Source organism: Lepisosteus oculatus, chromosome 6, assembly GCF_040954835.1.
Source record: "Lepisosteus oculatus isolate fLepOcu1 chromosome 6, fLepOcu1.hap2, whole genome shotgun sequence".
Lineage (NCBI taxonomy): Eukaryota > Metazoa > Chordata > Actinopteri > Semionotiformes > Lepisosteidae > Lepisosteus > Lepisosteus oculatus.
The window spans coordinates 57,300,843-57,422,738 of record NC_090701.1 but is presented as its reverse complement, the minus strand read 5'-3'; the positions used below and the strand labels follow the sequence as shown (position 1 = coordinate 57,422,738).

Below are 121,896 nucleotides of genomic sequence, written 5' to 3'. Positions count from 1 at the left end.
GCAAGTGTCCTTTGGATTGGGCTCGCCAATGGAGAGACGGGGGTCTGCTCTCCCCCTTGGGTCCTGCTGGTTGTCTCCTTGCTCGCCTGTGGACACCTGACTTCTCTCTCTCTCTCGTGCTGTATTAGCATGACCGATGGGTACAATCAGTGTTGCAAAAGCACATAAGATTAACATGAAACAAAAAATAACATACAATCTACATTTACAACAAAGACATATAATAAAATATTTAAATATACTGTAAACATATTGAGCATTACTGGGAGACAGACTCACTGTTCCTCGGGCTGTGACAGGAGATCACATACTGGGCTGCCAGTTCAACTGAGTTCCCTCCTCCCTCTTCCAGTAGGATTGGGACCCGTTGTGATTCTGGCAGGTGTGGGAACTCTGGGATTAGATTCCTGAATTTAGGGAAGAATGTTTCTCTAATCCCAGAGTATCTGTCACAGTGCAGTAGGAAGTGCACCTCTGTCTCTATTTCTCCCCGCTGGCAGTAGGAGCACAGCCTGTCCTCTCTGGGCAGCCAGGTCTGCCTGTGTCGCCCAGTTTCTATGGCCAGGCTGTGGTAACTGAGCCGGTACTTTGTCAGGGTCTGTTTCTATTTGCTGTTTCTCATCTTGGTCAAATATTCGGCTAATGTGTATTGTCTGTTTAGGGTTCTGCAGCATTCGAGTTTATGTTGTGTTTGTGTGTGTGTCCCAGTGTGTGAGATATTGCTGTTTGATCTGTGCTGTGATGTGCTTGGGTTGTGGTGCTCTAGCAGTGCTGTCCTGAGGCTGGCTGGTGTCGGTGTGGCTCAGGCCAGTGAGCCTCAGGACCAGCTGGGTCAGGGGGCTCTGTTTCGGCTCAGCAGGGCTTTGTGGTGGTAGGAATTTTGGTCACTGTTTTTTAGGTGTAGCCAATACTTTAATACTCTCTTCTATATTTTTATTAATAATGGGTATTGGCCTTATTTGGCCCTGGACCCGTTGTTAGGTGTTTTTCTCTGCACACAGAGGATGCTTCTACAGATCTCCATGTGCAGAGTTTCTGTGGGGTGTTTGTCCCATTGAGTGTACTCCTGGTCTGTGAGGGGACCCCACACTTCACTGCCGTATAGGGCAATGGGTTGGATTACACTTTCAAATATTTGGAGCCAGATTCTTGTTGGTGGGGTGATGTTGAAGAGCCTTCTTCTTATTGCTTAGTAAGCCGAGTCCCTTTTCTCTCTCTCTCTCTCCCTCTCTCTCTCCTGTCCCTCTAGCGGAAAACCCCGCTCACTGCACGGCGCTGATGGTGGAGCACTACATTGTCCAGAATCCTCCTGGGCAGACACTTCTGCACAATCCATTCTCTACTTTCGCTCTCTTTTCTCCCTCTAGACCCTTAATCTGTATCAATCAGCTATTTGAGAGTTGACGTAAATGACCATGACGCCTGCCGGCTTCAGCTGTTTTTTTTTGGTCGGGCGTCCGATGACAACGCGCACACCCCCGGCGCTGTCTCTGCCCTGGGATGTTCTTACTGCAGGAGTCGCTCGGCTCAGTCAGAGTCAGCGGCTGAGGGAGACAGAGGGCGCGCTGCTGGTGCTGAGGCTGAGGCTGCAGGTTGGCTCAGCCGTCCCGTTCTGTCCCGTCCAGCTCCCCTGCACTGCGTGTGGGTGTCCGGCAGCCTGGTGGCGAGGCGATGACCGCCCCGGAGTTCAGTCTCAACGTGCTGACCAGGGACATCTCCCTGTATCTGGAGAACCAGGTCAAAGTGGGGCTCTTCGGCTCGGGAGTGGGGCTGTCGCTGGTCCTGGGCTTCAGCGCCGCGTACGCCTACTACTACCTGAGCTCGGTGGCCAAGGTACGAGAAACTTGGTTAGACTAGTTCTGTCGCTTCGTTTCATTTGGACCCAGTCCGCACCGGTCAGAGAAGAATCGGGTTTTCTCTATTTTCACATTTTCTGTATTAGCGTAGCGCGTATCGATGGGTATGTCCTGTTACAGTGACAGGAAATAATTCGGTCGTTCAGGCTGTCCTACTGCGGTGGTAGCTAGTATTGTGACTTCCATTGTGTGAAAGGGGAAAATCCACGAGTGATATTGCACCTGGATGTTTTAAAATTATGTACAAAAACGCTTTTACGATTAAGACACTACGGGCGTCGTGCATGTACTTCATAGTTAATTATACCTAAAGTCTTAGAACGGATTAAAAAAAACTTAATAGCCTATGGCCTGTTTCAGTAAATTAGCATCGCTGTTTCTCCTAGCGTTCACCCTTCAAAGGTCGGTGTTGGATTAATTTGACCGTTATTGTGGCACTAATATAAATTACGCGGGATTGCTTGCGTATAATGCTATTTACTGTTGTGTCTGAGCAGTTTTGTGCGAGCTATCTGATGGGCAAAACCCATTTTTGCTTCGCTCCACGCCACTGTTTATACAGTACATCACAAGCTTGGCGCTGCCCGGGTAACCCTTAGAAGAAAACCCGAGACGGTCTGTTGTATCCCCCGGCGAGATTTAATTTCCTCTCTCCTGTAATTGCTAATAGCCCTTCGCGCTGGCCCGTTACGCGAGTCGCAGGTCACCCGAGGAGGCGGTGCTGCTGGATTTCGGCACACCTGACCACAAAGCCCCTCCTGTACAGCTTGTGTCCCCTGTGCAGAGAGAATACGGCGGAACTGCAGTCTTGGAGTTGCCTTTATCCCCAAATAATACCAATAATGAGCTCGTTTAGTTCGATCGTTCTTCCTACCCGTGTTTTCTTGCTTCAGTGTGTAGATATTCGTTTACTGTAACTTGTGACATAAAACAGGTAGCATGCCTGCAGTAGCACTCCAGGAGCAAAAACAGTAAAAAAAAAAGGCATTTAATCGATTTTTTTGCTCTTCCTGTGCATATACAACCCCTTTGTTCAGACATTTTATGCAGTAGCGAATAAACCCGAGTACGGATCTTTAATAGGCATGAGGCTCTATTCCAAGTAGTGGAGTTAAATAATTACTTGTGACTGCAGACTGCTAGGAGATGGCTCTTTCTGTCTCTTTATTCTTACTTATACACTTAAATGGCATAGTATCTGAACGTCAAAGTATCTGAAGATTCAATCTGAGCTGATTTTTGCGTTGCCGGACTGACGGATATTTACACCTGACTGAAGAGTTTTCAGGCTACAGAACGTTTGCGACCTGACTGTGACCTAGCGGCGCCGATACCTTTCTGCGACGTGTTGAAGTGCTATAAAACCCAGGACTGAAACCATGAAAGGGTTTGTTTTTTATCGGGGTGCTCTGAAGGTCGGGACTTCGTCTCGCCCATACTTCTGAGTCAAAATAACGTTCATTTTTGGACGAAAGAAACTCCATCCGTGTCTTGCAACGTTACAGAACACGGCCCCGCGGAAGGAAAAGGCCTTCCTTAAATACTTGACTGTAATTTTTTCTCCCCATTTACGGTATGAAGCTCTTGTAAAAAAAAATGAGAGGACTGCCCTCTTCTAACGAGGTACAGTAGCTGAGGCATACCGTGCTGCCGTGTGACAAGTCCGACGCCTTCGAAGTCAGTGAGCCAGTAGGAGTCCACTTATTTTTCTGTGCGGCCTTCGGCTGAAAGAAAATGAAGGGATGAAGCTCAGAAACTTTGAAGTATGGACGTGATATTATTCTGTTCAGTGCACCACAAAGAAGACCAAGATGTGTAAACCGAGCAAGTATAACACCCTCTTATCGCTGCAGATGCTTTTTAAGGTGTGAAGGAAAACCGACTGCATACAAAAAATGGGACGTGTAGTTGGGGGTGGGGAAGAGGACCAACAAGCGCGATTAATAGAAATTGGAGTTTGGGTGTGCTGTGTGCCACAGAGCTTGATTACAGGTTGACAGACCTCCAACGTGCTGTTGTGCGACCTTGAAAGGAGACAAACGTGTGCTGTTCCGATTTTATTTTGATCTTCCAGAAGCCTCAGCTTGTCTCCGGGGGGGAGACCTTCTGCCAGTTCCTCCAGGAGCACTGCCCGGTGGTTTCGGAGACGTACTACCCCACCTTCTGGTGCTGGGAAGGCAGGATCCAGACGCTGCTCCGGCCGTTCATCACGGCGAAGCCCTGGGTGGAATATAGGAAGTAAGGAATGGAGGTTCACGGCCTCTTCCCCAGCACAGCCGTCCTCCGGAGTGGCTTTGCCCACTGCTCCGTGAGAACAGCGTCATCTCGGCCATAATCGAGCGATGCTGTCGTGCAGTCACGAGTCACCTGGTGTTCACAGGTGTGGAGTGGGAGTAACCCCTTACTGGTTACTGGTTTATTGCTTAAACATAATGTCGCGTCATAGAGGCACGTGCATGACTCAGTTACACTGTAACACAGCCAGAAGCTGTAAGGTCACCCCAGCTCAACTGGAACAATATTCAGCAGCCTGCGCTGCAGAGCTCTGTGACAGTGTCTGGACATGAAGTGCAGCTGAAGTAATCTTATGGTGGGGGGTTACCCTGTATGGGCCTCTAGTCTGTGCAGCTGTTCTGTGCTGCTCATATAGTTTTAGAGGGGAACTGTGACTGTTCTCCTATTTCGGGGTTAGGAAGAACCAGCATTGGGGAGTGTATACTTGGTAACATTTGCACAATAACTTGTAAAACCTCCAGTTTACATCACAAAATAGACAATTTCCAGGTATGCACAGCGCCATGTTCTGCAATTCAGAACAAGGCAACAAAACTTCCAGTGAGGTGAAGTGGCTCTATTATACTGTAAACACTCAGGCTTGTGAATACAATACTCGTTAATCCAACACAAATATTGCTCTCAATTTTGTGACAGTTTCACTGACAAATACAAACTTGTTTGTGCATGCAGATTACATTGGAACATTTCTGCAATTAAATATCAGCTGCTCAACTGTGCTTATTCTCTCCTATATCTCATTACATCAGTCAGTATGGAGACTAGTGAGCAGGAAGGGCCACATCACATGACAACTCCTGGGAACTCAAACGTGCGTTTGTAACAACCTGGTGACTTAGTCCTTCCACAAAGTTCACAAAGATTTTGTGCTTCATTTGAAATTTGTAAATTATATTATTTGTTTTTATTATATAATGTCATTGAATGTCAATTTATTTTGTTGTTGAGAATTTAATTACCGGCCTGAGAAATTGGACTGCAGCTCCCCTTTAATTCTTTACAACCAAGTTCACTTTTAATGTTGGAAGCAGATCTTTGATCCACATTCTCTTAAAGCTTTAAGACAATTAAAAGGTTCATTTTATCATGTTTATACAGGCATATAGAACTACACAGGAATATTGTTGGAAGGGTTATAAAACAGTGGTACATCTACAGTAGCTATTTCATGTTAGTGTGGAATATTTCAACAGGTAGTTTGGAAGCATGAATGGAAGGTTCCTCAGACTGTCAGCTTTGAAAAGGTCATAATCTTTTTGGTGTTGGCCTTCTTGAGAGTTACACTGGAGAGGGAAAAGCCCTTGCATTTGTGAGGTTATTTTTTCACTTGCTTTAAAATGAGATTTAGAGTAGAAATTCCCCCACAAGGATGCAGTAAACAGTTTTTCTAGATTGGTGGAAAGCTGGTTATACAACATTTCCCTGAGATTTGAATTAATTGAAGGTTGAACTTCTATATTCTGATTTTGTGTTTGTGTTAATCCAGAGAAATGGAAGAGATGTCAAATGGATTACTCCACATTGTTGTGCATGTGAAAACAAGGGTTTAAAACTGTTTAGTGAGAAGGTGCAGACATTTAAGTTAATGTAACAAGAGGGGTTTTAAAAAGTTTAGAAAATAACGTTTTCACAACATGGACCAGAATTAGTCAAATGCTTCAATGGGGCTATTTCCAATAGATGTGAATTAAACTTGAATTTAATTTTTGGCAGGTCAGGCTCACTAAAAGGAAAATGGTTATGAAAGATGAAGTAAAGAAGAGGTCACCCACCCTACTCCTGAAGGGTTGCAATCCAGCCATTCTTCATCAGTCATCAGATGAGATTCTTGGATCAATTAGATATCAGCAACCAAACATGTTGCTGATATCTCTATGCACTTAAAGAGCATAGAGTTACAAACAAGGAGGCCAGTCACACCACAACATGTTTGGTTGCTGATATCTAATTGATCCAAGAATCTCATCCAGCTAGTATATCAGCTTCAACAGCAGGGCTGGGTAACTTCCTCCAAACTCCCACAAACCTTTAATTAAATAATATGTTCTTTCTGTCTTGTGCTTCACTCCATTTTTCAAGTATTTGATTCAGTGCCCCTAATCATTAAGTTTTTAGCTTGCCAGTATAGGACATTTCTGTAAGCTCAGGCATAGATCTGGCTGCTCTTTTTGTGAGCTGATCCAGCACAGAAGTCTTTGTAATGTGGTGGCCAAAGATTCTTAATCTTGCACACTGTTATTAATGAGGACTTACTAGTTCTTGTACATCTTTTACATAACACTCCTCTTATTTCTATGATTTTTTTTGTCATTTTTTACCTCTCCCTCATTGTGTAGAATATGAACATCTCAACATACTATCTCTTAGATTTTTGTGTCAAACGGTCTCTGAATGACTTCAGTCACCTTATTTGAGCACAAATTGAGAGCTTTAGAAATCAGTCTTTATGTCTATGACCTGCTGGACTGGGGCTCTCCAGGAACAGGGGTGGAGACTTTTGCTGTTAAGAAAATAGGTTTGATAAATGCAATTGAAACTACAGTAGTAGCTGTAGTTTGGGGATTCCAGTTACAGTATATTACATTTCAGGCAGTGATGTTTAATTCGTTTTATGGCTGGAATCTGGCAGCTGTCCTCAGTCAATATTTCAAGCAGACAGCGTGGCAGATGTCACTGGGGTCATGTGCTCTACCTCCATTGCCAGCTTTGTTTATGAGCAGTGGAAGTTATTAGACTTTGTATTATGGCATGATGTTGCGCTGCCTGACCTTTCCTGAGTGTAATGTGTGCAACGGGTGTTTTAGCGTCAGGTTTGCCTCCACGTCTTCGTGGACTTGGCTGGCAGTATAACTGGGTGAGAGTTCAGGCAGATTGGGCGTCATTAGTGTACAGAGTATCGCAGGAAACATCTAAAGATGTCACTTGTGCAAGCAGTTCTTAGAGTTATCATGTACCATAGATGACAATCTTTTATAGCAGGTGCACTGACAGTTTTATAGATTTGATGGAAGTAAATCTGTTATGCTGGTTCGCAGTTGTCATCAACCGGTTGATCTGTAGGGGTTCTACTTCAAGTAATGCAGGATAGTATTATCTGACACATCTGTGCAACTTGTATTGCACCAGGTTCTGTCGACAGGTGTTCTCTGGGGGGGGGTTGTCCCCTTGCTCTCTCTCACACACTGCACACACATTTGCTCGCTGCTGTCCGAGCCCTAGGTGCCCCACCTTGTCCCGGTCCCACTCACAGCTGTTCGGTGGGGCTCACGTCTGAACAGCCGGGCGTCTACTGCATAACTCATCCTGCAGGAGAGACAGTCACCCAGGCAGGAAGAGGGCGGCAGGTGTGGTCAAAGGACCCGATGCACATAGTGCGGTCAAGCTACTAGTGGTCACTGCAAGTGGAGCTCTGTAGCCAGTATGCACTACGACCCAGACCATCTTTCCAAGACTGAGGACGGGAAGGTTGGTTTTACCCTAAAAGTGTACCGTTCTGAAAATGTACACTTTACACAAAACACCCACTGTAGTCTGTCACAAAACCTTAAATCCCCTTTAGTAATGGCTCTACTGCTAGGAGGTCCACCTGAGCTGATTTAGTCCAGACCCCAACATAGCGATGCCATGAGAGTGTTGTTCTCCTTGTAAGCATGGCATCTTGCTTCCTTTCTGCCTTTTTTCCTTTGGCCAACAGGATAAACCACCCCCTCACCTGTGCCCGATCAGCTCTCCCTCTTTAGTGCTGATGCTGCACTTAAGCTCCCTCAAGTCACAGATCGATCACAAGAACTCCACAAAAATTTAATCAGGATCCAATATCTGTTTAATTGGTTTGTGAAAGATAAAGTGTATATAAATGGTTATAAGTCTCATTCAATGCTGAGATGTTAAGGTTCTCCTGCACCAGAGGAATTGGACTGACAGTGTGAAACACCTACAGGCATCTAAGTATGTCAATGTGAATTATCAGAGAATCTGCAAACTGTGTATTAAGCAAGAAAGAGGCAAAATTATTTTTTTTCAAAACAGAGTTCTTATCTAGGATGTGACATTTGTCCTTGTAGAACACTTAAACATAATTCTGACAGTTTATATTGCAGCAGAGGGAAGCTAATGCTCATGGATTCCTTGTGAAAGGCTAGTGTAGGCAGGTGGTCCCAATCGCTGATTCTATAAAGGCTTCAGCTGTCTGAAATTGTGTAGAGCAGAGTTTGTGATGTTTATCCCCACCTCAGTGCTTTCTTTAAGAAATCGAAAGGTGTGTCACATGTGGCTTGATTGTCTGAGTAAGTGGTTATCAATTAGGACACCAACTCTGCTGTCCTTAAGAACAAACAGTTCTTAAGCATGTATTGATGTCTGAAGCAGAGTATATGATGATGGCAACTCGGAGATGTCTTATAATTGTGTCTGTTCTCTGAGATAAATGCTAGGATATCTTAGAATTCAATGTTTCCTTTCCTGAAGTACTGTGCCTTGCTAATTCTGGTCCTGTCATTGCGTGCTGTAGTCTGGTATCCTAGCAGATCTGCTACTCCCAGCATCCAGTCATTCCATTTGATTAATAGCACTACGCTGCTAATCAAGGAATACCAGTCAGATGGTATTGCAGTTTATTGATCTCTTGCTGGGACTGGGGAGCCCCTGCAGAGAGGCTCTTTGCACAAGCCCTGTTGTGGATGTTCTCTGTTTCAGAAGTACAGTAAGGTCTTTAGTCTTTACACAATTGTGAATCAACTGCATACAAAACCAATGTATTTGGGGTCTTTTTGGATGTGCAGATTTGTGCAAGTACCTTCAGATGAGTTTGAGACCTTGCATAATCTGTCACTCATTTGAGCATTCCGCTTACAGTGTTACTGTAGCTTGAGATAAAGATGCACGTTTAATAGCATTCCCTACATCAGAAGTGTGCCCGGTATGATTCAAGATTCAAGATTTCTTTATTTGCCATATACAACAAGTGTATTGGAATGCTTACTTGTTCAGCTGTACCCAGGAACATAAGAGGAAAAAAATAGGCACAAGTGATAAACAGACATGGACAATACAGCCAGGACAGGACATAGTGCAAACAGTACAGTACCTTAAAGTGCAGGTGCTAATTTGAGCTGTTTAAGATGTGGACTGCTTGGGGGAAGAAACTGTTTTTGAATCTATGGGTCAGTGTTCCGATACTGCGATACCTCCTGCCAGAACCCAGGGGTGAAAACAGATCAAGGCCAGGGTGAATTGGGTCCTGAAGAATAGCCTGAGCCCGGTTGAGGCAGCGGTCGAGATATATCCGGTCGATGGAGGGTAGCTCGGTCCCAGTGATTTTCTGAGCGGACCTCACAATCCTGTATTTCTGTGCTGTACTGTGGCTCCGCCATACCACACCACACTCTTGGTTAGGATGTATCTGGACAGTTGTGTAAGACTTCAGAGCATTTGTTAGTATTTTTCCACATGTGGCAACAGAACCAGTTTTCTCATTTAACTTAAATGGCTGTAATTGAACACGGTCAGTTTTATTCTGAAGTGGAACAAAAAGCATTATTCAAAACGTACACAAATAAAGTAAATACAGATGCAGTGTGAAAACGCATGACGCAAGTCTGTATTTTAAGAGCTGGTTAATTTAAGTCAAGTCGTGTGAAGTATCAAGCTTTTAAAATGGATCTGGTGAAATGCTGTTATGTTCTATATAAAAAATGGATATGGAGGAGAAAAATGCAGAGTGTATGAGCAAGGGCTGATTATAGCATAACAGCGAGGACAAAAGTCTCTTCTAAACGTAGAGGCATCTAAACCTTTTTGTCAGTCTTGCAAAGTTTGTGCTTTTTCTTCCTGCCCTGGATGTTCCAGTGAGCTCCTCAAGATGGCAGACGGCGGGCAGATTTCCCTGGACTGGTTTGACAACGACGACAGCGAGCGCCACCCTGACGCAGCCACGAGGCCCACGGTGCTCCTGCTGCCGGGCCTCACGGGAACCAGCCGGGAGTCCTACATCCTCCACATGGTCCAGCAGAGCCGGGAGCTGGGCTACAGGTACGTGCTGCCGGGCCGCATGGACCGGAGGACCGAGCCTGCTCCGGGGGAAGACGAGCCCTCCTTCGAGAGGCAGCGGCCCACACAGCCAGGGATTTTATTTTATTGTCCCGCCTTGATACTGGACAGCGTTTCTCCTGTTGTCTGCTGAGGCTGTCAGCTTACAAAAAAAAATTGAATATGACAAATAGACCTTTGACAAAGTACAGGTGTTAATGTGGAGGAACTAATGAATACAATACATCACATGACTTGTGAACTTTACTGGATATTTGTTAAAGAAGTAGTTCACTGGAACCTGCCTCTAGATGTGCTTGCTGTTAATCACTTGGAGACTTCAAATAAAATAACGCAGAATAAACCTGAGTACGTTTCAGAAAGAAGCGATTTTGTCCCTCACTTGAAAAAAGGAATGTAAGCAGTTAATTTACGTGTTCAAGCCAAAATACCCCCAGGAAGTTGTACAATTAGGTGGGCTGGAGCAACTGGGGTGAAGTACCTCACTCAAGGTCCAACAGCACTGTGCGGCAGGGACTCGAACCCACAACCCACCAGGCATGAGTCCAGAGCTTTAGCAGCGGCTTGAGAAATGCTTGGCATAAGAGGCTCAGTGTTTTCTGGGACTGCTTCAGGATTAAAGCACCCTGAATGGGGGCTCGTGCTGCTTTGTCTCTGCTCTCTGAGTCTGGAAGATCATGTGCGCATTGTTGGAACACGAGGAGCTGCTGACTCTGCAGAACTGTATTAAAGACTTTCCAGGAGTGCAATTTATTAGAACAGTTGAACTCATTCTTTCAAACTGATTGCGTAAGACGTTAAGGGCAACTCAGCACCTTATTACATTTGCTTGAGTCTTTGTAGATTAGTGAATTATAGCTTACACCTAGCAGTTTTAAGGCTTAGTCTACATGCTTAGCTGCCTCACAGCTGATGCCCACATGCTAGTGTAAGACTTTTTGGAGAAAAGTAGAGCACTGATGCTAACTGAATGTGCAGGGAAAGGGGTACTTTGAGGTCATTCAGTTCCACAGGGGGACAGAGGAGGAGGGAGTTGCTTGCGATGCCTCTTGTGGATAGAAGACGCTGTCAGCAATGTGAAGCAGAGGATTTTTCACTGTCTCCCTTTGTGCTTCTGCAGCAGGTTTAAGAGAAAGGGAGGGAGTGCGATGAAGGCACACACCTGGCTTGCATGTTTCTGCAGGACTCGGGTTTCATTACAAGAATGAAAACGATGTGTCTGTTTTTACTTTCAGGTGTGTCGTATTCAATAACAGAGGGGTGTCCAATGAGAGACTTTTGGTAAGAAACTCTGTACCTGTTAAGTTTAAAATAATTATTTGATTGCTGGTAATATAGGTGTTTTTTGCTGATGAAAGCCACATTTTGAATAAATGCTTCTGTTCAAAAACACTTGAAGCAACAGGAAAATTCCTTTTGCCTGCCCTAATGGAATATTTGAATGTTCCCTATTGTGCTGTACGTGGTGGTGAACTTTTGAAAGAGTGAAGATTTTGAATGTGGGTGAATTGTTCTTTCGTGGGTTGAATTGAAGATGAAAAGAAGAATTTAACTACTCAAAAAGGCTGGATGGACAGTGACCTCTCCTAAGTAGACGACAGCTTTGCATATGGGTTCTAAATTTGATTCCAGAAACAAATGCAGCTGCTCTGTAAAGTCCCCTCCTCCTGCTGCTAGCCACTACAGGAAATCCCCTCCTGTGCAGATCCTCTGATGCACTTTTGCTTCAGCACTATGGCAAGATGAGGTTATTGCAAAAAGAAAAAGAAAAGCTCTGTCCTCTGTGCTACCTTGAAAGGTGAAAGGCTAGTGTAGGCAGGTGGTCCCAATCGCTGATTCTCTAAAGGCTGTCTGAAATTGTGTAGAGCAGAGTTTGTGATTTATGTCCCGACATCAGTCACATGTGGCTTGATTGTGGCACAATCTTCATGTCATGAATGGTACATCCTCAGATCCTCCAGTAAACCTTCCATGGATTTGTGAATTCCAAAGGACCGATTTTGCTCATTAAAAAATTCCTTTAAAGGTGTTTTATTGTGGTGCAATAGGGAGGTAATAAGAACGCCACTGTGGCTTCATGGAGTAAATGACTGTGCAGTTCACAGAATGGTACCATACCTCTTATCCGTTGCCAAAGTAAAGTATAAAACTTCTTACTCTCACTATCAAATCACTAAAATACCAAGAAATGTACAAATATATGCAGAAGACCTGCTTTTTGGTCCTGTATTGAGTTGTGCTTAAAAACATTGCAAATTGGTTCTTGAGTTTTGTCTTGCATCGGTGTTGTGGTGAAATTGTCACCATTGACAAGCTACGGCAGTCCCAGTGAAGGAGGGCCGATGTGTCTCCTTCACCCGCCCAAAGGTTCAGTGTGAGCCTGAGCCACGGGTGTAGATTTTGTCTCTCCATTGTCTGCACCATCATGGGTTTGGGTCTGCCGAGCAGTGTAATGCCAAACAGAAGTCTTACTGATTCAGTAAGTGAAAAGATCTTTTGTCAGGTTCCGTTTTGTCTTTTTTTTTGTCCTGTGGATAGCTTCCCTGTAAGTGCATTTTATTGCTGCGGAAAAATGCTGATTTGTTTGCTCCCTGCTGTTTGAGAAGATGCATTGTAGCTGTGAAAGTGTTCCTTTCTTTGGATTTAAACATTGATTCACCTTGTATATTTCAGAAGTCCTGAGAAAAATAAAAATTAACATTGGATAAAATCCTCTTCCTTTCTGAGCGGTCCGTCAACCTCCTGTGAAAGTTGAGTTTTGATTACTCATCTACTGCACGTCACAAAAAATCGTATATTGTTGTTATACACTTGTGTTCCAGCGTTGCTTCACGAAGAAAAGTCACAAATCCAGAACTCGTAGGTCATGGGTTTTTCTTTGACTCCTTATTCAGGATTCGCCTGAGCACCTGTGGGAGGAGGCGTGTTTTCCCTCTCCCCCTGTCGTATACAGGCAATGCCATCTATGTCCCACTCTTAAGAGGCCCTGAGTGGCCTTGGGCCTTGGCAGACTCTATTAATAGACATTGAAACACCATGAGGAACTGTGGATGGTGCCTGCATGCTCTACTTAAAATCATTAACACTGCAGTTAAAAATTCATTTCAAACATTTTCACTCTCACAGGATGCACACTGATTCTAATGATACATAACCCAGACTAATTACACTTCCTCGTTTGACACTGTGGTCCTTTATAGTGTCAGCTCAAGTTCGCTGTCGAAGGAAGTGTTATGTTTGTGTCTTGGGATGGACAGCCTGTGAGCAATGTACAAGTCCACTAGAAGCTCCTTATTTTTTCATTTGTATTTAACCAAATTAACAACATGTATCCTTAAATACAAAACCCTTCTGTACTTGGTAAGCATAAATCAATAGTTCATTAGCCAGTTATTAGGGGACCTCATTGCTTGCTGTGGGGCCTTTAGTCCTTATTAACAATGAAATTCTTTGTCTTTTTGTTTTAAAACGCTGGTCTGCTGCCATTCCTCTTCCTCCTGCTTTTTCTCCAACCACCCACCTTCATCAGGACAGGGAATACTTAGGTGGTGATTGGAAAATGTCAAACAATGGCAGCAAAACGTTTTCAATAAATGTAGGACTTGTTTTTTTTTCGTACTTCAAGACATTAATGAAAGTATGAATTCAATTTCAGTCATCCAGTGCTTCCCTTTGAAATGTTATTTTTTCTTATATTGGGTTAACTTTGAGTGTGTGGATGCCCTTACATTTTTATACTCCTCCACCAGCTCTGTTACTGAAGTACAGCATTGTCCTTTTATTTGTGTGGCATGACAGTCACTCATTACTGCTGATGTTGTTGTTCTTGACTGGAGAAAGCCTTACAACACCCGGTCTGTCTGCCTGCACCCTCAGATCCAGCTGGGGTTGGAACTGTGATAGGCCAATTAATTCAGAGTCGCTTGTAACTCTTGGAAAGTAAAAGGCCCATTTAACACAGATCAGAAATGCAGACCTTCCCATCTGAGTTCTGTTAGTTCAGTGGTGGCATCGCAAAGCTCTGATAAGAGGGCCTCCCTCTGACCAGAATTGGAATAGGGGATTAGCCCTTATATGCATACTCTACATGTGCAAACAGGACAGTAAGGTAGTACGGTCAGGCGTTGCTTTCGTTTCCCGCCTGGCCCGTTGGCGTCTCGGTTCAGCAGGAAGGGCTTCTGTGCTCCATGCTCCTCCTGCTGGCGGCTGTGTGCTGGGCTCCAGTGACGGGTGGGAGGTTGGTGGCCTTGTGACTGAAACGTCTGCATTTTTCAGACCCCTCGGACCTACTGTGCTGCCAACACCGAAGACCTGGAGGCCGCTATTGCGCACATCCAGAGTATAACCTCAGCTGCTCCGCTGGTGGCGGCCGGGGTCTCCATGGGGGGGTGTGTATGCAAGCGTTTCTATCTCTAAGTTGCACCCGATTGTTTTTCCTGGTCTCGTTTCTACTGACTCCACTGATTGATATCAGCCCTTGCAGAGCTGCTTTTGTACATATCCGCTTCACGTACGACAAGCAGAAGGAGCTTTTTAATGTAGCGCGCCTGCCAATCGTTCTGCAGCGTGATTGGACTGGTACCCTGTGACCGTGCCTGGTGTAGGCTGTGCCAGAGCTGCTACCAGAGTCATTGCCTTCCTGTGTCCCTTCACACACAGACTCGTTTCTGCAGCCCTGGAGTGCATGCCCTCCTGCCAATGTCAAGGGCACTTTGCTCCGGCCGGACCATGGTGTTCCATGTGTCTTGGCAGCACGGTGCCCTGGGAATGCACTTCTGTGGTCAACCGCAAGAGGATTTGTTTTTTGTTTGTCCCAGCTGCCTTAGGAATAGCACGTTCTCTGATAGCGAGTGGAGTCACCTGCTGGATGCCCCATTCATATTTCCTCTTCACAGGTGTCATGCTCCGTCAGAAGCATGAAAAAAAGTCTGGTGTGATTTGGATTCTGAATTAGTCTGAACGAATAGGTGATTTAGTGCTTTATGGCTTTATTGAACAGCCCAGCTGTTTCACAGTTAGTTATGAATGATTCATAAAAATATTACGAAAACCCTATCAAAATATCTGCATTCTTTATTTGTTTTTGTTGTTTAAAAAGTAGTGTGCTCACTATATTTTGGTACTCAGTATAGGCAGTATTATTGGTCACCTATTCTTTGTTCCACTTTGGTTGACTTGCTGTGGCCCAGAAGCTTTCAGTTGGAGCTGTCTGCCAGAGTTTTCTAGCTGTTTAGCTGCCTATATTCAGGCAATGATGGGTTCAGTGGGATCGATCGAATCTGAACCAGAATAACAGAGCTCTTGAACCTGAGCTGGGCATGCTTGGTTTTGCACAGACTTAATATGTAGAGGTCATAAGGAAGTTCTAAACACCTCCCATTACTAGTGTAGATGGGATAATTTCTTCACATTTCCCTTAAAGACTTCTAATCACTGTAAATAGACACACCAGGTGAATACTTATTAGTTGGATATTTGGTGATGGACTTAGACACATTCTCTTAGGGGTATGATGAGGTGTTTGCTATATAAATTATTTTAGTTAGAGGTTGAGCTTTAGAATAACAGATTTTGTATGTGTCTGGGGAGATTATTCCACAGTAAAGCCTCCTGAACTGACCAGTAGAATCTTTGTAAGTTTTGTGGGGCCAGTCATAGAAATAGAAATGCTTCAGTTTAAAAAACCTGTCGCCAACAGCCAGTGAAATTCTACACGCCCACAAACCGGCGGTTTGTCTTCCTCCGCAGGATGATGCTCGCCAACTACCTGGGCCAGAAAGGCAGGGAGACGTGCCTGAGAGCCGCGGCTGTGTTCTCGGCCGGGTGGGATGTGTTTGAGTGCACCGCGTCTCTGGAGAAGCCACTGAACCGCCTGCTGTTCAATTCCTATCTGACCAGCTGCTTGCAGGCCTCTGTCCAGAGGTCAGTATTAACGAGCTCTTCCTGCCCAAGTGACTATAATCCCCTCCACCACCACCACCACCAGTGTGCAGCCCCACCTGGATGATGCACCAGTCCTCTCCCCACACACCAGCTCTCAGTGGGGAGGAGAGCAGAGTGATGAAGCCAGTTCAGAGATGGGGATTATTAGGAGGCCATGATTGGTAAGGGCCAATGGGAAATTTGGCCAGGACACCGGGGTAACATCCCTACTCTTTTCAAGAAACGCCCTGGGGTTTTAAATGACCACAGAGAGTCAGGACCTCGGTTTTACATCTCATCCGAAAGACGGCGCCTGTTTATAGTATAGTGTCCCCGTCACTATACTGGGGCATTAGGACCCACATGGACCTCACGGTGAGCGCCCCCTACTGGCCCCGCTACCACCTCTTCCAGCAGCAGCCTTAGTTTTTCCCAGGAGGTCTCCCATCCAGATACTGACCAGGCTCACACGTGCTGGGCTTCAGTGGGCTTCCAGTTGTGAGCTGCAGGGTGACATGGCTGCTGGCTTGTCCTGCACAGTCCCAAAACGATCACTCCCAAAAAGCTTCTGAAACAGCTGCTATGGGCCCTACCTTATATGTCAGCCCACTTAAAAAAAAAAAAAAAAAAATGGCCTGTGTGAGGTTAACAGTTTGAATGAGTCTTGACCTGAAGAAAGTAGGTGAATGTAATTTAAACCAGGGTGTCTAATTCTCAACGGATGATCATGTTTGTCTTTAACATAAGGCAGTACCTTGCAATTAATTTTTAACCTTTTAAAAGTTGTTGTTTGCTTTAAAAAAGGACCTGTTGAGTTCCTATACAGCTGGGTTCAGTCTGAGCAAGTCCATCGGCAAGAGGCACATGGGGTTGTGGCAGACAAACATGGGATCCATGCAGCTACACCCCCCTGCAGATGAGGCTGGGTCGCTTCTTATTGTGATTCTCATCCCTCCAGAGCTGCTGCAGGGGTTGCAGATCAAAAGCCAAGTTCCTTAATAGTTGGTGCTTCTGGATTGAAGAGTATAAAATAAAAAACAAGTAAATGGCAAATATTGTTTGCCTTTTTATCCTCCGGGATGAAAGTTACTCATGAAGATAATGGCCATTATCAGGCCCAGCTAGTTATACTGAGACACTGTCAAAGGCATCAGGATTGGATTCCGCACTTGATCACTTTGCTTCACACCTCACGCTAATCTGCATAATCTAGTAGGTCAAACATACTAGACTCTGTTTCCATGTGCCTTTGTGAGGCAGGCCGGGAGAACAGAGCCTGGCGTCTCTCAAGCTCACAAGCGCCTGAGCCAGCAGTTCTTCACTGCAGCACGCTGGTGTTCTGTCATGGTTTACAGGTGCGAGAGCAGGGCGACGAGACAGTGTACTGTACTGTGAGGAGCGTCTTTCATACCGTACGCAGGAAATTAAAGAAATGTGCAGATGAAACACATGCAGCCTTTTTTTTTGCTTTGGGAGAGTTTTTTCTCAAACTCTCCAGGTCATGCTTCTCTTGTTTTTATAGTGTTAGCCCACCCTACCACCCATTTAAAACGCAACCGTCAAACCCACACTCCCAGTTCATTTCCTAATTAAACTGATAATCGTATACTATTATATTCCATATTTATATTATTTTAATATAGTGAGTGCCAATACCGTGATCATGCAAACTGATAATATCCTGCAATGTTTTATATAAATTTGATCTACCTTTACACAGGTAAACAATAAATACAACAAGATTAGTTGGATAATAACCGTAAGGCATGAATTCTGTTTTTTAGTTCAGCTTAAGAGCCCATATCTGTAGGGGGACTGGGACAACAGACACCTGTAAATGGTAAATGGTAAATGGTGTGTGGGGTGTACATTGTGGTTGAGACAAGAACCTTTTAATCTTAAGATAACTGGTTGTTTTTTTTCCTACAGACACAGGCAAATTTTGGAGAAGCTTTTCGATATTGACTCTATAATGAAGGTGGGTGCAGTTTTGTGTGCGAGGTGTGCACGTTTTAGAAAACTGATGTCTGCTGGTTTTGAAACATGAAATAGATTTAGCTATGATTGCTGGTTCCAGACTACCCGATGACAAAGGCACATTTTTTTATGGTTTAAGAACCACTGCGGTAAGGGATTTGTGAAATCAAGGACCGAGTACAGAAAAAAGCCAAACCTGCAAATGGTTAGGATAATACCCGTACCATGCCTGTAGATACAGCTGAGACAGCAGCCGGGAGAAGTGAAAATGACAAATGGAAGAGAGAGCCTGTGCTGGAGACTGTTCGGGTGACTTGCCGAGGTTGTGGATGTTGCAGGCGAACACCATCCGGGAGTTTGACGAGCGCTTCACTTCGATCATGTTCGGATACCCGTCCAACGATGACTACTATCGGGACGCCAGCCCCTGCCACAAGCTCAAGTCCGTGCAGGTCCCCACGCTGTGTCTGAACGCTGCCGACGACGTCTTCTCCCCGGGCGGCGGTAAATACAGGGGCCTTTCGCACTCCCGCTGACTTCACACCTGCAAAGCAGAAGTCTGTTTCTGCCTTTCTCCCCCGTGCAGTAGAAAGAGCTCCTTCGTGTTGACTCCCAGGAGCTGCTTGCTGTTAAAAAGCACTGTAAGGGTATATGACATATAGTCATGTACCGTTCGTGGTATTTCTGTAATTGTTCAGCTTTGGATACAGAATCACATCATTCAAGGAATCCTGGATGTGTGGACTACCAATTGGTCTACTCCTGTTAGATGATTTATTGACATTTGTGCACCCAGTATAACATTACCCCTGGTTAACATTGACCAGAAAAGTATTACAAAACATGTCAACAGCTTTGCGAGTTTTTCTGTGAATGTGTTTTCCCCTCACAGCAACATTATAAATTATTAATCAAACAGTTCTGTTTTTATGCAGAGTACTGGTTTAATCTATATTTTGTTTATTTCTGGCCCTGTTACAAGATCAATGTGTGAGGAACACAGGTTTTCACTATCAATAATGGCATTGAAGCTCCTAAATATATATATATATTATTGGTCTTGTTGCACAAATGTAGCCTCTTATGAAAGAAAATGGAATTCGTGTTGTGTGAGTGGAATTGAACCCACCAAATACTCCCAAGACTGCATGCAGTTCACAGTACGCTGTGCTGTAAACCCTTTGAAAGGCTTATGGCCCAACACACCTATTCACAGTGCTGACTGCACTCTTGTTTTTTGTAGCTATTCCAGTGGAAGCTGTGAGGCAGAACCCCAACCTGGCCATGCTCGTCACTGCTCATGGGGGCCACATTGGGTTCCTGGAGGGCCTGTGGCCCCGACACAGCACCTACATGGACCGTGTCTTCAGGCAGTTCATTAAGGCCATCTTTGAGCAAGGAAGCACACTTCAGAACCTCTGACACCTCGAGTCCAGCACTTTGTCCAGTTTCACCACCCAAAAACATGGAACAGTAATCTCTTAAGGGCACATCACTTTCAGCACACAAAATCGAAGTTCATTCAGTTAAAACAAAGATGGCAGATAAGTTATCAACATGTTTAGCACCATCTCAGTTTTGTCTACACAATTACTGCAGTGTGAAACTTGCTTTTGGAAGTGCAACTCATAAGTTTAATACCATCCTTACATTGTATGTTACTTTACTAATTACCTCTTATTTTAAACAAATGATTTACTTAACGGTAGGTATTAGTCCTCAGGGATTTTGTTTAATTGCGCACACAATTTCTTTAAATATTTTATTTTTTTTACAGATAATATTTTTAATGTCACAGAAAAAGATCACAACAGGTGTTTGGTTTCCTATTGAACTGTAGTGTTACGCATGTATTTTTCCACACATTATAGCACTGCACATACCAAATAGTTCAGATATATTCAAGCTGTATGACAGAAGTGTATCTTGATTTAAAAATGACAAGGAATGTGAAATTGCACTTCTTCAGTTTAGATAATTTCTCAAATAAATGCACTTGGAGACATGTCTGTTTTGGTTTAATTTGCATAATTTGCTTTGTGAAGTTTGTGTAACTGTCCTGAACATGACAAATAGCAAGTATTGTATTGCAAGAAGTAGCACAATGTTTGGCTTCTTTTATACTGCTGAATCTACTTATATTTATCAATTTACTGTATCTCATAGTATGTAGTTCTCATGCAGCAATATGATTTTAATTTAAAAATATGAATATATACTCAGATACATTGTAACTGCATACACTTAAATAAAATAAGCTCAGCAATAAGCTCTCATTCATTGATTCATTTTGCCAAGTTTTACACTTGTCTTATGTAGATTTCTTGTCCCATGATGGCCTGGAATCTTGTTTTAGGGCAGAAAAGTGTCGACAAGTGTCTCTGAATCTTTGCTGAATATTCAGATGTTATTAGATTGTCAAATGGTGTTTGACGGCGACGTAAAATGTTTGCGTGTCACGTACCAATTTGTGTGACAAACGTGACATTTTTCGCATTTTCAGGTATCTCCTGCTTTCTTGGTATTATGAAACCAAGCACAGCTTAATCCACAAAATCTTTTGAAGCGTAATGGCTAACAAATTCCCCCTTTCTTTCAACTGTTGATAAAAGCACAAACTGTCTGGTGCCACTGTTTCTCCTGGAGCAGCTGTCATTTTAGGTCAGGACACTGAACACGGAGTGCGAAAAAGGGGGCACACTCTCCGCAGCTTTGCATGCTAGCTTGGGTCTACATATTGGACTACATATTGGTCCAAATGAGTCGTTTTATCATCTTTACCCAGCTTTCAGATTTCAAAACAACTATGAAACCTGAAAATTCGAAGCCTTCCAGGATTGAAGTTGGACACCCCTAGTTTGTGGTCAGTTTGGCCAGCACACGATTTGGGGCTTCATCTTAGCACTGAATTTAGACCATTAGGTTGCTTTTATTGTTCTCTGAATGGGATTTTCAAGACCAAATTAGGATTCTAATATCACAAAGAATGGCTTTATATAGCAAAAGGATACCAGTTCAAAAATATCACCTACATTGCTAGGCATCAAGAATGAAATAGAATTACCGTTTTCATCTGCTGCATTTACATTTCACAGGAACTTAATGATGGGAGTGTACACATTTTGTCCGTGAGCTTAATCTAGTCACATTCTGTACTGTGACTAAATTTGATCCCTGAATTTTAAGTAATGGTTTCAGTTACCTGATTATATATGGAGTAGAGACATCTTGTGGCGGAATAATAAATTAATATCCTGTGAATTCTGATTTTTAATGAACTTCAAGTACAGTACATGCGTGAAAAGAAGTTGTATATCGTGTTTGTTCAAAAGCATTGATTTTCAAATATGATTAAAATGTTGTATGAATACTGTCTTTGAGTCACAGCAGATAGTAATAATTGCAGTTGACGCAAGACTGCTACTCTCCACAGAGACTCTTTCAGCTGAGTTTCCAGTTGACAAGGTAGGATTCTATAACTGCCAAAGCGCAGTTCAGTTTATCTTTCATATGCACAAGTGCAATGAATTGCTTTTTCGCATGTATGACCTGGCACAGTCAACTCAGCACAGTGTAACGAAATGATGCAATAAAACAACAATACAATACAGTCAGTACAGTATACAGAATTGCTCACAGTACAGAAGATACAAAAACAAACAATGAACAGTACTCAAGAAGATGTACTGCACAGTATAAATATAATCACCCAATGGACATTTAATCACCCTGACAGGGTGGTTAATATTCCTGGGGCATTAATTAAAGACACTGAATACTTAATTAGTCATGCAGTGAATACCAATTAATAATATGTGAAGAATGGCCCAAAACACAAGCAAAACAAAAAGAAGACACTGTCTTCCGCGTAGTCACCTCTGAACTCAGTTAGTTTGATCCCTGTATAAATTATTTAAAGAATGAACATGGGACAAGACTGGACCTATATCAGATCGCCAGTAATACATCTGTGCTGTACACTGAAAAAAGGTGTAACACAGAAACATCGGAATCCCGTCACAACTTTATCTTCAGTGAAAGACAGGGTTTCGTACTTTTCGCACATCCAAAACGAACTCGCAAAAATACACGAAGAAACGTATTGTAACGCAGTTAATTCTGAACACGTCGACAAACGCACGATGTCAGTGCAAACTACCGGTTTTGCGCTCAGAAAAATATTAAAATAAATCGAGGGCGCTTTGACGCGAAGAGACCCGGACCCGCCACCGCGACGCACCGTCTCGGCCTCCAGCTTCCGCCTCTCGACTTCCGGCCTGGTGGCTCCGGAAGTGAAGCCAAACTTTCGGTGTGCAGATGAAACAGCTGCGATTGAGAAACACAGACTGGAAAGAGTTTTTTTTTCTGGGGGCCAATAACGACGAGTCTGCTGTTTTAACAGCAAAGGTTAAAAATTACACATCTCTGAAAATTTAAGCAATTCTAATTTTTTTTTAATGCTCAGCCACAGTTTTATTTTTTTTGTCTATTTTTTTTCTCTTCCCTCCCGGTTAGCTACCGAGAGCTTTTGCGTCCTTCGGCAGAGATGTATCACCTGAACCGAAATAATGAGTTGATTACATAGTAAAACTTTGCTACTGTGTGCACCGGGGCTGACATATCGGTGTTTTCTTTAATCGACATCGTGGATGTTTCTGAAGACACGGAAGCAAGGTCTGTACTCTTGCACGACACAAGGGCGCTATTTCGATATTAAATATTTCGACTTTTTTTCTTTTGTGCATGTTTGTTCGTGTGCTTGAGATTTAGTTTGAGATATCCCGTGTAGCTAAACGTGCGGTATTGAAAGCTGTCTCTGTACAGTTGTTACACGGATGCAGGTTTCCAGATACAGTGAATTCCCTTAGCTAATGGGAATAATGTCTTGTTCAGGACGTCGGCTCTGATCAGTTGATGGGAAGACAGCAAAAGTGCTGTTCCTTTAATTATACAGTATGTCTGCTAAATCTGTTTTGTTGTACGTGTAAACAGAGGCCACAGGTGACATTCAGAACACGCTATCGAGACATGTCTCACAGTTGAGTCACCAAGTGGCTGGGCCTGGCTGTTTTATCAGTCTCTCCATAGCAGGGGCTATGGTGTAGACCCCCCAGCATGAATTATCTGTTTTAAAACGTCCGGACTAGCACATTGTCGTGCATTTTCATCTTCTTAGAGACATAACTTGGACTGAGTGTCTTGCAAAGTTGTGTCATGTGCTGTAGCGCAAAACATCTTGACCGCTGTTTCGGGGGGGGAGGGGTCATGAAGCTTTTTGTGACAGCGGGAGTGACGGGTTCGAGAGAGATGAAGATGTCATTACGGTCGCTGCGGAACGGCAGGGCAGCATGCATTGCTGTGTGTGAACTCGGACGTGCGCCTGCATGCAGAGCCCGGCATTAACATTCAACCATCGGCGCCGGGAGAGGTGATCACACTTAAATCACATACTGACTACAGTGGTGGGAGTGAAACCTGTTATTAAAGCCGTTCGCCCTTTTGAAAAAAGTTCCTGTATGTTAATGGCACATTAGCTGGCGGGCTACCACTGCGCTGAAGCCGAGGTTGCTCCTCAGAGACACAGATCTGAGAGCTCGGAACAGATGCAGAACATATCGAGTAGATAGCGTGGAGAAGTGAAAATCGACATTGAACTGAAAGTGGTCTTTACGATGAACAGAATGAGTGCGGTGCAATTTAAAAACCCATGAACAGTTCGACAAATGCGAAGTGTGAACCTAAATCAACAGAACTGAAAACATTGGTTAGAATTTTGTTTTATAACTAAACAGTGGTTGGGGTTATAGATAAATGCACCACACAGTGAGCAGGAGTTCATTTTAGTTGACATAATTAAACAAAATGAAGTCTAGTTCCACGTGAGTTCTAATGACGTTTCTTTATTAGAAAACTAATGTGTTGCCAGCTCCTGCCCTCAGGATCTGTAATCTGGTGGTTCTCCATGTTTATTTAAATTGTTTGCTTAAACTGGCAACATGTTAAATTTGAAGGAAGGGGTTGATTGGTCTTTGTGGTCTTAATGTCCTAATTGGATCAATTAACACTTCTTCCAGATAAAGAATACCCAAAGTGACATACTGTAGAAACCCTGCTGACTCCACGGCCCCAGGACTGTGTTAAGGACCCCCTGGTGTTTACATTCCCGATTTTTCATTGTCGGCTATTGGTGTGACACACCTCTTCTCTGATTGTCCCTCTCCAGGATGCCAACGCAGAAACGAAAGTCCGTCTCCCTGGAACCTCAAGCCAAGAAAAGCAAAGTGGAGCAGAGGGCCAAGAGAAACGCACAGGGCTCGGTGCCGTCAGCCAGGCCCCTGAGGGGGGCTTCAGGCCATCCTCGAGCCAAGAGCAGGCCACTGGCAGCGGGGGGTCGCAGGGAGCCCCTCTGCCGGCCCTCCAGGGGTACGGGCTCCCAGAAGGCAGCTGCCGGGGGCAAGCAGAAGCCCGTCCGAGTGACGGGCGCGGAGAGGCCAAGCTCGAGGGCTCGCCTGAACGCTGCGCCCCGGGTCCCCAGCTCCCCAGAGAGAAAGGAGGCTGCGGCTCCAAGGGCAGCGTCAGCCGGGCGTGTGCGGAGGGCTGGCCGGCCCCAGCCGGTCCACAGCGCACACAGCTCGGTGAAACGAGCACGGGACATCCTTCTTCAGAAGTCGAGAGGCCAGGCGGCAGCTTCGAGACCAGGAGGCAGGAGCGCGATGAAGGAAAGGGACGTGTCCTCGTCACGCGCCAGGGCTGGGAAGGCACAGGCTGCACCGCGGGGAAGGAGCACAAGAGCCAGTCCCTCGCTGAGGAAGGATGGGAACCTAAGGGGATCCTTGAGGTCAAGGGTCAGAGAGCAGCCAAAGATGACCCTGCGCAACAAAGAGCAAAAAGGGGGTCCCTCACACGGGAGGCCAGCGGGGGAGAGAAGCGGGCTGGACGCGGACCCTGTGGCTGACCTAAAGAAAAAGAAAGACTGTGCCGCGCCTAAAGGAAAGTCCAGAGGAGCTGATTGTCGTGGAGCCGGGAGCAGGGGCTGCGATCTGCCGGCGCCCCACCGCTCGGAAGCGCGGGGGGAGAAGAAGGGGGGCGTGGCCAGGGAGCAGGGCGCCGCGGAGGCCGGCAAGACCGATGGCGGGACCAGATGTCCTGAGGAGCACTCGGCACTCCCTCAGAACTCCCCGGGACAGACCTGCAGAACCCCGCCGGGCGTGCCTGGAGAAGTGTCCCCCGGCAAGAAGGAGAAGTCGAACCAGGCGTGCGTGGGAAAAGCCTCTCCTCCTCTGGTCGCACTTTTGAAAGTCATCAAGGAGTCAAATCTTTACAAGACCCCCCCAGTGGCTAAAAGTGACTCGTGCATTGTGGCCGACACACAGGGAATAAACAAATGCTGTAGTTCCGTAAAAAACGACTCTGAACCTCTGGAGAAGTGCAGGAGGGACACGGACGGATCTGCAGAGCTTGAGTGCCAGCAAGGTGAAGCAGGCCAGAAACCAGCGGGAGGCGAGGCAAGAACAAAGATGGCTCCCGACACTGCGGAAACCCAGACTGTCAAGGAAGAGAGTCTTCTCGTTCCTGAGCTGCCCGAAGACAGCAGTGACGTTAGAAGTGAGGACAAAGACGGCAGCGCTCCAGATCGGCCGGAAGGCGAGGGGAAATCGGATGCGGATCCTAAGCCTTTGCAGTCTCGGGAAGTCCGTGCCTGCAGTGGAGCTGGTTTGCACAATGCAGGGAAGAAAGGCCACGGAAAGCTGAGAAGCAGCCCTGCTCCTCCACGAAAGCAAGAGATGAACCCTCAGGCCAGGACCAAGGCACGGCTGGCCGCCCAGGCTGAAGAGCAGGCCGCAGCCTCGAAGAAGGCCGCCAGGCAGCTGAACCTGCTGGCCCTGTGTGAGGAGATCGCTGAAGACATTGCCTCGGACACGGTGGAGGTCCGGAGGGAGGAAGAGGCCCCGGTGGCGGTGCCGGGGGGCGCGGAGGCCTGCCCCGCTGGCGAGGGTGCTGCCCCCGGGGTGGCCTGCCCGTCCTCCCCTGGCGCGCCGCAGCCGGAGCCCAAGAGGCGCTTCTTCTTGAGCCAGGTCCCGGTGCCGCTGAAGAACGCCGAGAGGAGGAAGCCGTCCCGCTTCCAGAAGCTGAGGCAGGCCGAGCTCAAGCGCGAGCAGCTCAGCTGGACCCGCGTCAAGAAGCTGAAAACGGAGCAGGCGGCTCAGAGGAGCCATCCGGACGGCGGTCCGGCCCAGGACCCGTCCCCCGCCGCTGCTGCCTCGGCCCCCTCCCAGCCCGCCACAGCCACACCGGAGCAGTCGCACGCTGCGGACCGGAAGCCGAAGGCTGCCTTCACGGCGCCGCTGTGCAACGGTGCTGCCAGCAGCCGCCTGAAGCCTGTGGGACCCGCGTTGTGCCAGCCTCGCGCCCGGTACTCCGCTGACGACTTTGAGCTGGACGGGGTGGAGGAGGAGGAGTCTCGCAGAGCAGCTGGCACTGTCGCCCTGCAGAAAGAAGACCCTTCGCTCGGCCTTCAAGACATCAGAGCTGAGGTAAGGCCAGCACTGGTGTCCCGGATGAACCTGAGAATAACGTAACGCAACACACTTCACCAAAGATCTAAATCTCTTTACGCACGTCTCTTGAGGATCTTTCCTTTTCAAAACGTAGCACTTTAAATTTCTGCTATTATTTTTCGCTTACTTTTTTTCCCCACTGGGTTTCAAGTTACTGAATTATACATTCATTGAAAAATGATTCAGCGTAATTTTTCGCAAAAGAAATAAACCACTGGGAGAATTTAAATGTGTGTTCAAAGCAAGGGTAAGAAATTGGTAAATAGCAGTTAAGCAGCATAAGTTCTAGTTTAATTTCCTTTATTGACATTTGCATGAACAGTGCATTGGAAATCTTACACGGTTTCTCTCGGTCAGAAAACAAAAATAAAAGGGTAAGCAGGAAACTACATACACACACTGTAAAAAGTCTATACACAACCTGTATGCACTATTACGCAAAAATAAATTGGCTCCTAAGTTACACGTGATAAAAGACATTGTGCCTATGCAGCTGATAAGCGCAGATATCAAGATCATACAGACAAAAGAGCACATTAATTTCATAGTAGCCTTTTAGAACAGGTTCTTGTGCTCCGACTGGTGTACAGACCATCAGTTTGAATGCCTTCTTTACCAAGAGGAATATTTTAATGATGATATGAATGGTTAGAAAAATTGTGTTCTGATAATAGTTCTGTATTCAGCATGATCATTGTGCTAAAGTCCAGTTTGTCCCTTTAGAATCTTTTTGTATGCTTATTGCCTTTGTTAATTTAAGTATAAGTGAGTACTTCCTGACCTATGTGGCTTACGCTGGCGGCCGAAGAGAGTCTCTGCAAAGACAAGTGACTCTGAAACTGTCTCTCTCTCTCTCAGGCATCAGCGCCCGCCGTGGACTCCAGACCAGCCGGCTCTCCGGGCACCGGGGAGCTGCCTCCGGTGATACTAGAGAAGCTGCAAAACAGCCAGGAAACAGCTGGTGAGTTCGAGACTTTTGCTCACGGTCGTTTGTGGGAGAGTCCTTTGGCACCACGTGTGGCAGTGGTTCGCTTTGCCTCTACCTCTGGGACCCTTCTCCTGCCGTTTCACCTCTTCAACTTGTCCGGACCCATCGTGGCAAATCTCCCCTCTGGTCCTCGACGTGAAGTCTATAAGGGTGTAGTCATGAAGGCCATCTTCCTTCTGACACAGGAGATTTGTCACTATGTGTAAAACATTCAGATGAGCATTCACTGAACATTGAATATTAAAAAAACAGGGGACGCCTCACAAAACACACTTGTGATTGCATTCCCAGTTCTGTTTCTGAATTAATGACCTAGTGTTCTCTAAAATTAAGTGTCATGTGCTATCATAGAGGGCTTCCATTGAGATGTTCCCCAAAATGCCCGTGAAGGTTGTTTCAGCAGCCCTGATATTGGAATTAAACTGCATGAAACTGGTTTTTAATCACAGATCAGCACAGAGTTTTGCAGGTGATGTTTACCAAGGCATACCATTTCCCTAGTGGCCATTCTTCATCAACATCCTTTAAGACTGACAAGAGTAATAAACAGGGTGACTCCCAGAAGCACCGACAAGGCTGTCATATAGTCGTTAGGATGAGTAATTTATCATGGGCAGCAGTACTTAGAAACTGGGGATATTAAGAAAGCCAACGGAACAGAGTGAGACGAAGAAACTCTTGAAGGTGTTGCCCTATCTGAGGCACAGGTAGTGTGTTCTATTTGTAATTCCAGGAGCAGCTCATTATTTTGAATTATATCCAGCTTTTCAACATGCTGTATTTCACATAGAGTTCATGTATAAGACACAGAGATAATTCTTAGAATTTGTCATGGAAGTTCATCCCTATACTGCAGATGAAACCCTGTTTTTACAGAACATAAAAGTTGTTCAAAGCCTCACAATGCCACTAACTGAGGGTAGGTCCAGTACACTTCCCCTAAAGCCAGGCAGCCAGTAATTTGAGTTTAGGGTATATCTTATTAAAGGGTCACTAGGGGTTGAGCAGCTCTGATTGCTGGTGGTGCAGTCTATAAAGGTTCTGATGCCAATCTGTGAGCTGGGGCTTGAAGCCTGAAGACTTAACAGCCAAAACATTGCCCCTTGTGAGTTGCTGTACATAAAGCTTGTGTGTTTTTGTTCTGATTGTAATGACTTAGATTGTTTTCCCCCAATAGGATTAAAGGGTAACAAACTAGGTTGAAGATCTTCAAGATCTAGTCTAGAGTGCTGGAGTATATTTAGTTCACATACAGCAAAATTCCAGGATATAGCAGGAGGGCAATAGACATCTACACTGTGCTTAAAAATAGTTCAGCATGTGCAATGTAATGAGTATATTTAATAAAAGTGATGCACCCGGACACCCATACTCACACTAGGGCCAGTTTTACCAGAAGCCATTTCACCTGCCAGCATGTTTCTGGATCGTAGGAGGAATCCCACACAGACGTGTGGAGAACATCCAAACTCCACACAGACAGCACCCCGGGTCCCGGTCTGGAATTGAACCCAGGGCCCCAGCGCACCACCGTGTCGCCCTGCTGTTTCAATCATGTTTTAATGTACCGCCAAGTATTCATCGTATTGCAAAATCTGCTCATGCGAGCTACAGAGTACGTTGGAGAGGAACCTAATACTATCAAAGTATAAAGTAATACATGTGCATATGGCTCAAGAGTGAAATATGACCTATAAAAAAATCAGTTTAAGGAATGGTTCCAGGAATCTAATTATGTAAATTAAGATCTGACTGAATGGAGCAAGAATCCTAATCGGAGATGCATGAATAGTGTTATAGATCTAGAGTAGTGTTCTAATAATAATTATAATAATTGCTTACACTTATATAGCGCTTTTCTGGACACTCCACTCAAAGCGCTTTACAGGTAATGGGGACTCCCCTCAACCACCACCAGTGTGCAGACCCACCTGGATGATGCACCAGTACGCTCAACACACACCAGCTCTTAGTGGGGAGGAGAGCAGAGTAATGAAGCCAATTTTCATAGATGGGGATTATTAGGAGGCCATGACTGGTAAGGGCCATTGGGAAATTTGGCCAGGATGCCGAGGTTACACCCTTACTCTTTTCGAGAAATGCCCTGGGATTTTTAATGTCCCCATCACTATACTGGGGCATTAAGATCCACACAGACCGCAGGGTGAGCAACCCCTGCTGGTCCCTCTAACACCTCTTCCAAGAGCAGCCTTAGCTTTCCCAGGAGTCTCCCATGCAGGTACTGACCAGGCTCACACCTGTTCAGTGGGCTGCCAGTGGTGAGCTGCAGGGTGATATGGCTGCTGGCCATTCTAGACTGTGTCACTTTGTTTTGATGTCTTCAGTGAAAAAAATATTAATCTGCTGATGTTATCTTGTGCAGTAATTTGCATCTCTTTATTTTTTAAAAATAGTAGCCGCACATCTGGTAACTAACCTCTCTATCTCACCTGCAGGGACAGAGCTTAAACTTCCGGGGCTAAACAGCCTCTTCAACAAGAGTTCTTCAGGAGAAAACTCAAACAAGTGAGTTTACAAACTCATGTTTCCATTTTTTCAATCTTTATCAATAAGTGTGTAACTTGAGTGAATATATCAGTGCCTCACGCCCTTGTCATCTCTGTCCTGTCGTTTTTTGGAAAATATTTCTGTGAAAGGATATTAAAAGGGGCCCTGGTGAAGTGTTTGCTGTCGGAGCTGTCACTGAGAAATAGTGAAATGTGTGTGACCCAACACAAATGGCGTCCATTTTCAAGTAATGCTAGGAAAATGGGTTAAAATGAAGCTCATATTGCAGAAGAACTGCCTGCATCCCAAAATGTGTTCTGCATGTGGACTTCAGGCCTCACAAGTAATGAGGGCTGTCGAACCAGCTGCCCACCCATGTGGCTGAAGCCGATACTCTGGCTTCTTTCAAGAAACAGCTGAGCGAGAATCTTGGATCAGTTGGCTACTAGCGTGCAAGCAAGTTGTGTGGGCTGAATGGCCTTTATGACCGTTAATATGTTTGTGTGAGCAGATGTGGAGAGCACAGCCTACTCGCAGCCCCTTGACTCACTTCTGTGGTCTTCCACTAACTGAAATGAAAATTGGACACCACAGGCTGTAGACTTGTGTATTGCAGTTTCATGTGTTTGGTACAGCATGCAGTCCGGAACTCTGTACGTTGTCACGGATGCTCGTTTTCAAGAGTTCTCCTGATAGGTGACTGTAGGTGATGTCATTATAATAAAAAGCAGAACAGTGAGGCTCAGTCCCTATGCTCGAGAGAAACACTAAGGAATCGCAGGTAATGACTGATGTGACAAAACTGTTTTGTCCACCTGCCCGGGGCCCCTCGCTGTTTCTGAGGAAGGTAAGGAAGAACACGGTGAGCATTGTGATGTGAATTTGTCTTCTGGACGTTTTAAAATGCCTGACGGAGAGATGCAGCTGCTGTTCTCTCTGTGTTCCTGCGTCAGGGCCCTGCTGAGCAGCCAGTCCTCTGCTCCGGGGGGCGAGAGCCCCTTGTCAGACGCCAGGCTGCACAAGGAGATCCAGAGGTTAAAGGAAGCGGAGAAAGACGGTCCTCAGCAAACCATCATCGTAAGTAAACGTCACAGTCGTTGTTCTCCGAGGTAGCGGTTTCGGCCGGCGGCGCCTTGTTTCGCCCAGCTGGCCTCCGTCAGCGTGGCTGCCGCTGGCCGGGCCGCAGCCTGAGCCCCTCTGGGTGTTGTGTGTGGACAGGACGCGGGCCAGAAGCGCTTCGGGGCCGTCACCTGCAGCGTGTGCGGGATGCTGTACTCCGCCGCCAACCCTGAGGACGAGACCCAGCACCTGCTCTTCCACAACCAGTTCATCAGCGCCGTCCGATATGTGGTGAGCGGCCGCCCGCCGGCCCCGCCGGCTTGGCTCCTCTTAGTGCTGAACGCTGCTGCTGCCTGAGTGGGACTTTCAGATGCTGAATGTCAGCCTTTTCCAACTCCTAGGGGTGGAAAAAGGAGAGGATTCTCAATGAATATCCAGATGGCAAAATTATCCTGGTTCTGCCGGATGACCCTAAATACGCCCTGAAAAAGGTAGGTTTCTCTCCTTGCGTAAAGTCTCTGCATTCCCCCGTGTGTTACCCTCCTAAGAGGAAGTGCAAACTAATGCTGCAGCAGCATCCATTTGTTATGGGCGCCATTGTCTCCTGGGTTTGCTGGCGAGTTGATGCCCACACGCTGCAGTAGGGAGTTCCTCGCAGATCGTCCTCAGAGAGTCGCCCGCATGTTAGTCGGCTCGTCTGAGAGCACGTTCAGGTGCACTCCTGTGTTGTGTGCTGTCACCTCTGATGTTCTCGGTATACACCAATGAGCGGTACCATCAGTCTGTTCAAGTATGCAGATGATATTACTCCAGTGGGACTCTGTTTAAAGGACCAGCTTTCAGGTGAGCAGACCTACCTTGAGCACATCAGTGCCTTTGAAAACTGGTGCCTGTCCAGCGCATTATAAATAAATGTGACCAAAACGCGAGCTTCTTGTCAGCTCTCAGAATGGTGAGGAGCATCACAGACAATCCCACTCATGCCCTCTTTCCTCAGTGTAATCCTCCCATCAGAGAGATGGTGTAGGTCGCCAAAATCAAGTAAAAACATTTATACCAAGTCCTTGTGCAATTAAGCTGCTTCCAATTTTTTTCCTTATCTGCCATGTAATGTTGTTATGATTTTAAGCACTTGGATGTGATTTTATGGGACATAAGTGATTTTATGTTTTGCTTTGTGCGTGTTTGTTTTTCTGGGAGGGGCTAAAGACAGATTCCCACAGTTGTGGATAGTTAAGTGTTTTTTAGAATTGCTGGGTACTTTGTGTTCTGGTGTGACCAGAGCTCAGCTGTTAGGAGTACATGAGGACACCACTCTTTCAGCCTCCTTGTACGGGCCCGCTCACCGCTAAGGGCTTTGGTGAGGATATCGGTGAACTTTTAACCCCATACAGCTGCACGTCATTTGCTGTTTCTGGACTCTGGCCTTTCTTCATGCTTTGGGTGTCAGTGCTTTTTGCTCCGTTACACCAGTGCTTTGAAGTGATCTCCCACCCTGTATTACATCTTTGAATCCCGCTAGCTTTTACATGCACGCTGTTACTTGTGTACGTATGCGTTTCTGATGTAATTGACTGTGGCTTTATTGTATTGTACAGTGCCTTGATTGACTTCACGGAGGGCACTCTGCACGCAAACCATTATTTCTTCTTATACTCATTTGATTTGAAACGGCCAGCTGGGTCTTTACGTCCTGGTTTCAGGTTGTGGTGGTTACGGTTTGTCTAAGGTGTGGCGTGAGGTTCTGTGCTCACTTCAGGTATATCCACTGAACCGGTAGCAGTTACGTTTTCTGCAGTGTGTTGAAAGGCCCGGTGACAGTACCGGTCATGGGCAGCTCTGGAAAGGTATTTGCGCTTTCCTTCAGCTGGTTGTTTTTGTTCCAAGATCCTTTACTGTTGTGAAGGGTGCCCTGTGTCCTTTTTCAGTCACTAATGTCCCAGAGCCCTTCTCCTTCCTGCCTCAGGTCGAAGAGATTCGAGAAATGGTGGATAATGACCTGGGTTTCCAGCAAGTGGAGACCAAGTGCCCCTCCCAGACCAAGACCTTCCTCTTCATCTCTAATGACAAGAAAGTAGCTGGCTGTCTCATCGCCGAGCACATCCAGGAGGTCAGTATGTCAAGTCCGTTTTCTGCGGGCGGCTTTGGCTTAAAAGGGTTAAGAATTCCTCAGTTGACTTCTCTCAACTAGCAAGGCTTTTCGGCCTTTTGCTGTGGGAGGAGTTGCCGGTGGGGGGGGCAGGGGTGACGGGGGCACAATGGGATCACTGCGTTACCAAAAGCGGCCTGTAGGTGTCATGCTGGTTCCATTCCAGTGACCAGAATTCGCCATTCAGCCCTTCCACCTGCCTGTGGTGAACGCAGCGTCTTCGGACTGCGAGAGTGCCCATGAGACGAAAACCTGGACTTCTGGCTGGACCGGGACTGATGACGACCCTGAAGCTGAGACAATTGATTGAGGGCTATTTATGAAGGACCTCAGATGTTTGGGTCCTTCAAACCATGTTGATCTGACTTTGTTCTGGTCGGTACCCACCCTAGACCATGTGCCCTTGTGAGTGACGCGTAACAAAACGCGGTGTCGATTCAAAAACTCGCCCTCTGATTTTCCTCCTCCTCCCGACGATGTGTGGTACTGCCGGAGGTGCCGCAGGGCGTGGCCAGGAGCAGACCTGCAGTGGGGTCCTGGCCATCACCAGCGCCGCAGCAGGCAGCAGGGTCACGAGGCGGCAGATCCCACGGCACCTCTCCCGGGCGGGGCCGGGCTCTGCTGCCCTCCGCCTGCGGGGGGGCGCTGTGTGCTGGGGGCCTGACCTGTGGGTGTGTGTGCAGGGCTTCCGGGTGATCGAGGAGCAGGCGCCCGAGGGCTCGGAGGGCGAGAAGGTGATGTTCGAGCGGCAGAGGGCCTGGTGCTGCTCCACCACCCCCGAGCCCGCCGTCTGTGGCATCAGCCGCATCTGGGTCTTCAGCATGATGAGGAGGAAGGGCATCGCCTCCAGGATGATCGACTGCCTGAGGTACGCCCTTTGCCTGATCTGAGCCGGGCTCCTCTTAAGCCGCAGTACAGGTCCACCGAGCAGTGCAAACAACAGCCGCGTCCACCACTCCGCCCACTCCGCGGCACTGTGGCTCAGGATCTGCGCCTGTGGCTGGAAGGTTGCTGGTTCAAATCCTGCAGCCGGCAGAGGAATCCTACTCTGTTGGGCTCCTGAGCATGGCTCTAAACCCCAACTGCTCCAGGCCGACCCTGAGCTCTGACCCCGAGCTTCTCTCTCCCTGTCTGTGTGCCTGTGTCTCATGGAGAGCAAGCTGGGGTATGTGAAAAGATATGTTCCTAATGTAAGAAATTGTATATGGCCAATAAAGTGATCTCTTAAAATGCACCTGGCACCGCTCCGAATGGGCCTTTTCCACACCGCGGGCCGCTCGTCACAGCCACTTTTCGCTGTCTCCCGCAGGAGCACCTTTATCTACGGGTCTTACCTGAGCAAAGAAGAAATCGCCTTCTCGGACCCCACTCCTGACGGGAAGCTCTTTGCCACGCGTTACTTCGGGACTTCGCAGTTCCTGGTGTACAACTTCGTCAGCGGGAGCCGGTCTCCGCTGCCTAGGGCCACAGCTGACGTCTGAGGTGCAGCCGTGTCTGGAGCCTTCCAGAGACGGCGCGGAGGCATCGCCGGGGATGTTTTCTTCTGGCATCACGGCTTATGTGCTGTGACAAGTAGCCACCAGGACGCAACTCGGAGGGCATTCTTGCAGAAGATGAACTTTCTAGTTCATTCATTGGTTTGCAAAGTCAATAAAATTGAGCTTTGCCTCATAGGTGTTGAAACAACACTTCTTCTGATAAAGCATGAGAGAGGAATTTAAGGTTTCTCCGTTTCAAATACTCAGGTCTAGAAACAGCCAGGTGGTTGTTTAAAATAATGGCGTCAAAAATACGTTTTTATTTTTTTTCTTTTCTCCCCATAGCTGTTCAGTATTTTGGGACAAAAAAATATTTTATTAATGCATTTTTTTAAAGAGAAGATAATGTATTTTATTGAAAGTGTTTCAACAATGTTTACATGCACGAAATCTTTTGAGATGAAACGTTAAATTCCAAAAGCTTTAACCGGTAGGTAATAATGAGAGAAGTTCCCTTCACTGTCCCTCTATGCACTTCTGGCCCAAGAGAGAAGGCAGACGTGTAAGAGTCTCGCACTTAAGGCATCTTTGTTGTAGAAGAGAAATGTTGAAATGTTGCTGGCTGTGGTTGTCAAGAGATGTGTACTGTAATGCCAGGATTCTTGCTGCTTAATAGGCCAGCTCAAACACATTTTGGTTTATTCTGTAACTCATTCTGTTGACCGTTTCTAAGGCACTTTTCATATGCTGTAATTTTACTAAGGCCATTTTCGGGCTGGCAGTAGTTCCTAAAATGTTTGCGATTCAGGAAAAACACCTTGGCATTTTGTTTGGGTTTAATGTAAAAGGGAATTGGTTGAGATGCCTAATGCCCCACTTATGACGTATGGTAGGTCTTTAACAGTGCGATGCTGAGTTGGTCTTGAAATATTTATTCTGGAAGGGGCATGAGTATAAAGTAATATTAGCACGGATGGGAGTTCCCCACCTTTTTATGTCTTGTGCCTTGTTACTTAGGATTAACGTCACAAAGTAGACCTTACATTATGCACAACGGCTTGTGACCCTCACTCAAGAGAAGTGCTTATTTGGATCTGTATTACACCCACCACTCTCTGTAAAGCAGATATAGATGTATCACCTTCCATGGCGTTTACTTCCCTTTTTTAACTGTTAACTATCTTAAAAGCTAATCACACCTCTGAAATTGTTAATCTTATTAGGAAGACGCAAGTTTGGTGGATGAATTTGAAGCAAATACCTAGTCCAAGCTGAGTGTGAATACCCTGTTTCTGTGAAAAAGTGGAGAAGAAAATAGGATAGGCACTGATGTTGTAAAAAGTGAAGTTGGGCAAGGATCCTGTTTTAGAAGTTGGATGACAGATTCAGAAGGGTAACTTTCAGCCTCCCCAGTGGCTCGTGCTTTCAAGGGTCTTGCTCTGTGGCTCAGGCATTGCCAGCTCTGACCTGACCAGGATACCGCCAAGCGGTAGAGCAAAACTGAGAGTCCTGTATGTGTGTGATTTGAAACAAGGACCCAGTGATACTTAATTTATTGCCCAGCCGACCCGATGCAGGACCTTGCACACAGTTGGAAGATCACCAGCAGGCGTAGAGCGAAGCGTAGAAGAGGGACGCAATGTCCATACAGCTCGCGCTGATCCCCCCTGGATCCCCCTGCGGCACGCCGTTGATCCCCCCTGGATCCCCCTGCGGTGCAGAAGCTGGGCCTGAGGAGCTGGTCTGTCACCCTCGTTCTCCCAGGGAAATCGAGGGCTCCAGGACAGCAACAGTTGCAGTTTCCTGATTGGTTGGCCCAAATATGACTCATATAAAAACGTTTAGAACTTGTATTTTCTGGTACACAACCACTGGATGATCAGGGCTATGTGTGTCACTGCTTTAAAAGAGGCTGTAAGAGTAGTGAAAAGGATTTTTGTTGTTTCAGTTTTTGCCTGTGTTGGGTAAATTCAGTATGTGAGAATCCCTGCATTGTGCCGAAGACTTTGCCTTCTTTAGATAAACAGCAAGAGCTCTTAAACTTCAACACTTTTAATACATAGCCCTGTCACATACAGAGAATGTGTTATAATTATGGCTTAAATGCTAAAATTATATATTTCAAGTATATTAAATGTTGAAACAAAAGATATTTTTTTTATTAAAAATGTTTAATTTTGAACAGTGTACATTCTGTGGTGGCGTTGATTTGAAGCGATACGGAATCTCGGCAAGGCACCAAGTTGTTTGTAGTTCTTCAATTCTGTGCTTTTAGTCAAGGAACAGGCTAGTATGAGGATGTGCTGCTCTGTGACTGGTCTTAGTGGGTATAAAGTACAAACCAAGCCTGTTTCACCCTTTATCAGCCAAGAGCCCGAACACTCCTTTCCAGCTCCCCGACATTTCAGCTTAACATCAGTCCCTTTTGAGGATTAGCGCTTGATCTGGAAGGAGAAAAACATGGGAAGGAAATTGTTTTGAGTTCTATGCAATTTTCTTTTTTTGTGGTTGGTTGAACATACTGCAGGGAGAAATCTATCTAGTTTCAGTGTGTGTATGAAGAGCAATATTTTCATTTCGTTTTGAACCAGTGGGACTTTTCTGCACCTGTTTCTATGTCGTGACATGTGATGTGCTGTTTTGTTCTTGGTAAAAAAAAAAACACATTGCCTCTACAATGTGGGCCGGGTCCTGGCACAGTGGCTCTCGGCTCACGTTTGCTCGCTCTGTGTGCGCCACTTTGTCCAATAATGGTGCACGACACCTTCTGGAGACCCAGGCAGCGGGTAAATTGGACTCGGATTGTGAAAGAGAGGAGGGGAATTAAACAACATGTACTTCAGGGCATGTCCACATAACCAGGCTTGAGAATGGCAGTTGAAGATGCTTGTATTGAACTCTGCTCCTACTGTCCGCACAGAAGCGCCAAGGCGTATTTAGTTTGGCTTTAAATAGTTTAGTTATAGTTCATGTTCGTTCTTATACTCCATCATTTGTCCCATGTGTTAATGAAACAGCTGCAGACATCTGTGCCCAATTCAAATGGAAGACGACGTGTTTGAGTTTCAGTTTGATCCTCTCCAGCATCTAAGAGCTGAACTACAGAAACATCGGAGAACTAAGCACTCTTTGAAGCATTAGGGTATTTTTGCAAAGGAACAAGTAATAGGTTTATTCCCTGCTTAAAAAAAGAGAAGAAAACACAATGTTTCGGCCGTGAAGCCTTCTTCAGGTATGAGAAAGACAGGGCAGTAAAGAAAGGCTCCACGGCCTAAACTTTCTGTTTTCTTTCTCCCTTTTTTTCAGCAGGGAATAAACCTGTTACTTGTTCCTTTGCAGCCTATGCATGCTGACGCAGCTCCCCACCTGAACTATTAGGGTATTTTTTACTTATGTAATCAAGACAAGCCTTGTTTTTTCATGAAATCTCCCAATATTTGCATTTTATCCTTGTTTTTGTGGTTCTGCCTCACTGTGCTGGTTTATCACTTGGTAGCCATGAAAGTAAGCCATTTATTTGTTCCTTTCAATATAACTGTGCAAATGATCCAAATGATCTGCTTGCCTGTCATTAAGTTAATTTAAATGAGTGTTTAAAGGCTTGTGTCCCTTGGAGAGGAGGAATAAATAGGATTAGGGAATCGGGAATGTATCAATTCCAGATGCTGTCCACCGAAAAATATTTTAATCTTAGAATGTGTTGCGTTTTTGTGCTCTATCATCTGACACTGCTTGTAATAAAGTTAGGAATCCTTAAGCTGAGCAACAATGGATGTGACAGGAACATCTGGCTGCCCCTAGTGTCTTAAAATCCCATGAAAAAGGATTCAGAAGAAGGTAAAACTAAGTGCATGTGAATGATAACTGGGGTTTAGTGCCGTATTTTGAAATTAGGAACTGTACCTGGTGGTGAAGTACCTTAGGCAGATGTGTATAAATGTTTCAAGCGTTCCTTCATGTTTCATTTTCATCCTTGCTAAGTGCCTTGACTTCTGTTTCTGTCACTCCTTTATTGCACATGCTTTCCATGTTGGCGTTCCAGTGAGAGCCTCTTGCTGTGAGTGCTGGGAACTTTCAGGATAAACAAAGCCGTGTCAATCAGTATTGCTGTTTCTGCATTTCTGAGAACCTCACTAACTGGTGCACTCAACTCCAGAAGCACACTTCAGACTGTTGCTTGATATAGCCTTGAGTGTGGTATTAAATATGGATGGTAACAATACTGAGGCATTTTAGTTTGCTTTCAACACAGCTAATATGCTTAAAGAGCCTAGTTTGAAGGTCCTTAGTTGAAATGATCCTCTAGGTATCGGTCTTCCCGTAGAGGGTGGCCTGGACAGAGCCTGTGACAGTAGCCGTTGCTCTGTGGGTGTTAAAAGTAAAACGTAGTTGTCAGCTGCACTCTCGTGTACAATTAGTGCCATTTTGTTTCATTTCAACTACACCAGTATTCGCAGCTACAGTTCTAGTAAAATACTAAATTCGCATACTTGTGTTTTCACCAAAGAAATAAGCAATAATGAGCTGTGTCCCGAGAAGTGACTGCCAAGTTTTTAAAAGGCATGAAGTACATGTGCAGATTTCACTGATGCATGTGAGCTGCATTAGTCTGTGTGTGAGGTTCCAAACCTTCTAAAGGTGCAGGAGCTGTAAGTACAGTTGTGTGCAAATGTTTAGGCACCGCTTGTCGAATAGTATACTTCGGTGAATCTCTGAAGAGAAGCTGACAACCTCTGTGTGGTACAAACTTAAACATGTCATTTTCTGCTCATTTAAATGCACAATTAGTATTTATTGACAGTTTTGTAGCTGTTCAAAATAATAAAACAGTGAATGTGGCATGTGCAAATGTTTGGGCACCCTGTCAATCCAGGACTCCTCCAATGGCAGGAAGTACTTCCAAACATTTTTAGTCCTTCTGTTCTTGCTTTAGGAGTTTTTCCTCACTCTTCCAGCTCAGAAGTATTCTTATACTGTAGGTCTTCTTGCTTGCCCTGCATGTCTGAGATCTCCCCACAGATTTTCTATAATATTCAAGTCTGGGGGCTGTGAGGGCCTTTCCAAACCCTTAATCTTTCCTTCCTGTAAGTACTTCATGGTTGATCTTAAAGTATGTTTCAGATCTTTCTCTTGCAGTGTCTTTTCAGAAGAGTTTCAATTGAACCTGAGGGGTTAGCAGACTCAGAATTTGTTCACCTGACGAAGTAATCAAGTTTTGCGGCCTTTGGGGGAAAAAATAAATTAAAATGTTCTGATGAATCAATTGGAAGGCAGCCCAAACTTCTGCGCATGCCATATTCACCTTTTTATTTTTTCAATCTGTTAATGTCAGGAAATAAACTGTAATTTTATAATTTACAGATAGATGTTGGGTTTAACTTTGTACCATGTGGAGGTTGTCACCTTCTGTTGTAGAGAATCACTGAAACATGCAATTTAACTAGCCTGAACTTTTTGTATGCTACTGGATCATCAGGGGCTAGACAGGCAATGTGATTTCACTGTTTCAAGGCTCACAGACTGCAGCTTCTGGAGTTATTTCACCATTCTCTGTTTCTGTTTTACACAAAGACTGGCTGGAGACTGGAGCAAGCTTCCCAGCTGTGTTGTTGAAGCCGATACCCGGGCTTTTTTCGAGAAGCCGCTGGCTGAGATGCCCATATGAGTTAAGTTGCTAACTGCAGAACCAGCTGGCTGAGATGAATGGCCTCTTGTTTTTATTCTCCCTGATGTTTTTTTTGTAAGAGATATGCGGGGGTGGGGAAAGTGTTGATTTGATGATGGTGATAGGGCTTCAAAATGGCCAAAGTTCATAGCATGTTTTTTTGGGTAGCCAAGGTGCCAGGAGAAACACGCCTGTTCTTTTATGTTTGTCACATGACCTCCTCCTGTCCTGGTAGGCCCTAGTTTGAAATTTGCCTGGCAAGTGGCCCATGAGGACCACTTATGCCCTCATGTCCAAGAACCTGCCTCTTTGATATGACAAGTAAAGGCCAGTATAGATGCTGACAAAGGTAGTATTTGTTATTTTATTTTAGTAATAGTAGTACTGTTTATCCTCTTTATTTTGTGAGGCTTCTCATTTCAAACAAGTATTCCGACACGAGCAAAGTTGGCTTTAATGAACCCAATACAATTAGATGTGCCACGACTCAACTACAGTTCAGTAAAATTTACATTGTCATTGCGATTTACTGCAAATTCTACAATTAAAGTTGAAAGCCTGGAAGCATCTTTTAAGAAGTTCATTTCTTTTTCATTTTCTGAGCTCGTCAAGACTGAAAAGTTGTTTAGACTTGTTTGGGGGGGGCAACCTACTTTAATCTAAATTCAGCAGCTAGGTTTTTTTTTTTCCTTTTCTTGAAAAAGCTCAGACAGAAACTTATGATGCGTATTTATAAGTTTCGGCTATAGAGACAGTTTGTCTGAAGTTTTGGCTTGAGTTTGTGATCCCATGATTTTTCCAAACCTCCTTCGAAATTGCTGGTTCTGTAGCTCATCTGTGCCGCCCCTCACCTGCACACAGGACCTGAGGCTGCATCCGAGTGGGCAGTTGCTTTTCAGTGGGAATACACTCGCGGCTGATGAGGGGGTCATCCTGGCTGGATCCCCCCACCATCGGCACAGTCAAGCAGCCCGAATCCCATCTGAGGGCTGACGTAGAGCTATAGGCACCAGTGTGAGAGGCTTTCTGAAATGCAGAGTTGCTCTTAATGACGTTATGGAAGGAGGGGTACTTCACAAGTTCATTTTGCGTGTTGCAGAAAAGAAGCGCTTGCCCTCATATTGCGGTACATGTAATTCTCTGGACAGAAAGGCTGGCTGGAGTACCGCTCTGAAGACTGGTGAAACAAGGTGGTACTGTGAGCCGCTGGTGGGTACACATGGTTTGGCACAGCAGTGTGTATCAACTGGGAGGTTTATTAGGCAGAACACTAGGCCTGGGAGCACCTCCCAAAAATGCATGAAGCGAAGTCACCTTGAGAGCGTGGAGGTTAATCTCAGTGTGACACCAAGACAGGGCCGCATTTTCAACTCAGCGCCCTGCCGTGTGGATTTGTTGTTTTTTTTTATGTGTGCAAAAAAAAAAAACACCTTAGAAATATATAAGAAGTTTTAAACTAATTTGTAATTTTACCTGTAATGTATATAGTGTTATTTAATTAAAAAAAGGTTAAAAAGATGTTTGGACTTTCAAAGCTCAGTTTATGCCTACACTACTCTATTATTCCAATTGCTTGCTGTTGATCGTGTTGGATGCAATGTGTTCCTGTTTGAGAACAACCCCGCCTTTGCAGGTAGATGAATTGGTTATGCAGAGGTATAAGAGCATGCCCAATCAGGAGAAATGATAAAAAGGATAACATAAAACACAGACCACTGTAAAGAGTAATTTCTTGGTTTATATATATTCCAATGAAGCAAAGGATGGAGGTATTGGATGTTCAATACCTTATTCACACATTCTTTTAGCTCATTTTTAAATCATCTTAACTGGAGCAGAAACCTCTCTTACAGTTGAGCTGTAGGGTAACTCTCATGTGTTCATATTGCAAGGTAATACATAAAGCCCTACCCTGGAACTAATGAGAAGTCTTAAAGGGTTCAGATACAACTTTCTATAGAATATTAAATATCTTTACTGGTCAGGACCCTCAAATGATTAAAAAAGGATTTAATATTTTAAAAACCGGCTTTGTAGGGGGCGATTATAAATGATTTTGATAAATGTGACAGATGTGATTTTGGGATCATCAAAATACAAAATGCTAGGCTGTGTTTAAACGTCAGTTTATTACATTCATCAAGTTAACCAAAAAGCACATTTCCAACAATGTATTCACAGGTCCAAAAAAATGGTAAATATGAGGTAGATCACACAGGCGACAAGGACGCCACTAGGCTTATCTTTCTTTACACATATATAGAAAAAGAAAAGTATTGAATTTTAAAGCAGCAATTCAAACAATGCATCTCTGGAAATTTCCATAAGCAAATTGCATAAGTTATGTGCACAACTAATTTTCTACAACCAAGAACAAAATACTTCACATCCACTGTTGAATTTCAGTAGTTTTTCTTTATTACCTAATGGATTTAGTATAAGATTAAGACTACTCAGAACTGGCTACCAGTTTCAGCTTGTAGTGCAAGTTTCTGCTTTCTCTAGGCATAGACGTTTCTCAGCCCACACTAACATACAGAACAGTACAAAGTAGATTTCAGTGATGCTGTGCAAAGTGGTCTTGTGTGAAGTTTTAATGCGCCTTCTCACGATATAAAAACATAGCCGAAACCTTCTGCACGTGGTCACCTACAAACTAAAATGATTATCCGCTCAAAACCCTCTTTCAATAAATAATGATCCTTCTCAAAAAAGGATTTTCCTTTTTGTTTTAAATATATTTTTCAAAGTAGAAATGCTAGACATACACAAGTGGTAAAGAAATTTAGGTAGATTCTTTGTGCCTAGGCGACCACATTTACAGAAATATATTAAAGCACTGACAAAGTGACTGCTGATTACAAAATATGAAACCCTAATTGCTGGTAGGGTTGATTTAATATATTATACTAGATTTTGTAAACACTGCTTGTCTCATTTTAAGACAGACCTAACACTAAAACACATCCTTCCCTCTGTACAGATGCAGGAGTAGCAGGTGCCTTCATCCAAATTGGTCTGTGCTCCACGTTTAGAGTAGAGAGTCCTGACCCCAGCGATCCCAGCATGGTGGACTGGACCGCTGGTGCCGAATGTACATCAGGGTGACCAACCACCTCATTTTATAGTCAGTAAGAAAGGCTCAAATGTTAACTGTGTACACAAGGACAACGGCCCTGAGTAAACACAAAGCTGTGAGTTCGGATCAAATCAAAATGTGTACTCATTTTCAATAAAAGTGCCCCTTTCCCATCAACTCATGCCAACGCGAGTCATATAAATTAATGCTAATCCATGCTATCTTTCCTGATATTTTTGCCTTCCCTAAAAGAATGGCTTTAACAGGCCCCTGCTGTAGAAACGTAATTCTAGAGTTCCCCTCTATAGCCTGTAGGATCGCAGCTCGGATCCAAATCTATTTGCAGCCAATTGTCCAGCCCAGTGTCCAAGCCAAGCAAGGCAAAATGATACGAAGCATGTTAGGAAAATAAAAGTAAAAATGCACAATTTCTTTATCCTATTGTCAGTTGTTCTCACTTCAACGTCTAAAACATTTCAGCCCAAAATAACTTTTAAAAGCTCAGCTGTCCACCCAACAGGATCAAAGCAAAAAGACCTTCTGGATAAATAAGCCTTGGGAACTGTAGTCAATCACCATAGCTCCGTAAGACCAGAAGGCCAGAGGGCCCGGGGAAACAGGGGTGCACGTTTTCATTTTTATGGGGTCAGTTAATGAAAATGTGGAGTAAAAAACAGGTCTCTGCAATTCAGGTCTCTCCATCAGTAAGTATCAAGACAATAGCATGATTGGCAACCCTGATTTATAAAAATCAAAGTTTTATATGTAAGGCATATTCTTTGTACTACTCTGTGCAGTTAATATTAAATGTTAGAAAAAAATCTGACCACTTACTGTATTTATTGAAATAGAACTGTTTACTTTGGTCTATGAAAGCTGAAAACTGTGTTGCGTTTACATTCTTACTATATAGTCTCACAAACACACAAACGCTGCGTGTTGTAAAAAACTGAAGGTCAGGTATTCTCGACCGTGTAAAACAACGCGTCAGTGTTGCAGGCATCGCGCAGTGACCTCGACCTAGAGCACCGACACGCCAGCGACGCACGGGGCTTCCACTACGTCATGAGGCACGGCGCAAAGGCATTCGTGTTAGGAGAAATAGCAAACGTGGGTGAAAAAACAGACTCTTTTCAGTCTTGCTCAGCCTTTCCGGGCCTTTAAGAACCAGGGTACCAGGCACGAGGCACACCCCCACAGCCCCCGCCGAGCGAGCGGCAGACAGGAGTCTGCAGCCCCTGGTGATGGGGAGGGGAAGAGCAGGGAGCACACTACAGCACTCACCTGCCAGTCCCCTAGCCCCCTCGGGCTCTGGTGGTTAGTGCCTTTAGTACATTCCATAAGTCAAGAGGACATCCCGTCTAAGTGAAGATAACGGCACGATTCACCTTCATCTGTGCAACGTGTCAGATAAAGCTCATCTTTCAGTCGCAGCAACTGGTGTACGTATAGGCCACATGCGCTGTGCCGCTCTCTCACAGCTGCAGGCTGCTCGAGCATTGCTGTTCTAGGACAGCGCCGACACAACCTTGTCACACAGACACTGAAGCCTGCCTTTCCCCTGCATTGCAACACTGCACAAGATTGTGTTTATACCTGTGTAAAAAACCTGAATGGCGGGGCTGCCTCACTCAACTCTACGAAATGTCACATTCAGGTTGTGGATAACAGTTCACCACTAACAAGGCACATCACATGGCTGGCAACAAGTCACAGTCCAATAGCAGCCATGTCAACGCCGTTTTTTGGCTTGCCCTGCCTCAGCTGCAGGCGATAGGCGGGCTAGAACAAGTTTCATGAAAATAGACTGGTGTTTTCTATCCCTGTTCAACAGCAAAATTGCGCTTTCAGCTTCCCCAGTTGGGAACTTTCCCTGGGCTGCTCTCACATTCTGGAGTCGATCTGCACTGTTTATAAGAAAGGAGGAATGTAGGGAGGGACAGGAGGAGGGAGACACAGACCAACAAAGTCTGCGTGTCAGCACCTGCTCATCCTCAGCTCTGCGCTGCTTAAACACATGATACAATATGAAACAGGAACACTTCACATTCAGAGAACAAGACTAATTATTTCTTCTTTAAAGTATTAAGCTTTTTTTAAACCCCTGAGATGTACTGTACATCTAGTACAGTAAGCATGCGAACCACAGGCTTGTCCCTTGGTCGGCAATCTTTGACGTTTCACACGCCAGGGGGCGCGAGCCCCTCAGAAGAACACCCGAGCCAGCTCCCACGAGCTGCGCACGCAACATCGGATCAGCAGGCGTCCCGCTTTGGGCATCGCCGGACAAGCCCCTCCCACGTGAGCATCCTCAGTCACCTGGGCCGTGAGGCATCTGCACGTGCCCACGTGCCTGACTGAAGCGGAGATTTAGAGAGGCCTCTGGTGCGAAAGTAGTGCAGTTTAAGGTGTGTGGGGCAGGCAGGCAGCCATCTTGTACTGAAAGCAAGAGCGCGAGTAGGTGCCAGATGTGGTCAGAGGCCTACAGCTCTGGGCGGCACGGCTCGGGTTTTGTCCAGAACTGATTGTGGCCAGCGAGCGCTGGGTTACATTCTCCGCATATTGATTATCATCTCGGGCGGCGAGGCGAGGGCGGGCGGGCGCGCTCAGATGTGGCGCCCCGTGAGGAAGTAGAGGGGCCGCTCGTTGCTGCCGTTGGCTGTCCGGAACTCGTCCCGCAGGCGGAACTGCCACTCGTCCTCCAGCTCCAGGCGCACGATGGTCTGGCGCAGGGAGCTGCGGTCCTGGCAGATCACACACAGCGTGGCGCCTGCGGGGGACAGACAGGAGAGGCCGCCAGCGTTACCGCGCGCCGGCAGGGCGGGGGGGCTGCGGGGCTACGCGCACTCCGGGGGCGCGGCGGCGCTCCTCACCTTTGAGGAACTTGAATTTCTTCAGCAGGTCGGCCACCACGAAGGAGTCACAGAGGTAGAGGAACAGCCCGCTGAACACCAGCCCTTCGTGGTCCAGGTTAACAGAGTGTGGCCGGGAGCTCACGTAAAACACCGACACCTGAGGGACGCCACAGAGACCAGTTCACACAGCAGCAGCAGCCACAGGGCCATGTTTCAAGACATCAACACTGCACATTCTTTCCCATTTAAAAAAGCCAAGGTGCTTTATTAACACAGAGAAATTAGAAGTTCTTGTGATAGTCAATAATACCGTCTTGGAAGGGAACAAGTAATAGGTTTATTCCATGCTGAAAAAAAGAAGAAAGAAAACAACGTTTCTTTTTTTCCAGCATGAATAAACCTATTACTTGTTCCTTTGCAGCCTAGGCAGCTACCCACCTGAACTAATATGGTTTTATTAGTTTTACGTATTAGTCTCACGTAAAACAGGAACTCCTTATTCAAAAACCCATTCTGACAATTCTGTCGGCTGAGCCACAGAATGTTTCCAGCAGCCCGTGGAATAAAAGATTTAGAAATGGCAGACTGCTGGTTTCCCAGTTCTCCCAGGGCTTCCAAGATGCTCTAGCATGACCTGCAGAAGAAGCGTCTCGTGTCCTCACCTCTGCACCTATGTTGAGGTAGCTGTCGATGGACAGGACGGGGTTCTTGCTGTTGTAGATAGCCTTGGGGAAGAGCTTGTAGCTGCTGTGCTGCAGGAACTTCTCGAGCAGGAACTGCGCCGGGGCACTCAGGGCCATGTGCTCGCTGTCTGGAGCGCAGACATACTGAGAGGGGCTGATGGAGGCCAGCTTCTCGGACACCTGCAACAATGCACACACACACGCGCGCGTCACAAGGACCGCTGGCACAGGAGGAAACGGACAAAAGGTCCGCACAACCCCCTGCCGATTCCTCACCAGCAGCTTGGGCTTAATGACCAGATCCTTGTGTCCGCCGAAGGGGATGTGCTTCTTCATGAGGCTGAAGTTGTTGAAGCGGCAGATCAGGAGGTCGCTGCTGTTCACCCGCAGGTTGAAGTCCACCTCCTCACAGACGTACCTGAGCATGGGAACAGCCACGAGACGACAAGCTCAAACAAGTTGGTAACACAAGAAAGAGAGTTCGGGCAGGAACGACTTGCTGCCAAGATCAATCAATTTGGGCGGAGCGGTGGCTCTGTGGCTGAGGATCTGCGACTGTGGCTGGGAGGTTGCCGGTTCAAATCCTGCAGCCGGCAGAGGAATCCTACTCCGTAGGGCCCCTGAGCAAGGCCCTTCACCCCAACTGCTCCAGGGGTGCTGTACAATGGCTGACCCTGCGCTCTGACCCCCAGCTTCTCTCCCTGTCTGTGTGTCTCATGGAGAGCAAGCTGGAGTATGTGAAAAGACAATTTCCTAATGCAAGAAACTGTAAAGGGTTAATCAAGTGATCTTACTGTTATTATAATTAATCAGCATCAGCTGTCGCTAATTTGTAATCTCACTTGATGTTACTTCCTCTCATACCCTATGCAATCACCTTCCCTCCCTCATTTACATCTCCGGCATCCCACCTGCACCCCATCTCCCCCTTTACAGCTGCCCCTCAGCCCACATGGATTTAGCCAAAGTTATTGCGACTGAAATGCTCTACAATATAATACACTGGATTCTTGGGTGTTATTCCTAGCGAATTCCTAATTATTCATTGTTGTTTTCTAATCCGTACACCATTGCGTCTCAAAACACGGGACACCGTTACGTACAAACCCTTTCGGACACTTGAGAAAAGGTCGCTTTCGATGAATCAAGAGTGTCGAGGTGAGAATCTGTAGTTCCCCCAATTATACTGGGGAGTCACAAACGTCTTCTGGGTCCCGTGCATGTTCACATACAAGAAAGCGCTCCGAGCCGAAGGAAGCTCCGCCCCGGCCCCGGCCCCAGCCCCCCTGCCCACCTGTTGAGGTCGTACTGCACGTTCTGGGTGAGGTCCACGTTGAGGAGCACGAAGTCGTGGACGTGGCAGCGAGAGAAGCCGGTGCCGGGCCCCCGTCTGCGCAGGCGGCTGCTCCACTTGCGCACGCCGCACATGGCGTACAGAGTGACCTTGGGCGTGGCCTCCGCGTGCTGGATCACCGACTTCAGGGACACGTTCCTGAAACCGGGGCCTGCGTCGGCTGCCTCGCTGCGGGGGAGAGGCAGGTCAGATCACAGTCGCCCACGACCTCACGCTCTCCGCAGGCGGACAGTGGAACGCGGCACTTTTCTTCTCAAGTCGGAAACAATCAACCAGAGGGAAAGGCCCTGACCGGGGAGCGGATTATCCCCGAGGACGCGGTGTTTCTACTGAGGGCGTGTCAGACATCAAGAACGGAATCACCCAAGTGCCCTCCTGTGGCAGAAGCTCTTTCACAATGCCTTCTTTGTTGGCGTGGGAGGAACACGCGATCAGGTCCCCACGTCAGACCGTGCTGATTTGGAAAATTAAATTGTATCCCAAACGAGTGCTCTCTGTTTGCCCTGCCGTGTCCATCGTGGGGGTGGCTGCTCTTTACCTGCCAGTGTCCTGGGGACTGTGCGAATTCCAAAGGACGCAGGAGTCATCCATCATGATGACGAATGGCCAGACATCTTGCCTCTTCACCCCCTGCTCCTCCAGGCGGTTCCTCTCCAGCTCCAGGTTGTGGTAGGACAGCTCCTTGATCATAAACCTGGTGGCTCCTGCAAAGTGTGGCCACAGTTAATGCGAGAAAAACTTCAGGGCCTACCAGTTGTTACATGATAGTGTCATCATAATTCAACATCAAAGAAGGCAGCACTTGAGACAAATCGAAAACACAAATACTACTTATGAAGAAGCCTTGGGCATTTATTTTGTCACATCTTCACATTTTCTAGACAATGCAGGGAGGCAATTTAAAGGAGAAACAAAATGGTAGGACATATAGAAAGGTCTCATTTCAGGCACTGTGTACAAATCACAAGTCGTTGTGTAAAGGAAAAAATACTGCTGCCTTTGAATCCTTCCAGCAAAGAGCAACCAGATATGAGCTTACAAGTATTCAAAATCCTCAAAAACTGAGCACAGTGGACTACTTCATGAACCATGGGGCACAAGTGGACACTTCATGGGCGTACATTTAAAACTAACATCAGGAGGCACTTCTTTGTGGGTTGTGAGTATGGAAGCAGCTGCCTACCACACAGCTGAAGGCCAGGTGCGTGCATGAGCACAGAGAAGCAGCAGCACCTTCAGCAGCACCGAGGGAAGGGCCTGGCCCAGGAGCACTCACCCACTCCGGCGCTGTTGAACATGGCGGGCAGGACGAGCAGGATGTGGTTGGGCCAGTACTTGCGGTACAGGGGCATCTCGTACTCCTTCACCACCAGGATGTGGAGGTGGGCAGCGCCCTCTAGTGCGTGGAAGATGTTGAGGAGCCCGTGCTCGTGGCGCCCAGTGGTGGGAGTGAAGATGGGGCTCTTCAGCAAGCTCGGATCCTGGGGAACACACCACCTCTCACTCCCTTGCACAAGAGCACTTGAAAATCCCATTCAAATCGCCCGTTTGACCTCTTAACCATCTGCCACAGGATCAGTTCAAAAAGGGATGCATGCCAGAAAATATGATTACAAATCAATAGGCTTTGTGTACTTTCAAATAGCTGATCTCATTTATCATTATCAGACCCTTCATCTACCCCTCTTCATGCACAGGCCTGTCTTGGCTCTTGAATGTCATGGGTGCCACCAGGGGTGTCCCTGTGACCGGAGTGCTCTCCTGGCTGTGAAGCGCTCACCTTGTCGGACACCAAGGGTAGCACCATGCTCTCCAGGTGGCTGCCCTGCTGGCTGAAGATGAAGAACCGCTCCTTGGACTTGGGGATGACGAAATGCAGCTGGACCTCCTCACCCAGCATGGAGGAGGAGAAGGTGAAGGTGTGGAAGGTGCAGTCGGACAGCTGGGCACACAGAGTACAGATTAGTGCCCCAGCCACTCGCCCTGCTCATTGATACAGGCGTCCATGACACCAGCCACACATCTGGCACAATATTTTTCCATTGCAATACAACTTTCCAAAGGAAATGTTTGTTTTGAAGACATGCTATCTTTGTGTGTGTACTAGCCCATTGCTGCTGCCTCTGCACATTTATGGAACAAGTTAACTATTCATCTCGTTTCCTCAACAGAGCAGGCTGACCTCCAACCACGAGACACATTAGAGTTGAAACGTGGGCAAACGAAACAACAGACATGCTTCTCTTGGAAGGGAACAGTAACATATTCACTGCACAGTATTTTCAAGCCCTCTTTCCTGGTGAGGGTGACACTCCAGGGGCAGATTGGCAGAATAACGTCACTGGGAAGCAGACTGACCTGAGTGGCTGGGGTGGCTTCTGTATAATGTTGGCACTGTTCACAGCGATGAAAGGTATTGTAGGCAGCATACTTGGTTAACATTATTGACACAGTCTCTCGCTTGGCAGGCACTTCTTGCTTGACCTCCTTGTGATAGCCTGGGAAAAGCGAAATGTATCAATAAATACGACTGTAGGCTGTGGATTCATGTCACTGTGCTCTAATCTAAAACCCACAGGTACACAGTGTGAGGAACAGTGTAATTGGATCTGTGAGACCGCAGCTCTTTGACGGCATCTCATTAACCGCAGCAGAATGTGATTACAGCAAAGGACAGACAAGAAATCAGCCTCTGGGCCAGAATTTCCAGGTCCGCTTCAGACCTCCTCAGGGATACCAGGTACAAGACCCTGTCGCCCTTCAGATGAAACATTAAACAAGCATCCTGACAACGAGGCCATTACATATTCACACGGAAGAGTATGAATCTTACACCCGGTGTCATGGCTAAAGCTCGTTCTGGGTTTGCACAATATGGCCTCCCCACATCTCCCCCTTAATTCTGCAGGTGAATTTCTCACTTGTTCCTGCTCCTGCTCGTTCGTGTCAAAAAGGAATTATATTAATTACCTTGCAAGGACTTGTTCGGCTTGTCTGTGTAGACAGGACTGCTGTGGCGAAACTTGGGATCCCGGGGAAGGAGGTCAAAGGGCATCTTTCGGATAGCTTCAACATCTGGCCACTGGTCAGTCGTGGGCTGGGTGGACTCGGAGACGTCCGGCACTTCTGCAAGCATTCAAGCTTGATATCAGAGGCAGACTTGAACAGTAATTAGCATGACTTAGCAAGGCGTCGCATTTAGCACTGAAGAAGCTCAGAGCAGCGATGAGGCAGACTGTGCTGGTAGATAGTGTTTATTGGTAGAAAGTGGTTTTAAAAAGGAATACTGTAAACTAAAAGCATTGTTTTCTCCGTATAATTGACATTATTGCACATGCAAACAAATGAGGGCACTGCTGTGAGTTCTCCCTGTATTAAAGTTTGTTTTTTTATTCTCAGTCGAGCATTTTCTTTACTTTTCTACATCCCGTTTTCATTACTATTATAAATGCAGCACTAATATCCTGTCATAAAGTTTTTAACAGCACAGTAATAAAATAAATAAATTCAGTTTGCTCACTCTGTTGCCCGTTTCCACGAGACACGTGAGACCTGAGACTGCGACAGCCCAGGGGACCAAGAGGGTGTGTGTTATTCAGCACAGAACTCTGGTAACAGGTCTCCACACAACGCACCACACACCTAAGGCTTTCCTGAAGGAAACTGAAGAACTGAAGGCACAGAAACACGCCAAGCTGTGCCCATACTGTACAGGCCGGGTGAAGCAGACCTGCGAGATGACGATGTGCAGGTGAGGGCCTCTATTTACTCTCCTGCTAGGCAGCAGGCAAAGATAACAATAAATAATAGTTTTGCGTAAGCTGGCAAAATCACACACTTATAGAACTGACAAATACCGGGGTTTTACTGTATACCTTAGTGAAGATGCAAATATTCAAAGTGGAGAATTTATGGGTAAGTGTTTTTTATACCTCGTCGAATGAACAGCCACTGCAGTTATAACTGTTTGCAGTCAAGTTCCCACTGTTCTCAATGTCCCAAGCTGTTTCTTGCCACACAACCGTCCATTAGGAGGAAGGCTGCAACACTTCATTGTAAATCTCACAAATCAAAGTGGGTTTTCACCAGAAACAGCTTGAGTTCTGGAAATGTGCAACTGAGCTTTTCTCCTGCATGGATCTTTGGGGTGGAGTGGTGGCTCTGTGGCTCAGGGTCTGTGCCTGTGGCCGGAAGGCTGCTGGTTCAAATCCCGCAGCCGGCAGAGGAATCCTACTCCGTTGGGCCCCTGAGCAAGGCCCTTCACCCCAACTGCTCCAGGGGCGCTGTACAATGGCTGACCCTGCACTCTGACCCCCAGCTTCTCTCCCTGTCTGTGTGTCTCATGGAGAGCAAGCTGGGGTATGCAAAAGACAATTCCTAATGCAAGAAATTGTAAAGGGTTAATAAAGTGATATTATTATTATTAAAACGGAGAGCAGGAGGCCGAGAATGTGTTCTGCGCATTGTGGAGCTCGAGCCGAACGAGATACCGTTTCTCGAGCTGCGGGGAATCTGACAAAACCAATAGCTGATCAATTCCCAACCAGACCAGCGAGAAAAGCCTGAATGTGTTCCTGTAGTGCAGCTCAGCACCAGTCATACCACAAGGAGCTCCACTCACCCTCCTCCAGCTCCTCCTCGTCGTACACGTCCACCTCCAGCAGGCGGATCAGCATGCGGAACAGGATCCTCAGGAACTGCAGGTAGGCTCCCGTCTTCCCCACCTGGGCAGGCAGACAGACAGGTTGCGCTTCAAAGACAGGCCAGCCGCTCCGCCGGCCAACAGGAAGGAGAACTTTTCCCACAGGTAACATGAGGTTAACAACAGGCTATTTCAAACAGGACTAGAAAAAACAACAACACATTTTTAGAAAAGCCCAGTGTCGGCAGATGTTTCCGTTTCTCGATTCTGATCTCAGCTCCCCCTCTCATCGAAAAAACAGACCAGGAAACTGGACCCAGCAGAAAAGTAAAAAGAAGAGAAGGGTTTTGGCCTGCTTCAGGTGTGTGAAGGCAGCCCGCAGCTCTGAAAAGTTCTCCTGTACTTTGACTTTTCTGCGTGGCGTTTTCCTGGGCTCCCTGCTCGTGTCCGGGCGCGGGCGCAGGCGGCGGGCCTTGCCTGGGGAGGGCCGGTGAGCAGCAGGCGCCGGGGGTGCAAGCTCGCCCCCTCCTGGCCGGGCTGGGCGCTGTAGTCGGCGTGGTGCTGGCGGGCCGTGGTCCACTGGCGGTAGTAGAGGGACTGCTGCGCGCTGCCGAGCTCCCCATGGAAGAGGGGCCGCAGGGGGCTGCTCCAGCTCACGTCCGCGTGGGGCAGGAGGGAGAAGGAGTGCATCTGGCCGGCCCTCTCCCCCACAAACAGCTTGTAGGCGGCCCGCGAGAGGATGACCACGCGCGGCTGGGCGGCCGGGCTGCTGCGGCCCCCTCCGGTGGACTGGCTAGGCCTCTGCGAGGAGGAGGAGGAGGAGGAGGAAGCCGTGCTGGACGAGGACGGCTGGGGGGCGGCGGCAGTGCCGTTGCTGGCCAGCTGGCTCTCCTGCGAGTCGCACTCCTGCTTCAGCCCCTCGTCCTCCAGGCTGCTGCCCACCTTCTGGAAGCCGGAGCCGGAGCCGGCCGGCCTCTGGGAGGAGTCCGCCACGCTGGAGGAGCTCACCCCGTTCTCCGCGATGGAGCCTGCGGGACAGCCAGGGCAAGAGAGGCTCCAGAAGGCGGCAGCGCTGCACCCCCCAGGGCCGCTCGCTCCCCCGGACAATGACTCGTTTTCGGAAGGGAGAACAATCACAGGCCGACGTGCACCAACACACACAGACACAGGTGTAATACAATGTTTATTCTAAACGACAGTCTAAAAGAGGAAATGTGATTTTTGAACAGGAAATTTGCACGGCAGATGTGCTTACTCGGAGATTCTTGTGCACGGATTTTTAGATATTCTGGACCTTTTTGAGCCTTTCAAATGTTGGAGTGACATTCACAATGACACCAAGTCAAGCTGTTTCTCCTTCTTCATATGTCTGATCTTTGAAAAGCAATTCTATAAATTATCAAAATAATTAAAAGTAAAGCAAAGAAACAATTCATTAAGTAAAACAAATGTTTTCACTGAGTTGTCACAGTTGTGCCCCGAGCCCGCCGTTACCCCACCTGAGCCCTGTGCCCTGAGCCCGCAGTTACCCCACCTGAGCCCTGTGCCCTGAGCCCGCAGTTACCCCACCTGAGGTGCCTGTGACAGCACTGCCGTTACTCTGGGGCCTCTCCAGGTCAATGTGCAGCTCATCGGGGTCGTGCTCGCTGCAGGCCGCCTTGTCCAGCTCCTGCTCGGACAGCCCCATGGTCCCCAGCGGCTCCTGCACCGCCCCACGCGACACATGGGTACAGGCCAGCCCTACTTCCTGCTCCAGGGCGGTGCGCGTCAGGTAGCTGGAGTCGATCAGCCTCAGGTCACAGTACTTGAGAGACCTGAGAAGCCAGGAAAGGCAATCGCGTGAGCAGGCCACATGGGACCCCAGGCTCACGGCACCCGAGGGCCTGGCTAGTCATTGGGAAGGGCGGAGAACGAGATGCAGCCCAGTGGTGCTGGTCAGACGGACCAGTAGGTGGCACTCTTCCCTCCACACACTGGAGTCCCATGTTGACAGGCTAAGCAGCATGAGAAACCCAAACTGTGTCCATGTACATCTGTGGTAAAGATCTCGTCACACTCTTTCAGACAGGGCGGGTGCGCTCACCTTTGTGTGGGAAAGACGGGGCTAAGAAAACAAAAAATTTCTGGGGAATTACCCGTCTCTTTCCATTTTTAATTTTCTCTGGAGATGAGGCAGCTTTGTGATGAGTGCTCATGCAAAATTTCTGCTTGTTTTCTGCTCATACACCACTGGCTGGTTCAATCGGAGAACAGTTGTGACGCACTGTGATCCCGACATGTTACAAACACTAACATTCAAGCAGCACTCCTTGGGATGAGCTGGTTTCAAGCTTTTTCTCTCTACCAGATGGCTCTACAAATACTCCAAATTAATCCTTAGATGTGAGTGTTAAATTGTATGGTAAAAAAACCCTCTATGTCCTTACTTCCTCCATGAACAGGATGACTGCGTATACGTTACTTCCTCAACAAGCTCTTGTTCAGATCTTTTCCGCAATAATTAACCTGAAGGCACCCCGAAACGCCGGTTTTCCCCGCCGCAGCTCGGACACACTGAGCAGTGAAGCCCTGCCGCACGCTGGGAGGCCTACCTTGGGAACGTTTCCCCCAGGGGGTCTTTCCCGGTCAGGATCACGATGCACGGCAGCCCCTCCAGCTCTTCGTAGGTGTGGGGCACCCAGTCTTCGTTTTCACAGCCCCTCCAGGTCTGAGACAGACAGCGCGTTTTCATTAGAGAGGGGGAGCGATCAGATCATTCCCTGGGGCTTCTCCGACGTTACGGCTGCATTTCCGCCGCCCCCAGCCGCTGCCGAGCGAATACCTGGCCTGGAGAACAGCCTACAGCCGGACCCCCTCTACAAGAGCAGAACGGACGCCTACACTTCCCCATTCTCCCCGTCACGGCCAAGCTGAATTCACCGAGCCCGGCGCGAGAGGAGCCGCGCGGTCACACGCGCGCGCGGGGCTGGGGGCCCTCACCTTGAGCCGGGCGACGAAGTGCTTGGCCAGGCTGAGCTCGGCGGAGGGGCTGCCCAGCATGACCTCGAAGCGGAACTGCAGGCCCAGCTTGTCCCGCACCTCCTCCAGCCGCTCGCGCGCCAGCATGGCCAGCTGCAGCGAGGGCACGCGGATCAGCAGCATGTGGCCGCGCCCGCTCTTGTCCCGGCCCGGGGCGCTGATGAGGTCGTCCACGATGCCCAGGGTCTCGGGGGTGGCGTGGTCCCGCAGGGAGGAGACGGCGACCAGCGCCATCATGGCCTCGGTGTACTGCTGGATCAGAAGGTAACTCCGGATTACCATGCTGTGCAAGCGAGGGTACCTGTCACGTGAGGACACAACATGCTTTAGACCAGCAGCCGGGGACAGATCTCCGTTAGAAAAGACTGCGGCGCCTGCAGCCGCGCTGGCTCGGACAGGCTCGCCCCGTGCAGCAGCCACCCCGAGGCGCTTCGCCTCGCTAGCAGAGCCATTCTGCTCCCGGGCAGCAGCCGAGCACGCGCTGCAAAATGTCTCCCCGCAGGCGGGTCACCCCGGGGGAAGAGCATTTCCCCCCCGCAACAAAAACACAATTCATTTCCCTTCCGCCTGCTTCTCCTGTGCTCTGCCCTGAGCAGACAACAGCAACACGGCTGCTCCACTCAACTCCAGTCAACATGAGGGACTGGGGGCGACATCCCACATCATTTATATATAATACAATATAATATAATAATAAAAAATTAAATAAATTTAAAGTGCACTGCAAGAACAATAATGAACCTGTCAGTCTTCATTTAATGGACACTTCAATGCATCACCTTTTAGTGAAATGAGCTCCTTTTAATTACTTTTTCCATGAGAGCAACACAGACTGTGGCTTTTAAAAGCGCTGTAACATTGTTTAAAATAATGCTCTCTATTCAAACCACAAAACAAAAAAAATCAAGTACAAGGGCTTGGACAACAGAGAATCGCAGGAGATAAAATGGTGGATCTCTTACACCGGGGCACTTGTACCCAGAGATTTTCATTTCCATCCCAGGTTTCATCAAGCTGTTTCTACATTCTGCGTGTAATTATCTGCTCTCTGAAGAAGAGCTAGGCAGCGCACGCTTAAGAGAACGATATTCCTGCTCTGTGACTTAGGTGAAATTGTTCACCCACGCAGAGTACTGAATAAGAAAGTGACCAGAAAACACTTTAACCTATCAAAACATGAGTATCTGTAAAAAAATAAATGGATATTAAATCAGCAAAACCCAAATTAAATACCTTACAAATGATAACAAAAAAGTCAAGAACACAGTTAACTCCCTAATGTCAAAATAAAGAGGTTAATATCAATAAGGCTGACAAGGTACCTCTCCAGCAGGGTGTTGACCATTTTTTCAAAGGCATCGTCACACCTCAGGATGGGGCTGGCCATCCCCCACTGCAGGGAGCGGCTGTAGTCCCCGAGGCCGAAGTAGACCTGCTCCTCGGGGCCGCACTCCTCCTGGGGAGGAACAACGACAGCAGGGGGTGAGCGGCCCAGCCCCGCCGTCTCCCACCAGCGTGACAAGGCGGAGTGGGGCCCAGGCTCTCACCGGCGCTTCACCGTGCTGGGGCCAGCTCGCTTGTGCTGACGTGCCCCAAGGCTGAAACTGCCGGGGGGGGGGTTGGGAAACTTCCTCTGAGGTGACGAGTCGAGAGGCTCGTGTCCCGTTTTCTCGCTCGCAGCACGAGAGCAACGCGCGGTCAAGACCGAGAGCCGGGCGGGAGCAGGGGCACTCACCAGGCTCTCCGGCGCTGGCCAGTGCACCTCGTTGTAGATGCCGATCCTGGACTGCTGCGTCTGCAGTGTGAAGGGGAAGGAGCTGACCTGCAGCACCAGCAGGTTGGTGGTGCTCAGGACCTCCCTGCAGTTGATCACCCTGTCCGCCAGCCCCTGCAGCTCCCCGTGAGACACCGAGCCCGCCATCAGGCTGCAGGAAAAACACACGAGATAAGATCACTTTATTGGTCATATACAATTTCTTGTATAAGGAATTCCTTTTTTTTGCATACCCCAGCTTGCTCTCCATGAGACACACAGACAAGGAGAGAAGCTTGGGGTCAGAGTGCAGGGTCAGCCATTTCTACGGCGCCCCTGGAACAGTTGGGGTGAAGGGCTTTGCTCAGGAGCCCAGTGGAGTAGGATTCCTCTGCGACCGCGGGATACGAACCGGCAACCTTCCAGCCACAGGAACAGATCCTGAGCCACAGAGCCACTGCACCGCACAGCGCTCGCCCAGGATTCGCTCTTAAACATCTTAGCAAACAGATCTGGGTTTACTGCAACATCAACTGCACTTTTAAACTAAACACTCTGACCAATCTAATTCAACTGCAACAGGAAATAAGAGTGTTATATCATGAAGGTCAGGGAACATGGCCCATTCTGATGTCACCACTCTCTCGTGATGTGCATTCTGACTAGTCCTGCCTCTCTCCTATTCATGTCTCCTTGCTGCTCCATTCTGTCCCTTTGTTAGTGAAGAAAAATCCTCACCAATCCTCCCCCTCCACTTCCTGGTGGGCCGTGAAACAGCTCCAAGAGTCATCAGATTAACGGCTGAATTTAGCTCCGCAGTTTTCACATGACAGAGGAGGTGTGTCAGTGCAATTCAGTGATCAGGGACAGACTTCTGCTAAACGTTTTAACAAGTCATTTGCTTCGCCTGTTGACGTCTACCTGGTCAGATCCACGTGTGAGTTGTCATGAATGAGGACAAACAGGGTGTAGGGGTTCTGCTTGACCTTCCTCATGAAGGCCTCGAATTTGCTGTGGACGTCACTGTCCAGGCGGACGACGTATTTGTCGGACTTCTGAGTGGCGGAAGACGCATCCTCCAGACCCAAGTCCAGGAGAACCCCTGCGCGGGGAAAGCAAGGTAAAACGGAAGCAGGAAGAAGCGGGTTACCATTTCGAAAGGCGGTGGAATCTGTCTTTTACTGAACTTGAAAGTAAAGAACACCGTCGTGTCGTCGCATTGAAACACGAAGATCGCCTCTTCACACCCCCTCGCCCCAGGTTTCGCACACACCTGACTGTTGGATGCGCTGCGCAGTCTGATGCACCAGGACCTCGGAGGGCGGCACCAGGACCAGGAAGTCCACCTTCGAGAAGCGGCCCAGGTCCAGGCTCTGGCTACCTGAGTCGGCGATGGAGCACACCTGGGACAGCAGCCTGCGGGCCGCCACCAGCTGGGGGGGGTAGATCTGGAACACGTCGCCCACGGGGCCTGAGGAAGGAGAAGGTTAATCTTCCCTACGGATTCGCCGCGGGAGCGGGACAGCGGGGGGGGGAGCTGGGCCTCACCCGTGTCGGCGTCCGGCAGCATCGCGGCGGCTTCCTGCGACTCCACGCAGTCCCCCACGTCCCCCTGGAAAGGCGGAGTGACCCGGTCGCCTCTCCTCTTCTGGAACCTCGCCAGCTGCCTGTCCAGATTGTCTCCTGGAGAGAGCACAAGCACCGCCACGCTCAGCTCACCCTTCTCACACGGGAGGAACCAAAGCGCCGTTTCCTGTATCGTGCCGCCGGTCCGCGGTCGAAGAAGCCCTGCGACATGTTGTATTCAAAATTACCCCCCCACCCCCACCCAAGCCGGTTTTCAAGGCATTATAACTTCTTCTTCGAGAAAATGCTGTTGCACATGACTCAGAACATGAATCGTTATGTCCCAGCACGAGGCACGTATCTCAAGCCGAGTACACTATTCCTTACAGGTACTAACACCCCTTTACAGGTCATGTTGCTAGAAGTAATATTATTTATGGGTGTAAGCTGGATTAATAATGGGACTCAGGGCACTGTACTTGGTAGCTCTAAGTGAAACACACACTCTCTCTAACTTACGGCCCCTGATTGACTCTACTCCATTAATTCTTGTGGGCAAACCTCTCGCTTCAATGTGCATGGGCAACATTTCTAAGCTTTTACAGCCCCGAACCTACATACTTAATGGGAAAAATTCTCCTATATACACAGTATATAGTATACATATATACATGCTACATGTTGCAACTTTCAGGTCCCTAACCCCAACATGTATGTCGGGGAGCGCCAGCTCAGTATGTAGACTGAAACCTCAGCCCCTCTGACACCTTCAAGAGGTCGATCCACACGGCCCAGAGAGACCCCCAACCCAGCAGGCCACAGCACCCATCTGATCGGCCCTCTTGCCCCATGACACTCTGCTACAATGGCATCGCTGCCCAGGACTCAGTTTCCTGCCCCGTCCAGCCTCGGCAACACGTAGTCACATCACGACGCTCAGAGAGCTCCTACCGAGAGAGGTGGCTCGGAAGTGAGAGGCGAGGATGCTGACTTTGCCCGTGATGAGCTCATAGCTGATCTCCTTCAGGAACTCGTTGGTGGTCAGCATGCTCTCAGCAAGAGCTCTGGACTGATATTTTCCTGCACGAGTAGAAAACACACATACAGTTCAGCGACGCTTTCATATTAGAATCCTCGAAACATTAAAACTCCACTTCTTCTACCACATCTATATTTCTTTTTATGTGCCAAATCAATATAATATACTTTATTTAATAATTTTACTATCTATGAATAATTTAATTTTAAAAAAGGATTCAAATGTACTTATTTCACTTTTTATCCACATCTTAAAAGGCCAATCCTAGTTTATTTTTTTATTTTTTGTTCCTGCCGCTGTTAAAGAGACAGCAGACGGTGCAGTTTAAAAGATTGCACAAAAGAAAACCTCTCGAGCCTCTGTACCACAGTTCTGCATTGTGCGTCAACCACGCTCCCCCTTTGGGAAAACACAGCATCAAGCATCAAGAAGAGCCCCCCTTTCTAAATGGGGACCCATCTTACCCCCCCGGAACGCCACTAAGCCACCTCCCCCAGAAACAAACCAAAGCTGGTGCCAATATGACCATATTCTATTTAGACAATCTCAATTCAGACTTGCTTCTCTTACCCCTTTTCAAAAGTCACAGATTGCTATGATCTTTCAAAAAGCCAGTGGAAACTTGAGTGTTTCCTGCCAGTGACACTTGGGCTTCAGGACAAAACCCTGCTCGTCGAGAACTTGCAGTAACAAGAGACGGAGCCCCAGGGAAGACTGGGGGCGATTCCGTTTTCCACTGAGCCACCTCTTCCGTTCAGTAGAATATACAACACATTCAGGTTTCATGTCTGCGCTCCAGCTTCCATGTCAGTTTAATCTGTCTGTCCTTCACCCTCATCCTGTTCATGCTGCACACACAGACCAGTACGACTCCTTTAAAAATCAGTGTCTGGAAAAAGTTTAACCTTAACCCCACTCCTCAGTGGACAGATAACACCTATCTCCAGACTGCGGCTCTGGTCAAATTCTTACATCCAGCTTCCTTTAGTACAGGTCTGATCTCCTTGAACACATGATTCTGTGTGTGTGTGTGCGTGCGCACACGTGCGTTTCTGTGTGTGTGTGTGCGTGCGCACACGTGCGTTTCTGTGTGTGTGTGCGTGCGCACACGTGCGTTTCTGTGTGTGTGTGTGCGTGCGCACACGTGCGTTTCTGTGTGCGTGCGCGTGCGCACACGTGCGTTTCTGTGTGCGTGCGCGTGCGCACACGTGCGTTTCTGTGTGCGTGCGCGTGCGCACACGTGCGTTTCTGTGTGCGTGCGCGTGCGCACACGTGCGTTTCTGTGTGCGTGCGCGTGCGCACACGTGCGTTTCTGTGTGCGTGCGCGTGCGCACACGTGCGTTTCTGTGTGCGTGCGCACACGTGCGTTTCTGTGTGCGTGCGCACACGTGCGTTTCTGTGTGCGTGCGCACACGTGCGTTTCTGTGTGCGTGCGCACACGTGCGTTTCTGTGTGCGTGCGCACACGTGCGTTTCTGTGTGCGTGCGCACGAGTGAGTGTGCGTGCGTGAGCATTCCAGCCAGGAGAGAGGTACTCACCTAAGACCAGCACACAGAACTCACTGCCGCGCATCTTGGAGGCACAGATGACCACAACGTAGTCAGGCAGGCGCTGCTGGGGCGGCACCTCGCTGAGGGAGCGCAGAGACTCCGAGATGCCCTCCCCCAGGGAGCTGTGGGTGACAAGCACCTGCACCGAGTCCTGAGAGACACTGGCGGCGAGACGGGCGAGCCAGGGCAGCTGTGCGGGGGCGATCGAGGCTGCGCCGGGGCCGGGCTGCGGGACCCCCTGCTCCTGCAGAGGCCGCTCGCCCTGCATAGCCTTCAGGGCGATCTGCTCGAACTCCTCCCGCAGGGGAATCTGGTCCGGGCCTGAAGACAGACACACAGCGAGCTGCATCAAGGCCCCTGGCGATGCCCAGAGGGGGCACGGCCACTGCCGATTACAAGCACAGTGACCACTCAGCCCAGGCAGACCCACCCGCTCTTTGAGGTAATGGTTGCTAGAGATCCACACTGTGAGGGAATAAACGCCGACGTGCTGGCAAGTGCAGCTCCCACAAGAGACGATGACCAAAGTGCATCTTCGCAAGGCAATAAGGGGACAACACATCAACCCGATTATTCATCTTCTGCTGGTATGATTGGTTTTAGTTTCTAGAGGACCAAAGAAAGACTCTTCTTTTCTAAACACAAGAGTGAAATCTGAACATTCAGCACTGCGTCAGCCTTTTTAATCAGCAGCACAAAAGCTCATATGGAGGTAAAATTCCTGCAAGATTAATCGTATCGTTTTTTTCCCCCAAAATGGCAAATGTTTTTTTTTTTACACTTTTAGCAGAATTATGTTCTGCAAAAACCAGCCCACCAGCCGAGCAAATTTACATTTTAACTTCTAAGTGCAAAAACGTGACATTTTGAAGGACCAAAGTGAATGAAGTATATATGTGTTACACTACACATCCTGAGGAATGGAATTAGAACTGTGAGAAGGAAAGACGTGCTGTTGGAGCACAAAGAGAAGCCGTAACAGAAATGTAAAGAACCTAAAGGCAGAACAAGACCTTTTAATCCTGTATAAGACTTTTTAGGCCCAAAACCCCCAAAAACGAAAGTGACAGCTCTTTCATACAGTTGCCCAGACGTCTTAATCCCAAGTCTGGGCAACGAGAAAGTGGCACAGGAGCTTGAACGGCAGGAGCGACACTGGAAACGCAGTGTGAAAGAAGGTGTATCTGCGGAGCGATGCAGCTTGTCTGTCTTACCTAATCGAACCAGATACTGCACAGTGAGCAAAATCATGTCCTCCACACTCAGGAGCTGGCTGACCGACACCCCCACGCTCTCCAGAGTCTTGTAGCTCACTGGGGGGTTCTTGTAGCAGCTCACAAGCAGGGGACTGACCACGACATCCCCCACGTTGCCATAGAAATAAGGTAAAGTGCCATAACCTGAAATTAAACAGAACACAGCTGCAATAGACAGCACACCCCACATACTCCTCTTCGGCCTTTTTCTCCTTCGTCAGTCCTTGCCCACTTCACAGGACACGTGGTCAGTCAATGGAGAAGGTGCCTTTTAAAAATCTCTAAAGAGTGCATGGAAGAAGCTGGGTAATACATAAAAAGATGCTGGAAACAGACTTTTAAGACAGACTGAGAAAAAAAATAAACATCTGTAATATACAGAACAGAATGGAGTAATGTGAAAGTCTCAATGCAGTATCATCCACAAAAAGAAAAAAAAATTGAAACATTTTATATGATTGACTTGAGAACTGAGATGCCAGAACAAAGGCAGACGCTTCAAAGGGATGGCAAACCTTGTGGTAGAGGTGTGTCACAAACCGCCGTGACAACGCAGGAGCTTACCGATGAGGATGACGGGCCTGACTGAGGAGGCGTTGAGCAGGTTGTCGGGGACAATGACAGTGTCTCCTGCAGGCAGGGCCTGGGGCTGCAGCACTCCAGACACCAGGGGCAGCAGGGCCTCTGAGAGCAGAGCACACACACCGGTTAGCGCGACACATCCGCCGGGCTAGAGAAAGACCTTCAGAGGCCAAGGACAGCTGCGGCACAGAGCAATCACAGAGCTTTCCTGTCCTTGAACGAGACTGCAGCTCCCCAAGGGCTCACACGCTATCACTCCTCCCTGGCCACGTGAGGAATTCAGGGTTAAAACAGCGCAGTTTCACTCCTCGAGGAAACCTTACTAGGACTGGAAGAAAAAAAAACCAAGAAGCAGGAGAAAGGGAATGTTTACCCCGGTTCTGAAAGAACTAGGGTTGTGTGCGTTTTAAACACATATCACCCTCCACCTCCCCTCAGGCAAAAGGTAAAAAATGGACTGCCAACATATCGTTCCACAAGGCTTTTGCCGAGGGAAAAAAAAAAAATCACATGAAGGTGTTAACACCATCTGAGATCTTCTTCAGTAACTGACAATGCAAGGAAGGCTTTAAATTAACACAAAAAAATGTTCATCATGCCCACAGGAGAGAGCCTCCCTTCCCTTCTCTTATTTTTATTAATTGCTGCAACTGAAGTGGGTTCTTCCATCGGACTGAAATCTCCTTGGGAAACATGGCTTAAGTGTCACTGCACAGCGGCACCTGGTCGCTATAGAGATCACGTGGCCAAGCAGGCCTTGAGTGGGAGGAAAGAAAGGGAGGATAAGAAACAAACCATGACCTCTTGGCCGTGCCGCAGCTGAGAAGAGCAGGCTCGCTCGCCCAGGTGTTGGCGTGGGTAACCTCTGGATTGAGAGACACACGCGCACAGATGTGTGTGTATGTGTATGTTGGGAGCCCTTGTCTGAAAAGCAGGGCACAGGGACCCTGAATATTTGTGAGCCTCACGAAACAGCAGCTCGTGAGAAGTGGAGCACACAGCTGCGGAGCTCTCGCTCCTCCTCGGGGGAGAGCGGTATTTTAGAGCCATGCCTTACCGGAGGGGTGGACGGCGGGTCGGACCGCTGGCACCGGGACTGCAGTGGGGGGCGCAGGCACGGGGGACCCAGGGTACCAGCTGCGGTGCCGCTTCTTCGGGGGGCCGGAGCTCATGGAGGCTGAGGAGGAGATCGGAGGAGTTAGGGCTTCTGCCCGAGAGCAGGCCTGCCGGCGGGGCTGAGAGGACAGCGCTGCTTTCAAACTCCTGAGCGCTGGCGGCAAGGCCAGGGCAAAACCCTCACCCCACACTACAGCGGGCAGGGCCAGCAGACAGATCGCCACTCCAGGCATGACGAGAGAGGGTCTAGCGAAGGTCTCAGGACGACAACCTTCGAGGGACAGGGGGCGCAAGATGGGCAGTTTACATTCTGTTCTCATGTTATACAAAAATGAACAGGAGTTGTTTTCTGAAATACAGAACTTGACTTCGTTCATTTAGTCCTCACATTCCAAGTTTCCCTTTACTGAGTGAAAACGTGGTTCCTTTCGCGTTTGTCTCTATTCAGTCAAAAACACTTGATTCATCCCCGGGGGGCAACCGAAGAAGAATCGGGGACAGGGGGGCACCTGGGTGTTCCCCAGTCAGCGTCTTCCTCCCCAATCAACTTCGAAACAAGACGTTTAGTTCACAAAGCAGGCAGAAGAACAGGGGCTTTCGTCCGTTAAAACAAATGAGCAGAACAGCCACAGCCCGGCACAGCGAATCTCGCACAAAGCTGCGGAAGGACTGCAGAAACCGACAGGGGGAGGCAGGGTAAAGGATGCGACGGAGCAGCAGCGGATCCCTGCGCCGCGCGGGAGGAGGGGTCACCTGCGTCGGGGGCGCGGTGTCCGAGGCTGGGGCACAGCAGCTGTGCTCCCGATGTCGGGGGCTGCGAGGGGCTCGGGGGCGGCCGGCCTCCGCTGCTCGTCCCGTGAGCGGAGCCGCCCGCTCGGGGAGCCGCGGGAGCTGGAACAGGACACACGCGTCAGACATCCTACGCCTAGAGCTCCAAACCCGGAACGGGCCCGTCTCGATTCCGGGACGGAAGAGTGGAGGAGCGATTTATTCCTCCCGGCGGAGCACCGTGTGCGTGTGCAGGCTGGCTCTGGCCTGCCGATGTGAGGGGGTGGGTATGTTAAACGCACGGTTAAGAGCCTCCATCGCAGCAGGGCAGGGCTCCCTGCACACCCCTGCATCTCCCCGGTACACACGCAGCCAATCTGTCCACCAAACAGGACGTCTTCCTATAATCGGGGGTGGGAGACTGTTACATCTTGTCCCGTTGACATTACACTGGCAAGAAAAATACTGCAGATTAAAAAAAAAAATCCACTTTGCCCTGTCCGTAGGATTACATTTTAATAATAAGTAAATATCTGTCTAGTACTTATAAATGTAAAAAACCCCAAACAGCTGGAGATCGATCATGAAAAATGTCAAACACATCTGGACGTTTCTGTTGGTGGATGGAGAGATGAAGAAAAAAATGACTGCAAAACAACCTTTGTGAAAAGTGAGCAATTGATTTTTTTTCATGAAACACTATCAAATATTGATTGCCCTAGTGCTTTTACATGGCATATTGATCAAGGCCTGTAACGTGACTATCTGTATTGATGACATTACTTGTCAATAGAGGCACCTTGCAAATGAGCTATCCCAGTTAGGAAAAATTAAACCGAGCAAGCTCATTATACTCCATTTCCTTTCTATCGATACCTCATCTGGTTGCCAGGCAAAGGAAACAGAAATTCCTAATGATCTCCAAATCATCCCCCGAAAACAGCTGCTGCCTCTGTTTCACGGAGAATCTAGTCACTGCTGAATTCATTAAAACAGCGGAAAAACCTGAAAAACGGACCCCAGCAGGACTATTGACCCAGGTATGCTAAACAGGACAACCGAATAGCGATCTTGAAGATCATTTGAAAAGGCTGCAAGTGAGAGGAAGCATCTTGTTTGTACAGTTGACTAGTAGTTGAAATCAATTTGAAATCACAGAGTCAGCTTCAGCAATGTAGCGGTGGGCTTTGGTCCCAGACTCTCACAACACTCTGTGGCTCTGTTGTTGGGGAAAAAAAGCCTTTTTTTTTTTGTTTGCCGTATAATACGGTTGACCTGAAGAAACTGTTGCACCAGACTACAATCTACATTACCAAGACATAAAAACAGTTTTTCAGTCTACAGCTGCTTATGCTGGCAGCAGTGTAGAATAAGACACAGATGGAAGAGCCCAGCTGGCGCACAGCAAGGCCAGAGACGAGACAAGTGAAGACATGAACCTGTAGGTGGGTTCCTGCTCCCCTGAGGCAAGGTCAAGGCCAGGGGCTTCGCATAGCCGAGATCCCTCGACAGGTCCTGACCTCCGAACACGCTCATGGCTGAAGAAGCCTGCGTCTGACTGGGTGGAGAATCTGCCGCAGAACAAACATTATTACAGACTTCGCACTGATTAGCATGTTCATTCTTAAAAATCCAAAGCACACACACATAAATATGTTAATGTTAATAAGAAATAGGTTGGGGAGGTGCTAGGTTGAATTGAAAACTGTCCATTGTGAGGATATATGAATACAAACCGGCCATGGCCATTTCAAAACGCTAGGAAGCAGGACCTAATATACACAAAGCAGAATCAGAAGTCTTAGATAAAGCAACTTCTAGTGTTGTAAAAACTGTCATGGCTAATAAATATTAATATATTTCATGTACACTACATAATGCATTGAAATGCATATTCAAAATAGCATGAAATATTTCTAGATTATTAAAACAGATTCATAACAGCAGACATTGTCACTTTTCGCCTGCTGTATGTCTTTATTTGTGTACTTCCAAGGACAAGGGCTATGTACTGCATAACCACACAGACAGGATGTCCTTCTCACACTGTCACAGTAGTACAGTCTGTCAATATTGCACCGGCATTATGAATAAAAAAGGTTTAAATAATTTATTCATCCATCTGCATTTGAATAGGCCAATGTCCTGATCTGTCCATTACCACAATGAGGTTGGAGTGTGACCTAGAACAGGAATAAGCAGTGGTAAACGTTAGGCTGAAAAGTAGAAAGAAAAAGTTTTTCACGAACATAAAAAAACAGCCTTTCACCTGCGGGACCTTCTTCCATTTTCTTCTTTCTTTTGACTTTTCAATGTGCTACTAACTTCTGCTTGCACCGTTACCACAATGGACATAGAAAGAAAAAAAGCACCACGCCTTTGGGATTAGACTAGAGGTGTGATTTGCATCTTTGCGCATTAATAGAGCCAAGTCCGCCGTTAGTGACATGATGACGGTCTTGCGGGGCTGGTTTCCGACGCGCACGGCGAGCCAGTCGAACCTCTGGGGGGGGGCGGGAGGTCTGCACACACCTGAGTGAAGACAAGGCGGGGAGCTGGGGCCGTTGCTCGCGCCGCTGTCTGGCTTGGCAGTCTGGGACGTAGAAGAACTCGGCTTGGCAGAAGACACACTGCTGGACGGCTGTCTTGTCTTACATTCTAGAAAGGGAAGGGGGACTCCAATGACCTCTGTGAACAGCCTTGTAAGACGCAAGCTGCAAGATGTGATGCCAACACATATCTGAACTTCACCCATCTTCTCCATCCATCTTCTAACTGCTTCATGTGATTCGGGCTCGCAGGGGAGCTGGAGTCTATCCCAGCAAGCAACGGGCACAAGGGAGGGTACACCCCGGATAGGACACCAGTCCATCACAGGGCACACACAGACCCACACACACCAGGGCCATTTTTCCCAGAGGCCAATTAACGTACCAGCATGTTTCGGGACTGAGGAAACCTACATAAATGTGGAGAGAACATGCAAACTCCACACAGACAGCACCCCAGGTCCAGCACTGTGTCCAGGGCCCCAGGAACACTGACCACTGCACCAGTGTAATGCCCACATATCTGAATTGCTACACAAAATACTTTCACAATTGTCCATTGTTTAATGCACACAACAGTTTTCCTCCAGGTATCGAAGATTCTTCCCCATCAGAAAGTCAAATCCACTCCCTTCAGGAGAGCCCCCCATACGAGCCCTCGTTTCCACACCATGCAGTTTTCTCACCCTTCGTCTGTGAATTGTTTTGAGAGCTGCACTTAAATAATCTTTCTGAACATCTTAAAAACCCTCGAGAAGATGGCACTGATGATATCAGTAAAGGTATAAGGGGAATATCTCATTTATTCAAAGTGAACACAGATTATTTTAATGGTTCCTACCTTCTTATTTCAAAAGCTACGCCACAATCGTTACTTTGTTGCCTCCACCAGTGGAGCAGTGGCTATCACAGTCACTGGATTACCATGAACCAAACTGACCCTGCCTTTATACCGAGCAAATCCGGGCTCCCTTTTCCCCAGTAACCAACAGAGTTATAACATAACTTTATTAACCCTTTACAATTTCTGGGATTAGGAATTATCTAAATAATTCCTACAGCAATAATTCCTAAGTAACAAACAGCAACATAAAATACACTGATTCTCAGCAAGCTTTTTTTAATGCAGACAGGACGAGAAGTCTCAGTCCTGGAGAGAGGCAAGGACAGTAGCAGGTGCACGTAGGCATGTCAAGACGTCAGGTCACCTTTCCAGCAGATGGGGGGGCCCTTACACAGAGCCCCCTGGGGGCTCTTCACCAGGTAGTACTTTAAGTGCTTCTGCTTCTTGGGCTGCGTAGCCAGCTTCAGGTTGATGTGGTTCGAGAACTCCGTGAAGTAGCGAAACCCCTTCTCCCCACAGCCTACACAGTTTCCCGAAAACCCTACGAGACAAAAGCACAGTCTGACTTCTTTGTCGCAGCGTATAAAAAGCGAGGGGGAGTGACTGATCAAAAGGTATTGCATGTTCCCATCTACGAGCATAAAACAATTCTGCGTTCTAAATTTAATTCACGTTTCTGTGGCACATTTTTGTAACATTCATATAAGGAAATATCTGCCTTTCAACATATGGAATGATATTAATATACAACAAAATATATTATTAAACATGGATGGAATTAAGATGTTGCAGACCTCAAACAGTTAAATAAAACCCACAGCACTGCTGCCTCATCAGGAATAAAGGGAGGGTGTTGAGCTTGTTGAATTAAAGCTTTCACATTGTGCCAGCTGAGATGCTTGTCATTACTTTATTTTTCATGATTACTGTAAACAAACCTACATTTGAAGAACAACACAGTCATGTTTGGTCTTTTAATAAGGGGTTTGCTTGAAGAAAATGAACAAGCAGAGACAAAACACTTGTTTAAATTTCCCATTTACAAGAAACGTTACCAACTGCAGTTTGTTCTATTCTATGTGAATATAGCCATTTTCCTTCATTAAAAAGCTCTGCTGATAAGTCCTTGACCTACATACTTAAGATTTAATCAACTACAAGAAAAGATTCAATAAATCTAACACAGCTCTTGAAAATAATTTCATAGCTCGGAAAATAAAGGACAAAATGTTCCAGCTATCCTGAGTGTATTACAAATTAAGTATAAACGTAATTTATACATACAAAAATAGAGTTAACTAATGGCTTCTGTTCAGCCTCATTATTCCGAATAGGGAATATTTAACCGAAAACCCACATCCTCGGAAAAGCTTTTTCTAAGTACAGGCACGATCTTACTCCTTTAGTACTCTGCAGACCCACCTAATAGTGCGTTTTTCCCACTGTCGTCGGGTAGGAACCTTTTGTCCACGGCACAGACCAGGATGTGCTCAGGGATGCTGGGCGATTTGGCCCCGACCAGCTCGAACCCGGGCGGGACCTCGATCTGCTCCATCGCCACAGAGACCAGGCGCAGATCCTTGCCTGCCTGGCAGAAGCCTGAGGAGACGGAAATGCCACCTGGTTACCCGTCAGAAGGGGACTCCTAAGTAACTCCTCACCTTGATCAATTACACCCTCTCTCTCCTCTCAGTCGTACACCACGGGGAAGAGGTCCGCACAAGGGCCAGACAGGCAAAACACCACCCGGCGTCGTTAAACACACCTGAGCACAAGAGACGCGAGCTTTGCTTGAGCTACATGTGAAGTTCAAAGGGGTCGCCCCTTCAGGATGTTAACTACAGGACAGCGGCCTGGCTCAAAGCCATGGATACATCTTATCCAAATCACTAAGAATGAAAAAATGGCCTGGCCTGTTATTTACATGTGGCCAAGAAAGGCCACGAAGCATCGCTCCGCAGGGAACCGTGGATGAAACAAAGCGCTGAACTGGTATCAGGGACCCTTTCCACACACACTATAATGCTGGAACGGCGGTGTTTGCACTGGAGTCACCCAGCAGGCATGCAGAGCTGGAGCATCGGAACAATGAAGTCCCAGGACGCGCGGGACTGGGAAACGGGGCCTGGCTAGAGCGACGCTCCTAGATTACCGTCCAGCGTGCAGGAGCCCTCCGGGGCAGGCCTTTGCAAGTAGGGAATGGGAGGGCTGCTCGTGTCAGACATGTCCTCGTCCTCCATGTCCTCTTCATTCTCCGTGCTGTTGGAGGCCTGTCCATTCGCCAGCTCCTGGCTCGCCCTCTCGGGGGGGTGCAGGGCGATTTCCTTCTCTAGGCCCTCCACCTTCGGCTTCACATCTGTTCGGAGAAAGCGACTCTCAGCCGGTTGGAAAGGATGATGCTGAGACGGTTAACCGGGCGGTAGTGGGGTTTTTGTCCCCCCAACTCGCAAAAAATAAACATTTTAAAATCCCTTTCATGAACACTTCCAGACTCTGGACTAAAGCCCCTGGGGAACGTTTCAGAACACTTTTCATTTTGTTTTAAAAAGAAGACCCATTTTGTTCTGCAAAATCAAGGAAACCCATGAAAGCGAACGATTGGGAGGTCTTCCAGTTGAGTGTTCAGGGGCCCTGGGAAGCTCAGGAGGGGGGACATACCTTCCAGACTGCTGGCGTAGGGCTCGGGCTCCAGGTACAGCTGCGAGAAGACCGGCCGCGGAGCCGGGTTGTTGGAGCGCAAAGACGCCTCGATGGAGTTGTGAAGAGCCTCCTCAAAGCGTGCGGACTTCAGCTGCCCAGCATACGAATTCCCCATTGTCTGCATGAGGGACACCACAGGAGCAGCTCACTGACCAGCCACACACTCAGAGCCAGAGAAACACCCTTGGGCAATTGATTGGGGTGAGTGAGTGTGTGTGTGCGCGTCTGAGGGGTGAGTGAGTGTGCGTGGGTGCGTGCAGGGGGAGGGTGAGTGTGCGTGGGTGCGTGCAGGGGGAGGGTGAGTGTGTGTGTGTGTGCGCGCAGGAGGGGGGGAGGTGAGTGTGTGTGCGCGCAGGAGGGGGAGGGGGAGTGTGTGTGTGTGTGTAGGTGAGTGTGTGCGGGTTGTCTGGACTCCTGCAGCGAGGACAGGCAGGGGGAGCTCCTGTACAAACACAGGAGGGGTGAACAAGCTGCTGCTGCCGGACCTGCAGGCCGTGACGTTTCCACTGCTGCTCAGTATCAGACAGCAAGCAGCAGACAGAGACGAGCTGCACAATAACCTCTACCACCAGCTGCACTCAAAATTCATTCCTCTCGATTTTCTCCATCGGTAATAAGCACTCCTTCATGAGGAATCAGTTTCGTATTTCCCAATATATTTTGCTTGATGCTTTTATCCAAAGTGACTTACATTTGAACCCATACAGCTGCATATTTTAGCAGAGCAATTGTGGGGAAGCACTTTGCTCCAGTGCACAACAGCAGTGGCTGGATGTCAGTGTGTCAGGTGCACTTTCATTGAGAAGAGGCCATCAACCTGGTTTGGCTGTTTGAATGACCCAAGGAACACCTCCATCACCCTCCCTCCCAGCTCCAGTTTCTTAATAGAAGACAGGGTATCAACTTTGACAGCTTGTTCCAGAGTCCCACAACCCTCTGTGTAAAAAAGGTGCCCCCTTCCTCTCAGTTTTAATCACACTTTCAGTTAACAGTGTACAGTTTTCACACAAAATCCATTGCTAATACCAACTGTCTGCTAACAGAATGTGACACTAGCGAGTCACCTCGAGTACAGTTTAATCACATTTACAATCAGTACATGCTGTACCAATCGAACAAAGCCACATTCTTTGCAAGTTTGAAAAATGACCACATAGAGCTAAGACCTAAACTTGTCTGCCTTTAAGCACCTCAGTCCAGACCCAAAAAAAAAGTTACATACTGGTTGATATTTAATTTCCTAGTAACAAAGACATGCAAATAACATGTCTGAGAAGTTAAAAAAACACTAACTAATTTCAGGATGTGAACCTTTACCGTTAAAGCGGAGTTTCTCTGATCCATCTAGAACATCTTGCCCTGTTTCCGATAAAATGTAACTTGGTGTGTTCATCTACTCGGTTTCAGCAGAAAGGATTTCACATCAGAACTCCCCTTAGGCCTGTTCCTGCCGTCTCCCGTAAGGGGTTTCCTATTGGTGTCCTTGGCACCTACAGGAACACTGGCAAGTGCAGACTGATGCTATAGTAACAGAAACAAAAAAGGCTCCTCTTCCTCTCAAACGCCCACAGCCCAAACCATGAGCTCCTCCAGCTTCCCCGCAGGGCGAAAAATACACCAGGAATTTTACGTTTCTTTCAAGGTTAAAAGGGCTGTGCTTCCGTGCAGCACCATACTCCAGGAAGACAGCGGGAACAGCAACAGGACTGAGCAGAGCAGCCAAGGTGGGGGTTTTTCTGGGGGGCTCGGCTGTCTCAATCACGTCCGGCTCGGCGGCAGCCGGCGGGCATGGCGCTCCCCGGCGCAGCTCAGGCGGGAACAGGGAGGAGGGGGGCCGGAGCGTGTGCTCTGGAGCGGGACGCTGCTCTCCGGCACGCGCCGCCTCCCTGGGCGCCTGACCTTTGGCAGCTCTCCCTGGGAAGGGCAGGGCCCCAGGCAGAGCCCCATTCTCATTCCGAACGGCAATTAACCGCAGGCGTGTGCTGGAGAGGGGCAGGCAGGCGGGAAGGGGAGCTTCCCTTCAGAGCGAGTCAACTGTAGGCCTGAAGGACTACCTGCTCCTATTAAGACAGACGCAACTGGCAATACAATTGTACTCATCCTCATCTGCCATCTACAGCTGACATTCACAGAATGAGGCATGCATAACCATTGGGGTTTTTAAAATAAAATACACGGTTGTCCCCTTGAGAATCCTGTACCTACTACGTTGTTTAAAGTTTCTACACAGGAATTTTACGCTGCAACAGTGTTTTATGCTATTTTAGACTTAAGCCACGGAGCAGTCAACAGTAAACGGATGCAGTGCTTCGTTATTTTTAAATTCTAATCTAAAAGAGCAGTGCATCTGAAATAACTCCTGAAGGTCGTTTCTAATCCTAATATGTTTACCATCAGCGGCAGGAGATATATGGAAGAAACTGAGGTTTTATTTGGAAGCCTGCAAAATCTGTGAAAGACTTGCGGAAAAAAAAGGCATATATTCCTCCAGAGAAAAGAACAGATTAGCTGTCACTACTGGTGCTTTGACCAAGATAAGCTGCTTTACACAAAGAGACTGCAGTCCTTTTTCAATGTGGAAAGAAAGAAAAGAAACTCCCGGGAGCTCTGAGGGCCTGCTTCTCTTTTGTGACGGCCTCAAAGCACAAAAGCGCCGTGAGCCTCTGTGCTGAGCCACTTGAAGTAACATTCACCCTCCTCCAATTGTTGTGCACTGACTTCGGAGAGCTGTTACTAGAACCCGACACGAAGAAAAACTGCGGTTTCTCCCTCGCACCACCTGGCCTCAAACTACAGAGAGGTCTCCAGAACCCTCAAGGTCTCCTTCTCCCTCGCCGGCTCCATGCTCCAGGTGATTTCAACAAAAGGGTCCCTGAAAAGCTGTGGGCGGCATGACTCAGTAGCGGTAAACTGGACCGGGGCTGCGGCCAGAACTCTGCTTTAACAGGAAACTCCTGCTCTGCCCTCTTTCATAAAAGAAAAAAGTCCGATTCACCACGGTATCGGCAGCACGTCTCCTACTTCCAGATGACCGGTGGAGAAGGTCTTCATAAAGATCTCTGAGACCTTTCTGAACTGCTTTGCTTCCAGTGCTTTGAACTCAAAAAATACTTCCAACTCTTACGAATTACACTCATTATATAAAAGTCATTATATAAAAAGTCATTATTTTGCAAGTCATAATAATAAACAATAAGTCGTTAAACAGGGCTGTTGGGTATTTTGCTCTTCTTTGACTCTAATTCAATAAAAAAGTAGAAAGATTAGTTATTCCCTGATGTCTTCTGAAAGAAGGCAAGTTCTCTCTTCTAACCCCAATAACTATATTCACATAATTACGTAGGGTATTTAATTTCTAAGTATTCTTTTCCACATATTTCTGGAGTACTCTGTAATGCTTCTCATGATTCTAATGTACACTCGTATATAAAGAGTCTATTGTTTAAAAGGTTTAAAATGTAAAAAATGAAGAGATCCCATAGCACCGCAAATTAAAACACCATTTTAGGAATTTCCCCTCAAAGTTCTTCTGAATTAATTCCTGCCACCCCAGAAAACCTCCTGAAACTCAGACACACTTATCTGGGAACAAGAGGTTCCACGATGAAAAGTAGAAGAATGGGGAAAATAGAAGCGCGTCTTCTATCTGCTTTACAGTGTGTCATTAATTTCTATTCGTTCCCGTGCAGCCAACGCCACCGACACAGCAAGCCCTATCGCTACACTGGTTTCTCCAGTCTGTCTGTTCCTTCACAAAGACTTGCATCCCCTCAGAGTCTTACCTTACGTGTTGATCTTAGCCTTCTTGGAACATATTCACCTCCTGCCCATAGTGCGCGGTAGTGCTGTCCTCTTTGTTAACAGAACTTTAGCGCCTGCAGAGAGAGAGAACAGAGCTCATGAGCAAAGCCAGTCTGCTGGTGGGGCTGAACCCATCCACCTCAGGTCCAGCTCCAGCCCAGAGAAAAGGCCCTACCCACTGCCATCTCCAGATTCTTTCGCACTGTCTTTTAAAAATAAATCAATGTATAGAAGAGGTCACTGCTTAATACATATACACATCTGGCACAACGAAAATGAAAAAATGATCAAATGAAAAGATCGTAATAAAGAACAGTGTAATAACTGTTGTATAAGATTCGGCAAAAGAATACTGCTTTAAACGTCACTTAATGCTCACATAGAACAGTTTAATATCTGTCCGCTTTTCTTTGAAGTTACTTTAATCTTAGATGTAAAAAAAACTGTCAACACAGTGCATGTTATATTTTTGGTTAAATATGTTTTCCATGTGGACATAATAGATCTTTTCTGCAAATGAATACTTTTGGAGGACAAAAAAAAGCAGATTACACCTGCAGGTACACAGGAACAATTACAGATGAGAGGAGGTGACTTGGCCCATCCAGTTCATCTGGCAGGTAGTAGCTAATTGATCTAATGGTCTCATCCAGCCATTTCCTGAAAGAAGCCAGGATAGCTGCTTCCACAACATGGCTGGGCAGCTTGTCCCACACCCCCACAACACTGTGGGCAAAGAAATGCTTCATCTGCTCCATTTTAAATGCACTTTCACAGAAACTGGAAAGGTAATATACTGTACATATTCCCATTTTACAATTAAAAATGTTGAGGTGTCTGCCTGCCTATGCATTAATAAGATGATCATTAACTGATCAGTCATCACCACATCATGGGGAAGCCACAGCTCACCTCGGAAAAAACATGCAACCTACACTTTAGTTCACAGCACACCTGCAGAACAGTTTTACAAAGACTCGGCACAACCCACAACAAAAACTCATGCATTTTCACTGCTGTTATCCCGTACTACTTCACAAAGTCAATAAAACAATATGATGTCACCAGTAATATGAACCTCACGGTGTGATCAGCTTCCCAATCACATTTCGGGTAAGTCTTTTAAAATGTCACAATTCACAAAATGCCAAGAAAATCTAACTGTACAATTGCACAACTGTACAATCCAAGTGCACTAACACTATCAACACTCTTCACAAAAATGCAAAGCCATCCCAATAGGATTCAGCTCCACACATTCACAGAACACCAGCAGCAGCTTACAGAGACTTGGAAAGAAAAGGGGGTTCCGAATATTCTCCTGCTGAGCGCCATCACTTCAGGCCAGAAAGAGCCTGTCAACCTCTCGACAAGATCCCTGGGCTGCTTTTAGCGCTTATTCTGACAATCTGAAATGTCAAGTTCTCTCTACGCATTTTAAGGGCCGATTGAAGATTTCATCTCATTGGCTAGGCATCAAACAAGCAATGCGATCCAGATAACTTACAGTAAACAAGATTGCAGTTACAAGCATTAATCTTGGCTGTTTAAATACTGCTGAGTGAATTTAATTAACCTACACTATTAGCCTGCATAATACAATGCATAGTTTACACACTGACAGCATACTGCCAAATGTACTTACAGATGAGTAATCAGAGAAGATACCTTAAATGCCAGTAAAATGCATGAAGATGTTTTAATATTCTACATTATTAAATTGTAGTAAGATGCTTTTTCAAAAACTACTGAGAAGGAAAAACAAGGGCCTGAAAAGACAGACTAAGGTGGGAACTATCATTGTAAAACAAACATGCTTTTATAAATGTTTACATTTTAACTTGATATCTGACAGGCTAGCCTGTTTCCAGTGGAGGAACTATCACTATAACCAGGAGCCCACACCTGATACCGTAACTATTTTCCACAACTTGCAAACATACAATCAAATCATGCTCCAAAGGGAAGAGCATCTTTTTTGCCAAACTACTGTAGTTTTGTTTTATTAAAATGCATTCCAAAGTTTCAGTTGGAGATTGGAGGCTTAATCACAAATCCTCCAAAATGAGTAGCCCCCAAGATTTGAAAGAGTAGAAACTGATGGGAAAAGCTCATTACAGCCACTGTGAGGTGTCTGCTCCCTATTATCTCCCCAGAGGTACCATTCAACATCTTAATCTTCTGAGGGACAGCATCTGTTAAGCACAAAACAGGAAAGAGGAGGGGGGGGATAATCAGGCATTTGTTCCATTAAATGCATATCAATCTTAAAAGGAATGAAAAAATTCACATGAGCAGATTTAATCGAGAATCAAAAGCGCATTTTTGACAATCTAATTCTGCTCAGTTTAAATTCCTCCACCAGCTTTAGAACACGTTTGAGTGGTTGTACCAAGTTCACAGAGTCAGAGGAAAGGAAAGAAACCTCTTCAAGCCCCCCCCGAAAAAGAGCCTTCCTAGGCCAGCAGCTCGGAAGGTTCTCGCCCTCCTCTTGCTCAGAGCCTGCCGGCAGGAGCTCAGAAACACAGCAGGGCCCGGCTGATGCAGATGGCCAGGGAGGTCAAGCCTCAGTGCCCCTCTAAAGACCACAGAGGCCTTGATAAAGACGCGGTAACCCAATCTCAATGGCTCCTCTGCCCCAGCCTCAAGTATCTGCTTGCCTCACACTCGCGCGCTGCCTACTAATAATGACATTTTGGGTGTCTTTTAGTGTCATTACTCTGCAGGCAAACGACTACGGCTCCAGGCAGAAGAAACCACACATTCTCCCTCCTTCTATCCTGGCTTCTCCTTCTTTTGTTTACCCCTCCATTTGCATAATTGCTTGGGTCCAGAAAAGACAAAAATGAAGTTTCATACCTTTCCAGGGAGAATTTCTCTCCGGATTCATTTTACTTTACTTTAAATATCATGCTCTGACACTATTACACATCACATACGACACACACGGAGCACACAGGAGAAAAAATCTTGAAAAGCCACCCTGCAAAGTAAAGGATGACTGAGCCATTCTATCACCTGCAACAAATCACTACTGTGAAACCTCGGATTGCAGGACTTGAAAGATACGAATCCAGGTAAAATCCTCACACTGTTACTTTGTTTTACATCAGTGGTGACAAGCTCGGGGAGGGCAAAAACCAGCATGCCCTCCAAAACCTGAAATCTCTGGTGTTGCATGCCAAAAACAGGTCTCACTCAGGTCTCAAAGCCATTAGCACCTCCTTATAAAAACAGGAGCTTGAAAGCCTCAGCTCTCAGCACCTCTACTGTACCTTCCATGCCATGCAACAGTCCAGACTCTTCCTGCCAGCTCTCGCCAGCCAGAGAAACAAGCCCTCCAACAAGAGAAAGAGAAAATCCCAAGTGCCACTCTCAAGCGCTCACATCCATTGTGGCAAGCACCAAATAAAAAACAAACTGCGGTTCTTGTTACAAGAGCTCTTCTGGCCTGCTCTCACCCAGCCCGGCTCGGGATCCTCCTCAGTTTGTGACGGAGAGTTCTCGTCCGTGATGCAAGCAGGAGGAAACCTCCACTCATCAATCCACCACACCGCCTGCTCTCTGTCCCTCTCTCACGACACACACAACCCCCCTCCCTCTTGTCCTTCCTCATTTCCACCATTTGCTCCAAAGAGGAGTTCACTTGGGACTCATCCATCTTGCCAGGCTCCGCCCCCCGCAGTGACAGATGCTCTTAGAGGACCATCCTGCTGAGTGAACAAAGGAGCACATCTCCTTCAGCCACCCCAGCGAGCAACAGGCACAAACACAGAAGGCGACCCCACAACATCAGCAGAAAGAACACGGCTCCTGACAGATTGCGGGACCATAAATCTTCATCCCCAACCTCCCCCTCATCCTCATTTCTTTTTACGGGGCCAATTTAAGCCGGCATCCCAGGCGATATTACGAGTGCTATCAGAGGAATGCAGAGTCAAAACTTGCACCTTGTCTCATGGACTTGCACCATTCCACAAACAAATGCTGCCTGCGCTCTGAGAAGTTTCTCAATGGCCCATCTGGTCCAGGAACTTGTGAGGGTCGCACTGTTGGGACGTATCAGAGAAGCCCCTGCAGAAAGACAGACAGCGAGACAAGCTATCTGGCCTGAACCTTTTCTTCAAGGGCGTCCGAGGTTTTCCGTGGAGAAAAAAGGCAAGAGGGACAATGCCAATGGCTTCTCCACTGACAACCCGAACACTATTTCAGTGCTAATAATGTGGTTTTCAGAAGGTAATAACTCCCAGAGGGGTGAAAGGAAAAGAGCAAGAAAGACAGTTTCAGCTGCTGAGCCTTCTTCGGGTGTCTCCAAGTCCAGACTGACGAGGGTCCAGACTGCAACATCCCCTCCCGGCGTTTCAAAAAAGAAATGAGTGAACGGGGCAGGCATTCCACTTCGAGCTCCACTTTCTCCCCAAGGAGCTTGAACTGAAAATGCCGAAGCTGGAAATCACTCGGGGACGCCTGACTACACCACGCAAAAACACCTTGCCAGGCAGCAGACAGTCGTGAACAGGAGGTGTTTCTTTACACAAAGGGTGGCAAGAGTGTGGAACAAGCGGCCCAGCCATGATGTTGAAGCTGATAATCTGATAACCTGGCTCTTTTCAAGAAGCAGCGGGAGGGGTCCTCTGGTCAACTAGCCATGAACTGCCCAACACGCTAACTGGCCTCTTCTCTTTCCCATGCACTTCAAGTGCAAGGACTCTTCAGCAGAATGCTTGACAGGGGCTGATTTGCACGTTCTGTTTGAGATTATTCAAATGAAATCCAGTGGTGCTACCACACACCTGGTGGGATAATTCCTCCAAGAATCTCCCTTGCAAACAGCGGAAAATCAGAGACAACATAAGCCAGAGCAGCATTCACACTCGGCACATAATGTCACTCACCCATCTCAGATACTAGGACATACACTCTCACAAGCCTGTTAACTGCTCTTGGGGTCTGTTGAGAAGGGACTGCCATGGCAAATGGCAAATTCTTCTCTCAATATCTCAAGAGAGACTAAAATGAATAAATGATTCTTGAAGAGTAAAAAAGTTTTAAAAATATAAGTGTTATATAAGACTTATATAAGGTTTACTTAGAAATGGCAGCTACAGGCTATTTATTATACTTCAATAAAAATCTGTTTCGTTACAAAATGAATAGTGTGCTTTTTTGGGTTGGGTCTTTAAATAAATTACCACTTTAATCAGTAAAGAATAAAGTGTTTGGTTAACATTAGCTAAAATAAAAGAATATCACAAGAAATGTATAGTAGATATAACAACTGAAACTCTGAAATCTTTATGACTAAAAATATCAATTCCTTTCTCAGATTTGTCTTAAGAAGCGTTTCCACTTAATACTATGAATTAATCAGCCACACAGTTAAGATTAAATATTCTGACTAGTTCACTGCAACTGTTTTCAAGTAACAATAGACTAGAGTCATCTTTTAAATCTTTGGCTACGTTATCAAAAGAGAAACAAAGGCCTAATCAAAGAAAATGGAAACATGTAAACAACAAGCATTTCAAGAAGATAAAACATTTGCAATATTACCACACTCAGACAGCTTTATTTATTTTTGAAGGGCACAAAACCCATGACATTGACACTGCAACATAAAACTCTTTCCTCGGAAAGAATTGGGAAATACCACCAGCTCCCTGCAACACAATAGAACTGGCTTGAATGTAAGACTCCACCTCCTAGTCATTCACCACAATAACAAGCCAGGCCTTTTGCATTCAGAAACAAAAGGATTTATCTTTTATACTGTGACCAGTTTTAAAGCTCTAGATAGATGTAACAGGCACGGACATCTCTAGCCAAAACTGCCTCATGCATGCTTTTTTTCTTTGCGATCAGTGTCCTGTGATTCAGAAGAAAACACACAGCAAAGTGTCATGATATTGTTAATTTGTTCTCCTGGAAAGATCATGGACTGAGTTGCCACTGAGTTGTCTTTAAGAACTCAATAAAGCACATTCAGTTCTCTCTGAACAATGGGAGGTCATTTAAAATGCTCAGTCAAAGCCTTATTAGGTTTTTTAAATGAATGGTGCTCTTATCATCCACGTGCACATCGAAGCCTGGTGTTGTGAACCGAGTCCAAGGCTTTGAGTGAAGAACTTAGTTTTGAACCCATTTTCTCTTTCCTCTTTTAGGGACACAAAGCAGATAAAAGTTACAATTACCAACACTGGTGCTTTCAGTGCAATCAACAAAGCAAGAGATTAACATTTGACGGAAATGTTTAACTTATACAATGTTGGCAGTACACATTGCTGACTTTGCATACATTGTCCACAGCCTGTTTTATCAACTGTACAAGACTGCGGAGTGACTCTTTGGCCTCCCAGCTGAGAATGTTCTAGAGGAAGATCAAAGCAGTTCCACGCTAACAGATAAAGAAACTGGAACCCCACATGACTGCTCCAGATAGGAGCAGGAACCAAACACTGTGCCTGCTCAGACCTTATCTCCAATAGGCAGGCGACAAGCAAGGGGAGAACTTGTTCATCAGTTAAATCTGAAATTGGTATAAAATCCTGATCGGAGGATAAAAATCTTACCCAGGCAGTCTGAGTCTCTTTAAAAAAAAATCAGATGGATGTCCTGAGATCTCAAAGTGCTCTCTCTACGTGTAACAACTGGACAGTCAATAAATCAGAGAAAAATGCTAAGAATTTATTGAGGGGCACAGACCAGGCAGGTAGGCGATATACGTCAAGCAGGCACTTTTGCATTTGATTACAGACATGAAAAGGGAAATCTGAGGACAAGCTGGGGGAATCAAATGAAAGACAGGTCATGGGCAGCAGCTGGAGGAGAGAATGGACTGCGCATGTAATAAGGAGTACAACAACCAGAAGTTAAGGAAAGCTAGAGAGGGAGAAAGGTACCATAGGGTGGATAGGGCTTTTCCTGAGCTCAGCTCTGCCATGGGAGCTACCCTTGAGTTCCCTGGAATCCCAGAGTCCGGGAGGACTGCAAATACGAAGGGTGACCCTAAATCCCGAGGACAACTCAAGCCCCAGAGAGAACCGGATAACAGACCGGAGAAGTCGAGGGGCACGCAGCTAGACTCTGAAACGGAGCTTCTTTTTAAAGAGCTTGAAAACAACTCTAAAGGTCAACTTCTTTTTCAATGCTGAAAATCAGAGGGACAGAATGTAAAAGCAATTAAAACCCTCCCTCTCTCGCACAGATAAGAAAGCACAAATAAACGCTGCAAGCCCAGCAGCCACGCACTGCCTGAGCCTCTGAGGCAGGGAGGAATTTCCTCCAAATAACTTGCAGGAATGTCAGCAAAGCCTTTCCTTCTCAGCCTCATTAAATGATGCTGGAACACATTTTCAGCACTGTCGTACAGACACAGACATATTTACAAGGGGTAATAAGTTGCTTTGTTAAAGTCTAAATGTTCTTAATAGATAAACACATTTTAAAATGAAGAAATTCTAGCAATCATTCAGGATTCATGATTTGATCTAACAATGAACTATTCTTACATGTAGTCCAGTCCTCGGAACCTAGGTAATGAATACAATTGAAATTTAAGACTTTTCTCTTGTTTTTACTAAGCTTAATCGAACACCGGCACAGCTGTGGAGGAGGTTTGCGACAGCAGAGTGCAAAAATGCACAGCTTAGTATAATGTACTGTAAAGTGCTCTCCTGCCACCATCACGCACTCAACCAAAAAAACTATAATTCAAGTGTCGAGAACAACTAACATTCCCTAAGGGTCTCAGTCACTGGCGGATGAAAAGAGCCACGGTCATTTGCTAGCAGGGTGGCAGTCCATGGTCTAATTTCCTTATAAAAGCCCGAGACTACCTGCTGAGCACTGAAGTGGAGATCACACTAGTGAGGATACCAGATGACCGCTGAAGCTACAGAGGCTTCTGCCGAGCTAGCAAAACAAAAGGCAGCATTCCAGCTGAAAGCCATTGCTGGAGTCAGCGCCAGAGACGCCAGGGTGGTGAATAGGCGTAGAGAGAATAGCTGTGGGACTCTAAAGGGGTAACAGAGGGTTTAAGGAGGCAGAGGGGGAGTAAGGGGGGGTTGTGGAAGACAAAAGGGGGATTTGGACAGATGAAGAAGTCATCATCATTAAGCCACTGGAAGTTTACTGTCCAGTTATAAAACTCATTTCAAAATCAAATTTTGCAGGGCAATGGTTGCTGATAGTGGGCTGTATATCACACTTGTATTGCAGCCAATTCATTAAGTCTCCATAAGCCTTTGTCCCCCAGCATAGCAGGTTTAAACAGTGACCTCGCAGTACACTCTGGAGTAATCAGGATGGGTTTAAGGGCAAGGCATTTAACCTTAAACTAAAGCCCGATTTCAAACAAAGGTCAGAACAACCTATTAACAAAGCTTCTTAAATAGCCCCCATTACATGCGTTTCCAATGTGAATATATGCTGTAAAATCTTTTCTGCCCTCTGTCATAATAAGTCCGATTTGCCACTGCCTTTTAAAACCATCACGTTGCACAGCAGCACATGAACTGCACGTCGTGTGGGGAGAAACACAGCCGGGTTCGTTACTTCGATAAACAACATCGCAAATGACAGAACTGCTGCTCGGGACACGAGCTTTCTCCCCGAGTAAAAGGTACATTTTACGGAGGAATTCACCAAGTTATTTTTTCTTATTGAATTGAAAGTCCTGGGCACACGGGCCTTGAAGGTGCTCACGAGACCGCAGAGGTCTGCTCGGTAGGACGCCGGGTCTCGTTAACTCCAGGACGAGCTCCCAACACTGCTTCCTCATGCCTGAACACAGCACTGGAAGACACGGAGCCCCTCCTACAGGGAAAGGTGCTCCAGGATCCTCTGGGATGAAGAGCACTCTGGAAATATGCATACAATTCTTATTATAATTTAATCTATCCTATGCTTACAGAGCCAGAGAACCTGGAGACATGGATTTAGGAAAAACAGAAATTGCTGAACTTAAGAGTTCTTTGGATAAGCAAGAGTTGTAAAGGACACAAGCGAACTAACACACGGGACAGCAGATTTAGGTTTTCTGAAGAGAAATTCTCAAATTACAAGTATTAAGCACTCAGGGTAAATGCTTGTCTTGCCTCCGGCTTAAGAACTGGTTAATGGACAGAAAGCACAGGAAATATAACGGGTCAATACTCAGATCAGGGCGATGCAGTTAGTGGAGTACCACAAGGATCCGGGGCATTAAATATTTCTTATTAATTTGGTGGATGAAGTGACATTACACATTACCTTTGTACTCATTTATACAAATGAGCATTCTTCATAACATAAAACAGGAAACATGGCACCTGAAAACATTACTTGGAGAAGAATTATGCTGACAAACCATTTACACCCGGTCAATAAAATCGTCAGGGTATGTGACTAATGTAGATTTTAAATCAAGGAATGTTATGCTAATGTACTATTTACAGTGCACTTAGTTTATTCTACTTCTTTATAATGTGCTACTGAGACTCTCATTTAGAATATTGAAACAATTTTGGTTACCATTATTACAAAAGATACAGCTGCTCTGGAATCAATACAGAGAACAGCAACCAGATAAGCTTGCCAGTTAAAAAGAAGATCCTACATTTAAGAAGAACTTAATCTTGTTAGCCTTAAGCAGACAAGACTGTGAGGGCACCTGACTCAATTACACCAATCCTCGGGCACAGATACAGTGAACCCAGTGGACTCCAGACTCAACACTGGAACAGAAACCAGAGGACGCAAGAGGGAATTATGGGGAAGTACGTTTAAAACTGTGTCCAGGCGGCTCTTTTTTATGGGAATCTGGAACAAGCTACCCTGCCATATTGTTGAGGCAGACAACTTGGCTTCTTTCAAGAAATGACTGGGATGAGGGTCTTGGATCAATTAGCAACTTGCAATCAAGCGAGTTACACGGGCCAAGAGGCCTCCCTCCTCTCGCAGCCTTTCTTGTGTTCTTATAGAAACAGCCCCTCTGAGCTACGGGGAAGGCAACCACTTCTGCTCTTTTTCCATCACTACCGGGACTGATTACTATCATACGTGCCTCCTCCCAGTGTTAGCTTAACCTTTCGGACAGGCTGATCAACAGGAACACGCCACCAGGAACAGAGAGGTCAGCGCGACCTTGCCTTCACCAGCATTCCAGCAGTATGTACTCAGAGCCCTGTTACAAGCCCATCCCGGGAGCCCTAGGAGAAGGGTGTAAATTGCCAGGGCCAAAGCCAGCTCTTCTGCAGCCGAATCAAGAATAGTCCCGGTGCCTCAGCAGTCTCCCATCGGACACTTTCTCTGCGGTGGCTGACTTTGCTCTGTGGCGCTTCTATACTCCAACGGCCGGAGAAGTGTTGAGAACTCCCAACCCCAGACCAGAGAATCACGGCTTCGGATCCCAGCCAGTGCCGTATGAAATGGTCTCCTCTGTGTCACTCTCTCAGTGAGTTTGTTCTCAACTGATTCACACATTTAAAAGGACTCAACAATGTTCATGGCAAACCCAAAAGTCATTCTATGATTGATGTTTCCACAGAAAAGACCAAAGAGTCAAAGAGTTCACATATCACTTATTGTTCAGATATTTAATAGCATTTAAAATAAACAGAAATCACAGTTAATCATGAATATCTCAAAGACAGTTTACAAAAACGTCTACTGAGAACAACAACAAAAAACCAATGGGCTTCTGTTATTCAGATAGGCCTAACGTCTAAGAATATACTTCGACACAAAGTGTCAATCTGGAGAATATTCATCGAAAAAAACAAAGGCAACCAATTTGGGTTAACAATCTTCTACACTTAACCCCTGTTCCTGATTTCTTACACCCAAGTGTGAGAGGACGACACACTCAGACTGAGCAGAGCACATGCAAATTATCACCATAAAAATCAGCAGAATGCACAGTGAGATGGGCCTCTCGAGAGAGGACTCACAGTCCCGGTCACAGCGCCGAGGAGCTGTCAGCCCTGACGAGCTCCTCGCACTGACTTCATCAAACAGAGGGGATGTCTGTCAGTGAAACCTTGACAGAGGCAAACCCACCACTGACTTGCTAAACCCTGAGAAGAAAACAGTAACGGAGCTCAGTCATAATACGTGCATCTGCCTGCAATTTATTTACAGCAATGTCTTTCTTTTTCGGACAAATGGATTCAATAATAAATGCTGACGCTTTGGGTTTGTTGCAGAAAACCGTTAAGCGTCCTTCTCACCCCGCATCTGCTGAATCAGAAGTCCATCTGTGTCAACTGCGGTCGTGTTCTGAACGCTCAGCTGCTGTCTGCAATCAGTTAAACCTGCAGCACGCTTTAACAGCGTCCTGCGAGGAGAAGATAAAATAACGACACTGAGCTGCGAGAGCCCTTCTGCATGTACAGTGGTACTGAATAAATATTTCCAAAATGAATACTGTGGGAATATCAGTGGCTGAGATATGGAAGATTCTGCAGTTACAGAGGGGGAGAATCATCTCTCCTACATAGAACACGAACAAATGCCCAGCAAAGTCATTCAAACCCAAGGCAGGTCTCTGGATTAGAGATTAACAACTGGTAGAACTAAAATGAAACCAATGAACACATTGCTCAGCAGTTCTACCTTCTCAGAATCTCTCTGGACACAAAAGCAGGAAGACCATGAGGACATGAGTTAAGAGCCCCCCAAACTCTCTATTAGATGACACTGCCTTTTGTTTGCCAGTTAAACCTTCTATTTACTCTTCCCCAGAGCGGGGGGAGAGAGAGGGAGAGCTCACTGCAGCACAGTTCAGGCAGGCGTATTTGTCATGGTTTGTAAAAGGGGAGTTCAAAAGCAATGTTTCATCCGACGCGCATCTCATCACAACATTATGCTTATCAGATGGCCGGTGCAATTCAGGGTCAAGATCAGCTGTATGGTTTACAGGAGGCTTTTGTTAGCGGTCATCATCAGATCTTAAAATTGAGGATTGAAGGAAGGGAAAGGTTAAATGTTAAGTGCCCAGTCCTGAGAGTCACATTAGGACCTTAACAGACGCTACAGGGAGGTTTTTCAAAGAATAACATCTATTGTTGATCGACCTACATCGAGAGAATGACTGACACGTAAAACATTTGCTTCACTGTCCTTCACATTACCGTTAATGGATCCGCAGTTAATTTGAAAGAAACCACCACAAATTTTTCAAGTTTGCAGATCACTGGGGCCATGCTAATTATTCATCAGGATACACTGCCATAATACAAGAGTTAAACACTGAAGGAAATGGAACTGAATGACGTACATTCGTTTTAAGGAGAAATGAAATAAAAGCAAGCACTGAAAATGAAGACCTCACTCTCATCTTCCTCAGAAAACAGCCATCTATTCTTCAGTAAAGACCAGCAAAACAGAGGCTAATAACTACATAGAATCATTCATAGAATCAATTTCTGTGATAAATATTTTCTAAACTGGACGCAGGTCTCCACTGTAGGTATCTTACTGAGGCATGCGCGCTTGCTCTTTTTTATTGGCAAGTCCTCCCATCTCTATTATAACTCCCACTGAGACAATACCCTCAATGTGAACTATGCATGCAGTGCCTAAGAGGATCCCCTCTGCTCTCTCCCCAAAGGGAACAAAGCCAACTTGAATGGAGTTTAACAGATGAAGTGACACCTTGACAAAGACGTTCCTTCATGACCAGAGGAAAAGAATCCCTTTCTCACTTCCTGCGAAGACAGGAGGCTGTCTTTATCCATCATCCCCTCTTCCTGACCCTTCCTCCCCCAGCCGCCACATCAGCACAAGCCAGTGACAAGACGCTGGCAGCGGGGGCTTTCCTCGCTGATGGATAAGAGCCCCCCCGCGCCTGGCTCTCAAACCATTCAGACCTCCGCAATTGACCATCTCTGCCCCGGGGAAGGTTCGGCACAAAAGGCAGTACACAAAGACAGTAGGCCTTCTTTCAAGAGAAGGCGGTTAATCATAAATCAGCTCAACTCATTTTCAAGGCCCAGATTTCGATGGGAACAATAAACTGAATCTGTTCGTGCAGGCATCTGCAGTGCACATGCAGGGAATTCCACACCTCATCGTAAAAAAAAAGGGTGAAAAAGTCATCTTGTAAGACCAGGATACAAATGCAACTCTGCAGATGCCCAGACACAAGCCAGCCAATTCTGAAAGCACCAACAAACATGAAAAATGCTTTGCCTGCCACCATATTAACAATTCAAAGCACTAAACACAAACTTAAAAAATACACCAAAAATCCAACCCTATTATTTCAGAGCCCCACAAGAACACATGGAAGGTTACCAACAAGAGCAGGACTTTCAGCCCATCTAGACCAGTGGCTGACTGGTCCAAGGATCTCATCCAACAGTTTCTCAAACAGAGCCAGGAGATCAGCGGGGTAGTTGGGTCCATATTCTCTCAACCTTCTTGGTAAAAAAGCAGCTCTTGCTCTCAGCTTTTAAATGTGCATCCATTTAGCCTGCACCTGTGCCCTCTGCTTCGTGTTTCTCTGTTCACTGCCAAGTTCAACACAGAAGCAGATCGAGCGCTCGGAGCCGGTGAACCTCTAAGCACAAACAGTGCGAGGCGCACAACACAAAAACACAATCATTGCCCGCATTTCAAAGCGCTCACCTTTCACAACAGTGGGGACAGAAAGTCAGACACATGGGAGGGACACATTTGGTTTCCCACGGGTTGCTCTGCTTTTTCCCCAGCAGTTAAAAAGATATTTTTTAAGACTCCGGGTGCCCCAGTTTGCTCCCTCAGTCCGAAGACACGCTGACGGGTCAGACTGGCTCCGGTGTGAGTGAGTGGCGTCCCGTCCAGAGTGTACCCCCTTGTGCCCATTGTCTTTTTTCATTTAAAAAAGCTTATTTTTTTAATGGCCTTGGAATGGTACTGCACACTGGGGTTCTCAGGATTAACTCCAACACGGAAATCCAAACATTTTTTCCCCCACTTAAATATGGGATCTGTGATGGAGTGTTTAATGTGTCGCGGGTCTCATCCAGCATCCTCACATGTGGAAACACGCTTTTATTCGACGGGCTCTTCACAGACCCCTTTCATTTCAAGTCAAAGGCACTGCTAACTTTTTCCTCACTGGGTCAGTGTGGCTTTGCAGAATTTGAAAAAGCAAGGTTCACATTATAAAAAAGTGAAAATCCTACTTATTTTTAAATAAGCTTTTCTACAGTTTATTGTGCATGTGCATGTGCAAAAGGGGGACTGACTAAGACACAAGAGACAAAATACCAGCAGCAGGAAGAGCAGCCTGCTAGAGCTCAGGCTTCATAAAGCCGCCACACAAAGCCCTTCTATCTGAGGCAGCAGGCTGATACCGAAAGCTTAGCCTATTGGTCAGTATGCAGACCTTGAGCACTGTAGCCCTCCCTCCCTGCATTTCACAGGTAAATATTTGCTTTATTTCTTATCAAAAGAGGCTGCTCTGAGTCTGGGTTCTCTCCTGCAGTGTGGAGAGCACAGACTAAACACACAGACCCTGCAAATCTTCTACAGCAGGGCGCTACCCACATCAAAGGCAGGCTGTCGATCGTCCACACTGGCCACGACTTTCCCAACGACTCTGGAGTCTTCCTGCCCACGGCGGAGTTTCCAGGACTAACTCCAGCACAGAATCCCAAGACTGTTCGCTTGCTTAAAAGTGTAACTGATGAAAAAGGCCTTCCTAAAACTCTGCAGCTGAGAATCCCATTACATCCACGGTCGTTGCCGACGCTCCATGAAAAGAATATGAATGTCAAATGTTCACAGGGGGAGGAATATCTGCGGACCAGTGTTTTGGCAGGAAAAGTCTGAGCATTTGTGACTCAGTTAAAACAAAAAGCCGCATTAAGGAAACTGCGCAGTGCTTTTAACCTTAAAAATTCACATACATCTAAAAATGTAGAATTACTGGCAAATAAGGTTACCCAGCTGTCAACTTAACCTCTCTTCCCTGTTATAAATATTATAACAATACCATTATAAACACAATGACTGTCATTTTTTAAACCTAGAATAATGGAAAAGGGCAAAAAGTACCTACTAGCATAGCACCCCCTTTGTCTTTCTATACGAACTATTTGGGTGAAGTACGGTAAGGGTGGACGCCAAGATGAAGCTTTTATCTTTGACAGCCCTGAGGAGACTCAGTTGTGAGACCTGCTCTGAACCCATTTTGAGGCATGTTCCTCCAGCTCCTCACACAGCCAGGGCAGGCAGCTTGCTGGCAGGCCTGCGTGAACCCGGTGTGCCGGCGCGGAGGCCGGTAGTGGTCACCTCGCCCTCGCACAGCCTGTACCGGCCTGGGGCGCGCGCCGCAGACACAGCCTGTCCCAGGCCCCGGCGGAGATGGCACGCTGACCTTGGCCTGGTTCAGCTGTGTGCTGCGAGAGAGAGGGGGAGTCCGCTTTGTAAGAGTTGACCTCTAGCGCTCAGCTGTTTCTAGTACATGTTACCTCCTTACAGGAATCGTTCTTAAAAATGCAGTGAGGACTTGCCATCATGTTTTACAGTATCCTTTTTACCCTTTTTACTGTCGGCTCCTCACTTGGGCCTTCAAACGAATTTTCTTTTGCTTTAGAAATAATGTTTCACTAATAAAATCATCTTGCTTTTTTTTCCCCATTATATTTTTGGACTGCTGGCCCAAAACCTGCACATTTATGTCTGTATGTTCTTGACTTGGACTTTTTATGTCTTTCTAGAAACCTTGTCCACCTGTGTCTATAGGAATTTCATGTGTTCTTCTCAGTAACTGCTATAGTTCTGTTACCTCGGCACAACATTTACCTTGATTTGTAAATTTTCAAATTTTCAGTTTTTGAACTCTGTAGGACTTACCCTAGTCTCATTAAACGTTAAAGTAATCATCTTGTTTACAAAACTAAACTAGGACCAAATTTGTAAAGTCACAATTTATTGCCCCTAAATTTATAATGCAACACTAGCAAGGCCAAAGCCTGCTTATGAACTCCTCCCTCACTGCGCGGGAGTGTAGCTGGCGATGAAACTTCTCTCACCCAGTCAGGAAACAGCAATGCAGAGTGAAGAGGGCTAGGCTTAGGATTCTATGGAAGCAACTCGGTGGTATAAAGATGTTTACAATTCTTGTTCTGTCTTTAGTGGGGCATGAGTGGAAAATCTTCTGTATAGTTCACAGCATGAAATTTGTCTTTGTACTTTGATAAGCACAAGTACAGTAAATAACAGAACAGTCTGTTCAACGCATTGTTTTAAACACTGAATTATTTTTCTGAAGCTCAGAAGATATACAGTTGTTCATGGTTCGTAAACCTGACAGTTACACAAACATCACTTTAACTTGCAGTTCAGTCTTTCTTCCAGAACCACAAAGTACTTCTATCTTCTTCAAAGAGAACCTATGTGTAACTGCACTCATTCACAAGGCAAGACTGCCTTAGATTAATTATTTCCTCAAGATTCCGTAAGTTATTTAAAAAAGGTCAGACACTCGTTGACCAAAGCCTAAATGGGGAAAGGCATCCAAAGAAACACTGCATGCATCAAGCACCACTAGTTCAAACAAGAATAAATGACCTAGGAGGATCGAAACTGCAACCAACCTGCTTGTCAGTGCTGTTGTCATTTCGAGAAGATTCTTCACATATTCTTATAAAAAATTCAGCACAGGGAGGATACACTAATGGCATCCTTCCCATTTCTAGCCCTTTCATGCTATGAGGCCACAATGTTTCATCCAACTGTTGAAACCGTGCAAAACAGACTTACAGCTCAGTAAAACCAGAACGTCTAAAAACGAATCCGATTTAGTTTGGGGTAGCCTTTGAATCTCACAGTTGTCCATTTTGATCTGAAAATGTCACAGTTCATCAGAAACCTTTTTGTGTTAAAACTCACAAACGCTTCTTTATTTTAAATACTTCTACAATATAGAAATTAATCTGAATACTTCTGACCAATTTTCCCATTAAGTATCTGGCTAACTGAATTGCTGTGTTTTCCCCACAGGATAGGGCATATATACAAGCCAATACAATAATGTCTTTTATGTGTTTTTGACAACAAAAATGTTTATTGTACTTCATATGGCCTGTAAACATTTACTATGATACACACTGTGCATGCTTCTATTTTGGATCTGTAGCAGACAGAAGCTCGTTATAATTGCTGCCCTAAAATGCATGCATTCTTAACACACAAAACATTCAGAAACATCGTTAAGCAGGTTGAATTAGGCTTAAGGTACAGACACCTACAGCAATCTGCTACAGTTCATTCTTAAAACATCTCAACTGTGATGAGCTCTCTGTTGCCATTATTACTGGGTCCCGAACTTATCATCACCCACTACTTATCCTCGACACAGAGATACAGGTTTTGGTTGTGTGATTGTTTTTTTTAAAACATATTTGGCCAGACATGGAGAGCCAGCAGATCATTTTTCTAGACTCTAGGCTCTATATTTCTTTTGTTGTTAGTTATTTTTATGCAAGAGTCATTTGTCACTAAGAAACAAAGTTAGCAGCTAAGCTGTGGGCTGTAACCACATCTGTTTCGCCTCGGCATCTAGGCAAAGACAATGATTCTGCAAACTAACCGATGTCCCTGACTTGATCGTGGCTTTTTTCTTTAAAACATCTTTCTGTAAGCAATTTGCAACTTCAGTGTTTTCTCTGAAAGTTTAACAGTGAATTGTGTAAGATGGCCACAGGCTGTTGGTTACGTACTTTTATCACTTTCTAGAAAGTTCTTTGGATTCTTTTGTGGAAAATGAGTGGATTCTCAAACTGAAGATAAAAAGGCCTCTCTGCCTTTAAGCCTCAGTGTTAAAGATAATCTTTGAAATAACAGGATGTACAGCTAACTGCACCAAACGTACAGTGCTAAAGAAGACTTCAAACAAAAGTCAAGGATTTAGTTAAACTGACTAATGCAAAAAATTCTTTCTGTGTTTTCTTCCCAAAGCCTAGAGTAAGATTTTGGAGTTTGGCATTTCAAAATCATTGCAAACCGCTAGGAACAGCCACCTTGTCCAGATCAGAAAACCAGGCTGCCTTCGTAAGTCACAGCTCAGCTCAAGACTGGAGCAAAAGGGTCACCTAGCTGCCTGCCGTCATAAACCGCAGGCTGGGAGTACATTCACAAATTCACACGTAAGTGGAAAGCCATTACTGCCGAACCCAACGTCACGGTCAGCCTTTGTAGTCCTCAGCCAGCCCGCGTCAGGGGAAGGGCCGTGCTGTTTGAAGTGAGCCACTGGGCCGTCTCCTGAGCCTGGAAGTGGCCATGAACCGCCACCCGCGGCGGCAGAGCCATCCAGCGCTCCAGCGGGAGCCGCCGCTCAGCTCCCGCCCTGTCCCCCACGCTGCTGGACAGGGTCTGGCTTCCGGGAGAAAATCCCAAACGTCTGCGGTTCAGACCTCAAACTCGTGGCAGCTCGGCCCTGACCCTCCCGCTGTCGGGTTGACCACTTGATTATTCTGAGATCTGGAAACACCCCCGTGCTCTGTGCAAGAGGAAAGTTCATTTTAAACACGTGAAGGACGCCCCTACAAAAATAATTTAAGGTATAAAGAAAGCCACAGCACCTAAACTAGTGAACAAAAAATCCCTAAGCAAGGAAAAGCCACACTGTCGGAATCCAGATGAGGTAACAACCATCAGTACCCAGGAAGAGGCGACGAGACCGCCTGGATGTTAGCCCAGTTCAGGTCAGCTCGTGTCAGCGGTGCCCTCAGAGTCAAGGTCGGGCCTGCGGGTCAGGACAGCCCAGCGCCACCGCGCTGCTCAAGCACCTGGAGGGGCCCAGCCGCTCTGCAGGCACGGCCCTTTCCCCTCGCCTGGTCACGAAGCCTACAGCTGCGCGCTGCACAGGAAAGGACATTTCCGCGGCTCTTTGTCCTGAAGCGCTTCAACCTCGCGACACCATCTTCTTCCTCGGGGGCTCTAGCCAGTTTCAGTCCCACAGCTCGCTGGGCCATCGGGAAGAGCTGCTGCACAGCTTAACCCTCGTGCAGGCTCCAGCTTCACTCTGGCTAAAGCTCCTTCCTGGCCGTGTTGAGTCTGGAGACCCGAACTCAAAACCCACACGCGAGAGGGTCACGTCTGGTTTCCCACAACGGGCTGTATTCTTTCCCCAGCAGTTAAAAGGATCAAATCTACAGCCAGGTCTCCAAGTTTCCTCCCACAATCCAAAACCGTACTGGCAGGTTAAGTGGCTTCTGGGAAAACTGGTTCCTGGTGCGAGTGTGTGCGTGTGCCCTGCGCTGGACTGGCGTCTCACCCAGGGTGTGGCCTGCCTTGAGCCTGTTGCTTCCAGGATAGGCTGCAGCTCCCGTGACGCTTAACTGGCAGAAGTGGTTAGGAAACGGATGGAGGGAGGCTTGAAAATGAGCTTTTTCCATATTCTTATCGACCAGGCATTCTCTTCCAACAGAGCCCTGTCTCATCGGTGCTGAAGACCTGATCAGGTAATTAGCCTTTTCATCAGTCAGCTCCTTCGGCTCTTCAGGAAACTCGGATGCCGCCTCCCCTGCTAACTTCACATCATCCAGGCTGCAGCGCTTCTTCCACAAGACGCTTGCAAATGCTCTTATCTTTACTGGACACATATATATGTGAACTTCGAGACATTTTTCCAATGTTCAGGTCCCACACTATAAAACTTTAAGTGACAATGGTATATTACAGGCAACTTCCACTCTGATAGTAGCCTCGTTTTTCTTTATTATAGAAATCATTAACATCAAATGTAGCAACAGCACTTTTGATTTGATCCTGTAGAGATGGCATTCATCTTCAGCACACTTAGCCACACCAGATTCTTCACCCTTTCTCATATGCTTAGGAACTTTCAGAATTGCTTTTTTAACCATTGTGCATACATTTTGAGAAATAATATATTTTAAATCACTATCCCTGCGTGGTGGTACAATGTGCTGATAATGCAGTAAACTATACAACATGCGCAGCACTTAAAGAAAACATGCGCTTCAGAGAGGTAAGGAGAACATGTCTAAAGACACGTTCGTTTGAATTACTTAAGTATAATGGGCTGCAGTAGATAAACTCAAAATTCTCATGTGGTAAACTCACAGTGTTCAAGGGTTTACTGTACCGCTTAATGGCAATGTTTTTAAAAGGCAAACGAGGAAAATCTGGTGCTTTTAAGCAAATGGCACCAGATCAACGCACACTAAAGCAAGAGGTCACAGAATGATAACGTCTGGACAGGGAAAAGGGAGAGATATGCCATGAAAGTTGTTTAGAGAATTAATTGTGTGACCACCCCTTAAAGTGCTTTTCCTGAGACATCCACAAATTGACCCTACAGTATAAGGGCATCTCTTGGCCATAAACACAACACCCCTCTCTCAGCACTCTTTTCTCAAGCCAATAACAGCAGCTGCTTGAGAAAATCATCTGATTGTGTGGCCTAAGCGCCTGGCCTTCCTGCTGCGATGAAATCTAGCAGTGCTGTTTGGCCTTTGCCACTGTTCCTGGTAGCTCAGGCAAGGGAAGACTGTCACAGGACTTCAGTAAACACAGGACAGCAGGACAACGATCCCAAGCACCGGGCCAAAGCGATATTGGAGTGGTTCAAGAACAAAAAGGTGAATGTCCTTGAGTGGTCCAGTCAAAGTCCTGACCTCAACCCCATCGAGAACCTGTGGAACAATTTTTTTGAAAATCGCAGCTCACAAGAAAAATCTGACAAGATGAACTGGGACTGGAATGGGCATCACACCAACTCCAAAAGACTTAAAGCTGTTTTTGTGGCAAAACGTGGCTCAACCAAACATTAAAGTGTAGGGTTTGAATACTTATACAGACAGCATATTTTAGAGTTTCTGACTTTCTTTAAGTTATCTGCTGAAGAATAACTAATTTTGACTTAAAAACATTCTGTTTTAGTATGTGAGTTTGCAATAAAAATACTGATTGGAAAAAGATGTGCAAGTATCATTTGAAATCCAGCAACAAATTTTTCCGGGGTCTGAATACTTTTGCAAGGCAATGTAAGTCTATGTTCTATCAAGAGTTTCAATATTTTTCAGCAAAAACCTTAGCAACAGAAAAGTGTGCTTTAGTCACAGCGTTAATTTTTTTAGTGTTATGTTGGAAAGGCCCTAAACTGGGCAATATTAAATGCATCAAGCCTTACAAAAATGAATCCAACCTTTTTTAATGTTTGACTAGGAAAAGGGAAATGTAATGAAAATGCCCTCTGATTTAAAAATAAAATGGCAAAGATAGCCTATTAAGGATTTAGTCATTAACTGCACATAAATGACATTCATCCTGGTCATCTAATGCCTTTTGATACCAGCAGGAAATCTATTTCAGTTTAAAAATAGAAGAGTATTGCTGGCTCTTTAGTCAGCACAAAGAAAGCACACAAATTCCACACATTCCTGTCCCGCAATAAAAAAGAGACAGGTTAAAAGTTTACAAGTAGTCATGCGGAAGATAAACAGGCCCAGCAGATGCACAAGCTAAGCTGTGATTCTGTCCATCAGCATCTCTGGGAAGAAGAGACCATTTGGAGCCACAGCAGCTTGAGAGGGAAAACAGCCTTCCTCAACACTGTCATGAAGATCGCACTCGGCCACCAAAAACTAAATTTACTCTCAGACCAATGCTGATATATAGAGCCTAATGGAGCAACATTTTGAAAAACTGAAACCGTAAATTTTAAAAGAACTCTAATCCTCCTGGATTAAGCATTTTTCAGAGAATTAAGATTTGAGCATCTGCAGACTAGTCAATATTTTGTTTTACAGTCTTCGTTAAAGGTCTGTCAGGAAAAAAGTCTTTAAATCCCACAGTCAGGAGAGCGGTACCAACCCTCCTTGTAGGGGAGGCACAGAAGTGCTTCACCTGCTCCCACGGGACGCCAGCAGGCGGGCGCACCTGGAGCACCCCGCACAGGTCCGGACACCCCACAGGCCGCTCAATCAGAGGAAGCACAAAGGCTCAAGGTACATTGTGAGCCCCGGGTGCCGGGTTAAAATGGTGAAATGCTCTGAGCCCTGCACGCGGAGAATGGAGAATGGAGAATGGCCCCATGCTCACAGAGTCTGACCGCCCCGAGCTCTGGCCAGCAGGGCAGGGCAGGGCAGGGCCCGGGGGCCTCCCAGAGCGAGCGAGCGAGCGAGCGAGCACACCCACCGCCCGCGCACGCCCACGCACACACCCACCACGCGCGTCCGCCCACGCACACGCCGTGAACCTGACCTTCACTCTGAGCCGCGCGCCTCCCTGCCCTCATCACTCACCCTGCTGAAAGCAGAGGCCTGCTGCAGTGACCCAGCCATAAGCGCCAGCGCAGGCCAGAGCGCAGCAGGGAGGCGGGAGGCAGGGGGGACGGGGGAGACACGCTCTTTCGCACAGATTGTACATGGGCGGGGGAGGGAGGGAGCGGGTTCAACAATGATGAGCCAGATATGGACTCAAGAAAAGCACATCATAAAAGCAGTGTTTTTACATGGATGAAGACTTCCGCTTCTTTCATTTCAGAACACTTCCTCAGACTCCCCAGCAACCCCCTTCAACACAAAGACACCCAAGAACAATTTAAACACGACAAAAACAGGGGGCATGGAAATGCGGTCTTTTCAAATGAAAAGGGCTGAATTTGGCCCGGCGATGACCAGCCCATCTTCATAGATTAATTCAGAGATTCGTGTAACAAGGTACTGCATATATCTTTCGTGTTTTCAACATCAAACGGGAAATATCTAGACAGATCGCAACCTGGCCGTGTGCCGCCGCTTCATGAACACTTTGGTGTGGCATCACCGCAGGGCGCCAATGTGTCAGCCATGATTAAGAGGGCCTGAGTCTGGCCCTCTTCACCCGGATGTTATCAGTGCCATCTGTCACCAGTGTGCTCTGAGGCCTGCGCACTGCTCTGGGGGAGAACCCACACAGTGAACAAGTGGGCATGATTCAGACATCTCCCCAAACAGCAGCGAGACTAGAAGTAAGATGGTGGCCAACTTACTAATAAACTATTTCCTTTGAACCTGCTCCAGCTGGACCTTTAAATTAAGCTACGTGGTCCCCTAACAACAATAACAACAAATCCAGCTGTAAATTTGCAAGCTTTTGCTTTCAAATGCACATTTTTAATAGACGCTCACATTGGTGGAGGAGCAGAAATAATGTTCACAGGGCACATTTAAAGAGATGAGATACTGAGATAATGTCGAGCAGGTTGGGGCTTCATGCAAAAAAGCTTTAACATAATTCTGCAAACATCAAGCCACAGAAAGCTTTGAGCTACTACTACCATGTCTCTTTCAGGAAGACATTTGTGAAAATTAGTCTAAAATCTTGATTCATCAAAATGATGTTCCCCCACCTAAATGACTTTTTAATACAGCCAGTCACGTAGGGATCATAATGTAAGTTAATTAAGAGTGTTCTTCTTGAACCAGATGATTACAAATTATCCCGATGCTTTCGGAAAGGAACACTCAATTTAATTGCATGTACAGATGGCAAAACAAAAACCTGACCTTAAAATGTGGGCTTTGCTCTCTGTTCTCATTAACTAAAAAGTTTTATTGCCAACACAACAGTGCCGATAGTTTTCCTTCACCTTAAAAGGCAGACGCTGGCTGTCTCTTCATTGCATTTGTATTTCTTCTCCATACGTTAAGCTAAAGTCTTATGTTTTGAGCAAGAGTTTGTCTCGATATTACGCAACATCTGCAATCTGATTTCTGAAAACGTCTGTCCTGTCTCGAAAATGCTCTGCTCCTTTTGCCCCTGAGTTTTCCCCAGGTGTCGTGTGCCAGGGGAGTGTATTCTGTCACCCTGCGGCACTATGGCAACACTCCTCTTGCGAATCCGACCAGCAGTGCAGCTGTAGTTCCCCTGCCATGAGGCAGCGGAGCCCCTGGGAGAAAACAATGTACTGCTCCAGACCACAAAACACACCGCCTGCTCAGGAAGTGACATTCTGGGCCGTCAGTTCCCTAGGTTGGTATGCCATGCATGGATTATAATATGCCGATTCCATCTACTTTTCTCTAATAAATGTCTTTCTTTTGACCATGTGTGGGTTTATGTTCGTTTCACCTACTATTTTTAAGCTGCATGCATGCAAAACTCATCAGTGAGACGAGTTCCGTGGCTTGCCTGTTCAGACCATATTCCAGTTTTTCCCAATCAAAGCTGACCTGATGTCTTTGCATGACAAAATCAGCCCCGCAGTATCAACAGGGTGGTCTGTGAAAATCGGCCCTACTGCTGAGTGTTTAAAATGCCAGCAATCCCAATTTGTTCAAAATTAAATACAGTAAAAAAAAATAGGCAGCTCCAGCAGAATAAGCATTTATCATCAAACGGTTTCCCTGGCAACCGACTAAAATAAGAAAGAACTCACAATAGTGGCACTGTTTCAAATTCAGCAGTTTCAAGTCGAAATGCAGGCGGCTTTCAGCTCCTCTTTGTACCTCCCAGCAGGTCTTCAGCCCTCGAAAACAAAGCCTGAATGGCGGCTCTGGAACAAGGCAGCTTTAATTCTGCCCATTCACAACAAACAGGATGGCCCTCTACTGTGTCGACTTCCCAGGCGCCCGCGGGCCACAGCCGACCACTGCACGGGGGAGGACTGGGGCCACTCCGGGCTGGGCGAGAAGTACCCCGGGCTGTGGGGGATACCGCTGCCGCACAAGCTGCGCAGTGGGGGTACGACACAGGAGAGTCCCAAGAGTCTGGCGTACTGTACACCGTCCTTCCGAAACACCTGCGGGGAAGGACCGCCTCTGGAAGAGAATCGCACTTTTAAAGCGCCGCTGGGTCACCATGCACGTCTCCAGCAACGGCACGAAACGCAATGTCACAAAAAAATGAGACCCATGTGACAACGACATGTGGCCCGACAGTGCTGCTGCGGGCTCCGGACAAGAAGCTCGGACACGAATCCAATCAAAGGAAGGAGCCAGCCTGGCCGGAAGGTCAGCACCTACGGAAAGTGCCGTTATTAACACCAGCAGGGATACATAAATGTTCCACCCTCTTCCTGCTTGGCCCCGTTCTAGCCCAGTGCAGAGTGGAAGCTCGACTGACACTGCTTAAAGCTCTGGGTTCTGCCAACGACTGGCGACCCTCACAAACCGTCCCTGACGCCCCACAAGGGGAGAGCCCCCCGGACCGGGTGACAAGCCCGCGGCTCTCATAGACCCCGGAAACTCACACAGCCCGTGGCCGAAAGCAAAGAAGACAACAAAATAAATCAAGGAGGACCCAGTTTCATGAAGAGGGCACACGGGCCTAAACAACAAAAGAGGCAAATAAAGAAGAGAGGGGATAAAAGTCAAGCTGGTCTTGAAAGAGGGCTCCCTCAAGGCTGTCCTGACTAATTCTGAGCACTGTTACCAGCCCTGCTCTTATCTGTCCAGATTAACTCCCAATTGTTCCCCCTGAAACAAAGGTTGCCTCACAGGAAATAAGCCCCCCAAAGACAGATGGTCAGTGCAGCACGCTTTACTCCCTCCTGCCTGAAAGAGACACTGCCCGCAACGCAGAGACCACCACTGGAGCTGCAGACACAGGAACACTCCCTCTGCACCGAGACTAGACACTGGCATCTGAACCCCGTGAGCACCTGAGCACAGCAAGGCACTCCCACCGGCAAGAAGATATACAGCGAACCCATCAGACAGGTGGGACAAATAAAGGATTTTCTTTAAAAATGATATCAACAAACGTTCCCTGTCCACAGTTCACAGTCAATGTAAGCCATCAAGCCTACAAGTGGAAAAAGCAGGATGAGAACTGGTCTGTGTCGCCCTAAACCTTTAACAGACTTCTCCTTTTCATGTAATTAAACATCTTTAACATGAGCTGATTTCCTCCTTTCAGCAATCCGTTAGGACTGAACAGCTTTACAAGACGCCAGATGTATATTCCACTTTACCTGCTGATGCAAGCCGAATGATTGCGCTGCAGGAAGGAAACAGAGCAGATGCACACATGGTCTTACCCATTTTGCAACATGCTAAACCAGCAAGAAAAACACTTCTCCAGCCTTTTAGCTTATAATTTACTAGAGACCAGATCAACTGCTTACACCCCCGACTCTAAACAGCAAACAAAGGTTAATCTCCCCTCAACACTAGAACTCTGACTAGGATTCCTTCTCCGTTTACAAGCTCTAGATAAGGGTAACTCCACCCAGAAACACTGAACTTAACTCCTGACCATACAGAGAACAGGCCGGCATGACCGAGTGTGAAAAAATGAAGAAAGAGTAAACAAGTGTGCATGGCCCAGCATAACTCCACCAGCAGTGGCCTTTGTCACCCTTAATGAACTTGGATTGTAATTCAAACACAGTAAACAAGGTACATCGACATCCATAAGGCTCCGATATTAACCCAACTCGGTGTAGGTTCCAGCAAAAACAAGGTGTCTGTCGTAGGTGGGGTTTTGCATGGGGTCTATCTGTACTTCAGTACGTCTGTAAATGATATTTTAAGGACTAGGCAAAAAAGAAATTAAAAACGCTGCAGCATGTGGAGACTAGAGCAGATGTTACACCAGCAAGGCATGTCCAACATAACCTGCAACGTTCACTACTTGTGAAATGAAAAGATGGCTGGCGGTAATCACATTCCTCCAATGGAACACTCAGGCTCTTCTGCACATTGCTTCAGTCTCGGACACTGAATTTATAACCAACTTTACTGAGGCAGAACCCAACCTACTGTCATTTCGTCAGAACTGACTACTCACAAAAAGCTAAAGGGAATTCAAAAAACACTAGACTTCCTGCTGCATAAAGAAAGAAAGATGCAATCTTTTCAAAGAATATGATTTTACAAAAGGTGATCTAAAATAAGTAGGAAAATAAAACAGTTTGAGACACTTTAAAACCCTTATTATTTTGGTTTGATACCAATGAAACCGCTCTAAGATTAAAAGCTTGACAGTCCTGTCTGTATGGAGCGTGAAGAAAGCTCTGCAGAGCTGTACCGCAGGGAAGGCCAGCCCCAGTCCTGCACTGCTGCCACGGTGCCGGAGGATTCATGGGGCACCTTTCGACACCAATCTCGCTCTCCACACGTGAGCAGGCGAGCTGATGTACTAAGTGTTTTAGAGACAGCAGTTTGAGAATACCAGCACCCTGTAGCTCTCAAGGACCCTGACTGGCCACTGCTGACTGAACCAATGACCTCGTCAAACTGATCAACACTCACCTGTCCAAGACCTAAACTGATGATTCAAGGGCAGCCTGAAGGAATAGCTAGATTGTGCGTTGAATTGTTACTCTGTTAAATTTAACAAAACATAAAAGCAAGAAAAAGCACGGTACTGGTATGAACAGCAACTAAAGACTATAAGACGTCTGACACAATGATTGAAATTCTAGATTAAATTCTCTGTAAATGCAGGTAAGCACCTCAAAGGGGAGCAGTAAAAACATACCAACACAGCCTCCAAGGGAAACCTTTCTCACAGCTGTATGATACTGCCTAGAAAAGCTGGGTCATTTCGAATTACAGCTATTTTGTCCATTCCTGACGTGTCCAAACTGAGAAACTGTCGGTTCTGGAAATGTTTCCTGTTTGCACACCAGTCAAACATCCAGGAGTGGAAATACTAATAATCCGGCACACTTATATAGCGCTCTTCTGGACACTCCACTCAAAGCGCTTTACAGGTCATGGGGATCCGGACATGGCTGATGCCTGAGCTGGATTCAAGGAGCCAGGGAGGTCAGAAACAACTGCCCCCAAAGCCAAGTTTCTGAGTCAGCAGCTTCAAACTTGGCTGGAGGCGGAGGGCAGCCATATTGGCTCCGCCGTGTCTGTGTCCCACAGGGATCCCAGATAAGGGTGGGGAGGGCAGCGGGTGTGGGGTGAAAAGCACAGGAATGCTGCCAAAAACAGTGTCCTCCTACCTCAGGGGAAACAACCCTGCAAAACGGCAAGCGACACACCGTGGAGATAACAATCTCGACAGGAACAACTGGTTGAGGTGCATCCTAAAAATAAAACCTTCAGTATCGGCTGTTTACCCCCCACCTCTCTGACACAGCCCACGCTCCCTCTCTCCCCGCGCCCCGCCGGCCCGGCCCGGCCCGGCCCGGCTCCTGCACGGCCGCTGGCAAGGAGGCTGCTCCTGAGCTTGATCTGACGCCATGTGGGCAACACAGCCTGCTAGCACCCACCCACGGCGCTCAGAGAAAAAAGAGGCAACTTCAAACGTGCTTGGTGCTGCTCTGTAACCTGGTGGACACGCAGCAGGGAGACCCAGAGCTCAGAGTTCCAACAATCAATCCATTGTGATGAAGGTTTAGCACATGTCATGGGGGAATATGCACCAAAAAGAAAAAAAAAATACCAAGAAGTTTTATGGTAAGCAAGATAAGGACATCCGAGTTGCCCTTATTAATTGAATTAACTGGTTTTATGAGTTCATTAACCACATGGTGTCAGCAAACAATCCTCTTTTTACATGAAACTGTTGTTTCAACAACTCTATTGTAATAAAGCAATAGTGTGAAATCAAGGAACAACCAAGAAGTGGCTATTTTTAATAATGAATACTCCCTCTCCTAGTCTGTAGACAGTCTTTATGCATCAGCAGTATTTTTTAAAAAAAGAGAGAGGCATCTGCCCCATCTGCTGCCCACCCAGTGTCTTCAGGCTAACTCCCCTAAGAGCTCATGGAGAAACAACAGATCACTCATCCAGAGAAGAAAGTCTGTTGCAACGCCTTTACCTTCAATACAGGGCACACAGTATCTAACCCCAATTCACAGCAGCAGATGTCTAATATGCTCTCACATTACTAAACCTGCCTTCTTCCTTTCACACAGCAATCCATCACCTGCACCCTGTAACACAGGCACGTGCTCTCTGGTTTCGCCATGGCCAATTAAAAGTTTGGACTTGCCTTCTTCTCTTTTAAATAGCAGGCGAGAGCTCGCAGTTCTGCCACGGATAGATTCACAGGTGACTTCCAATGACTGACAGTGACAGAACTTCAGTCCTGCCCCTCCAGGTTGCAAATCAAACCACAGCAATAAAACAGATATTAAAAGGCGCATCAGCCCGTTACGTGCAGCTGGATTCTGAAATACTGTCAGATAGCGAAATACGGAGCTCTGCAATACGGGCATTTCAAACCGGTGCTCTGAGACAGCGGACTGAAATTCATATTAATAAGAAACAAAGCAGGATTTTGACTCGCAACTTGCTCAGTTCAGATGTGCCAGATGAGAGCACACTCATTCAACACAGGTAAACTCACCTCATTCCTGTTCAAAGACCATCACTAACGTCTGGGTGTTCAGAGCTTTTCAGATATAGTCTTCACAGACAATGTCATTATTAACATATGATTCTAGAACTGCTTCCCTCTCTTTTCCCAATCTACTTTCTCTCCTTACCCTGGTACCCTTTTTCACTATTCAGACCGGAAAAATCTGAAAATCACATAAAGCGATTTTGACAAAAAGAAAAATTTATAAAACCGAATTCTGAAATCTAAATCATCACCATTGCTGAAATACAGTGTGTACTGTATATATAATCATCCATTATTTAACGGGATCAGTCAAACTCTCAGGCAGCAGTGTTGCACAGTGATGCTGGGGTCCTGGGGTGCTATCTGAGTGGGATTTGTGTGTTCTCCACAGTCCAAAGACAGGCTGGTGGGTTTACTGGCCCGGGTACGAGTGTGTGCGTGTCTGTGCTCGCGTTTGTGTGCGCCCCCATCTGGTGCTTGCCCTGGGACAGGGGGACAGGCTCCGGACCCCCGTGACCCTGAATAGGATAAAACAATTTGAAAAGGGATGGGAGGAAGTCAGCTCTCCTTTACAGAGACAACCCCAAGACAGCACGCCGGTGTAAAAAAAACACTTTTTATACTGTCCGTGCTTTTGTTTCAGGGACTTCCACAGTCCCCACGTGGGACAGTGCATCTTATTTGATCAGAGTGAGCCAGGAATCCACAGCAGAACACGAATCCAGGTGTATGTGCCACTGGAAATCCTGCTTGGATTAGTTCCAACGGGGAGCTGCGTCAGCATGCATGGGCTGCAAAGGAGCAGGTTACGGGTTTATTCCAGGCTGAAAAGAGAAGAAAGGAAACAACGTTTCGGCTCTGGAGCCTTCCTTGGGCTCACACTTCACACCTGAAGAAGGCTCCACAGCCAAAACGTCATGTTTCCTTTCTTCTCTTTTCAGCCTGGAATAAACCCGTAACCTGCTCCTTACCAAACCTGGATGTTCATGAAGAAAAAACATCAAGTACATTTCTTTCCGATGTCGCATTTTAAATTCCGATCAGATCAGAGAACAGAAGAAAAGTAGAACACGGTGGACAGGGAGACACTGGTATGGGTTAGCCTGTGGTAGCAGCATATAAAGGACTGCTATCTAACAGACAGTTTTATTCATGCTAACCCTCTTGCAAACATTTCAAGAACAGAATCTCCCAAAACTAATTTCGGTTCATTCATGCTGAAAACTGGCGCATAATGGCTAAAGTGAGTCGCTCAGATCGGGCGATGTGTGTCCCCTCCTGCAGGTGAAGCACTTTAGTATCCTTTGGGATAAAAAGTGTCGCATAAATGAATAATGTTGCCATCTAACCTACAGGCTGCTGGCGCATAAGAGCTGCAGCACATTATGCAGGTGCTGCACTTCACTGGAGGAAGATATGTCTCCTCCTGTTCATGCAGTGCTTTGGGATACCAAACAAATATAAACAGTTTTTGTCATAATTACTAGTATTAACTAATATGACTTAATACATTAAGCACACAGGTCTTAAAATCCATCCACTTTTTTATTCAATACAGCACAGCCCATCCCAGCAAGCAACAGGCAAAGGGCAGGGTACACCCTGGACAGGACACCAGTCCATCGCAGGGCACACAGACACACCAGGGCTGATTTCCCCAAAATCTAATTAACCTTCCAGTATGTCACTCTTCTAGTGGAAAGAAACCAGAGCTTTCCGGGGGAAACTCACGCAAACACGGGGAGAACATACAAACTCCACACAGACAGAAGCCGTGATCTGTTATTGAACCTAGGGCCCCGGAGCGGTGAGGCACCAATGCTAACCACTGTGCTACTGTACCACCCATCAGAATCACAATGGATTAATAACCACGTCGCTTGTGCCTCTGATCAGTAAACACTGAAGAATGATGGTACCAAAGAGCTTTGAGTGAGCTTCACCAGTTCAGATGAGTCAGATCCACGTGCCCTCTGCAGAGCTCTGCAATCTCACATCACATTTACTGAGCGATACATTCATTCACCACCTAAGAGCAAGGGATAACACTAACTATACCCAGTGCTACTACCAAATTCATCATCATGGCATTTTCCAATATTTACAGTGTGCCGTTCATACGATTTCCTAAAGGAATTCTCACTGGCTGTCCTGTATTTTCGGAATAATTTATGCAGCTTTGGGTTAGATATAATTCTAAAATTCCTCCCTCCCCCCAAGGGAAATTAATTCATTCTTTTAATAAACAGTGTCTGCAACACTGTCTTATTACACATTATTTACATGACCAAATTGTTTTTTGTGTGTCTCATGAAATTGTTCACAGTATGTCATTATTAAGATAAATGCATTTCAGAAACATCATAACACTGCCTGTTTAAGATATAAACAGAGATTACATAATAAATGAGCGAATGCATTGCTAGATTATTCTTGTGGTCACTCTCATACTGTCTCAATTGACATATCTTGGTTTCAGAATGAAAAACACCCTAGACTGCCTTTCACAAATTCACCCATGTTTTTAGCAGAGCCCAATTTAAACCAGCTATTGCACTATTAAATCTTTGATTTAATCTGGCTCTTCATCTAATGTGAAACTGTTTCAACACTCATACGCAATGATAAGGCAGGAGACAGAGTACAGTAGATGACTGAGAGTTTTTAAAGTTCTTGCTTAAAAACATTTAAATTTGCACAAAACATCCGAAGCAAAAGATACACTCAGATGACAAACGTTAACTTTATTTCCTGTGACACATCCCCTCTAAAACAGGGCTTACATATGGCTGTAGTCATCAGAGGCAGGGCCTTGATAGAGGTCTCACACCCCAGGGGTTTCAGCTAACAATTTACACTGACATTTGCAAAACCGAGATATAGGTATACCTGTCATAAACAGAATCACTTTTAAATAAAACCATGTTGTCTCTGGGATAATGAATTAATGGACAATGATTATACAAAAAAGACAAAGGAGGACTACTCTGTTCTAAGTTCTGATGTTTTCTGTCCACAGAACCTGTGGAGTGTAAAAGTTTTTGCAGACATCTTTTCCAGTCTGAGGAGTCTCTTTCCATCACCTCTGTTAAACACGACTGATTTCAATAAAGCAAGAAGGAAAAAGAAAGTCTTTAAGGCACTAAGGCACTGACTGAGCTACCCATTTGTGGTAAAAAAACCAAACCTCACTTCACATTTTTTTAAGTCCTCTGAAATGGTGAAAATCATCATGTACAGAAGACAAAAGTAACGGAAAGTAAAATATATTCACATTACTGAAAACACTTTATGTAAAATAAACGCAACTTTTTCCAAACACAATTTTGCCTTTACGGCACCTATAAAACAATACTTCAGGTAAGGAAAGTTTGAGCATGACAAAAACGCTAAATACTAAAAGTTTTTTTTTCCCCAAAATGATGATCAGATGTCAGGACTTGGAAGATCTTTCTGTCCCCAAAGCGCTGCCTTCAAAAAATGCTATTGCGACTAACAGCATCAACACACGCTACCAATTATCAATCGCGCGTCTTTTTTTTTTTTAAACACGCAGGTTTCGGCGCGGTCTACTCTGATTATGAAGGGTTTGCACCTTTCAAAGAGGACCAGTACCATGACTTCCAGAGCTGCGGGTCTCCCCTCCTCAGCACGGTCCGAGGTGTGGCGAGGGAGCTCGGCTTCAGCTCCGCTCTGCGGCTAGTGGCTTACAGGGCGGCAGCCTGTATAACAATGCGTCTCTCTCACGGCTGCTGCTGCTGAAAATCCTTTTATTATACTGAGAAGGTGTTACTGTCATTGAATGGGTCCTGGCTTTTAATCTGTTGTTTGGATCAACAAGGGCCAATCAACTGTTCAAAGGAAAGCCTCCCCTCACGAAGAAACTCGTGAAACAAGACGCTGAAAAACGAGAGCACCCCCCTCAAAAAAAAACGGAAAGTTACTCCCAAGAACTATCAAAATAAAACCCAATCTTCAAAAACACAGGGAAACATCGCGACTTTTACGCAGAAACAAAAAGTGCAACATAAGCCCATACCAGCAGCACGACAGCGGGGTAAATTTCAAGCCCGTCCTGCGGAGGTCGATGGCTTTCTTCCCGGGGCTGCAGGCGAGGCAGCTGCTGCCGTCTCTCCGGCAGCCCCTCCAGATGAAGTGTTACACTGTTGCCGTGAGCAGCTCTCGCCTCCGCGGCTCTCCAGAGACGTGTTTCGGGCACTGTAGCCCAGCCCGGTCTCTGAAGAGGCCGCCTCTGTTTTTCTTTTTTTTTTTACCGCACCTTGGAAAGGCACACTTCAGAAAGAAAAACAGCCCGGCCAGCCGACGGCAACGCGAAATCCCCCCCCGCATGTAAAAGCGTAGCGACGCATCGGTTACCTGCTCTCTCTCTCTCTAGCTCTTTTTAAAGAAAAAAACCAGCCTCCCTCCTCTCCAGCCCCGAGCTGAGAGGTGCGAGGCGTTGGGATCAGACCCGGCGGGGGGCCGGTCCGGTCCGCCGATGTAAACACAACCGCGACACCATAGCCAGCAGGTCAGATTACTGCCAGCGCCAAGACGCGACCACGGCTGAACTCTGACATTTCCATCCTCGTTTATTTCTTTTTTATGGGGGGGGGATGTCTAGCGTTGATCACATTTCTGAGCATTCGGGACGGCGTTAAAAAAACATAAATGCTATTTCCCCCCATCAACGTCGTTATCAGATTTCGGCGACCCGGTGGCCGGGTCTCACCCCGCCTGCAAACACCGGAGCCGCGCCACCACTGCTGCCCTCTGCGCGGATCCGGCGTCTTATTTTCGCGTGAAACCCGGAGCGGGAGAAAGACTCACATCTTTCCGGACGCAGGGGGTGGGAGGGGGGGAGTCTGGCTGCGAGCGTCGTGCCGGGAATGTCGGCGGAATGAATCCCGAAAGAGAGCGCAGCCCCGGGATCCGTCTGCGTCCCCGACCTGCGCGCTGCGGCAGCTGAGCGATCTGTGGGTCGCAGTCAGACCCGGCCAGCGAACCTGCGGGCACCGGGCGAGCTCACCGCCTCCCCGCGGGCAGGGGGAGGGGGGTATGCGGAGTCTCAGCCCCCCCGTTATCGCCTCCCACCCGCAAGACAGCTTAGGGGTCGATCAACTTTAGGTTTTGACAGGTTCGTAGAGATCGGTCTGTACCAGATGTTAGCCAGCGGACTCATTTTAATCCTTGGTAGTCTTAAAAACTGAACCCAGAAACACCCCCCCTACCACCTTGATCCTGGTGGGATGTGTCTCGGAGTTGTGAATAAGGTCGATGTGGCCCATTTAAGTTGCATTTCCAGGTCAAGAGCGACAGGGGGAGCCCGACTCCACTGGTTTTTGCGTTGCGTTGTGTGGTGTTTTTTTTTCCCCTTGTGTGGGTTGCGTTTGGACATCAATTCAATTTAAGATGCTTTACTGGCATGACCGATGGGTACAATTAGTGTTGCCAGAGCAAATAAGAATAAAATTAACATGAAAAAAAACAAAAAAAAATCTACAGACATTTACAACATATCATAAAATATTTACATATACTGTAAACATATGGAGCATTATAGGCTCACTGTTCCTCAGGCTGTGATCACATACTGGGCTGCCAGTTCAGCTGAGTTCCCTCCCTCCTCTCCCAGTAGGATTGGGATTCTGGATATCTCACAGCAATTCAGCCCCAATCTCTTTTCTCATCACGGTAATTCCAAAGGAGGTTAAGAAGTTACTCTGCCACTATTGCACGATCCCAGCGATTTCTACAGCCGCTGGCAGTCCGGATGTGTTCTTGGCCATACACGTAGGCGTGGTATTAAGTGTCCGAAATAGAAGCAGAATTGTTACAAACTGATTTAAAAAATTCACAGACCACAATCCGAACAGTGTGAAGCACAGGATTCACTGTTTTGGCGTTCAGCATCGTTCGTGCGCGGTGGGTGTAAGGTGATCAGTTTGGGATTTATAATTGTGTAGTGAACGATATTAACTTGCGTGCTTCCTGTTCGTCTGTCTCACTCCTCGCCTGTACAGAACGCGCTGAAATCGTTCAGGACGAGCCGCACAGCAGCGTTGATTTAGACGTTAGGGTGTCTGACACACGACGGGCGTGCGTGTGGAGGGGGAGAGATACGGGATGGCATTGAGTCCCAGCCGTGTCCCTGTACCAACACTTCTCTCCAGCGCGGCGTCACAGACCTGCCCTGCAATCACTATCCACTGAACACAACGTACTGACAGCCTACTTTACAACAGGGTCAGAGTAACTGTCGGTACAAACTGCACACCGAGTCCCTCCCTGTTCCAGTACAATGAGCCTAGATCCACACGGCAATTTAGGTATCGTCACGGTTCGAGTATCGTATATTTCAGAATATTAACTCAATCGGGGTATGAGTGGTAGTTTATCGTTATTGACTTCCTTAAATAAAAAAAGGGGCTCTGTAAAACCTATATGGTTTCCTTTAGTTAAAAAAATCATTTAAAATATAGGTTATCTGCGGTGTGCACTGGTATATTTGGCCTATACACCGCTGTTGTTTTTTCACACCAGAAGAGGGCAGGGTTGTTTCGGAGGTCGACAGGAATCCCCAGTTTATTGTAAAGCGTTCACCTGGAGGCAATGTGCTCTCGAGCTGAATCTTCAGAACAAAACACAAACGTCGTTCCCGCCTTCTGTACCTGACGTGTTAGACAGGGATTCCTTCGACGGCTGAGATTGACACTGGACTCCATGAAAAAAGAGCTTATTATAACACCAAAGAGCTCTCATTTGTTTGACAGTCAGTTTGGACCTACAAGCACAGGAAAGGTATAGCGACCATAAAGGGACAGTAGCAGCCTGCTCAGTGTTTCTGAAACGGGCTAGTTACTTCATACTATGATAACAATAATAATTGCTTATACTTATAATATAAGTTATATAGTGCTTTTCTGGACACTCCACTCAAAGCGCTTTACAGGTAATGGATTTCCCTCCACCACCACCAGTGTGCAGCCCCACCTGGATGATGCACCAGTACACTCCCCCCACACCAGCTATCAATGGGGAGGAGAGCAGAGTGATGAAGCCAGTTCATAGATGGGGATTATTAGAAGGCCATGATTGGTAAGGGCCAATGGGAAATTTGGCCAGGACACCGGGTTACACCCCTACTCTTTTCGAGAAACACCATGGGATTTTTAATGACCACAGACCTCGGTTTTACATCTCAAACGAAGGACGGAGCCTGTTTACAGTATAGTTTCCCCGTCACTGGGGCATTAGGACCCACATGGACCACAGGGTGAGCGCCCCCTGCTGGCCCCACTAACACCTCTTCCAGCAGCAGCCTTAGTGTTTCCCAGGAGGTTTCCCCTCCAGGTACTGACCAGGCTCACACCTGCTGAGCTCCAGTGGGCTGCCAGCTGTGAGCCGCAGGGTGATATGGCTGCTATACTGTACATACTGTGCCTACAGCAAGTCTGTACCTTACACCCTTTTCACTTTGAGTTGTGTCAGTGCCTCAGAGCCTCGTGCATTTAAATGAGGATGCTTTTGTTTTTTTTCTCCCTTTAGCTAGACACCATACTCCATATATTTAAAGGGAAATATGTATTTATAGGGAGTGAGCTGCGAGTTTGCTGGGACAAGTCTCTACCAGCTCTGCACACCAAGATATTGGCGATATTTCACCACCCTTCTTTAAGCCTTTGTCACACTACAGGACTCGACACGACTTCTAGTCAGAGAGCATGTCAAATTGAACGACTGCAGTTGCTGAATCTCGCTGCCCTTTTCTGTCCTTGAGGGCGTCATATTATTACCCGATTCCCTCACGACTTTACATGGCGGTTCAGAATCTCGTACTGCGCCGCGAAAGGTTTTGGCAACCAATCACCGTGGAGCACACCAGAATAAGAGGAGGAGCGCCGCACGAACGAGCAGGTAAACGTCTTGAGAAATTTAACACGGGCATTCCCTTTTCCACAAATAAACATCTTCAAAAATATCATTCTTCTTCGTAAATGTAGAAAAAAAATACAAAATAAAACAGTTAAAAATATAAAACACCTTCAGAACAAATTTTGCAAACAAATTAGTGTTGCGCCATAAGGTGTAATATAATGGGCACATTATCACACAAGTACAAATCCGGCTCACTGCCCAAAGAGCGCTACGACTGAGTCGCTGGGGTGTCACACTACACGACTGACGGTAACGGCGCGCTGCGACTCGCTGTCATTTTCTTACGGTTATGTAAATGAAGGCTAGGACTGAAAATCTGTCACGATCGTTACTCCTCCTCTTAAGGGCGCTCCAGCCCTTCCTCGTTCTGTCCCATTCCCCACACCTGTTTCTTATTCCAGGCCCTCTTTAGTTCCACCTTTAAAGCCAGACGCAGGCGTTTGCCCGGGGCTTCTCATTGAACCCCGTTTCGTGAGAGCCCGGGGTCCTGTTGCGTCTGGCTCCGTCATGGTTTTAGTTTCCTGTTCCTGATTCCCTGTCCCGCCGGTCCCGACCCGGTTCTGGTTTTTAGTTATTTTGGATGGATACCCTGGTCTTGGATTTCGCTTCCCGTTTTGGATTTCCCTTTTTGGATTTATGCTTGGATTGTTTGCCCCGGACTCACTTCCCCTGGACACCTGCTCACCTCGGACACGCCCCCCTGTCTCCTGATTGACTCCTGCATGATATTTTTCCCTATTGTTTCTTCACCTTTCGGATCGTGTCGTCTGCATAGGGACCGGAAAGAACTGTTTCCTGACAAAATCCTGGGGAAAATCGTGTAGCGTGACGCCGGCATTACAGAACCGTTGAAGCTCTCGTCAGGGTCCTTGAGCAGTGTTGGTGGACGGCGATCTTCAAGTCACTCCACAGAACCCCCCCCTGATTGAGATCAGGGCTCTGACTGGGCCGCTCAGAGGAGGACGTTCATCTTTTTGTTCTCTAGCAGCTCCACTGTTGCTTCGGCTGGCCGCTGGGGGGGCGCTGTCACGCTGAAAGGCGAACCTCCATCCCGGTTTCCTCTTTCTTGCAGAGGGCAGCAGGTTTTCCTCGAGGACTTTTCTGTACCGGGCTCCGTCTATTTTTCCTCCCGCCCTGACAAGGGCCCCAGTCCCTGCCGACACAATGCTTCGCAGGATCTGTCCTTTCGGAGATGTGCAGTGCTGGGTTTGGATCGAACAAAATCCCTGGCAAAAAAGTTCAATTTGAATTTTGTGAGACCTCAGAACCTTTTGCCTCATGACTGCAGAATCCTTTTAGTGCTTTGCTGCTGTTTTCCCCAGTGCAGCCCTCCTCCTTGCCCTCCTGCTTGGTACACGCACACTTTGACCAGCCTTGGCTATGAACGCCTGTAGCTCTCTGAAAGCTACTATCATCCGAGAGGCTCCATCAGCCTCCACCTGGCTTGGTCATCCAGTGTGATCTGGGCAGAGTCTCAGTGCCGAGACTGAGACATTCTCACTTCCACTTTAGAATCCTCTTGACCGACGAACAGTGACATTATAAAACACAAGATACGTTCGCAAAGATAGACACAACAGTGTCCTCCTTTCATAAGGTGATTATGGAAAATATCAGATGGTAGTAAAAAAACAAATATAAGATAATCATCTTGATTATTGCTCCAGGGGGTATTCAAGTTCTTCAGTATTTTTTATCTCCATCCCCTGATCTGTGCCTTCCTATAACTTCGTCCCACAGCTCTTCTGAAATCTGCCTGGTGCTCATGGTTGGGTCCTTGCTGTGAAATGCACTACCCACCAGAGGGAGCCTGCAGGAACAGCTGGATTCATCCTGAAATCATTGGGAACACTACGACTGGACACAGGCTAAGGCCAGTCGCCTGGGTGTGTGATTCTGATGGCGACTGGAATACTGGAGCAAGAGAGGTGGACACTTATCCAAACAAGCTAGTTCCATTTTTGTTTTTAACCAATTTTCTAAAAGATTCTTGAATATTTGTCTCAGTTGGAAGTTGAGGTGTAGAATATAACAAAAAAATGTAATGCATTTGAAATCCCAGCAATTTAAGGAAACTAACTTCTCTGTCTCGCAACATTTTCCACAACACAGAGAACCAATGCCAGCAGGAAGTAAAATGACTGTGAATTTTTTTTTTTTGCATAGGAAAGAAATCTTTTCTTGAACTTGGACTTGGACATTTTAGAAAAACTGCTCTAGGCTAGGTCTGGAGAAAGGCAAAGTTGTTTTCATTTACTACAGCTTTTGACACAAACAACATGCAAGTACTGTATATCATTCATTCCATTTGTAAACTGTTAACATTACTAATCCCACCATTTTTAAACATTTTAATAAGATGCTAAAAGAGGCTGTCTATATCTTGGCACTGAGTTTTCAGCAGCGTGGGAAATATGCTTGGTATGTGGTGCTACGTCATTGGATAACTGCTATATCAATCAGGATGTGCTGCTCTTCCTGTAGTGGATACATTGTACGCCTTGTTTCTGCAATGAAGAGGCTGTCAACATATAAACAACATTCTCGTCCAGTGTAAATCATTCGAGGTCATGAACGAAGTCTATGAATGAATCTATCAGTCAGTAATCTGAATTACATTATCTGGCAGGTAAAAAAAGAAAAGTGCACAACAGTAATTTCAAACTAAAGTATTTTCTTGTCTTTTGTGGGAGACATAGGTGTTGTAACCAAGACATTACCTACTTGTGAGTTTCTGAGTGCTCTTCCTACTATAGATTTGGATTTCATTTCACATCCAAATTCTGATTTAGATTCAGTATCACATCACTTTTTCCAGACTCAGATACTCTCCAAATCGAAACGCACCTTCATCAAATCAGATTCATGACCAAATCCCTTATTCAGATTCGGATTAGGGCACAATTGCAGGTTAATGTCCTTATTCTAAGTAGCACACAGTGGGAATTGTTGAGGGAAAATGTTCTTCCTTTGCAAAAGGCACAGTGGCTCTTTGTTGCCAATCTGCGCTGGTGATGACTGAAAATCATTCAGCTTCTATTAGGTGTCTTAATTTGCCACTCCTTGACAGTCACCTGCAGTCTTGCTCGGAACATGGCTTGAATGTTATTTTCCCTACCCTACCTGAAATAAGATGTCACCCTAGCTCTTGCATTATGAAAGGATGTGCAGTAAAAGTTCATTTCTACAATCCCTGGCACGAGAAGTACTTGGAACACCCTGGTGTTCAATTTTAACGTTCTCAGCCTTAGTGAATTGAGGGCCATATTGGATATATATGTAATGCGAGTTTCATTCTTGAATAAAAATAATCTAAACTTTTACTATTTTCAATAAATGTACAGATTTTGTGTATATGTGTATATGCACAAAGGAGCAGTTGTGTGCAGTGTTTCTCTTTCACAGATCTGGAATCCAGCTATATTTGTGTAAAATGTACAATGTTTACAACAAGGTTCGACCAAGGTTCCTGAACAAGGTTCAGGAATCAAAATTGTGGAATTAAAATACTTCTCACTGTTTTCCAATATACTAAAAATATTCTCTAATGCTCTTACCAAATCATGGCCTCCTAATAATCCCCCTCTCTGAACTGGCTTCATCACTCTGCTCTCCTCCCCACTGAGAGCTGGTGTGAGCGGAGCGTACTGGCGCATCAACCAGGTGGGTCTGCACACTGGTGGGGGTGGAGGGGATCCCCATTACTTGTAAAGCGCTTTGAGTGGAGTGTCCAGAAAAGCACTATATAAATGTAAGAATTATTATTATATTTGCTAAATGACCCTCGTATCAAAAAGACAACAGGTTTACTGGACACACTGGTCTCTCCAGGTGCCTGAACCCCACTCTGTTGAAATGTTACAGGATGAAATTCAATAAGAGAATGAAAAAGAAAAAGGCGCCCAGCATAAATATAATCTATAATAATAAAGAAATCCGGAAAGAGCAGGGATAGACTACTAGATTTGTCTATCAGGATGCTTTGAGTGTGTGCAGACCTTCAGTAGACATGGTTGCAGTAAATGCCAGCATAATCCCTCATTTCCTGTTTGGAAGATAAATCAATATTTCATACTCATTCTGTCTGTTTTTAGATGCTGTTCCATAAAATTTCATGTTTAACAATATTCTTTCACAATAAGAGGGAAAAAAACTAAATTCTGATCAGTGCACTAGATGGTATTCCATATTTCACAAGCCCAATTTAACAGAAAAATGTTGTTAGTGGACAATGAACAAGGCAGGTATGTCCAAATAATGCTTACAAAGGCCGGGCATTCACAATTTATTATGTCTTGTCCTGTCATTTTACTCCACCTTAACCTTATAGCGAGCATGAACAGTAGGGAACATCTAAACAGCAACTAAGAAGCGTCCTCTATTGGTGACAAAAGAGATGCAGTGCTGAACACTATAAATCAGAGCTGGGGATTTCCAGTTCTGGAGGACTGGCTGAGGTCCTGTGACTTTCACAGGCAGTTTTCAATTAGCAACTGTATAAAACCAAATACAGCATGTGATTTTAATTCTTATTGCAATAATTGACTTTGATTGCATAATTGAGATCAGAGTTGTAATTGATGTAGAACTTCCCTAAATACTTCCAACTGGACTTCTGTTTCTTCTAAAACATTCTTGATTTAATCTCCCCATTTTAGTTTCTCTCTTTGTCATTTCTTTTGCCACTGGATATGATCCAGAGATGGCCCATTTTAATTGCTTCCTTCCTGCAGGGACAGCACTTCTTTACACAAAGGGCTGTGGGAGAATGGAACAAGCTACCCATGAAGCTGCTCCACACTTAAATGTCTTTTATTGCTTCTTATTAAGGAGGCTGACCTCATTCATCACTATGTTGTTGTTTTTTTCTTGCCAGTATGATGATCTCCGTCTCTGCTCATCGTTATACATCTATCGGTTTTGTCTTTGCCTTGTTTTTTTGTTAAGTTCTTGGAGATGATGTGTCATGAAAGGCGCTGTATAAATATTATTATTATAGAGATACAGAGATGATAATGAAGATAGTTATTTGCATGTAGGTAGTACATCATATAAAAATAATGTGTCTTTAAAGTAGCTTGCTGCAGGAATAAATACAGCACATATAATCAGATGAACTATCCAAACTCTCATACTGTGTGAAAACAGCGTGCTACCACAGTGACGTTAGGCACAGGCACAAATGCAATGAGCTCCATGTTCCCTGGCAGCGCACACCAGGGGGCGCTAAGTTAACAGGTGCTCCGGTCATTCTATGCCCTAGGAACACACTACTTGACCTGTAGCACATACTCACAATGCTAATCCACTCCAGTGTGTACTGTTGTTGTACATATGTCTGTGTAACAAATCTTATTGCTCCATTGTGTATAAGCATGGAAGTGTCCTACCCTTGGATGATGTGGGACTTGTGATTCCTAATGATATATATCACATGTTTCTCTACCTTGTTTAAAATGTGCTCTAGATCATGTATCCCCAGTCACATTCCTGAATCGGCTTATCATGGGCAATTCATTGGAGCAGTTTAATAGCTCTTTTGGTGCTGTTGCTTTAAAAAGACCTAGAAACCCTGCAGCCTCACAGGACTGGGAACCCACTTACAACATCATTGAGATTTTTCTTTTGCCATTTATGTGCAATGAATAACACACCTGCCTCTCTGTCTGGGAAATCCCACTTAAACAGGCACCAAGACAAGGTAGCGCATGCAGAGCACTCTGAATGGTCAAGACACAAGAATAGGATGTGTGTATTACAAACATTAACTCCTACTTCAAACTGCCATGACTTCAAGCTTTAAAGCAGGAAAAAGAGAAAACTGTGTAGGGTCTAATGTGATGTAAACAGAAAACTAATGCCTAACTCATGCCTTTCCCCATATTAAAATTGTCAAATAAAAGTAGGAAATTGAGTTTAAGGGAAATAAATGAACCTGTTATACAGAACAAGTAGGAATGGAAACCAGTGATCTTTCTACACAGGTACTCATCAAGGACAAATTTACTAACATGCTAGAGCTAAAAAAAAGACAAATTACTCAGATCTGAATGATTTCTGTAAATCATAGGATGTAACAAGCAAACACATCTCCTAGACCAGATTGTACTTAGCCACTTGTCTTCAAAGGCATGTGGAATGCTTTTCACTAACCACTGACTAGCATTTTTCACATGGCTCTAAGGTTAAATCACAAATGCAATATGCAATATGCATTCTTGAAAAAGGCAATTGAGTGGAGCCTCTGAGTTATAGAGAAACCAGCCTTAAACTATTACATATGAATGTGGGTGAAATACCCAACTTAGAACAACTACATGAAAACTGCATCCTATGAGATAGGAACAAGTAAAGGTTTACTTCCTGCTGAAAAGAGAAGAAAAGAAACACAACATTTCGGCTTTGGAGCCTTCTTCAGCCTTCTCAACACCTTGTCTTTTCACATTCCCCAGCTTGCTCTCCATGAGACACACAGACAGGGAGAGAGCCTGGGGTCAGAGCGCAGGGTCAGCCATTTATACGGCGCCCCTGGAGCAACTGGGGTGAAGGGCCTTGCTCAGGGGCCCAACGGAGTAGGATTCCTCTGCTGGCTGCGGGATTCGAACAGGTGCAGATCCTCAGCAACAAAACAAAGAAAATCTTCAGTTCCAGTAGACTTAAATATTTTTTAACACAAAGCAGCTTGATTTCAGATTTTGAAAGGATAGAATTATAGCACATACCTATATTTATAGGACAAAAGAAGCTGAAATGTTCCATCCATAATGTAAGTGGAATAATTCCTGTGGGATAGTCTTAATTGGTCTAATAAGAACTGATAGTGGCGTGCTCTTTTCTGTTATGCTGCCTTAAAAGGACAATGAAGAAGGATTTTCTTTCACTGGGAAAACAGTGAGCTTGAATTTCCACTCTCACATACTTAGATTGCATTTTCAACTTCTGCAAAAAACAAACAATTAATGCATTTTCTACTGGACACATTATGTGCGATTCTTTGTTGAAATTTCAAAAGCACTCAGACCAATGCAGGGTGGGAAGAGCTAGTTACTCAGGCCAACCTCCACTCTCCATGAGCCTTTGCTGAATGGTTTAAATTGCTTATATTTTCCCCCCATCTGCTTAGTTACAGGCAACATTAAATCATTGTGCTCTGTGGAGTGGTGTGAATAGAGGCATACATCTGTAATCCTTGCTGTTCTCTTGAACAATAGTCTGATTTTAAAGGACAACCCGCATGGAACAAATCATTCTCAGTGATTAGTCTAAAAATGCAAATGACCGTCCTAAAATGCAATATTAAAATTCAGGGTGTCATTGCTAAATATCCTGTTCTGTTTCTTTCTGCTTTTGCTGGATTTTTGTGTTCTCATTGAAAATATGCCTAAATACTAAACTCCCTGATATCCCCAAAGGTGAGGCAGGAGTGAGGTTTTCTTTTCTGAAATTCTTCTATAAAGGTGTTGAGATGGTACAAAGGTATAAGATGATGGATCTTAATGCATTGCCGTGAGCTGTATAAAAGTGAGAGTACAATCTTTTTAAAGAGAAAAACTCAGATTTCTGTTGAACGATTTCTGTCAAGATAATTACAGACTACACGACAAGAGAAGTCTCTTCCTGTTTCACTGCAAAAGATAAATTGTACTGAGAAAACCTTTGAGTCTTTCAGCTCCGATGTGCACTGCAATGTGGTCCGGTAGACTTCGCTGTGTTCTGGTAAATTTCTACATAAAAAATGTTGCTTTCCTTTTCACATCTTTCTCAAAAGGTTCAAAAGCCACTGTAACTCTGCAGGATCTGATTATTGTTGCGTGTCTGCATTTCAAAAGGGACAAAGGAAAAAAAACTACAAGGCTCACACATGCTTTAAGCTACGATGGAGACGAAAGCAATTTTGATATTTGCAGCCGTTTTCATTCACCACTTCCCTTGGCTTCATTACGTCCTTTTTTTAATGTATTTAAAATTTAATACCTTTCCTTTTCTTCTCTTCCCCATGTCGTTTTTTCATTTGGACACTTCTGTTTCTCTTTTACCACCGGGAAAGAAGCCCTGAATAAAACTACCTTTGAACTTACTGTACACCAATACAGAACTGTGCCAGATGTTGCCTCTTCAAAATATGTGCCGGGAGTCGTTGTTCCTTCAGTACCCTGTCAGAAGCTCCAAAGCCTGTGCAAGGTGTTCCTAAAATTGTCCTTTTTTAAGCTACCGTTATTTGGAACCAACCAAAAATGTAACTGTGGAAATATGCTGTGCACATGTGGGTGTTATTTGCATTAGACATCATAGGAATCTGGAGAACTTTCCCATTTCCTCCAAGTCTATTTCTAGGCAATAGCGGAGGACAAGCGAGAACAACTGCATACGCCAGGATCACCAATTTGCTGAACTGGATTAAGTAAGCCACACATTACAAACTGGAACAAGTAAGACATACATTGGAAACTGGAATAAGCAAGTCACTCGTTTCAAACTTGAATAAGACATACATTACAAAGTATTAACCATTGATTATCTAGGAACAAGACTGATGGAAAATGTGAAAAGAAAAAACATACCAAAATAATATAATGGACATGTAATTACAGAACGTGAAGAAAAAGCATTTCAATGTGGCTACACTGGCAATTTTCATTAGTATGTACAGTAACTCTGTGTCAGTAACACTTACAGGCCTGTGGGGTACATGCTGATGTAGCTCATTACAGCTGCTTAAATAACTGTTTTTAACCTCATTAGCCTCTCCAAGGAATGGAAAGAAGTCAGAATGTAGTCACCTTAAATTACCTACGGACAGGAGGAAAAGGAGGTCTTGTTACAGATGTATATGAATATTAGATTGTGTTTGATTGTAATTTGAAAGTTGTTGATTAGGAAAGCATTACAAATGCCTTTTAAGAGAAAAACAAAACACTGTATTATATCATGAACTCTTCCACAGAGACCAAGACAGATAAATAAGTCATTACCAGCACTTCATTTATTTGTTTTCTTTTGTTTACTGTGAATAATGGAAGTCTGAGTTATTTGTGATTGGAATGTATTCTTTGTTTTTATTGCATGCT

The 121,896-nt window shown here is 46.3% G+C and overlaps 3 protein-coding genes across 8 annotated transcripts; 2 read left to right on the top strand and 1 right to left on the bottom strand.

Moving 5' to 3' along the window:
* Positions 1-1,462: 1,462 nt before the first annotated feature.
* abhd3 (abhydrolase domain containing 3, phospholipase) lies at positions 1,463-20,104 on the top strand. The gene is made up of 9 exons (XM_006633861.3): positions 1,463-1,833; positions 3,931-4,094; positions 9,999-10,181; positions 11,435-11,480; positions 14,475-14,587; positions 15,948-16,121; positions 18,051-18,099; positions 18,437-18,602; positions 19,342-20,104. The coding sequence occupies exons 1-9, from the start codon at positions 1,672-1,674 to the stop codon at positions 19,518-19,520; spliced, it is 1,236 nt and encodes a 411-aa protein (XP_006633924.1). The 5' UTR covers positions 1,463-1,671; the 3' UTR covers positions 19,521-20,104.
* Positions 20,105-22,391: 2,287 nt separating this feature from the next.
* Positions 22,392-42,019, top strand: esco1 (establishment of sister chromatid cohesion N-acetyltransferase 1). Of its 2 annotated transcripts, none has more exons than XM_015353799.2 (10): positions 22,392-22,772; positions 24,322-26,632; positions 27,515-27,617; positions 30,101-30,170; positions 31,106-31,229; positions 31,371-31,502; positions 31,613-31,702; positions 33,178-33,321; positions 34,044-34,228; positions 34,670-42,019. In XM_015353799.2, exons 2-10 carry the CDS (start codon positions 24,323-24,325, stop codon positions 34,839-34,841), a joined length of 3,330 nt encoding a protein of 1,109 aa, XP_015209285.2. In that variant the 5' UTR covers positions 22,392-22,772; position 24,322; the 3' UTR covers positions 34,842-42,019. The 2 variants fall into 2 exon arrangements, with proteins under 2 accessions (XP_015209285.2, XP_006634013.3); XM_006633950.3 differs by lacking the exon at positions 22,392-22,772 and adding an exon at positions 23,294-23,526.
* Positions 42,020-42,613: 594 nt separating this feature from the next.
* Positions 42,614-111,006, bottom strand: greb1l (GREB1 like retinoic acid receptor coactivator). 5 transcript variants are annotated; one of them, XM_069191634.1, is made up of 34 exons: positions 110,871-111,006; positions 75,640-75,732; positions 71,816-71,975; positions 71,310-71,513; positions 70,580-70,756; positions 69,522-69,698; positions 68,297-68,422; positions 67,204-67,335; positions 65,750-65,887; positions 64,938-65,057; positions 63,863-63,982; positions 63,257-63,442; positions 62,031-62,363; positions 60,405-60,533; positions 59,436-59,570; positions 59,161-59,358; positions 58,809-58,989; positions 57,870-58,059; positions 57,457-57,590; positions 56,096-56,435; positions 55,708-55,823; positions 54,686-54,930; positions 53,594-54,144; positions 53,096-53,198; positions 51,445-51,600; positions 50,833-50,972; positions 50,255-50,416; positions 49,751-49,955; positions 49,013-49,178; positions 48,415-48,642; positions 47,397-47,538; positions 47,100-47,300; positions 46,456-46,594; positions 42,614-46,352 (listed from the first exon to the last, which is right to left on the bottom strand). In XM_069191634.1, the coding sequence occupies exons 3-34, from the start codon at positions 71,970-71,972 to the stop codon at positions 46,189-46,191; spliced, it is 5,895 nt and encodes a 1,964-aa protein (XP_069047735.1). In that variant the 5' UTR covers positions 71,973-71,975; positions 75,640-75,732; positions 110,871-111,006; the 3' UTR covers positions 42,614-46,188. The 5 variants fall into 5 exon arrangements, with proteins under 5 accessions (XP_069047735.1, XP_069047734.1, XP_069047736.1 ...); XM_069191633.1 differs by lacking the exon at positions 110,871-111,006 and adding an exon at positions 109,721-109,923; XM_069191635.1 differs by lacking the exon at positions 110,871-111,006 and adding an exon at positions 108,930-109,648.
* Between the last annotated feature and the right edge of the window lie 10,890 nt (positions 111,007-121,896).

Coding starts and splice junctions, on each gene's coding strand:
- esco1 (XM_006633950.3), top strand. CDS start 23,483: ATGCAGAGCCCGGCATTAACATTCAACCATCGGCGCCGGGAGAG. Junction 23,527..24,321: donor AACCATCGGCGCCGGGAGAG/GTGATCACACTT, acceptor GTCCCTCTCCAG/GATGCCAACGCAGAAACGAA. Junction 26,633..27,514: donor TTCAAGACATCAGAGCTGAG/GTAAGGCCAGCA, acceptor TCTCTCTCTCAG/GCATCAGCGCCCGCCGTGGA.
- greb1l (XM_069191634.1), bottom strand. CDS start 71,972: ATGGGGAATTCGTATGCTGGGCAGCTGAAGTCCGCACGCTTTGAGGAG. Junction 68,423..69,521: donor CCCCCCCATCTGCTGGAAAG/GTGACCTGACGT, acceptor TTCCCTTTCTAG/AATGTAAGACAAGACAGCCG. Junction 59,359..59,435: donor GCTGCCGGACGCCGACACGG/GTGAGGCCCAGC, acceptor CTCCTTCCTCAG/GCCCCGTGGGCGACGTGTTC.
- abhd3 (XM_006633861.3), top strand. CDS start 1,672: ATGACCGCCCCGGAGTTCAGTCTCAACGTGCTGACCAGGGACATCTCC. Junction 4,095..9,998: donor CCCTGGGTGGAATATAGGAA/GTAAGGAATGGA, acceptor TGGATGTTCCAG/TGAGCTCCTCAAGATGGCAG. Junction 18,100..18,436: donor ATATTGACTCTATAATGAAG/GTGGGTGCAGTT, acceptor TGGATGTTGCAG/GCGAACACCATCCGGGAGTT.